The sequence below is a fragment of the Miscanthus floridulus genome, chromosome 8 (genome assembly GCF_019320115.1).
Source record: "Miscanthus floridulus cultivar M001 chromosome 8, ASM1932011v1, whole genome shotgun sequence".
NCBI classification, from domain to species: Eukaryota; Viridiplantae; Streptophyta; class Magnoliopsida; order Poales; family Poaceae; genus Miscanthus; species Miscanthus floridulus.
Genome location: NC_089587.1, coordinates 123488898 through 123632327, shown reverse-complemented (window position 1 = coordinate 123632327; position 143430 = coordinate 123488898). Strand labels below are relative to the sequence as shown.

The window sequence follows — 143430 nt, the reverse complement described above, 5'->3', positions numbered from 1 at the left end:
CTAGTTTTTTTCTCTCACTGTCTTGCCGTATTTCCCACATAATGATCAGTTTTTTCAGCATAACTGTTTATCCCTTTATTAGAAATCCAAATTGTTTACAACTGAACCTGTGCCTAAGTATGCCTTATGTTTCAGGGTCATGATATAAGTTTCCTAATAACAAACTACCATAGCGAGGACATGAATAAGCACAAGCTCATAGATTTTATCGCGCAATTCATGGAGGTAAGTTGACATGCATCAGCATAAGCATGGCCTTGAGTTTGTCACTTTTACTCTGGTTGATATATGCAAACACCGTATGTTAGCACATACTTTCTCCATCCCAAATTATAAGACACTTTGGCTTTTCAAGATGCATATATTTTTCCATGCACTTAGATACACACTATGTCTATATATATAGTAAAAACAATGTATCTAGAAAAACCAAAACGTCTTATAATTTGCTTACATGAACTCCAGGATATTGACAAGGAGATCCACGAGCTGAAGCTGTGAGTAAACACTCGTGGCCCGTGGCCGGCAAAGTGGCGACTGAATTCTTGAAGCAGTTCATATGACCCGGAGCAGTAGTCAGTGTTGATTATCGCAGCCTGTGACTACGCTGTCATTTTGCAGCAGCTTAAGTTGTCTTTACTCAGATTTTTTGGTTGAGTATAAATGCCTTGTGAAAGATGCATTCGTGGCTCTGGACCACCTGATTAACAACTGACAATTGCAGAACCAGGATGATATTTTTCATATGAGCAAATATTGTATTTTTTTTCCTTTTGCTTGAAAGGAGAGCTGACGTTGACTAAATTGCTTTTTCTCTAGTCTGTTGGTGTTGTGGGACAGAACCATAACCACTGCAGTGTAATTAATAACGCAAGCATGTATATTTGCACTTCCTGACAAGTATATCGTTTACATTAAAGTCTTAATAGCATGCAACATCAGTTCATCAATTTCGTCAAAAGCATTCTGCAAAAGTTGTATGTCCCTTTTCTCAATTCTATTCGCAATGGTACATTGCATTCCTTATTGATGACGGCGGATTGCCAATGTTGCCATCCATCTTCAGTACCTGGTACATTAGGTTCATCTTTTGCAGTTGGGTGGCTTCCTGAAAATATTGAAAATGTTATCACTCATATTCACAATAACTATCTCAGATCATAGTTTTTTTTGTATTTTTCTCACCTTAGTCAATACCCTTGTCATGACTTCCCCATCGAAGTATCTTGCATAGAAGATTGTATACAATCCAGTGTTGATGCTGTTATTATAAAAAAAACAACTATTATTAATTTGTCTAATACTTTTTTCTATTTAATCTATAGTAGTAGTGTGTTGCCTGTTTTCTTCTCCCCCGATGACATCAATGTATTCAGTGTCCCAATTATCAATATTGTTGTTATTGCTATTTGTGAGATTTCTCCAGCACTCATTCATACCAGAATTGAGTAGCAAAATGTAGCTTTGTTCTTATCCTCCAATACTTAATTTCCTAGTTTCATGTTTTTTGGATCTAGCACCACTACCTTCTTCCTCTCGAAATCCCATATATAAAGGCACCAATGCCACTCCACAATTATTGGCGTCATGACCTGCATTTATTTAAACTTGTTTAATATACGTATGAAAAAAAATAAACTTTTCTATTTTTTCCACACATCATACTGTTCAATCATCATGTTGTTGACTTTTTTAGTTTGTGTACTTACAAGCCTGCAGTCTTCGACGTTGTATGATATGTGTTCACCCAAGAACATATCCTTAACCAGTAATGTCGGCTCGCCTCTTGCTTTCTTCAGTCCCCAAACCTGTTATTTGTCACCCGCCTTAATTAGTAAGTCCATCAGTATTATTTTATCTAATGCATAATACCATCTTTATTTTTCGTTGTTCTTACCGCAAAATCAGTCGGTAGGAAATGTCTTCACCTTTTTTCATCCCATCTTTCATAAAGTTTATTATCCATCTGTTGGTACAACCTAACCATTGCGTCCATAATATTAGTAACAAAGTCATTTTTGCCTTGGAACACCCCTTGCATCATTGCCCCTTCAATTTATATTTTGTTTGGGAACATATGCATGTACCGCACGCTGCAAGTATTAGCAATAATTAAGTTACTCATCTAAAGGTGAACCATTTTTTTGTTATTTCGTAATCACACCATACCTTGATGTGTCTTCATCATTCATATGGCATAGTACTATTTGTGACGCCAGTTGAGCTTTCATGGAGCATCTGGGTGTGTCATCCCTATTGCAGATGGAGACACTCCGAATCTTGAATTTCTGTTTATATACTGGATTACCACTTTCACGTCGTTGACAATTATACTATTAGCATCAGATTTTTCGAGGTCATCATCTGAGGAGATGTAACAGTTTGTAAGAATTAGTACGGGTAAATATAAGCTACTTCCTTAATCAGAAATTTTATTTCTTTTGAAATGTTATAGTATTCCACCTCGAAGGCATATAATTCCTTGTTCTACAGCTAGTGTTACTATGAGCAATGGCGTTGGGTAGTCCAGCTCTTCAGGAACAGTCTCATCGGTATGTTCGCATTCATCCTTCTCTGTTGCTACTTGTTGTAACACCCTAAAATTTGCCTTTTTTGAAAATAGAGTTAAAATGATTTATTTATGAATTTTTGGTGCACATGAAATATAGGAAAAAGAATAGTTTTCATTAAATTAAAATTTATCATAAGGTAGCAACATATTTGAGCATACATGCCCTTGAATTTGATTTATCTGGTTGAGTGGTTTTGATTGAAAATTTAAAATGGTTCAAATTACTTTTGGAAAAAAATTAGAAATGGCTTTGAAGTAAAAGAAAAGAAAGAAAAGAAAATTAGGAAATAAATGCATTTCAAAAGTTGTAAAAATTTATTTTTGGAAAACTTACCAAAATTTCTCATTTTTATTTGTATTAAAAAGTGTATTTTAAACTCTATTTGGATTTGATTTGGTTCAAAATTAAATTTGGTTTTGAAAACAAAATAGCAAACAAATTCTTTCCTCTTTCCCCTCTCTTGCGCGGCCCAAGCTGGAGCCCAGTTCCCTTCCCACCTCGCTACTGCACGCATCGGCCCAGCGCTGCACTTTTCCCACGCGGCCCAGCTTGCTCCTTTCCGAGCCGGCCCAGCCCGCTCCCTCCTTTCTTCCCTGGCACCCAACCCAGCTCCTTCCCTTCCCACTTGGGCTAGAAGAAGCCTGCGCAGCAGCCCGGCTGAGCCATTCTTTCTCCCTCCTTTCGCTGACAGCAGGCCCCGCTTGTCAGGGCGTCTTCTTCCCCACCATGCCCAACTCGGACACCACCGCCACTGCCCGAGAGTCCCACGCTGCCCCACCTCGCTCGCTTTGCCGTGCACCCACACGAAGCGCCCATATAAGCTGAGCCCTGGCACCGCTACGCCCTCGCCGAATCCTAGCGCAAGCCGTCATCTCCATCAGAGCTCACGCCGCCATCGCCGTTGACGTTGCCTGCTGTTTCACCGCCGTCCATGCCGGAGCTCGCGCTGCTTCCCAGTTGAATCTCACCGAGGAGCTGAGCCTATCCGTCGAAGCCGTCGCGGCATCCTGCTGTTTCTTCGTCAACTCGAGCTAGCCGACGAGCTTTACCCCGTGGAAGTCGCTGCTGCTCCGCTAAGCCCGGTGTCGCCTCCGGTCCATCTTCGTTCAGTGCCCAGGTGAGCTCGCCGTCGCTCTCTCGGTATCCCAGTGCTCTCCTTTTGGTCAACCGAGCCCCTAGGCCTTTTCTCTAGCTGTTCTGGCGAGCTCTGGTCGCCGCCGTACATGGCGCCACCAGCCGTGAGCCGTGCATGCGTTGCCGTGATTCAATTTGCTAGCCAGCTTGATGACATCACCTGACATCATGTATATGTTTTGTGGCCGTTTTCCTTTACAAAAACAAATCTAGAAATACAATGGAAATACACATATACTTATGATCATCCTGAGCCGTCCAATCTAAGATCTATGGTCCAGATTAAAACATACTCCTTCGCTGTTCTTTTTGCTAAAGAGTCCCTCTATTTTCGGCAAATTAACCCTCCATCCAAGGCGTAATCACATATTACGTTTTCTTCTTTTGAAAACATAGCTTCTTTCGGATTATATTCAAATTACGTTTTCACTTATTTACAGTTTTACCACTAATTTTGTTTTAGCCATAAAATCTCCGTTTTAACTCCGATTTGATCTGTTCAACTTGCGTTAGGTTCGTAATTTCATAATCTACATGTTAATACTACTGTTAGATCTGTTTTCAACTTTTAAAATTTGAGGTTAGATTTAATCTATTATTTTATTTAAGGAAATCTTGTTTATTTCATATCTTCTGCGTTTTAGCTCCGTTTTGACCCATTAAAGTTGCGTTAGATTCATAGCAACGAGATCTACGCGTTAGTAATAGTGTTTACCATATTACTATTTCTAAAATTTTATGGTTTAAATCATATCTTGATTAATGATTATGCAACTGGATTTTATAAATAAAATATGGTTTGTTTTACTTTAGTTTTATAATTCAAACTAAATTTGACTTGATTTAATTTATAATATTTATAAAATATTATATATATATATGAATTTATATGGTTAAAATAAATGAAGCCTATAGTTTTCTTTTCCACGTATAAATCAAATCTTTCGGTAGTTGTATCTTTTCAACCATAGCTTCGATTAGAGTGCTTTTCGCGTCTGTGTGTTCGTAGCAAGACATAGATTCGTTTTACAAACTTTTCATCTTGATTTTATGATTGGTGTATTGTTATAATTTAGATCCATTGTTTGCTTCGTGTATGATTGTATGGATGCTTGTGTGGTGCTTTATGATCTTGTCCAGTCAGTGAGTTATACACGATGAATCAAGAAGCAGATCTTTGAAGTTTTGGACTTGAAGAAGGATCTAAATTTAAGGCAAGTATAGCGTGGGATCATCCTTGTTGTCCTATACACCTTTAATCATCTAATTCATGTTGCATGTGTCTACCTCGACTGCCACTAAGGATTTCCTAGTATTTTGTTACTCTGTACCTTGATTCCTATGGGTTATTGCATTGGGTAGTATGATGCTAGTGCTCAACTAAAGTTATGATCTTGTAACTTGACTAATGGTATATGCAATAAACACTAAAAGATGCTTTTTAGCAACATGGAAATAGGGGGCTGGAGTGTTTAGCTACTTTCTAAATGCTCTAGATTTCTCTCCCTAAGGACTTATCTGTAAGTGATTATCCGAGACTTACAGTACAACTGTGAGAGCTATATGGCTCTGGCTTTAGTTTAGTATGATGACCTTTTCTAGCTTGTTAGAGGTTACCTTTATGGCGCAAGAGGGGCTCCGGTTTGTATGATCTCAGCCTACCAAGAGGGTGCACTTTGGTTTCTTTGTATTTTGTTAGTCACTCCTTGGAGGGGGGTTTATGCTTACTAATAGGGAAACCTTAGCGGCCCTAACTTGTTAGACAAACCTTTGAAAGGCTTTATAGTGAGCCATGTCGATCTTCCTTGGTAGTGGGCTAAGAGGCTCGCGACCTCGGGCGAAAGGGTAAATCACAACTCACAGTTAAAGTGTACAACCTCTGCAGAGTGTAAAACTGGTATATCAGCCGTGCTCACGGTCACGAGCGGCCTTGAAACATTTACGGAATAGACGATGAACACTAATGATACTGATGATGAACATGCTCACTAATGATTACTGTTTATGCTATTCATTATTCATGTTTACCTGATCATGTTTTTATGGGTTTGTGATAAACTTGTTGCTACTCAATTGCTAAAATCATGACTCATTAAAAGTTAATCGCAGTTAAACCAGTGTCAGCCTTTTGAGCATCATGAACCCCATGTTATATTTGTTGAGTACGACATGTACTTACGTTTGCTTTATTTTTCAATTATTTTAATAAAAATCCTAGATGGGTACCAGATTGCTAGAGTTTGGAGGAATTAGGCTTGTGATCAACCAGTCAGTTGTCCCTGTGGAAGTGTAGTCTTCACCTAAAGATCGAAATTGTTTTTTCACTGTCTATACTCTGAGGTTGCATTCTTTATACTAATACGCTATGTAATAAGCATTGTCTTTTGATATTACCCTTATTTGTAGCTATATGTGAGATTTGACTTCCTGGACTCACATATGGTACGTATCTGGTTTTGTTCTTAAAATCGGGTGCTACACTTGTATGAATATAATTATAAATAATAGTCAATAGATAATTCTATCACATGTATAATTTCTTCTAAGCTAAATATTTGAGAGAACTGTTTACCATTTGTTGATAATCCCATCTCTTCTCATTTTTGTAGAACTCCACGTTTCAATCCACTACTTATTGTTCTCTCAGCTGATGGCAGTTCGCTACCCAATGAGATTCCACCTAGAGATGTGAAGTTATTATCAGTACTTGTACTTTGTAATTCTTTCCAATAAATATTTATGTATCAAAAGATCTAAATTTATTTTGTCTATAACATATTGCTGTAGAGTATACCCTTACCTTTCATGCTTTGCTCGCCTAACCAACTTCCCAAGTAACTGTCTCTTTCAATGTTTCTCTGTCTATAATCTATTTCTGTCTCTCCTTCTGATAAGTTTTGACTACCAAGTTGTATACATTTAGTATACAAACCATCATGTATATGACTGCTCTTAGATCCCTGGTCTCCTTGTTCCACTTTTTTTTGGATGTCACCTTCATTTGGCTCAGCTGTTTTCCCTTTCATTACTATATTAGCTGTGCTTGTGTTTCCTTGATCTTTAAATCATGAATTTGCAGAGGGCCTAACCATCTTAGAACATCCTTATGAATTCATAATAAAAATATTTAATCAGTTATCCTTTTATGTTTGCATTATTTCTACCTAGTTTTTTCTGCTATATGAGTAATAGGAAAAGTAGTTTTGTTTTATTGTACAAAGTTCATTATTACCTTGTTCATTTCCATCTTCATACATGATTCTAGAATATTCCAGTAGCACCGAATGTGTATCATCAGTGATATTCTTAACTTTTATTGTCCAATATAAATTTCATTTCTTCTCTTTTGCTTGCACTGCATATATCATCTTTTGTCCTTGACTCCTGCATCAAATTACCAAAAATGTGATCTTGTTTATACAATTTGCAACTTTTACAACAATTAAAGTCTAATACTGTGGTTTTAGTGATTCATATACCTTTTCGTTTTCTATTCTTTTGTTGTTCCTAAAAAACTTGTTCTGACTATAAATCACTTTGTTATCTTCAAGGAGTTGTTGGAAATGAGAAAACATTATTGCTGGTTATTGTAACCAATAACATTGTTTAAAATAATTGTTGTTCAAGCTTGATATTTTCTTACCTCATGCCGACCATATTATGCCATCAACGTTGCAGCCACATGTTGCCTATCCTCTTTCTCTAGTGTTTTCAGAAGACGGTATGGAAAGTCTAGAAATCTGGGCAACATTTTTTTTGATGGAGTCAAGTCCCCGAAGTCGATGTTGTCTATGTAGAAAACCTGCACCGACATAGGCAATAAATTATGAACTTTTCCAATCCATTTGGATATGTTGCTTTTCATTGTCACATGTTAAGTTATTTTCATCTTACCACAGAGAATAACAAGCACCCGTCTAATGTCACTGTCTTGTTTCTGTAACACCCTAAAACTTGCAATCTTTTAAAAATAGTAAATTTGATTTATTTATGTAATTATGTGTGCATTAAAACATAGGAAAATAATAATTTTTGTGAAATTAAAATCAATCATAAGGATAGATATATGTTGATGCACTCATGCTGCAACATTTTATTTAATATGTTGAGTGGTTTTGATTTAAACTTAAAAGGAATAAAAAATCAATTGGAAATGAATTTGGAAATTTGAATTGGAAAAAAAGGAAATTCATTTCTCTCCCCTTCCTTCCTCATTCTGGCCCGCCGTCCGCCCCTCCGCGCGGTCCGCCGTCCCCGAGCCATCTCCGTCCTCGTTTTCCTCCGCGGTGGGACCAACTTGCTCCCCTCCTTCTCCCCGTGCCATTATTTCCCAGTTTCAAGGCCTCTAGGGTCCAATCCGCGAGCGCCATGGAGTTTCCCGCCGCCGGCCATGGCCACCTCCGCCACGGCCGTGTCCTCCGGCCGCATTCTCGGCCTGGCCGAGGTCGCCTGCACCCCCTCTCTTCCTCGGTGCCCTCGGTTCGTCGAACCGTGGCCCGTAGCCCCGAATCGAGCGCGCCGTTGAGCTCCACGTCGCCGGCCACGGCGCCCCGCCGCGTCCGCCATTGTTCCGGCCGCCGTCCTCCTTCTCTCTCCCTCCAACTCTAATCTGAATCGTCCAATGCTTGATCAACGGCCACCGATGGCCGATACCCCTTCGCGGGTCATTTTGCTAAAGAGACCCCCAGGTTTTGCCAAATAGAACCCGCAATCCTCGACCATTTTAATTATTCCGAAATTGATTTTATTTAAATTCAGAAATAGTTCATTCTATTTACAAAAATGCCACTGCATTGTTTTGCTTATAAAATCATCGTTTCAGCTCCGAATCGACCCGTTCAAATTGCGTTAGTTTCGTAATTGCATAATCTACGTGTTAGTACCACTGTTAACCATATTTGCAACTTTTAAATTTTTGGTTAGGTTTAATTAAATAAATTGCTGTAGGAAACCCCGTTTAATTCATAACTTTCGTGTTTTAGCTCCGTTTTTCATGAACTTTGAGTTGACGTGATCGTAGCAAGACGTAGATTCTTTTCATAAATATTTTATCTTATTTTCTATACTGCTGGTGTACTATTCTAACTATAGGATTGTTTGCTTTGCATGAATGCCTTGGAATGCTTGTATGTTGCTTTGTTGGTCGAGTTCAGACGGTGAGGAGAACGTTGGAGACCAAGAGTTCTTCGGACACCAGCAAGACCAGTAGGAGTTTGTTAACCAAGGCAAGTATAGCATGGGATCTTCCTTGATGTCCTATTCACCCTTATTAATTACTCATTTGCATGTGTCTAATTTTGATACCCGTAAGGACATCCTAGTGGTTGATTATCCTGTTCCCTTGTCTCCTACGGGTTATATGCATATGGGTAGTTGCTAGCGCTTAATGTAACTGTACATGATCCAAATAATGAATAATGGTTCTATGGAACGAAAAGGTAAAATTTGCTTTTAAACAACTGAATTATAGGGCGAAGGAGCAAATGACTTTTGATCATGATGCTCTCGGCCCTCCATAACGACTTATCTATCGGCAAAAGCTGGGACTGACAGTGCAACCGTGAGAGTCACATGGCTCTGACTTTAGCTCAGTAATAGGACCTCTTCTAGCTTGTTAGAGGTTACCTTTACGATGCAAAAGGGGCTTGCCACAATGGGTATAGGACTGCCCCTGTTCTTATGTGTATAGCCACGAAGGATTTGTGCCATAGGAAAGGGGGGTTCCTACATCTGCCTGCCGAGGAAACCTAGCGGCCCTAACTTGTTAGAAAAACCTATGAAATGGCTTCATAGTGTACCCCACCCGCTCACCTTGGCAGTGATATGGGAGTAATTAACCCAGGCATATGGGAATCACGACTCACGGTGAATGTGCACAACATTTGCAGAGGGTTACAAAATGTTATAACAGCCGTGCTCATGGTCACGAGCGGCCCAGAAAACTCACAGAATAACTGGTTATTTATTGTTGCTCATTTATGATGTTCTATGATGATAATATGATACAATTGATTCTGATATCTGATCACGTGGGTTTAATTGGGTTTAAGCATAACTTGATAATAATTGATGATAAAATCCTAACTTACTAAAAGTGCTAACCGTAGTAAACTAGAGTCATCCTTTTTGAGCTTTCATAACCCCATGTTATCTTGTTAAGTACGGGAAGTACTTACGCTTGTTTACTTTGTATATTTGGATAAAAATCTCAGATGGGTAACAGATGTCAATAAGTATGAGGAGTTTTCAGAGGACTTTTAGGCTTGTGGTCAACCAATTGACCGTCCCTGTGTTGGAGCTACCACAAGAGAGCTACTTTCTTTTATTTTCCGCTGTGTTGTGTAAGACTATGTGATGGTATTAATTGTTATGTAAGATACACCGTGATGATACTTTAGTAATTTGTTGACTTATGTGTGTGACTGATCCCTGGACACACATGGGTTTTATGCATTCAATTTTATCCTTAAAATTGGGTGTGACAAATTGGTATCAGAGCCGTGTTGACTGTAGGACGCAATCCTAGTTAGAGATGATCGTTTTAGCATCTTTGCTCCACTGATTTCATGCTTACTGTCTTATCCTTGTTATTTTATTAAAACATTTCTGATTTTCATATCTTAATCTATTATATAAAATGGTTGATTCTAATTCTATCTTACTCTAAATCTATAGATATCTCGTAACCCGAAGACCACCCGCCTCAGCACTGCAGGCTACCGTGCCATGTTCACCCCCCGTGCTCCATAGGTGGAGAAGGAGATTGTGGTCTTCTCCGATGATGAGGAGTGGATGGCTACCCCGACTCCTGCACCAGCACCTACTCCTACTCCAGCTGTTGCACCGGTCTATGCTGTTGTAGCTACCCCGACAGAGTCATCAGCTACTTCGCCTATGCCTGTGCCACTCCCAGCTGTCCCTATGGTGGATGAGGAGATGGGCTAGGCGTGCAAGTATTACTTCAAGCAAGCCCTAGAGATGGCCTACTACCACACCCTCCTTACTCAGGTGCTGGATGACTACTGCACTGATCTGCATGCCTCCATCAACTATCATTGTGCAGAGTACCAGCACCCTTTGGAGGCAACTTTCTGGAAGGTAGAGCTGGTTGTCACTGCCTAGAATGACATAAAGAATGCACATGAGGTGGAGACTGTCCACAGTGCCACTACCAGACAGGTGTATGCATTGGATGGCATGGAAGATGCAGAGCAGGACGCCTACATCTACTACCATGGTCATCGTTTTGAGGCCACGAAGGAGGATCATTTTAGGTTCCTTCCTCGCAATGAGCATGAGGGTAATTGGTAGGTCCTGACACCACCGGAAAGTGATCCAACCCTAGAAGCAATAGTGCAACATGTCCATGCCATGCAGGGGGTAGACGAAGAAGTCAAGGGAGAGCTGCGTGCTTCACAGAGGGCCGAGAGGCATCTCCAGAAGCAAGTTGATGAGCTACGTGCTCAACTTGGGCTGCCACCGATCTACAAGAAGAAGCCCCGGTTGTTCACCATGGTTGACACCGCCCCATAGATGTTAGGTGCCTTGTTTAAAGCTACGATGTTGTTAGTTCGTGTGTCATGTCTAGTCTTGTTTTGTCTTTGTGAACTTTAGTGATTAGATGTTTTTAATTGTGAACTTGGATGATTTGGAGTTTGTTTGATTGCTGGAAGTTTGTGGGCATGTCCACAAATTCCATAGATTTGAACCTTAAAGTTTAGATGAGGTCTTAGTGCAAATGGGTTGCTTTATCATATCTCTGTTGTGCTGTTTTCTGGAGCAGTCTGTGTTCTTTATCTTGTATCTCGAAATCTAGGCTGCCTAAAATTCTGAAATTTTTGTGGAGATATCTAGACTTTTGTATCTTTCAAATGTCTCTGGAATCACGTCAATATTTGTTCAGGTTTGTGAGATCTAGCTGTCACAAGTTGATGTTTCTGCGCAGACTGGAACCCATAACAGATTCGGTTTAGCCCTGTTTTTGACCATGTATATATTACAATCTATAAAAGTGTTCTGAATAAAAGTTGTAGCTGATCTTCTAAACTTTCTAACTGTTCTTGGTACGCCTCTATTGGGTCTTTGGAACTCAAGTTATGGTAGATTTACTGAACTGCTATATTTGAATCTTGTCTAGAAAATTCTCAACATTGTTCCTTATCTTTTATATGCTCTCTATAATTTGGAAATCTCTAAAATTTTGCACATTTGTTTGGAAAATAGATGGCCGCAAGAGGAGGAAGAGGCAGAGGCCGTGGTCGTGGTCGTGGTGCTCCCATGAATCCACCACCACCGCCACCAGTGACTATGAAGCAATTGATGGGAATGCAAGCGTAGTTGATGCAAGCCATGATGCAACGCTTGGATAATGAACCTGCAAGAGGACCACCGTCTGTTCAGGTTAGAGACAAGTGTGGAGAATTCATGAAGGGTCGCCCTCCGGCGTTCACCCACACCTCAGACCCCTTGGAGGTAGACGATTGGTTGCGTGCTATGGAAAAACAACTTAACATAGCACAATGCAATGATCTTGAGAAGGTGTTGTATGCTTCTAGTCAACTCCAGGGAGCAGCTCAGGATTGGTGGGATTCTTTCTAGTATGGACGCCCCAACGATGCTCCTGTTATCACCTGGCGGGAATTCAAGGACAATTTCCAGTCATATCATATTCCCGATGGACTAGTGGAATTGAAGCAGGAGGAATTCAGGTCCCTTAAGCAAGGATCCATGACTGTGGCGGAGTGTCATGACAAGTTCGCTCAACTATCACGCTATGCTCCAAATGATGTAGCTGAGGATAAGGAGAAGCAACGCCGCTTCCTAAAGGAACTTTATGATGGCCTGCAGCTCTAGCTTATGTCCAACATATACCCTAACTTTCAGTCATTGGTGAACCGCGCTATTGTGATTGACGATAAGCGCAAAGAGATGGAAGCCAAGAAGAGGAGGCTTCAAAGGCAAGCTTCTAGAAGCGACACCCGCCCACGTGCTTATCCCCAGCAGGGTTTTCAGCAGAGGAATCAAGGACCATTTAACCAGGGAAACCATGGTTAGTATCCTTAGCGTAACCAGTTCTAGCAACGCCCTCAGTACCAGCAACAGTTTGGTAATCAGCATCCCCAGCAACAGACCGGCAATCCGACATCATGCTAGGGAATACCCAACAATGCTCCTATGAAGAGTGGTGCACCCAATAACCCTAATGCATGCTACCGATGTGGAGAAGTAGGTCACTATGCTCATCAGTGTCCAAAGAAGCAGAACCAGCAAGCTCCATAGAACCAGAATGGCAATCCGAAGTTCAATGCCCGACCACCTCACACTGCTAAAGTGAACTATGTGTCATCTGATGCAGCTCAAGAGACGCCCGAGGTCATGTTGGGTACGTTCAGTGTCAACTCTATCCCTGCTACAATACTTTTTGATTCTGGTGCTTCGCATTCTTTTATTTCCCAAGCTTTTGTTAGAATGCATAGCATACCTTTATGTGCCATGAAAAACCCCATACTAGTAAATTCACTGGGAGGTAGCATGCCAGCTTCTTATTGGAGTCCCTCAACTAGCATTTCCTTAAGGGGGTAGACTTCAAAGTGAAACCTATTGTGTTGAGAACAGCGGGAATTGATCTCATTCTGGGAATGGATTGGATGAAACAACACTAGGCAGTGATTTAGTGTCAGGAGAGATCGGTTGTTGTGACATCACCCAATGGAGATAGAATCTGTGTAGAAGTGGTAGTGCAAGCTCAACCAACAGCCACTGTGAACCAGTTGGATGGTGATGCCAATAAACAAGATCGTGTTGTGGAGGAGTTCCCAGATGTCTTCCCCGATGACTTACCAGGTATGCCACCTGACCGTGACATTGAATTCATTATTGAATTATTACCTAGAACTGCACCAATAGCTAAACGTCCATATAGAATGGGGGTTAATGAATTAGAAGAGCTTAAGAAACAACTAAAAGAGTTGCAAGAAAAAGGTTTCATACGCCCCAGTTCTTCCCCATGGGGGGCGCATGTGATCTTTGTGGATAAGAAGGATGGTACCCAACGGATGTGTGTGGATTACCGTTCACTTAATGAGGTTACTATCAATAATAAATGCCCTTTGCCAAGGATTGATGATTTGTTTGATCAGTTGAGAGGAGCCTATGTGTTCTCCAAGATTGTTCTCCGCTCAGGATATCATCAGCTAAAGATTTGAAACTCGGACATACCCAAGATAGCATTCACTACACGGTATGGCTTGTATGAGTATACCGTTGTCACACCCAATTTTAAGGATAAAATTGAATGCACAAAACTCGTGTGTGCCCAGGAATCAATCACACACACAAGCTGACAAATTACAATAGTATCATCACAGTGTCTCATACATCAGAGTTATAATAGAACTTAGTATCATACATCACAGCGGAATAATAAAATAGAATGCACTCTCGTGGCCGTCATCACAGGGAAGGTCAACTGGTTGACCACAAGCCTAATAATCCTCCGGGAAATCCTCATACCCGATGTCATCTGTTACCCATCCGGGATTTTTATCCAAGGAAAGAAAATAAACAAGTGTAAGTACATTCCGTACTTAGCAAGCTAACATGGGGTTATGAAGCTCAAAAGGATAGACTCTGGTTTACTGCAGTTAGCATTTTTAATGGGTCAAACTTTTATTCTCAAGCATTATCAAGTTATGCTTAAGCTCCCATTTAATTCCCATGAGAACAAATATCAAGGTCTGGTGTACCATATGTCATCATTGAACAACTTAATTGATCATCATCAAGTATCCAGTTATTCTGTGAGTTTTCCGGGCCGCTCGTAACCGTGAGCACGGCTGTTATAACAGTTTGTTACCCTCTGCAGAGGTGGTGCACATTCACCGCGAGCCGTGATCCCCATATGCCCGGGTTAATTACTCCCATGTCACTTCCAAGGTGAACGGGCAGGGTACACTATGAAGCCATTTCATAGGTTTCCCTAACAAGTTAGGGCCGCTAGGTTTCCTTGGCAGGCAGATGTAGGGACCCCCCTTTCCTATGGCACAAATCCATCGCGGCTATACTCATAGGAACAGAGGCAGCCCTATACCCAAAGTGGCAAGCCCCATTTGCGCCAAAAAGGTAACCTCTAACTAGTTAGGAAAGATCCTATTACTGAGCTAAAGTCAGAGCCATATGACTCTCCCGGTTGCACTGTCAGTCCCAGCTTTTGCCGACAGATAAGTCCTTATGGAGGGCCGGGAGCAAAATGAACAAAGGTCATTTGCACTTTCGCCCTATGGAACAGTTGTTATAATTCATGTTACTCACTTTGTTCCATAGTATCATTCATCAATATGTATATCAAGTTCAGTTAGAGCACTAGCAATCTACCCATATGCATTTAACCCATAGGAGACAAGAAACAGGATAACAATCACTAGGATGTCCTTACGGGTATCAAATTTAGACACATGCAAATGAGTAATTGCTTAAAGTGAAATAGGACAACAAGGAAGGCCCATGTTATACTTGCCTTGGTTCACAAACTCGTGCTGGTCCTGCTGGTCGTCGAAGAGATCTTGGTCTCCAACGTTTTCCTCACCGTCTGAACGCGTCCAACACGGCAACATACAACATTCCAAAAGCATTCATGCAAAGCAAACACTCCTATCATTAGAACAGCACACCAACAGTATTGAAATCAAAATAAAATGTTTGTAAAACTAATCTACGTTTCGCTACGATCACGTCAACGCGAAGTTCACGAAAAACGGAGCTACAATGCGAAAGTTATGATTAAAACGGGTTTTCCAATAGCCCTATATTTAATTAATTCTAATCATGAAATTAAAAAGTTCCAAACTTGACTAACAGTAGCTCCAACATGTAGCTTATGAAATTACGAAGCTAACGCGATTTGAATGGATCAATTCGGAGTTAAAACGACAATTCTATAAGCGAAACAGTTCGAATGGCATTTCTGTAAATACTGAAAACGTACTTTTGACTTAAACAGTGAACTTTACGCTTTCAAAACGAGAATGCGTACTCGAGGAAATACGCTAAGGACGGCGGGTTCTATTACGCGAAAACAGGAGGGCTCTTTAGAAATTTTACCCCCGAAGGGGTATCTTCTATTTTCGACCGTTAGATCCAGATCGGACGGTTCGGATTAGCCTGGGGGTTTTGGCCGGCCGGAACAGTGACTCCGGCGAGGCAAGCCATGGCCGGCGGCGTGAAGCTCACTGGCGCGCGCGGTTCCGGGGCTAGGGGCCACGGTTCGGAAATCCGGAGGCACCGGGAGAAAGCTGGGGAGGAGGGGAACTCTCCCAGGCCATCACGACGGCCGGAGGAGAAGGTTGGAGCGGCGGCCGCCATGGCCGACGGCCAAGAGCTCACGGCGCTCGCGGATTGGGCGATACAAATCACGAAACGCAAAATGAATCGCATGGGGAGAGAGAGGGGGCCACGGCGAGCTCACCACGGGCGAGAAACGGAGGTGGGGACGGCTTGGAGACGACGACGACGCGGACGGCGAGGTCGGAGATCGGCGGGGCTCCTCCGTGCGGCAGTTTCGGCCGGGACGAGGCGAAAACGGAGCGGAGCAGCAGGGGGCGCGCGAGGGGGGGGCTCGGCTGCCTTTTAACGAGGCCGAGGCAACGGGAGGACTCCCACGACGCGCGACGTGGGCGCGGTTGCGCAGCGGCTTGAGCGGGCGGTTGCCGAAGGAAGGGGGCGGCACTGACGTGCGGGCCCGGGCGTCAGCGGCTGAAGGAGGAAAGGGAGGCGCGGCGGTTGCTGGAAGGCCACCGGCTCAGCTGCGGTGCTGGGCCGCGCAGGCCGAGCGGGACAGGGCGCGCGGCAACGGTTGCCGCCCGAGTGGGCCGGCCCAGCAAAGGAAGAGGGGAAGGGGGAACGGGCCGCGGGAAGGAGAAAGGCCAGCGGGCCGAAACCGAGGAAAGGAAAAGGAGAAAGAATTTTTTTCTTTTCGTTTTTTTTTCAATTGGATTTTCCAAAAGCATTTTCAAATGATTTTATTTTTATTTCAATTCAAATTCTAGTCAAAGTCAATCATTACAAAAACAAATGTGCAGCAGCATGAATGCATAAAAAAAATTTCTAACCTTATATTTGATTTTAATTTCATAAAAATATTATTTCCTAAATTTAAATTCCCACAAAATGCAAATTTAATCACTTTTCTCCTTTTTCAAAAATATGCAAAATTTAGGGTGTTACAATTCTACCCCCCTTAAGATGAATCTCGTCCTCGAGATTCGGGTGATTGCTTACTCAAACAATTGGGGATAGGTCTTCCTCAGATCCTCTTCTCTTTCCCAAGTAGCCTCATCCTCTGTGTAACGATTCCACTGCACCTTGCACATCTTTACTGTTCGGCTTCTCGTAACTCTTTCGGCAGTTTCCAAGATCTTTATCGGATACTCCTCATAAGTAAGATCTTCCTTGACAACAAGTTCTTCCAAAGGAATTTGTTCTTCTGGTACCCTCAGACACTTTTTCAACTGGGAAACATGGAACACGTCGTGCACACCGGACAAGCTCTCAGGCAATTCCAACTGATAAGCTACTTCTCCACGTCTCTCTAGGACCTTAAAAGGTCCTATATACCTTGGGGCTAACTTTCCTTTCATATTGAATCTTCTCACACTTCTCATTGGTGACACTTTCAGGTACACATAATCACCAATCTCGAAAGTCAGCTCTCTTCTGCGGTTATCAGCGTAACTCTTCTGTCGAGACTGAGCTACTCTCAAATTGTCTCTAATCATTCCCACTTGTTCTTCCGTGTCTCTAAGGACATCGGGACCAAACACTTGAGTTTCTCCAGTCTGATTCCAGAACAAAGGCGTTCTACACTTACGTCCATACAATGCCTCGAAAGGTGCCATCTTGAGGCTCTTTTGATAACTGTTGTTGTACGAGAACTCTGCGTAAGGCAGACTCTTATCCCAACTATCACCATACTGAAGTGCACAGGCTCTCAACATATCTTCCAAAATCTGGTTGATCCTTTCCGTCTGTCCATCAGTTTGCGGGTGGTAAGCAGAACTGAAATTCAACTTTGTTCCCAAAGATCTATGTACTTTATGCCAGAATTGCGATGTAAATTGGGTGCCTCTATCCGACACAATTTTCTTGGGAACACCATGTAAGCACACTATTCGTTCCATATATAACTCTGCTAATCTTGCACCATTATAAGTAGTCTTGACTGGTAAAAAGTGAGCGACCTTGGTGAGTCGATCCACTATTACCCATATTGAATCATACCCTCTTTGAGTGCGGGGTAATCCTACAATAAAATCCATGCCAACTTCTTCCCATTTCCATTCTGGGATCTTCATTGGTTGTAGTAACCCTGCAGGTCTCTGATGCTCAGCTTTCACTCTTTGGCAAGTGTCACACAAAGCCACATATTCTGCCACATCTCTCTTCAAACCATACCACCAATACTTTTCTTTGAGATCCAAGTACATTTTGGTACTTCCGGGATGTATAGAATAAGCAGACTCATGGGCCTCTTGCAGAATTGCATCTCGGATAGCTTTCACTTCCGGTACACATATCCTTTTCCCGAACCAAAGGGTTCCATTCTCATCCATTCTGAATCCGGGTGCCTTTCCAAGCACTACATTCTCTGCTATCTCTTTAAGTTTTTCATCCTCCAATTGACCTTTGCGTATCTCCTGCTCTAGAGTAGGCTCTATCACCAATTCTATTGCATTAGTGACCAGACTCAAGTTGAGATACTCCATTTCAGCACACAACTCTGCTGACATAGATGTTGTCTGAATACCATTGGCATAACTCTTTCTGCTAAGTGCATCAGCTACGACGTTTGCCTTTCCCGGGTGATAATGCACTTCCAAATCATAGTCTTTGATCAATTCCAACCAACGACGTTGTCTTAAATTCAGATCTGATTGGGTGAAGATATACTTCAAACTTTTATGATCAGTATAGATATCACTCTTATGTCCAATCAGATAATGTCTCCAGATCTTCAAAGCATGAACCACAGCTGCCAATTCCAAGTCATGAGTAGGATAATTCAACTCATGCTTCCTTAGTTGTCTGGATGCATATGCAACCACTCTTCCTTCTTGCATAAGCACACATCCAAGACCCAAACGGGATGCATCACAATATATAGAGAAGTTCTTGTTTAAATCGGGCAAAATTAATACTGGAGCTGTAGTCAATCTCTTCTTTAGCTCTTCAAAGTTTGCCTGGCATTTATCTGACCATACATACTTAGCATTCTTTTCCAACAAAGCTGTCATAGGCTTGGCTAGCTTGGAAAAGCCTTCAATGAACCTTCGGTAATAACCAGCCAATCCCAAAAAGCTTCGAATCTCACTTACAGTGGTTGGTGGTTTCCAATTCAGTACATCTTGCACTTTGCCTGGATCCACTGCTATTCCACCATTGGAGACAACATGACCCAGAAAAGAGACTTCCTTTAACCAAAACTCACACTTGCTCCGCTTAGCGTACAACTTATGTTCTCTAAGCTTTTGCAAGACCATCCTTATGTGTTCCGCATGTTCTTCTTCAGTCTTGGAGAATATTAGTATGTCATCTATGAATACTACCACAAATTTATCTAGAAACTCTATGAACACCTTATTCATCAAATACATGAAATATGCAGGTGCATTGGTCAATCCAAAAGACATAACGGTGTACTCATATAATCCATACCGTGTAGTGAATGCTGTCTTGGGTATATCCGAGTTCCGAATCTTAAGCTGATGATAACCAGATCGGAGATCAATCTTGGAGAACACATGAGCTCCTCTCAACTGATCAAACAAATCATCTATCCTAGGCAAAGGGTATTTATTCTTGATGGTAACCTCATTAAGTGAGCGGTAATCCACACACATCCGTTGACTACCATCCTTCTTATCCACAAAGATCACAGGTGCCCCCCACGGGGAAGAACTGGGGCGTATGAAACCTTTTTCTTGCAACTCTTTTAGTTGTTTTTTAAGCTCTTCTAATTCATTAACTCCCATTCTATATGGACGTTTAGCTATTGGTGCAGTTCCAGGTAATAATTCAATAATGAATTCAATGTCTCGGTCAGGTGGCATACCTGGCAAGTCATCGGGGAAGACATCCGGAAATTCCTCCACGACACGATCTTGTTCATTGATTTCACCATCTAGCTGATTCACTGTGGCTGTAGGCTGAGCTTGCACTACTACTTCTACACTGATTCTATCCCCATTGAGTGATGTCACAACCACAGATTTCTCCTGACACTGTATCACTGCCCGGTGTTGTTTCATCCAATCCATTCCCAGGATAAGGTCAATTCCTGCTGTTCTCAAAACAATAGGCTTCACCTTGAAGTCTACCCCCCTTAAGGAAATGCTAGTTGAGGGGCTCCAATAAGAAGCGGGCATACTACCTCCCGGGGAATTCACTAGTATTGGGTTTTTCATGGCACACAAAGGTATGCTATGCATTCTAACAAAAGCTTGGGAGATAAAAGAATGCGAAGCACCAGAATCAAAAAGTACGGTAGCAGAGATAGAGTTGACACTGAACGTACCCAACATGACCTCAGGCGTCTCCTGAGCTGCATCAGATGACACATAGTTCACCTTCGCTGTGAGAGGTGGTCGGGCGTTGAACTTCTGATTGTTGGCCTGATTCTGAGGTGCTTGCTGGTTCTGCTTCTTAGGACACTGATGAGCATAGTGACCTACTTCTCCACATCGGTAACAGGCATTGGGATTGTTGGGTGCGCCACTCTTCACAGGAGCATTGTTAGGCACTCCCTGGCGTGTTGCAGGATTGCTAGTCTGTTGCGGGGGACGCTGATTTCCAAACTGTTGCTGATACTGAGGGCGTTGTTGGAACTGGTTCCGCTGAGGATACTGACCACGGTTTCCCTGATGAGTTGTTCCTTGATTCCTCTGCTGGAAACCTTGCTGGGGATAAGCTCGCGGGCGAGTGTTGCTTCCAGAAGCTTGCCCTTGGAGCCTTCTCTTCTTAGCTTCCATCTCCTTGCGCTTATCATCAATCACGATTGCGCGATTCACCAAAGACTGGAAGTTAGGATAAGTATTAGACATCAGCTGGAGCTGCAGTCCATCATAGAGTCCCTTGAGGAAACGGCGTTGTTTATCCTTGTCATCTGCCACATCATTAGGAGCGTAGCGAGATAGTTGTGCGAACTTGTCCCGATATTCCGCCACAGTCATTGATCCTTGCTTGAGAGATCTGAATTCTTCCTGCTTCGGTTCCACTAGTCCATCAGGAATATGGTATGATCGGAAACTGTCCTTAAATTCCTGCCAAGTGATATCAGGAGCATTGTTGGGACGTCCAAACTGGAATGATTCCCACCAATCCTGAGCAGCTCCTTGGAGTTGCCCGGAAGCATACAACACTTTCTCCAGGTCGTTGCATTGTGCTATGTTCAGTTGTTTCTCCACAGCACGCAACCAGTCATCGGCCTCCATAGGGTCTGTGGCATGTGTGAACACCGGTGGACGACCTTTCATAAACTCTCCACGCTTATCTCTAACCTGGACAGGCGGTGGACCTCTTGCAGGTTCATTGTCCAAACGCTGCATCATAGCTTGCATCAGCTGCGCTTGCATACCCAAGATCTGCTCCATGGTCACAGGTGGCGGTGGTGGATTCATAAGAGCATCATGCCCACGACCACGGCCTCTGCCTCTTCCTCCTCTTGCGGCCATCTGTTTTCCCAACAAATGTGCAAAATTTAGAGATTTTTCCAATTATAGAGAGCTTACAAGAGATAAGAACAATGCTAAAAATTTTCTGGACAAGATTCAATTTCAGCAGTTCAGTAAAACTATTATAACTCGAGTTCCAGAGATCCAACAGAGGTGCACCAAGATTCGTTAGAAAGCTTAGGACATCAGCTACAACTTTCATTTAGACCACTTTTACAGACTCGAACTCACACATAGTCAAAAATAGAGCTAAACCGAAACTGCTCTGAGTTCCAGACAGCGCAGGAACATCAACTTGTGCCAATTAGATCTCCCAAACCTGAATAGCTATTGACGTGATTCCAAAGACACTTGAAAGATACAGAGGTCTAGTTATCTCCACAAAAATTTCAGAATTTTTATCATCCCAGATTTTGAGTTACCAGATAAAGAACACAGGCTGCTCCAGAAATCAGCACAGCAGAGATAAGATAAAGTGATACTTCTGCATTAAGATTTCATTCTAAAAATTTAAAGTTTCAGTCTAAAGAAGTTGTGGACATGCCCACAAACTTCCAGCAATCAAGCAAAATACCAACTCAACCAAGTTCACAAATCAAACATCTAATCAACCAAGTTCACAAGACCAACAAGACTAAATAAGGACACGAACTAACGACGTGATAATCTAGCTCAAGGCACCTAACACCTATGGAGCGGTGTCAATCATGGTGAAGGAACGGCGCTTCTTCTTGTAGATGGAGGGCTGTCCCAGCTGTGCTCGAAGTTCATCCACTTGTTTCTGCAGACGTCTCTGCGCCCTCTGAGATGCACGCAGTTCTCCTTTGACCTCATCATCCACTCCCTGCATAGCGTGGACATGCTGCACCGTTGCCTCCAAAGTGGGATCATTCTCTGGTGGAGCCAAAACCTGCCAAACACCCTCATGATCATTTCGAGGAAGGAACCTGAAGGGATCCTCCCTCATGGCCTCGAAGCGACGACCATGGTAGTGGATGTAGGCATTCTGTGCCGCATCCTCCATGCCATCCAAAGCATGAGCTCTCCTGGCAGGGGCACTGTGGACAGTCTCCACCTCATGTCCATTGATGATATCATTCCATGCGGTGACCACCAGCTCTACCTTCCAGAAGGTAGCCTCCAGTGGGTGCTTGTACTCGGCGCAGTGATAGCTGATGGAGGCGTGCAAGTCGGGGAAGTAGTCGTCCAGCACGTGGGTGAGAAGAGTGTGGTAGTAGGCTGTCTCTGGAGCTGGCTTGAAGTAGTACTTGCACTTCCAGCCAATCTCATCGTCCTCCACGGGGGCAGCTGGGGAGGGTGCAGGTGTAGGAGAAGTAGCCGTCGACTCCTCAGGTGTAGCTACCACAGGGTAGACGGGAACAGCGACTGGTGTAGGAGTAGGTGTAGGCGTCGGTGTAGCCATCTCCTCGTCGTCGGAGATGATCACCATCTCCCTCTCCGCTGGTGGGGCACGCGGGGTGAACATGGCACGATAACCGGCGGTGCTGAGTCGAGCAGTCTTCGGATTATGAGACATCTATAGATTTAAAGTGAGATGAAATTAGAATCAACAAGTTTAAATAATAGATTAAGGTATGAAAAGCATAAATGTTTTAATAAAATAACAAGGATAAGCCAGTAAGCAAGGAACCAGAGGAGCAAAGCTGCTAATACGACCATTTTCTAACTAGGCTTGCGTCCTACAGTCAACACGGCTCTGATACCAATTTGTCACACCCAATTTTAAGGATAAAATTGAATGCACAAAACTCGTGTGTGCCCAGGAATCAATCACACACACAAGCTGACAAATTACAATAGTATCATCACAGTGTCTCATACATCAGAGTTATAATAGAACTTAGTATCATACATCACAGCGGAATAATAAAATAGAATGCACTCTCGTGGCCGTCATCACAGGGAAGGTCAACTGGTTGACCACAAGCCTAATAATCCTCCGGGAAATCCTCATACCCGATGTCATCTGTTACCCATCCGGGATTTTTATCCAAGGAAAGAAAATAAACAAGTGTAAGTACATTCCGTACTTAGCAAGCTAACATGGGGTTATGAAGCTCAAAAGGATAGACTCTGGTTTACTGCAGTTAGCATTTTTAATGGGTCAAACTTTTATTCTCAAGCATTATCAAGTTATGCTTAAGCTCCCATTTAATTCCCATGAGAACAAATATCAAGGTCCGGTGTACCATATGTCATCATTGAACAACTTAATTGATCATCATCAAGTATCCAGTTATTCTGTGAGTTTTCCGGGCCGCTCGTAACCATGAGCACGGCTGTTATAACAGTTTGTTACCCTCTGCAGAGGTGGTGCACATTCACCGCGAGCCGTGATCCCCATATGCCCGGGTTAATTACTCCCATGTCACTTCCAAGGTGAACGGGCAGGGTACACTATGAAGCCATTTCATAGGTTTCCCTAACAAGTTAGGGCCGCTAGGTTTCCTTGGCAGGCAGATGTAGGGACCCCCCCTTTCCTATGGCACAAATCCATCGCGGCTATACTCATAGGAATAGAGGCAGCCCTATACCCAAAGTGGCAAGCCCCATTTGCGCCAAAAAGGTAACCTCTAACTAGTTAGGAAAGATCCTATTACTGAGCTAAAGTCAGAGCCATATGACTCTCCCGGTTGCACTGTCAGTCCCAGCTTTTGCCGACAGATAAGTCCTTATGGAGGGCCGGGAGCAAAATGAACAAAGGTCATTTGCACTTTCGCCCTATGGAACAGTTGTTATAATTCATGTTACTCACTTTGTTCCATAGTATCATTCATCAATATGTATATCAAGTTCAGTTAGAGCACTAGCAATCTACCCATATGCATTTAACCCATAGGAGACAAGAAACAGGATAACAATCACTAGGATGTCCTTACGGGTATCAAATTTAGACACATGCAAATGAGTAATTGCTTAAAGTGAAATAGGACAACAAGGAAGGCCCATGTTATACTTGCCTTGGTTCACAAACTCGTGCTGGTCCTGCTGGTCGTCGAAGAGATCTTGGTCTCCAACGTTTTCCTCACCGTCTGAACGCGTCCAACACGGCAACATACAACATTCCAAAAGCATTCATGCAAAGCAAACACTCCTATCATTAGAACAGCACACCAACAGTATTGAAATCAAAATAAAATGTTTGTAAAACTAATCTACGTTTCGTTACGATCACGTCAACGCGAAGTTCACGAAAAACGGAGCTACAATGCGAAAGTTATGATTAAAACGGGTTTTCCAATAGCCCTATATTTAATTAATTCTAATCATGAAATTAAAAAGTTCCAAACTTGACTAACAGTAGCTCCAACATGTAGCTTATGAAATTACGAAGCTAACGCGATTTGAATGGATCAATTCGGAGTTAAAACGACAATTCTATAAGCGAAACAATTCGAATGGCATTTCTGTAAATACTGAAAACGTACTTTTGACTTAAACAGTGAACTTTACGCTTTCAAAACGAGAATGCGTACTCGAGGAAATACGCTAAGGACGGCGGGTTCTATTACGCGAAAACAGGAGGGCTCTTTAGAAATTTTACCCCCGAAGGGGTATCTTCTATTTTCGGCCGTTAGATCCAGATCGGACGGTTCGGATTAGCCTGGGGGGTTTTGGCCGGCCGGAACAGTGACTCCGGCGAGGCAAGCCATGGCCGGCGGCGTGAAGCTCACTGGCGCGCGCGGTTCCGGGGCTAGGGGCCACGGTTCGGAAATCCGGAGGCACCGGGAGAAAGCTGGGGAGGAGGGGAACTCTCCCAGGCCATCACGACGGCCGGAGGAGAAGGTTGGAGCGGCGGCCGCCATGGCCGACGGCCAAGAGCTCACGGCGCTTGCGGATTGGGCGATACAAATCACGAAACGCAAAATGAATCGCATGGGGAGAGAGAGGGGGCCACGGCGAGCTCACCACGGGCGAGAAACGGAGGTGGGGACGGCTCGGAGACGACGGCGACGCGGACGGCGAGGTCGGAGATCGGCGGGGCTCCTCCGTGCGGCAGTTTCGGCCGGGACGAGGCGAAAACGGAGCGGAGCAGCAGGGGGCGCGCGAGGGGGGGCTTGGCTGCCTTTTAACGAGGCCGAGGCAACGGGAGGACTCCCACGACGCGCGACGTGGGCGCGGTTGCGCAGCGGCTTGAGCGGGCGGTTGCCGAAGGAAGGGGGCGGCACTGACGTGTGGGCCCGGGCGTCAGCGGCTGAAGGAGGAAAGGGAGGCGCGGCGGTTGCTGGAAGGCCACCGGCTCAGCTGCGGTGCTGGGCCGCGCAGGCCGAGCGGGACAGGGCGTGCGGCAACGGTTGCCGCCCGAGTGGGCCGGCCCAGCAAAGGAAGAGGGGAAGGGGAACGGGCCGCGGGAAGGAGAAAGGCCAGCGGGCCGAAACCGAGGAAAGGAAAAGGAGAAAGAATTTTTTTCTTTTCGTTTTTTTTTCAATTGGATTTTCCAAAAGCATTTTCAAATGATTTTATTTTTATTTCAATTCAAATTCTAGTCAAAGTCAATCATTACAAAAACAAATGTGCAGCAGCATGAATGCATAAAAAAAAATTTCTAACCTTATATTTGATTTTAATTTCATAAAAATATTATTTCCTAAATTTAAATTCCCACAAAATGCAAATTTAATCACTTTTCTCCTTTTTCAAAAATATGCAAAATTTAGGGTGTTACAACCGTTATGTCTTTTGGATTGACCAATGCACCTACATACTTTATGTATCTGATGAATAAGGTGTTCATGGAGTTTCTTGATAAATTTATGGTGGTATTCATTGATGACATACTAATATTCTCCAAAACTGAAGAAGAACATGCTGAACATATAAGGTTGGTCTTGCAAAAGCTTAGAGAACATAAGTTGTATGCTAAGCGGAGCAAGTGTGAGTTTTGGTTGAAGGAGGTCTGTTTTCTGGGTCATGTTGTCTCCAATGGTGGAATAGCAGTGGATCTAGGCAAAGTGCAAGATGTATTGAATTGGAAACCACCGACCAATGTAAGTGAGATTTGTAGCTTTTTGGGATTGGCTGGATACTACAGGAGGTTCATTGAAGGTTTTTCTAAGCTTGCTAAGCCTATGACAGCTCTATTGGAAAAGAATGCTAAATTTGTATGGTCTGATAAATGCCAGGCAAACTTTGATGAGCTAAAGAAGAGATTGACTATAGCTCCAGTGTTGATTTTGCCAGATTTAAGCAAGAATTTCTCTATATATTGTGATGCATCTCATTTGGGCCTTGGATGTGTTCTTATGCAAGAAGGAAGAGTGGTGGCATATGCATCTAGACAATTGAGGAAGCATGACCCTACTCATGACTTGGAATTGGCAGCTGTGGTTCATGCTTTGAAAATCTGGAGACATTATCTAATTGGGCACAAGAGTGATATCTATACAGATCACAAGAGTTTGAAGTATATCTTTACCCAATTAGATCTAAATCTGAGACAACGTTGTTGGTTAGAATTGATCAAGGACTATGATTTGGAAGTGCATTATCATCCAGGAAAAGCAAATGTCATAGCTGATGCACTTAGCAGAAAGAGTTATGCTAATGGACTTTGGATGACATTTATGCCAGCAGAGTTGTGTGCTGAAATGGAGTATATCAACTTGAGCTTTATCATTAATGCAATGGAATTGGTGATAGAGCCTACCTTTGAGCAAGAGATACGCAAAGGTCAATTAGAGGATGAAAAACTTAAGGAGATAGCGGAGAATATAGTGCTTGGAAAGGCACCAGGATTCAGGATGGATGAGAATGGTACTCTTTGATTCGGGAAAAGGATATGTGTACCTAAAGTGAAGGCTATCCGTAATGCAATTCTGCAAGAGGCACATGAGTCTGCTTATTCTATACATCCCAGAAGTACCAAGATGTATATGGATCTCAAAGAGAAGTATTGGTGGTATGATTTGAAGAGAGATGTGGCAGAGTATGTGGCTTTGTGTGACACTTGTCAAAGAGTGAAAGCTGAGCATCAAAGACCTGCAGGGTTGCTACAACCAATGAAGATTCCTGAATGGAAATGGGAAGAAGTTGGTATGGATTTTATCATAGGTTTGCCCCGCACTCAAAGAGGTTATGATTCAATATGGGTAATAGTGGATTGACTCACCAAGGTTGCAAACTTTTTACCAGTCAAGACTACCTATACGGGCGCAAGGCTAGCAGAGTTGTACATGAAAAGGATAGTGTGCTTACATGGTGTTCCCAAGAAAATTATGTCTGCTAGAGGCACTCAGTTTACATCGCAATTCTGGTAGAAAGTACAAAGATCTTTGGGGACAAAGTTGAATTTTAGTTCTGCTTACCACCCACAAACTGATGGACAGACTGAAAGGATCAACTAGATTTTGGAAGATATGTTGAGAGCATGTGCACTGCAATATGATACAAGCTGGGATAAGAGTCTACCATATGCCGAGTTCTCGTACAACAACAGTTACCAAAAGAGTCTCAAGATGTCACCTTTTGAGGCACTGTATGGGCGTAAATGTAGAATGCCTTTGTTCTAGAATCAGACTGGTGAAACTCAAGTGTTTGGACCTGATGTCCTTAGAGACGCAGAAGAACAAGTGAGAATGATTAGAGACAACTTGAGAGTGGCTCAGTCCCGATAGAAGAGTTACTCTGATACTCGTAGAAGAGAGCTGACTTTCGAACTTGGGGATTATGTATACTTGAAGGTGTCACCAATGAGAAGTGTGAAAAGATTCAATATTAAGGGAAAGTTGGCACCGAGGTATATTGGACCTTTTAGGATCCTAGAGAGACGTGGAGAAGTAGCCTATCAGTTGGAACTGCCTGAGAGTTTGTCAGGTGTGCATGATGTGTTTCATGTTTCCCAATTAAAGAAGTGTTTGCGAGTACTAGAAGATTAGATTCCTTTAGAAGAACTTGCTATTAAGGAAGATCTCACATGTGAAGAGTATCCGACAAAAATCTTACAGACGGCAGAAAGAGTTACAAGGAGCCGAGTTATAAAAATGTGCAAGGTTCAGTGGAATCGATATACAAAGGATGAGGCTACTTGGAAAAGAGAAGAGGATTTGCGAAAGTCTTATCCCCAACTGTTTGAGTAAGCAATCATCCAAATCTCGAGGACGAGATTCACCTTAAGGGGGGTAGTATTATAACACCCTAAAACTTGCAATCTTTTAAAAATAGTAAATTTGATTTATTTATGCAATTATGTGTGCATTAAAACATAGGAAAATAATATTTTTTGTGAAATTAAAATCAATCATAAGGATAGATATATGTTGATGCACTCATGCTGCAGCATTTTATTTAATATGTTGAGTGGTTTTGATTTAAACTTAAAAGGAATAAAAAATCAATTGGAAATGAATTTGGAAATTTGAATTGGAAAAAAAGGAAATTCATTTCTCTCCCCTCCCATCCTCATTCCGGCCCGCCGGCCCAACTCTCCCCGCCGGCCCTCTCACCCCCTTCCCCTTCTCCCCCTCCTCATGTTTCCTTCCTGGGCTGGCCCAGCTCGGGCGGAACCACCGACGCTGTGCCCTCCCCCTTCCCTCTGCCGCTGACGGCCTGGGCCCACGTGTCGGCGCCGTCTCCAACCTCCCACATCGCGCGGTCAAGGCCGCAACCGTCGTCCGCGCCCACTCGCGTCGTGGGAGCGTCCTCCCCCGCTCCCCGAGCTCTACAAAAGGCGGTCTAGACCCATCGCCACCCTCCCTGCTGCCTCCCCCGCTCCATTTTTGCACTCGCCGAGCACCCAGAAGCCGCAACCATCGCACCAAAGAAAGCCGAGGTCCGCCGTCCGCCCCTCCACATGGTCTGCCGTCCCCGAGCCATCTCCGTCCTCGTTTTCCTCCATGGTGAGACCAACTTGCTCCCCTCCTTCTCCTCGTGCCGTTATTTCCCAGTTTAATGGCCTCTAGGGCCCAATCCACGAGCGCCATGGAGTTTCCCGCCGCTGGCCATGGCCACCTCCGCCACCGCTGTGTCCTCCGGCCGCATTCTCGGCCTGGCCGAGGTCGCCTGCACCCCCTCTCTTCCCCGGTGCCCTCGGTTCATCGAACCGTGGCCCGTAGCCCCGAATCGAGCGCGCCGGCGAGCTCCACATTGCCGGCCATGGCGCCCCGTCGTGTCCGCCACTGTTTTGGCTGCCGTCCTCCTTCTCTCTCCCTCCAGCTCTAATCTGAACCATCCAATGCTTGATCAATGGCCACTGATGGCCGATGCCCCTTCGCGGGTCATTTTGCAAAAGAGACCCCAGGTTTTGCCAAATAGAACCCGCAATCCTCGGCCATTTTAATTATTCTGAAATTGATTTTATTTAAATTCAGAAATAATTCATTCTATTTAAAGAAATGTCACTGTATTGTTTTGCTTATAAAATCGTCGTTTTAGCTCCGAATCGACCCGTTCAAATTGCGTTAGTTTTGTAATTGCATAATCTACGTGTTAGTACCACTGTTAACCATGTTTGCAACTTTTAAATTTTTTGTTAGGTTTAATTAAATAAATTGCTATAGGAAACCCCGTTTAATTCATAACTTTCGTGTTTTAGCTCTGTTTTTCATGAACTTCGAGTTGACGTGATCGTAGCGAGACGTAGATTCTTTTCATAAACATTTTATCTTGTTTTCTATACTGCTAGTGTACTGTTCTAACTATATGATTGTTTGATTTGCTTGAATGCCTTGGAATGCTTGTATGTTGCTTTGTTGGTCGAGTTCAGACGGTGAGGAGAACGTTGAAGACCAAGAGTTCTTCGGAGACCAGCAGGACCAGCAGGAGTTTGCTAACCAAGGCAAGTATAGCATGGGATCTACCTTGATGTCCTATTCACCCTTATTAATTACTCATTTGCATGTGTCTAATTTTGATACCCGTAAGGACATCCTAGTGGTTGATTATCCTGTTCCCTTGTCTCCTACGGGTTATATGCATATGGGTAGTTGCTAGCGCTCAATGTAACTGTGCATGATCCAAATAATGAATAATGGTTCTATGGAACGAAAAGGTAAAATTTGCTTTTAAACAACTGAATTATAGGGCGAAGGAGCAAATGACTTTTGATCATGATGCTCTCAGCCCTCCATAAGGACTTATCTGTTGGTAAAAGCTGGGACTAATAGTGCAACCGTGAGAGTCATATGGCTCTGACTTTAGCTCAGTAATAGGACCTCTTCTAGCTTGTTAGAGGTTACCTTTACAGTGCAAAAGGGGCTTGCCACATTGGGTATAGGACTGCCCCTGTTCTTATGTGTATAGCCGTGAATGATTTGTGCCATAGGAAAGGGGGTTCCTACATCTGCCTACCAAGGAAACCTAGTGGCCCTAACTTGTTAGAAAAACCTATGAAATGGCTTCATAGTGTACCCCGCCCGCTCACCTTGGCAGTAATATGGGAGTAATTAACCCGGGCATATGGGAATCACGACTCACGGTGAATGTGCACAACCTCTATAGAGGGTTACAAACTGTTATAACAGTCGTGCTCACGGGCACGAGCGGCCTGGAAAACTCGTAGAATAACTGGTTATTTATTGTTGCTCATTTATGATGTTCTATGATGATAATATGATACAATTGATTCTGATATCTAATCACGTGGGTTTAATTGGGTTTAAGCATAACTTGATAATAATTGATGATAAAGTCCTGACCTAATAAAAGTGCTAACCGCAGTAAACCAGAGTCATCCTTTTTGAGCTTTCATAACCCCATGTTATCTTGTTAAGTACGGGAAGTACTTACGCTTGTTTACTTTCTATATTTGGATAAAAATCCTAGATGGGTAACAGATGTCAATGAGTATGAGGAGTTTCCAGAGGACTTTTAGGCTTGTGGTCAACCAGTTGACCTTCCCTGTGTTGGAGCTACTATGAGAGAGCTACTTTCTTTTATTTTCCGTTGTGTTGTGTAAGACTATGTAATGGTATTAATTGTTATGTAAGATACACCGTGATGATACTTTAGTAATTTGTTGACTTATGTGTGTGACTGATCCCTAGACACACATGGGTTTTATGCATTCAATTTTATCCTTAAAATTGGGTGTGACAGTTTCCAAATGATATTGATTGCTGAATTCTTCTTGATGACTGAATCAAACAACGCAGCACATATGCGCACCAATTAAATTCGCTAATGATTGATGGGTTAACTAGGTTCCTGTACATTTCCTGGTTGATCCTAGCTTTCCCTCCCCTTGGTTCCAAGAAATAAGCATCAGCACATAACACAAAAAGCCACCTTGAATGCCTCTCTCTCTCTCTGATGCTCATTTTCTTCCATAGTCACGTGTTCCTATATCTTCTAGATTTTCCAACGTTATTTCATCTTCATTCTTCAACATCAATAATTTTTTTATTCTTGAGACGTCGATTTCAGAGATTTGTAAGCTACAATTTACAGGTCTAGTTTTCCTAGGAATGCCAAGGACAAGCTCCACATCGTACTCATTAACTATCAGTTTCCTTCCCTTGCTAAATTCAATTTCTCCAGTCCTATGGTCCATTCTCCTCTGTACCCTGAAAGAAGTTGTCTTGGGAATTTGGTTTGTGGTAACAATTTCAGCAACATTCCAAACCCCATTGCTTTAACTATTTCCTGCTTTTCCAATCCCAGTCTTGTTAAGATAGAATTCAGATTTGATATGGAGAATGCAGTGCCTATTCTTTGTTCTGGAACCGAATTAGTAGTTTCTAACTTTCTCGCCTCTGACAGGAAGTTTTCATCAGACACATATTTTGCTTCAACCCCTTTTCTAAAAGCTAGTACCCGTTCCTGTTATTGTATTGTAGAAATAGTACAAAATTCATCTATTTAGTTTTAACATTCACCTTACCAAATCTACTGTTTCTTAAACGCAATAGATTGATTAGAGAATTAGCCTCCATATCTAGTTGCCATTTTGCTGAAGCTTCCCGCACTGTTCCTCGGTGTTCTTCCTCCAGAGAAAATTTCAGCGCCTGCTTCTTAGTTTAATGAATTCCTCCGCTCCATGGATTTGGTTTTTCTAGATAGCTCACCCTTTCCTTATTTTTGAGCTGGAAATGCAACTGAATGAAGCAGAGAAATAGTTAGGTATTCAGTCAAGATAGGGGACACCAATCTTGTGGATTTATGGTTCCTATACTTTTTTCTCCTCATCCGTCTGAATCATCTTCTTGGACACTGGCCACTGGTGTTCTCCCTTTCAGTAGGTCTATAGTTTTTGGAGGATGAGATAGGTGAACAGTGTATGGCAGCTGGTAGGTGTACTCCGCTGGAGTGTCCTTTGCTCGGCCCCTTCCTTTTTCATTCGTACGTTAGGTTATGGTGTTGGGCCTTCGTTCAAAGGACCATTAGTTGAACAGTAGAGAAATCCTTTTCTCCCTATCATTTATTTCTTTTGCTTCAATTTAATTTTTTGTATGTGGCTGTATTTTTTTTGCTAACTCAAATTTTAGTTGGGGTTTGTCTCAGTTATCCCTTTTTTCGTTGTTTGGTTGCCGCAACACTATTTTTTTGTTTCATCTTTTGTATCAACCATTTTGGTTAGCTATTTTTTTCAACCTGTGCATATAGTTTCTTTTTAAAATCATATTATTACCATGCTTATCTAATTTATGTTTCTTAGTAGTTTGTCATGAAAGTTGTATTTATTTTATTCCCTCATTTTATTTACTTTATTTTTGTCCTATCCTTTTTTTTTGCTTTCCTTTTTAACTTCATTTTTAATTTTAGCCGCACATGTGCCATTTTTTGCTTGCTTTTGTTGAAAATTATGTTCTTTTTTTATTTATGATTTATTCCAGACTACCGTTTTTAGTATTCTTTCTTTTATTAGTTTGATTTGTATGGATTGTAGTTTATATGCATCATAGCCATGGATTGTAGTATGATGTTTAACTATTTTGTATTTGATTTTAATCTCTCACTGTTTTATTATGATTTTCTACCGTATCAAATAAGAAAAATTTTCTTTTTCACCAAAAACTCAAAATGAATGCTCTTAAACTGAACTTACAAAAGCATACATGTCATTTTTGACACAGATGAAGTGCAGCACTAACTAAACCGATGCATCTTTCCCTATGTAGGAAGTTTTCTGTTCTTGTAAGCAAGAACTTCCTTTTGAGGGCTACTTGGTAACTATTACAAAAGTTTTAATCTCCAACTACAATCACAGTCGTTGTAGTTGGATTCCTACAGTCGAGCATGCATTGAGCGCCCATACGCGTATGTGCGTCGTCGCTTCATGTTGGAAGTCATCTCGGTGTAATCTTCTTGGTCTATTGGGAGTTGATTGGTCGACTTGGTGTCACTGTTCCGCTGATTCAGCTGTTGTTGGTTGCTCTCATCCGCATCCCCTGTTTCAACTAGATCGTCAGTGTCTCCTAGTCCCTTAAGTTGTTCTTCATCCTACACATAGACCTATTTCGAACGGATCATCAAATTTCATGTATATAGATTTGTTGGGGATGTCAAAACTGAATTCAGTGTTGTGGAGCACACCTTGTTCGCCTTATGCTGCGCAGGTGGAATATCATTCATTGCTTCCTGATCCATGCTTTGTTCCATCTCATCCTGTAATAAATGTGTTCCTCAATTCTGTCTGCATCTGTGAATCTTTACTCTTCTGATTCATTGTTATGTAACATATCAAAGTAAACTTACCTGGTTTGTTCCCGTAGCTTTTGCAGATTCTGTAACCTTGCCTTGATTGGTTTCATCGCTGAGTTCATCACTCGATGATAAGCCAGCTTCATCTTCAGCCAAGTACCCCATCGTGCGATCTAAATCTTGGCGATAGTTTCCATTGCAGGCGCTGGAAATCACCTCTGCTTCTCCTTCTCTGTCGTCGACTGCCGATGAGATGGCTGACTCAATGTTTTTGGATGAGGTGATGTAGTCAGACATTTTGGTTTCATCTCATGTATGGAATAGCAGGGCTTTTCCAAGCTTATGCTAGTAGTTCTGGACACAATGCCTTCCAAGGTCGACCTGCGTCCTCAGAAATAGTGTTGTTGTTTGTGTAGTTGCCTTACTTTCCCTCCCAAACCTGAAATTCAAAATTTGGACGCACGGTACCAAATGCAGTGTTCCATTTTCAATCTCATTTGTACAGGCTATGCATGTCCCTAACCCTCACCCACTTCATGATGGCCATGTACTTCGTAGGAATGGATGGATGGGAGACGCGTCACTACCTTCATTCCTACTATAGTAGGTGTGCTAGTACTGTAGAACTCACCCCTATGAAGTCTACCACGGTACCAAATCTTAGCTAGATTTACAACGTATCAGAGTGCTTTTTATTGTATTCTCATTTGGCAATACTTGCTATACATATGGTATTCTTCTATTTGCTTTTCTGACAAACTAAATTCCTATCTTCAATTTATTTCACTATTTAGTCTCGTCTATTTCGTTTATGTAACTTATAATTGTTACCGCATCTTTCTACTAAAACCTTTGATCTGGTACCCCTAGCTAATCAATTGTAATGAGATATTGATTCATCATAGTTTGTTTTGGAATCAAATTATTGCAATACAAATTATGCATAACACTCTGATTTCATGAGTTGATCTTGCACAGTAGTAGTTACATATTCCTTATCAGTCACCTAGTTGCCATGTTTGCTAGTACTTGATTCGAGCTCTCCACCATCAGTTGATGTACTAACCTCTTCGTTGTATGTGACATTCTGCTTCTTAGCTGCACGTTGTATGCAAAGTTATTTTGATATCCAGTTATGTAATTGACATATTGCTATGTTTTTACCTATCCCTTTCCTTTTAGCAGCGTGCTTTGTTCTTCCTTGTCTCTTCGGTTGTCCCTCACTATGAGTCCTTGTATCCACCTCAACACCTATATATTATTTTTATGTTAACAAAGCTAATAGTTTTCTTTCAGTTTAATCTTATTTCAGTCAGGTTTTAGGCAAACTATGAAATTAGTTATACCTTTCTCATGCGCCTTGCTGGATATTTTGAAATAATCATTTCTTACTTCTGGATGACCTTCCGCTCCCTGACTTTTTCCGCTCCCACCCGCACCCGTGAACAATCTTTTGGCTATAGCTGCAAGAAGATTCAATCTTATTACATTTCCTGCACAAGTAATCGTGCTATTTTATTTTCAGATAGTTGCCACCTTTTGGGATCCTGTTTGCAGCTCTCTTAGTCCCACGGCGCTGGTTTAGGCATCCAGCATTTAAATTTATTCCCGTTTGCACACCCACATTATTTCTAAAGTGTAAGTTTTAATAGTTTTACAATTTCAGAATCAGTATTACATATACTAAACGGGAATCATCTTGTTCGAATTGCCTATTATTGATCTTCTATACACTATAACTGGTCCATATGAACATTAATATTTTTCTTAGTCCTTTGTTTTGTTCTTAAGATTAAATTTAATCCAGCAGGTAGTTATGTACTTTTCTAATACATCACTAGGAAATCAAATTTTTAAGTATATGTTTCCTCAGAATATACTACCTGTTGGAATTGCATTGTCCTTTCCTCCCTCTTGTTCATCAAAATCATCATGCCCTGCACAAATGATGTGGCCAATAGAACCATCAGTTTTTTATAATTTTCCATGTCCATTAAAATCCAGAAATTAAAAATAATACGTTGTTTTACCTGTTTGGTCAATAATTTCAGGATGTAATCCTTCCTTCCTGCTATTTTCAGCTTTATCCTTTGATAATTTATCTGTTATTTTTGCCACAAGTGTGATTAGGATTGAACATATCATTTTCAGGATTCTTTGTTTCATCTAATTTCTGTCTGTGTGTACTTCACCTGGTTGAACTGTTCGCCTAAACGGTCGTTTAGCCCATTTACACACCGTGTAAACGCTACACAGTGGTGCGCCGTTTCCGTTTAATCACTCATTTACTCCGTTTAATTGGCCGTTTAGCTCGTTTAATGGAACGTTTTGCCCGAATAATGGCTAAACGGTAGGTGACCGACTGTTTACCGTTTAGCGTTTAGGAAAACAATGCCTGGTTCTCCTGCATATCCTTCTGTTCCTTTTGTTGTTTTTTTGTCTTGTTCGCTCTCTCGCTGAACTCTTTAAGTTGTCTACAGAAGAAATATGATCCAAAATAGAATCTTAGGATAGCAGACTTTAAATTTATAGTTAGAGAAATCATATATGTGTCAATGATTAAAATTTTACTTTGATGCTGATTACCTTTTGAACATTGCTCAGTTGTATCCTTTTCTTCATTTTCTTTATCTTTATCTCTGCTCAATTTTGATGACATCCTTTTCAAAACATATGCTTTCACTTCATCACAGTGCTTGTCACTAGAACTACATAGTTTATCTGCGAAGTCCATTGCAGAGTTCCTGATTCTTCTTTTGTGATCTGAGTTCTGCTGATCTATATACTCAATTACCTTCAATATTATCTAGAAACGTATTAAAAAATGACAAGCATTCTTTCATCAGGTGGAATAAATATATGTTCTTATATACTATTTTACATACCTAGTCAATGTCGAGTTTTGATGTTGGGGCTTCTTCTTTTTTTGCTATTTTGTTTGGTGAATTTCTGAAATAAAAGCCCACGCGTATAATAGCTCTCTGAGTCAGGTATTATCTGTGAACAAACAAACATCTATGTAAACAACCATCTGCAAAAATATTTTTTGATACATTATGGTCACGATGTTTCTGTTTCTAACCTCAAATCTTCCATATGGTTGTCCATCTCCCAGGCCACTCCTAAATTTGTCCATTATGATTAATTTCTTCAATTTTTCATATCCGAAGTCACCTACTCTTGGCACTTTGCATTCAGTTGTAATACAATGACTGATCTTGATATTGCCCAAGTACACAATCTGAAAATAGGTAATTGTCAGAAAAATGTTTCATTGCAGGTAAAGTAACTATTATGTTTTTCTAGTATATTGTTGTACCTAAAGGAATAACAAACAGCCATCCAAGCAAACTGATGATTTCCCAGCTAGCATGTCAGCCTTAATCTTGGAACTACTTTCTTTGAGTGTCTTCAATACATAGGATGACCAGTTCAGGTTCAATATACGTTTTGGTTCAGTGATTGAGTCAAATATATCTATGTTGATTTTTGGTGGCCTGCCCCTTGGTGCTATGAAATAGCTAACTGCATATATCACCATAGCTATCATGTATGCATCTTGAAGTGCTTCATCCTTATCATTGGATATATCCCACTGAAGAACCTTTTTAATGCTGTCAAGATCAAGTTCATCATTCGCATCTAATACCAGTTTTTTCCTTATAATATTCTTGTTCCGGTCCAGTTTTGAAGGGTCATGTACAGCCAACTCCTCACCAGTCCATAGTAAACCCATAACAAAATTAACATCTGCATCTTTTATTGGAATGCTTCCATGATCTCCTAGCTGAAGAGTTCCAGTAGTAGAGTCTAAGTTCGTCAGCAACCAAAAAGAGAACTGTAGTTTGAATGGCCTCTCAGAATCCCCCTCTCCTTTAGGTAGTTGCAAAAGTCCATCAAACATCATTTTCCTTATAATTCTCTCTTTTTCCTCAGTCAAGTTAGAAAGGATTTCTACTAAAGGGTTTATTCTGAACCCACTATGAACCTATAAAAAGTACCAAAAATGCAAAATTATCTTTTCAGTTCTAACAAATTATGCACATAACATTCTTTCATTGTCATTGAAACATATATATTCTTATTCTGGCCTACACGACATTATTGTTTTTGTTCACACCCACACTGTCTTTTGTTTTATCCATAGAATTTATTCATTTATTTATCTATTGTTTATGTGTTTTGCCATTAATCTTTTAGCAAACTAATCCAAAGTTGACTCGTTTAGATTTAGGACATAACACTCTGAATCTTTTAAGACATTATGTTTGTATGCAATCTGGGACCTACATCTAGTTTAGATGTAATCTCATCTAGAATGAAGACCGCTGCTTAAATCAGAAACATTTAGGAAGCTAGCAATGATTGTTTTCTTATTTACCTTCACAGTTCTTTGCTACGCTTCTTCTCTTGGTCCCCTCGCATCAGTTGAACCCCTAGATCCACTGCTCATCTATTGAGCATCCATCCCCAACCTATCCCCATCTCCTCGAGTTATTGGCATCCTAAATATGAACTATTCACTCATTATTTTCTGCACCCTTTTTACGTAGTAATGTAGAGAAACATTAGGCATTCTGTTCACTGACCTGAGAGAACAATTCGTAGATGGTCTCCTTCCCAGAGATGTTCAGTGTGGATGTGCCTCCTGGTTTGTTCTTGTGCTAGTAGTTTTTTAGCCGCGACAGTTGAATAGAGAGTTTGGAACGAAGAACTTTGTCGGCTGTAGGTCCATGGCTCTGTTCTATTTGATTTCTTTAATTTCTCTCACTAGATTCTCTCCTACCCCTACTCCCCACCTTCCATGATAGAAAGGACATGAGGTCCTGTCCTACCTCTTTTTTTCTTCAAGTAGTAATCGGTTGATTCATGATCTTTATTTTTTTCTGCCTACTGATCAATGGCAGCTCAGTGGTTACCGGTTTTAGCCCATACATTCATTAGTAAATAAACTCGTAGTAATGGAGCGTTATATACATTTAATTATATATAATGCTACGTGTTCCATTTGTTTTGTTCAATGTACCAACTTTAAATTAATTATACTATGTACTCTATTTAAAACCCTTTTACAATTTCATTTTTTAGTACATCCACATGCAAAAATTGTTTTGTTATTAGTTTTACCATCATCTTGTTATTGTAGTTTCATATCATTTACCACTTCTATATTCTTTTTTAAATTAGTTGTGCTGTGTCAGTTTTTGTCAGTACGTTTTATCTATATACGTGCATATTTGTGTATGTTGTTATGTATTTATGAAATGCCTCCAATATATGAATTTTGTACATGTTATTTTGTAGAATTTCCTAATCAATTTAATATGTATATTTTATTCTTAGGATGTTTTTTATTTTTAAAAAGAAGTTATTTTGTATTATTTATTTTTAAATTGAGTTGTGGAAATTAATTCGTGTTGGTCCTATCAGATGAACTAGTTGCAGTTATACGCTTTGTGGTAGCGGTGGCACTTGGGCCCCGGCAAGCTGCCAAGGCACGGCCCTCACGGGCTCCGTCCAACTCGTTGGTCGTGCCCTCTAGGCACGTGATGCACGTCGTGCCGTGTATTTTGTAATATTTATTTTTTAATTGAGTTGATGAATTTCATTCTTCTTTGCCCTATCCGATGAACTAGGTGCAATTTTCCGTTTTGTTGTAGAGTTAGGACTTGGGCCACGCCTGGACGCCATGCCATGGCCCTCAACGTGCTTCGTGCAACTTTTAGCCGTGGCCTTTAGGCATGTGTTGCACGTCGTGCCTTGCTGATAGGGCACGCTAAATCATTTCTTCAGCGGAAGCACGGCGTGTGGCATGACGCACGCCTTCGGGTCGTCTTGGAACCAGCCTAACGAAAATTTTAATCATTTGCATAATCTTATTCAATAACTAGACATGAGATAGTATAGTAAATGCTTGAATATCTCATTTAGTAGTTGTAGTATTGTCTACGTGCCATTTTTGTGCCGTGCCGGAGCAAGCACGGCCCAAAATGCGTGCCCTTCATGTAGCTCGGTCTGTCGACGTCCTACGTTAAATGTATATAACATAATGTATCATTTGCAATGTTGAATGTGCCATCTTTACATTAATTATACAGTGTACTATATTTGAAACCTTTTTATATATCCAAAAAAATTGAGCACATCCATATCACAAAAGGGTTTTGTTATTAGTTTTGTTTTATAGTATGTTTGTGAATCCGTCTTGTTCTTGTACTTTTCATATTATTTTCCCACTTCTATGTTCTTAAACTATTTGCGTTGTGTGAATTTACATATCAAAAGGTACGTTGTCTTTATGTTCATGGATATGGTGTGTATGTTGTCATATATTTATAAAACCCCACTAATATTTGAATTTTGTTTATGTTACTTTGTTGAATTTTCTAATCCAAATATTCTATACATTTTATTCTTATAATGATCTTTAGTTTAAGAAGTTATTTCATACTATTTATTTTTAATTGATTGGTTGAATTTATTTCGTGTTGGCCCTATCACATGAACTAGTAGTAGTTTTCGGTTTGTGGTATAGGCCGGACTTGGGCCCGTCCAGTCTCCCACAGCACAATGTTCATTGGCTTCGTGCAGCTTTTGTTCGTGACCTCTATGCACGGGATGCATGTCGGGACATGCCGATATGGCACATTAATTCTTTTCTACATCCCAAGCGGCGATGTGGCACGGCGAGTGGCACGTTGGCATTCATTGGGGTTGTGTCGGCTAAACCCTGGCCTCAAGCTGTATCTGTTAGTTTTCAGTCTCTCCTCGTTATATGAAATGTGTATATATATTGTTTGTACTATTGTAATGAAAAATTTGATTATTTTCATAATATATTCAAAAATTAAACGATACATAGGATAGTAAATGGTCGAAAATCTCGTTGAGTAGCTGTAGAAGTTTCTACGTGCCATTTTCTTGCTGTGCCGGCGTGGGCACGGACCAAGTTTCATCATCTTTTTACTTTTGTTTTTAGTAATTGTTTAATTCATTTTATTGTATAGTATTTTGTAGCCACCTCTTCACAAGCACTGTTTTATAAGTCGAAAATTTCAATTTTTGCCGTCTTTTTTTTGTTAGTAACTTCTTTTCACTGCTGGCATTTATTGTTCAATTTCATAGCATCTACCTGTTGGCAGGTTCTTTTAAGTATGGTTGAGTGCTACTCTATTATGTTCCCATCCTTTTCTGATAGGAGCCATCGTTCCTTGCTTCCTTCTTGTTCCAATGGCTCAGCCCCCAGCTCTTCCTTCTCACAGGACGATGCGTGAATCACCCATTTCTCCATTGTGCTTGCGCCGCTCCTTCTGTTGTCCGTAGTGCCGGGACACCTCACAACCGTTGCCGCTATTTCATCAAGTGTTATAAGGGGGTAAGTCATCCATACTCTGCCCTTCAATTTTGTTTTCGCTAGATCTCATCTTGGTTTTCTGTGCATTCCCCCCATAGGACAGCGACACTGCTTGCGCTATTTGGATCTAGGAGGATGTCTATCAGAGTTAATCAAATTATTCAGTACTATGAGCACATTTTAGGTCTTGACAGAGCTAAGGTTCAAGAGAAGGAGCGTGCCATTACTGAAGGCATTAAGGCGCTTGCAGCTGTGAGAGCATCGTCATTTCGTCATCCTGATTTTGCCGTTGCTCTTGGTTAGCTAATAGGCCATACCGCTATGTAGCTTGCTCCGCTTTCATGATTGACTTGACATAGCACTAGCCCTGAACTATGGGCCAACTTTTTGCAGACGACGTGCGTGTACATGCAGTTGTACCAAATTATTCGTACTACTAGTATATGAATTGTGCTACATAAGGAACCGTTGTATCCACGTACAATATGAGTTTTTACACTACTCACCCTTCTTTTTAGTTTTCCATGTATTCAAACCACTAGATAGTTGACAGTGGACATCCGTCGACAGTAGCCTAATGTTTTATTGATTCATCTTTTTATGTCCGTCGTTAGGATCATTTTTGCAGCTGATTTTTTAACTAAATTATTTGATACTTATCTCTTCTAATAGTTCAATATACGTTGGAATGTTACTCCGTATATTTCTTTGGTCGTCATGTTGTTCACTGTTCACCATACCTAACCTTTTTTTTATTTACTAGTTCAAAATTGCTAGAGTACATGGTATTGTTCATTTCCTGAATTTTATATTCCGCCGTTGTTACACACATCTTTTAGTACCGCGCTTTAGAGTTGGCCACGGACCCAGCCTCCCCACTTCGTGTTCGTTCTTCTCCATTCTCGCCCATTCCCTCCTGCTTGTGGTCAATTCCCGTGTTCTTTTTCCATCCGCCTTTGCAAAGCTTCCTCCCTTTTTGTTTCAAAGACCATTGTTCTAATTTCAACTACATAATCCATGTTGAAACATTGGTTTCTAACAAGAGTGAGAAGTGGGCGGAGGCCTTCGTCTTAGGTTGGGGGCTCTGCCTAAGATGGGCGGAGGCCGGCCTCCGCCTAGGACGGGCGGAGGTCCCTGAACGCGGCGCACTCCTGTCGAACAAGATCATCCATCAGAGGCTCCGAGTAGAAGGTCGCTAAACGAGGGATTCAGTAGGCTTTGGCAAAGTGGGAGTAAGAAAGGGGCGGAGGCCTTCGACTTTGGCCGAGGCTCCGGACTCTAGCTTCGGCAGAGGCACTGCCTGAAAGAGAGAATGAGGATCAAATACAGACTCACAAGGCTTAGGGTTTCATTCATTCATTCACCAGCCCCCCTGTACAGTTACAAGTGTTCCCTTTTTATAGGACTCAACTACCACTTTGCAGAGTTTACAACAGTGCCCCTCAACTGCTACGGTACATTTCAGGAATATTCCAGCCCTAGTGTCTAACCTCAGGGGTGTTCTCGTCATATCGTCTCGCAATGTCTTCACCTTGGGCCTAAGCCAACGCCCATTGGAGGCCCATCAACTGTCCTCACGTATGCCTTGCTGACTTGATCGTTCCTTGATGGGCCTCCGCCGCCTTGGGGAACACCTTCGCCATGATCACTGCGCTAGGCCTCCGCTGTCCTGGGTAGAAACTCCTCCGTCATCTTTGTACTAGGCCTCCGCCATCTTGGGGAGAGCTTCTGCCGTCTTGGGGAGAACCTCCGCCATTATCCTTGTGCTAGCCTCCGCCATTGTTCTTGTGCTAGGCCTCCGCCGTCTTGGGGAGAGCCTCCGCCGTTTTGGATAGAGCCTCTGCCGTTTTAGGGACAGCCTCCGTCATTATTCCTTCATCAGGCCTCTTCGAGGGGGAGTTGGCCCATACTCCGTATGTGCTCCCCCAACAGTAGCCCCTTAGCTACTAGGTTATGCATGGTATTACATGATCTAGTAGATGTTCATACAAGAAGAGGCACTATACAACCGAGATCTTGGTTGTGAGGATTGCCCTCCGCAACCCGTTCATGCGCGCCTCGCTAAAAACTCCATCCCAAAAACCCTGTGGGAAAAAATGGCATGGAGAAAAGAGCACGCGCATGACTCTAACCTATACATGCACTAATTCCTTAGGCTTTTAGCTCTGGGTGCCTTTATCTTCTAGATTTCTTCATCTATGGCCTTCGGCTCCTTCTGCTGCTTCTATAGCATGGTTCATCGGCTTCGCTCAGTGCTCTGGTCTTCATTTCTAGGACCTTCACGATGCGTAGGTCTATATCCTTGAGGCCTTTGCTTCTGATGTCTTTTTGGCGCGCAGGTGTGTCTCCAAGGCTTGATGTACGGGCCTTCGTCTCCATGTCTTCTCGGTGCAGGGGTCTTCAATCGCCTTTGGGTCTTCTGCCTCTGGTGTCACCTCGGCGTGTGGGTCTCCACCTCCGAGGCCTTCCTAGGTCTTCATCTCTAGGGTCTTCGCCTCTAGTGCCTTCATGATGCACAGGTCTTTGCTTCCAAGGCCTTCGCAGGTGTTCATCTCCGAGGTCTTCACCCCCGAGTCTAGTATCGTCTTGGCGTGCTGGCCTCCATAGGCCTTCGACTTTTCTTCGGGTGGAGGTCCTCATCTCCGATCCTTCTTTGGGTGGAGGTCTTTGTCTTTTCTTTAGGCGGAGGTCTTCATCTCCGATCCTTCTTTGGGTGGAGGTCTTCATCTTTTCTTCAGGCGGAGGTCTTCATCTCCGATCCTTCTTTGGGTGGAGGTCTTCGTCTTTTCTTCAGGCGGAGGTCTTTATCTCTGATCCTTCTTTGGGTGGAGGTCTTCAAATAAATCTTCGCTCACGAGCGCCAGACAAAAGACCTCACGCTCCTGAGTGGTTGGTCCTCTGGTGCACTCCCCTAGCCCCTCTTGGCTGGTGTTTGTGGCCGAGTTTTTAGCCATGATTAGTGTAGTCGATGTAGTCGTAGTAGTCGAGGTAGAAGGTTGTTGTGAGACCTTCAAACCGTTGCTCACGAGCACCAGGCAAAAAGACTTGATGCCCCGGAGAAGCTGGTCCTCCGCGTGCTTCCCTAGCCCCTCTTGGCTAGTGCTCGTGACCAGGTCCTTAGTGACGCTTGGTGTAGGCGACGCAGTTGTAGTAGTGGAATTAGGTGTTCAGAAGCAAGTTTGCCGATGTAGATGTCGACGAAGGTGTTGTAGAACTTGGTGTCGAAGGTGTCAATGGAGGTTCTTGAGCCATATTGCAAAAGTTGTTTGACAGAGGCGATGTTGTTGTACACGATGAAGGTGTCGATGAAGCCCCTCATGCCGTCGTGTTGGCGGAGGCTAGTTATCATGGTTTTGCTGAAGGTCCTCCTGCAAAGCTGCTTGGCGAAGGCCCTCCTAAGAAAAAGGTGTTTTGGCGGAGGCGATATTGGTGAATTTACCGAAGATGGTAGCGGAGCCCCTCATGCTGAAGAGCTTGGCGAAGGCACTACCGACATAGACACCGACGCCGCGTGTCGAAGGTCGGAGAAGTCGTAAAAATGCAACTGAGTTGATCTCCTGCATTTTTAGGGACTTAGGTTGGGCATTAAAGCTTCATCGAATATCGGCTTGCTTTGCAAGTCTTTCGACACCCAGAAAGGCACTGGCTTTCCCACTAGCTGCAAAAGATGGTTAGTCATTTATATGATACGTGAAGGTAGCACGAGAGCCTTAGCTTCGTGACCTGGTGCCCGTGTTGGTTTAGGACTTCTTCTAGGATTTGATGCATAGAGTCACGGCACCCGTGCATTCTCGGCACGACAGCCTTAGCTTCGTGACCTGGTGCCCGTGTTGTTTCGGGACTTCTTCTAGGATTTTGATGCATAGAGTCATGGCGCCCGTGTATTCTCGGCACGACAACCTTAGCTTCGTGACCTGGTGCCCGTGTTGTTTCGGGACTTCTTCCGCCTTTGAGTCATGCATTGCAATGTACTTACGCAATATATGTATGCGATGATGAGAATGATAGCATTTGCGCAAAAATATTTAAAAAGGTGTAAAGTTATTATGCATCCTGCAAAAATGATGGTAAAGTTTGAATAAAAGATAAGCTCTGCATTATATGAGAGGGTTATAGTTCAGATAGCTTGCGAAGGCTGCCATTTGAGGACCTGCACGGGTATGGATGTAACTAGTATTGAATATATAAGTAATCAGTTCCCTACGAAGGTTAGACAAAATAACATTGGGTTGATGCATATTGATATATTATAAATACTTTAAGGAAGAAATTGAACAACGCCACCTGCAAAAATGAGGGAAAGTGTTAGCGTTAGAGGGCTCAAAGGTTTAGTCACTGCCGAAGGTGTAATGTTGATGGAAACCAACTAACTGACGAAGGCCACTGACTGATAGAGTTTGCTCTCTGTCGAAGGCCTATGACTGATGTAGGCCGCCTAAAACCAATAATATGTGAAGTCCACTAATTGATGAACGAAGACCATGATTGACGGAGGCTCAAACTGACGAAGGCCAAAGGCTGACGAAGGTTATTGACTAATGAAGGCCAATACGTGGCGAAGGCTGTGGAGGACCAATGATAAGGTGCACTGACATATAATGAAGACCAATAATCGGCGGAGGTTGTTGGCTATCGAATACCACTTACTGGAGAAGGCCATTTATAGATGAATATTCACTGACTCATAGAGGATCACTGAGTTTTCTGATAAGTGTTGAATATTCCATGAGAACCACTGACTGACTGATTCAAAGAGTTGTTGGACAGATATGTGACGAAGGCTGATCACTTAACGAGAAGAATTGCCTGATGAGGAGTACTGACTGATTTGTCTTGAGGAGGTGCAAACGCGCATATAACAAATGAAATATATTCTAAGGGGGTTAGCTTGGGAGGATAAGAGATACTTACAGCGCTGGTAACCTGCATGTTATTGAAAAAGAGATTCGATAACAGTTGAAAATTGTTTTAAGTTAGCCGAGTCGGGGCCAAGCATGTATAGCCACTCAGGCCATGCTTTCGATGCGGCGAAGGCCACAACAAGTTTTTTGGTCACATTGGTGACAAGTTGTACATGAAGGTTGGTTTACGAAATTTGCCTCGAGAGGCAAAGGTTAGACCAAGAATGTGTAAAAATAAATGTCAAGGGCGAATTTTGTTAGGATTATAAGCTGATGAAAAGTATTCTCTTATGCTATTTTGATACCTTTGGTGTTGTAGTCCAAGAATTCAAAGTTGCGAAAAGTTAAGCAACTTAGCTGCGGTTTGTGTCGGAGGTCAAATCCTTCGTTGCCAACATGTTGGGCCGGCAGCTGCGGATAAAAATCAGTTGGCCCCCTTCACTTCTTGACGTGGTTGGAGTTGTTTCGGAGTTGTGGCGAAGGATGCAGCCTCCGCGCGGGCATGGTTGGTGTGGAGTCTGGGAGCGGAGGTCCGTGACGGAGGCCCGCCTGGCTGTACCTTCGCCCTTCTGCGTGTGTTCGGCCTTCGACCAATGCAGTGCCAAGGAACAAGCTGCGCATGCACACATAGCACAAAAGCTTGCAAGGTAATCTGGTTAGCGTGCGGAGGTTCCGTAGGTGGGGCTGCTCATTTAAGACCCATGTGCCCGCGAAGGACACGACGATCTCAATTCAAGAAGGTTAGCTCATGTATATGTATATGAACTTTTTTTTGTACGAAGGCTAATATTAAGGTGGGCAGCATACTTATCTTTGGGCAGCAGCATTGATTGGAGTTTTGCATGGTCATTCGAAGGCTCATGCTCAAAATAGATGGGCCAAACATGATACGAGCCGAAGGCAAAAACTGGCTAGAGTCATAGGCTGCCAAAGATGTCTCCGTGTACTGCTCCGTATACTGCTAGGAGAATGGAGAGTTGGAGACACACATACACCAAGAGCCAAATATAAAAACACAAATGGCGAGAGGTAAACCTGATGTGATAGCTCTGTCAGACTCCAGAGACAAACAGAATTCCGATTAACCAGTCAGGCTGACAGCGATGATTGTTGTGGCCTTTGCCCAGCAGTCGATGCACTGCACACTTCATGCATATGGTCGAGCAGATGAAAAAACAACCTTGCCTTCGCGTCACTCAAGTGGTGATGGAAAGCCGGGACCTTCGCTCTCGGGAGGTGTAGCAGATGCCGGGTGGTCCGGATCGGGAGGCGGTCATCGTTGGGACAGATCACCGGAGGCCGACGGCCTTGCCAGTACCATCCCGGCAGCCAGTGGAATGGGCGGTAGATCGAGGCCGGAGTTGTTTGGGAGTCACGGCGAAGGATGCAGCCTCCGTGCGGGCACGGTCGGCGCTGGGCCAGAGGTCGATCGCCAGCACCATCCCGGCAGCGGGCAAAGTATTGCCGTCCTCTTGCTTGGGTCTTCGCCCCTACGAGCGGAGGGCGAACCGGCGTGCTCGCGCCGTCCGTGAGCGCCTTTCTCTGGTTACCTGCACACACGTAGGTAACATTGGCACTTGGTTAGCTTTGCAGCGGGGGCGGAGGCTGCGCCAGGGTCACCGACAGTGTCCTGCAAGCACAGTCTGAGGAACCATCATCCTGGTGGTGGGGCCTCCACGCACTGCACCATTAGTGTCGACAGATGGTGGAGTCGACAAATCAAGGGCGTTTCTCCATGTCTTGCTGGCCGAAGGTGCATGTCATGTGCCTTCGCCTTAGTGCGATGCAGAGCCGCGGTTTGGTGGCTCTGCGCGACCTCCGACAACATGCGCGCCTCTGGAGGAGCATTGAGTTTCAAGCTTTGCAGGGTGCAACGTTGACATGCTGTTACGAGACCTTTCCTGCAAAGTTGCAGATGCAGCTCTTCATGGTGTATGCCTTGGATCGCCAAGGTTGCAAAGGTAGCATATGTGTGATCCAAATCTCTGAAGGCTTATATAAATTCTGCACATCTTTTCATAAACAGAGTAAAGGCATCATAGTGGCTAGCGGAGGTTGTATGATCAATATGATGAGAAGATCTGGTTACGAAATCCAGACTCATAAAACTTTTTACTGGATTTTGCGAAGTTATTAGCAAAAATAGAAATAAGAGCAGAGTGCGGAGTTATCAAAATATAAAAATGTGAGCAAAGATGAAATCAGAGGGTAGTGCTGCTTTTATTTCTGAAGGCTTTCTAATCTTTGTAGAAACTTTTTTAAGTAGTAGCGGCCGAAGGCTTTAGGATTTCGGCTAAAAATTCTTCTTCTTTTCTTTGTTTTCTTCTTTTTTTTGGAAAAAAGGTCCGTGAAGTTTTTTTTAAGATCTCAGATAGTCTTTACGGAGGTGTAAGTATGTCGTACACTCATACCTTCGCCCAAAGGTTCTTACTGTCCCTTGAGGTTCACTGCTAGTCTGCTAATGAAGTCGTTGCAACAAAGGCTAAGCCAAAGAAGGTGCGTCGACGAAGGTAGGTCGGAGAAGGCATGCTGACGAGGGCTCCAACTTCTAGCTCTACAAAAAATTTTGTGCCGAGCACGGTGGGCACCACTATTGAAACATCGGTTTCTAACATGAGTGAGAAGTGGGCGGAGGCCTTCGTCTTAGGTTGGGGGCTCCGCCTAAGATGGGCGGAGGCCGGCCTCCGCCTAGGACGGGCGGAGGTCCCTGAACATGGCGCACTCCTGTCGGACAAGATCATCTGTCAGAGGCTCCGATTAGAAGGTCGCTAAACGAGGGATTCAGTAGGCTTTGGCAAAGTGGGAGTAAGAAAGGGGCGGAGGCCTTCGACTTTGGCCGAGGCTCCGGACTCTAGCTTCGGCAGAGGCACTGCCTTAAAGGGAGAATGAGGATCAAATACAGACTCACAAGGCTTAGGGTTTCATTCATTCATTCACCAGCCCCCCTGTACAGTTACAAGTGTTCCCTTTTTATAGGACTCAACTACCACTTTGCAGAGTTTACAACAGTGCCCCTCAACTGCTACGGTACATTCCAGGAATATTCCAACCCTAGTGTCTAACCTCAGGGGTGTTCTCGTCATACCGTCTCGCAATGTCTTCACCTTGGGCCTAAGCCGACGCCCATTGGAGGCCCATCAACTGTCCTCACATATGCCTTGCTGACTTGATCGTTCCTTTTGTACTAGGCCTCCGCCATCTTGGGGAGAGCCTCTGCCGTCTTGGGGAGAACCTCCGCCATTATCCTTGTGCTAGCCTCTGCTATCTTGGGGAGAGCCTCTGCCGTCTTGGGGAGAACCTCCGCCATTATCCTTGTGCTAGCCTCCGCCATCTTGGGGAGAGCCTCCGCCATTGTTCTTGCGCTAGGCCTCCGCCGTCTTGGGGAGAGCCTCCGCCGTTTTGGATAGAGCCTCCGCCGTTTTAGGGACAGCCTCCATCATTATTCCTTCATCAGGCCTCTTCGAGGGGGAGTTGGCCCATACTCCGTATGGGCTCCCCCAACAATCTATATTTTGTAGATTTTACTTTCATCATGTCATCCTCTGGTGCGCCTTTATCTGGTAGTTCAGAATCGTTTTATTCTAGGAGCAACAACATTGGCTTTTCGTCTGGTACTGGTGGTGTCAACGTCAATGAACCACTCAAGTTTCTCTCTGAGGTCATTTTTCACTTTGCATAGTACACTACTTTCTACTTTATATCATACTGTCATGAACTGTCATGCCCCTACATCACAGTCTCTAGAAATCTCTTTTTTTAGTTCCATATTGGCCTTTTTAGTAGTGCCGTTTCACATGCCCTTTTTATTAGTACCAATTTATATATCCTAACATTATCACCTGTATGGTACACTTGTTTTAGCATGGTATAATTTTTCACTTGTTTGCTTACACGGTAAGTTTTTCACTTGTTTGCTTACACTGTATATGTGTTAATCGTTTTCATTATTAATGTTTTGTTCCTTGAAACTGTGATGGTAGTTGGAGATTAAGACTTTTGTAATAGTTAGCTAGTAGCCCCCAAAAAGAAGTTCTTAGTTACAAGAACAGGAAAATTCCTTTAGAGGGAAGGATGCATGGGTTTAGTTAGTGCTGCACTTCATCTTGTCAATAACGACATGTATGCTTTGGTAAGTTCAGTTTAAGTGCATTGCAGTTTGAGCTTTTGGTGAAAACTGGCCATAATGGAAGCCCAACCTTCACACGTGATTTTACTGGCAAATATTGGTTGTCCCATTCACTGTTCTCGACACTATTAAGGCTTAATTATCGCTAAATTACAATATATGCTTTATAGATTTAATAATTCATGAACCCTACTATATTAAATATGTAAATACGTTGTAACTTTATCGTGGAGTGCAATACATAATTAAGTACATTGTAGTGTAAGACAATTGTAAATATCTCTTGATTCAAAGTTAATGCACGCTAAATTTAATGTTGTAATCTGTTTTCCATAGATTAAGTATGGTATACATTGTTTGAAGTTATGTATTTCTCAAGGTATGGAGCAGTTTGTTAGGTTTGATCGGAGGACACTACTTGATATGGTCATGGGACTTTCAGGGTCTCATGCAAGTCCTGTATTTTCTGAAGTTGACTGTGGTGATGCTGGTGTCAAGTTTTCTATTAAACTTGATGTTTCCAATTTGACTACCGCTAACGGAGAGCGTGTCAATGATTCAGTTGTTCACGGTGAACCCTTCCTGAATCCTGCTCAAGCTGAAGCTAGTGCTATTGCGATGGCTTATAAGCATCTAGAGAACAATTATGGCATTCGTGTACTGGACTTTAGCAGCAAGGTCGTACAGAATTTGGAGAGCAGTAATACATATTCACTTGTGCAGGAAGCAATTAGCTCCCTGCAGTGTGCTTTAGTCCAGTGGGATTTGGCAATGGGTTCATTTGAGAAATTTTCTCTCAATGTTCATGAGAATGAATTCTAAGGTGTAAGGTCTTATGAGTGACTATTTGGCTACTATCCATATTAGCTTGCATGAGAAGACAAAAGACATACGATCAGGGCTTGATGATATAAAGATTGATCGTCGTCATCATGACAGGAGGGTTGCAAAAATTGGCCAGTTGTTTGCTAGGAATGTAAGTACTTCATACAAGCCAGTTTCCAATCCCTGTGACAGTTTTTCCCATTGTATAGTTTTGTACTGTTGTAGTAGAAAATACAGTTACCCTAAATTGGATATATTTTTCCTAACAGGGTCCTTTCCATGATGTTGTTCTGCCTTCAAAGGATATTCTGGACTATGCACTGTCTTTCTATGGAGTCAAGGTGAAACGACCCCGTTTTTCCGCGAAGGGAAAACCACAGCGTCGTAGTGTAATAAGACCGTTGTAGATCATATTACCCAAATTCTAGTCGAATATCACATCCATACAATGATAATATCAGAGTACAAATAGTGCGGAATTACATAATTTATTACATCGCCGCATTGGCAGAATCAAAAAGTAGCATTCATTCAGAACATCTTGAAGATAAGATCGCCAAACTCGAGCGTAGGCACGAATCCCTCAACCGTCAAACTCCTCGGAGCTATACTCCTCAGCAGAACCTGTGTGCCAAAATTTATCAGTATGATTTGTACTGGCCACTCCCAACCCTATGAGCATTGCTTTGTGGAAATTGGATGCAAGTTGGATATAATCAAAGGAACCTATAAGGCTGGGGTTTCCTATGTATTGGCATATCAAGTATCTAAAAGTATAGTCAAGTTTTAACACCATCCCCACACATATTCCACTCATTCCCATTCCAGAGCCAGGTTTCGATCCCGGGGATCGACATACCACCATCTCCACACCATCACCATACCATACCATACCATCGCTCAGTCGACAGGCCAACTCCCTCTCGGCACTGTCTCAAGGCCCGTAGCCCCTGGCTACGACCGAACACTCACTTCCAGGGGGGAGAAGAGAAGGACTCATCTCTCTATCTAGTTTAAGCGAAACCCAGGAAAGGTCCATAGCCGACAAGTCGGCACATGTATCGATCGATCAACCATACACTCTGTAGAGGTTTTACATAACCACAAGATCCGCCTTCCTCGTTGACCGTCGTCAACTGGGCTGATTCCGGCCGCTTGCTAGCCTAGGATAATGCCACTCTACCATTCAGCCCTGGTACACCCCAAGTCTAGTCTGGGGTGGCTGAAACTGTGAGTCATGAACCGGGTCCACAAGGTCTCCATAAAGTCTCAGAAGGGTGTGGGGGATCCTCCACACCCCGTACCTCCCTCGCACTGTCCGCTATCAACCTAGCAGTAGTGGCAATATCCTACCAAGTAGTCCGGCCGTCCCGCACCATATAGGGCGAGTGGTACGTAAGGCTTCCTGGTGAATCTGAGTACTAGTAAGTCCTTAGGGGTGACCAAGCCAGAATGTCTTCATTAGGGTTTCCATTTATCGTGCCACCACAGCACCTCCATCCCGGGCTCCTCCCATCATAGGTTCACACCCAGGACCACCTCATATACTATTTACCCACCACAGGTATCCATTCCAGGGGTGCCCAGGTAGCACCCCACGGCAAGACTTGCCCCAGGCTCGTCGTATACTCCAACTTGGTCGACACAACCCTCACCCTCCACGCACCCAAGTCACACACGCAACACTCTCCCCATGGTCCAGATATCACCAGTATCCACCACGCATCAATGTAGTGCAAGCGTAGTAGAAGTAATAAGCAATGAAATATAATAGCAAGCGTGTGACTAGCCTAATAGCAGGGTGAGCAGGGATAAGGTTGCGTCAAGGTAAAGGCCATCAAGAAAGCATACTACCATGCAAGTTCTACCATAGTGTGATCACGACAATGAGGTAAAGCACTAGCATTTCTATTTTAGCCATGCGTAATAGGTGCTACGAGATTGGGTGGGATGTGGCACCTTCAGTGTAGTCATCCCTGTAGATGAATTTTGGTCCTGGTTTCGTATTTTCCTGAGGTCGTATGAATTAGTTATGAATTTCCGAAGATTAAATCCATTTCTGAAAATGGAAAAAGACTGAATTATTCCTAGGCTGACACGTGTCATGCTGTGGTTGGTCCACGTGGCTTGCTGACGTCAGCATCACGGTTCCGAGCTGACAGGTGGGTTCCAGCTGACGTCAGCATGACGTCATCAACGTCATCAGTTCCGACAGGTGGGGCCAAAGGCTATTGGGTCACTGACATGTGGGTCCCGCGTGATGTCATCATGACGTCAGCATCTGACGTGTGGGTCCAGAGTGTCCGTGTCACTGACATGCGGGGCCAGGTCAACGGTTAACGTTGACCAGTCAACGGTCAATACGGCCGGGTCTCAAATGGGCTTCGGGTTGGGCCGGTCTGGGCCGGCCTGGGCTGAACACGTGGCATGCTGTGGCGCTGCCACATGGCGCAGTTGGGCTCTTACTGGGCTTCGTTTCCTGGCTATGGGCGTGAGCGTGGCTCACGGTGGACCCAAGTTCACGGTCCATGGACCCAAGGCAGGGTCCATGGTGGACCGAGTCCATTGCCATTTCCCCTCGGCTCGGCTCATGTGCACCGGGTGCAGGGCTGCGCTGCTCAACTCGCCCCTTCCCCTCTGTTTCTTCCACGGCGCGCTCCCGTCGGTGACGTGCTCATCGGCGAGCTCCTGCAACAGCTCAGGCATCCAATTGAGGTGGGGAAAAGCCTCCCCGCGTCATGGCGACTGCAACGGTGGGGTCAGGGTGACGGATGGTGCTTCCTAAGTCACTGGTCACGGCGAACGGCGGCTCGAGCACAACCGGCGTGCGGGAATGGCGCGGGTGCAGCGACATTGGCCGGTTCTGTGGCACGCGTGGGCGTCACAATGCTCCAGCGGGCATGTTGGGTAGGTCGAGGGGTCCTCCAGGACCTCCGGTGGCTTTGGCCATGGCGGCGGTCTTCCGATCACGTCGGCGGCGTCGGTGTGGGGGCTATGTCCTCGGAGGGGCGTCACAGTGGGGAGTGTGTATGCTTCTACGGATTCGTGGGGACGCGGCGAGGATGTCCAGGCTCAAGGCGAGGCTCGGGTTCTCCTGTGGCCGTAGGGACATCCCGGCGGCCACGGCGACGTAGTGACGACGGTGAGGCACACGGGTGACTATGGGGCTCCAGCGGGGTGGTCACGACATGCGCGTGAGTTACCCGTGGCTTCAGCGAACAGGACGGGCGAGTCAAGGAGGCGCCAGGCGCTCCCAGCAGTACTGGCCACGGTGGTTGGTGCTCTGGCCAGTGGTCTGGTGCTTGGACCAGTGGTCGGGTGCTCAGACCGGTGGTCTGGTGCTCGGACCGGTGGTCTGGTGCTCGGACTGGTGATCCGGTGCTCAGACGGTGATCCGGTGCTCGGACTGGTGGCTGCGCCATGGCAGCAACGTCGTGATCATGACATGCGTGCTCGGCTACGGCGTCCGTGTGACTTGGAGAGGTCTACAGCATCCAAAGACTCAGGGATGGTCGCGACGTGCGCGGGAGTGTGCTGTGCTTGCATGCCTAGAGACTGGGGATGGCCTTGGCCTACGCGCTCATGGTATGGAGCGCCATGGCCGAAGTAGCAAGATCCGGCGGCGAGCAGGGGAAGAATCGGGGGCTCACCGTGGGTGCTGTGGAAGAGAGGATGGCGGTGCAGTGACGAGTTGCGGCCGTGTAGCTCCGGAAGCAGTGCCGTGCAGTGTTGTCTGCTCCGGCTTGATCCACGGCGATGCTCCGAACTCCGGTGTGCTCCCGGTCCTCCTCCCGGCAGTGGCTCCGTTCTCCTCTCTCGAACTCCTCCTCAGCCTTCTACTCTCGGTGCGAAGTGGTTGACCACCAAGTGGCGGTGGGGTGATGGGACGAGCGCTAGGGCAACCGGGATCGGGGCTCTTATAGCCGAGCTCGGCCATGGAGCCCGACGTTCGACGGCTGGAGATTGAGGGGGATCAGAGGCGTGCATCTCATCCAACGGCCGTGTGTGGTTGCGTGGGCGCGGCGCCAAGGGGACAAGGCCATGCCCGAGGCGTGACCCCTGGCCCGCCCTGCCATCGCTGTCAGGCGACGGTCGCGTAGGCGGTTGAGGCGTGGGTGAGGAAGACGACACTGTAGGCGGGGTGGCTGACATGCGGGGTCCAGCGGGCAGTGGCTGCGAGCGAGGCAGACGGGTGCGCGGGCATGGGCGTCGCGCTGGGCCGGCTCGTGGGCCACGCGCGCGCTGGGAAGACGGGAAGGGTCGGCAGGCCGGTTGGGCTGGCTGGCTGGCGCGGGCCGAGCAGGCCGAGGCGGCTTGCGAGGCCTACACCCTTCTCTTCTTTTTCTATTTTGTTTTTCATTTCTTCTCTTTTGTTTGAATTCGAATTTGGTTCTAGAATTTGAAATCCAAATTGGTGCACCTAATTTATTGGAGTTTTTAGGAAATTTTATTTAGCTATTTTGTATAACAAAATAGGTGGAGTTTTGTTATACAAAGATAGAATTAGTTTTCTCTTTAAGCATTTATTCTTTGATTGAGTATTAATTACTTTATGGTGTATTTCTTTTAAAGGTGTTGTCTAGACATTACATAAAACAAATGAAAATCCAAATCACTTATTTGAGTTGACACTGCATGCTATGTTTCATTTGTCAGTACTTAAATAAACATGATAACAAATGACATGCCATGCTCATGAATTTGTCTAGTTGGGTTGCTTCTAATGCAACACTTAGGGTTGGCTTCTACAATGTCATTCATCATCACATGGGGTTTTTAAGAAAAATTTTGTAGTTGTGATTTTTGGGTTGTTACACAAGGCTGCTGAATATAGGAGCTCTCCAAAACCCAATGGTACAATCAAGAGTAAAGCTTGCATTGAATTTCCCTACATGGATAATTTCCAGTATGGTGGAAAGATGGCCATACCAGGACTAGCTTTTACCTCAGAAGAAGCAGCTGAGGAGGCAGCATATCAAGCTTTGTTGTTCATTGAGAGAAATTTCATCACCAAGGTTGTTGACTTCAATTATAGCCAGCGTAAGAAAGCAGTGAAGACACAAAAGACCCTTCTATCAATGCTGTCTAACGCCGTTGAGCTTGGTGATTCTTTGAAAATGATGTTTGGGGAGTTGATCAATGCAATTGAAGCGAAGATTCGGTAGTTTAGCTTTGATCCAACTTCATATTTCTTAGGTCCTATGGCGGTAGGGCAGATTGAGGCTTACCAGTTCTGCGCCAATGGATTAAAAGAGGTTGACCAGTACTCTGCAAAGTGCTATCGTGCTTGTGCACCACACTTTGAGGTTCTAAACAACCTTTCCTGGAAGCTTACTACGATGTAGAGCCATGTTGCCGTCAATTAGTAGATTCACGTTCTTAATTAATTTGTCATCTCAGCACTTATGATGTTAGTTTTTGTGCTGCTTTCATCTATCGAACAATCTTATCATATCGAGTGATCTTTTACTATGTAGTATGGATGTGTTTGTTTTCCTTGTAACTCTGTACTCTATTATGCTGCAATGCACTCTTATGCAACTTTATATTCTGAAGTTTATTGTGCTGCCATCAATATTGTCAAACTGCATATGCCAATGCTACATGATTTTTTGTCATGTGCTCTGTGTGAATTTTGTAATTGCCTCATTTTATCTCTGTCTTCGAACTATTTAAGTTGGGTTGAAAAGAAACATCATCCTAAATAGAATCTTAGGATAGGAGAGTTTAAATTATATAGTTACACACAGCCTTCCTGTGCCAATGATTTAAACTTAATATGCTTTGTCATTACCTTTATCTGTATATTTATGTTTGCTTTTTTTCTGACATCCTTTTTCAATTATATGCTTTGACCTCATCAAAGCTGGTGTCACTAGAACTGCATAGTATGTTTGTGCAGTTAGTACTGACTTTTTTAATAAAATAACATAAAACCCTTTTTGGATCAGTTTATTTTAATTTTGTGTCCTTAATTTAAATTATGTGTTCTAGTTTACTTAATTTAAATTATATGGTTGTAGTGGGTACATTGTGTTCGACTTGAATTGTTGTTTTAGACCGACCCTTTTTTCATTTGATCGCAGTCGCATTTCTCTTTCTATTTTTTTCACTCTTTTGTTATAATTGAATTACCCTTATGCGCAAGTGAAATATAAAATGATCTATTTGATATTGGCCTAAGCATTTTGGTACAGGCCCCTCCAATATTAGAACATTTTTTTGTTACATCTTGGTATTATCCGTTTGGATTAGTTCCTCCTTTTCATTTGTCCAGTTTGGTACCTCTTGTTTCCCCATGTTTGGATATTGGCCGAATTAGTATCCCTTACATGGAGGTCTCATATTAATTTGGCACCTCGACATTTTTCATATCTCCCATTTTTTTCATTTGTAAAATGACCAATGATGGAAATAGGAACTTTAAAAGAGTGAACCTTTAGATCTTATAACCGTATTTTATTCAGATTAGTGTGTCTGTTGTCTTTTGATGGATTACTACTTAATCATTTTCAACTATATTTTATTTAGATTACTACAACAACTCTATTCGGTGAATATAAAATCTAAAGTTCAGACGTGGCTCTCTTCATAACAATATTAAAGGGATAAGTTACAATAATTATTTCAATTTGACACATAACAGTACTCAAGTCAAATTGCTTCTCTAGGCAGTAATGCCTATTTCTTCACGAAATTTAGCTAGGTCCCTGCTCCACATCAGGTACTCTACTAGAACTCGATGCACAACATTGGCTTCTTTTTTTTCATGATCCCTTGCCATGTCGTGAGTGTGGACTATGAGAGCGGTGTATGAGCATATTTTCAAGTAGTTAGGGCACCAGAGGGTTATTGTTACAATTTTTCTATTTATCAAATAGAAGTATTCAAATCATGTCTTTTTATTTTAAAATACCATTGATTTTTTTTGAACTAATATGTGTTTGATGTGTGTTATCAATGTTCGCTGAAGCTAAATTCTTTTACTTTTGTACGAAGCTAATTATTTTAAGATGACCTTTTTAACAATCAGGGTATAAATCCAGGGTATAAAGTTTTGGGATGTCACATCAGGTGTCACATTGGTGTATCGCATGGTGTGTCCGGATACTAATAAAAAACAAATTACCTAATCCATCAGTAAACCGCGAGACGAATTTATTAAGACTAATTAATCCATCATTAGCATATGTATTACTGTAGCACCACATTTTCAAATCATGGCCTAATTAGGCTTAAAAGATTCATCTCGCAAAGTAGTCACAATCTATGCAATTAGTTATTTTTTAGTCTATATTTAATACTTCATGCATGTGTTCAAACATTCGATGGGATATGGTGTAAACTTTTGAGGAGGAACTAAATAAGGCCTAAATCTTTCCTCTTTTCAGCTCCATGTCCCTGTAGTTGTAGTAGTACCATGTGACCTTAAATATCCTTGCAGGCTCTACCATTCTACTACTCCCATCTCCAAGAAGCCACATTCTATCCTCCTGCTCGTGTTTTCCTCTTATTTCAAACACCTAGCCATGAGCCAGACACCAGCTCTTCCTGCTTCCAGCCAAGGATCTGAGACTTCTTGTTCTAGTGGTCGTGGCCACCGCTTTAGGCATCCTTTGCTTCGATGTGCTTGTGGTGATTTGGTTGTCATTTTACATGCTGGCACACCTCGCAACCAAGGACACTGGTTCATTAAGTGTTCTAAGCATGTAATAGATCTTCACCTCATGCAGTTAGTATCTTTTTCTTATTTTTTGGTTTTTGATTATGCTTTTTTCAGGACAATGGTTGTGCTCTTTGGATCTGGGATGACCTCCTTGAGGATTATGTCAACATTCGGTTGTCTCAAGCTCATGTGGTTCATCAGAACATAGTTTTTGGTCTTAGATCTGAGATTGAAGCCAAGGCTGTCCTTTTGGTCGAAGCAATGGAAGAGCTTGCAGCTGCCAGAAGGCTTTTTTTTCTTTTCTGTTCTTTGTTTCGTTGTTTGCTGGATCCTAGCCAAATCATTCAACTGAGCTGTACCCCGTTGTTTGTAACTACAGTAATTTCGTAGTAGTTCATATAGCACTTGTATCTTTGAACTTTATGAACTTGGCTCAGTCTTTAGAACACCAGATCATAGCCAAAGTATTTTTTTTTAATTACATCTTTGTGCTACCTTCCTCAGTTTCCCATGATTACGTAAATTATGTGCGTGTTATTTAAACAATTCATTCCGCTTTACGGTTGATATATTTTATCATTCATTTAATTGCGAGTATTTATTTAGAACAACATGTTCTAGGTGTCTGTATTACTAATTTAGAAATTAGGGCAAATTGATGGTTTTATTATAACCAAACCATATGTAAACTGTCATCTAGACATTATCAATTATTTTACTTAACAAGTCTTTGTTAATAATTTTAAGTCCCTGCCGCTTCAGTTTTCTAGCCTTACTTTGTGAATTTTGAAAGATTTCAGTCCCAACCGCTTTAGTATTCTAGCCTTTCTTGTCACCTATTTGTACTGTCATCCTTTTTTTTTGCAACCAGGTACATGCCATGTACTACTGTCCATAAGTTTGACAAGTCTACCTACTGCACCGTTATCATTTTTATCTCCATCCATACCTCTCATGTACCTACCAAAAGTTAGACAAGACTAAACCTGATAGCACATTGTACTATTATAATATTTTCTTTATCCTGCCCTTGTGTCACTGGTTCTTTTACTAGACACCCCTACCCTCCGAATATGTCACTAGAACTGCATAGTATGTTTGTGCAGTTAGTACTGACTTTTTTTAGGAAAATAACATAAAAAAACCCTTTTAGATTAGTTATATTTAAAGTTTTTATCCTTAATTTAAATTATGTGTTCTAGTTTGTGCAGTGGGTACATTGTGTTCGACTTGAATTATTGATTTAGACCGTCCATTTTTTTCCATTTGGTCACAGCGGAATATCTCTTTCTATTTTTTTCACTCTTTTGTTATAACTGAATTACCCTTATGCGCAAGTGAAATATAAAATGAACTATTTGATATTGGCCGAAGCATTTTGCTACAGGCCCCTCCAATATTGGAACATTTTTTTTGTTACATCTTGGTATTATCTGTTTGGATCAGTTCCTCCTTTTTATTTGTCCAGTTTGGTACCTCTTGCCCCCCCCCCCCCCTCCCACGTTTCGATATTGGCCAAATTAGTATCCCTTATATTTAGGTCTCATATTAACTTGGCACCCCGACATTTTCACAACTCCCAATTTAAATCATTACGAGACACTAGGAATATCTCCCAATTTTTTTCATTTGTAAAATGGCCAATGATGGAAATATGAACTATAAAAGAGCGAACCTTAAGATCTTACAACCGTATTTTATTCAGATTAGTGTGTCTGTTGACTTTTGATGGATTACTACAATAGCACTATTTGGTGAAAATAAAATCTAAAGTTCAGACGTGGCTCTCTTCATAACAATATGAGACGGATAAGTAACAATAATTATTTTCAATTTGACACATAACAGTACACAAGTCAAATTGCTTCTCTAGGCAGTAATCTACATGTGAATGCCTATTTCTTCATGGAACTTAACTAGGTCCCTGCTCCACATCAGGTACTCTACTAGAACTCGATGCACAATGTTGGTTTCTTTTTTCATGATCCCTTGCCATGTCATGGGCGTGGACTATGAGATCTGCGTATGAGCATATTTTCAAGTAGTCAAGGCAGAAAGGATAGGAAAATTCATTGTTTTCATGTACTATATAGCCATCTACACCATTGATTAGCCCTTGAGTAGTTTGATTCTTAAGGTGACGTATGTTTTCATCACTTGCCACACCTTCAGCTGAAACAATCATGTCGTCTTCTTCCTCATATAGACTACTAATGAGCTCTAAAATAGCTTTTCCGTCAAATTTGTTGTCATGGGAAATGTCATCTCCAACTCTATATGTAAATATTAGAACTGAGTAAATTATATTAGTTGTTAAAAAGAACATCTTCTTGTAATAATAATCACATAGTATGACACAAAATTAAATATTCACTTGGCATACCTTTCTTTACCCTTTCCCATGATTAAGCTAGCCTTGCAGAGCACAATACAACATATGTGTTGTGTTGGGGGTTCTAGGAATGGTGGTAGCCTATTATATAGTAAGTTTACTATTTATTATTTTTCTCTCTTTCTCATAGTAGAATCTTTCACGTGAACTATGTACCATTCTTGAGGTTCTTTTTTTCCTCATGATAATTTTGTGGTACATGCAGCAGTCGCATCCGTTCTCAATTTACTTGGCCCTAACCTTCTATATGCCTTTCGTTCAAATATTTGGTTTAGTACTCGATACCCTCTGGTGAACCTATCTCTCCAGTTCATTATTTGATGGTGCAGTTGACAAGACTGGCGCCGCTGCAGTGATTCCCTTAAAGTATTTTTACTTTCTGTCTCGTCATCCTCAGGGAATCCTGCTCTTTGTACATGTTCGGCAGCGGCACCACACCCCTAAGGTTTTAGCTATCCATAGCTAGATGGCCGCCTATTCTCATCGCCACTCATCATTTATGCTATCAGCGTTCCCTTCGCCACTTCCTTGTCCATACTTTAACTCTTTCTTTACCATGGACGCCGTTCTTAAAGTAAGCATCTTCACCATTCAATTATTTTCAATAGCACGTTTACATTCCTAATATGTACATATTTGTCATTCGCAGAAGTATTTTGGTTTTTCATCCCTACGACCATACCAACGTGATGTTGTGGATGCAGTTAGAAGGGGCCATGATTGTTTAGTTGTCATTGCTACAGGTGGCAGCAAATCAAGGTGGTATGTGATAATTCCTTCATAAGTGCCGGCATCATGAACCACAGTAAAGTGTTCTTATTTATTATTTACTAAATTCAAGAACTATTATGTATTTTTTGTTTAATATTCTACACTCCAATCTCTCCTCTGCACTCCCTTTTTAACACTTGTAGCTACCAGCTTCCCCCGTTATTAACAAAAAAAGACTGCAATTGTCATTAGCCCATTGTTGTCCTTAATGCAAGACCAGGTGGCCCATTTCTCCCTATTTTTATTGCTATATTTTGTTTTGTTATTTTAACAATATAGCATTATAGGTCATGAGCTTGCAGCAAAGAGGGGCGCGTTCTGACTATTTAGGAAGCACGCAAAAGAATCATGCTGTAGTAATGAACTACGCTCAAAGTAGTTTGTATGATGTGTTGTACTAGACACCGGAAAAGGTAATTTCCCTTCCCGATAGGTATTATCATTAATATATATTCAAAGCATCGTTAAGATACTAATCAGAAACAATTACCCACCATTCTAATCGTGTTACTCTCAGTTTTTGGTCTAACATGATCCGTCGTGGCATTTGTCTGTTGGCCGTGGACGAAGCACATTGCATCAGGTATTTCATTAATCCGGATTTCCTTGTCAAATTTTCATTTGCTTATTTCTTATTTTTTCTTTATATTATGTTCCAAATTTAGGATTGAGTACAAAATGCTCCATCGTTTAAGAGCTAAATTGTTTGGTATCCCATTTTTAACATTGACTGCAACGGCTACTGATAGGTAATACCAGATTTATTATTGAACTATATTAATGTTTTTCCGGGAAAGAGATATCTATTTACATTATTTATTTACCAGGGTCCACGAAGATATTTGCAAATCACTTATCCTAGGTGAACCATTCGTATTCATTGGCTCTTTTGATAGACCTAATTACTTGTTTTATGGAGTAAAATTAATTAGATCTAGCACATGCAGTAACGAAGCAATTGCTGAGTTGATACGAGATGTTCCTCGTCGGGTATCAGCCCGTGAATCAACTATAATATATTGCATCACAATATGTGACACCGAGCAGGCTGGTTTATTTTTTGTTTAGTTTTTTCTTTTATTTTTATTTTTATTTATTTTAATTATTATTTTCTCTCTCTTGGTGTTGATGCTCTTAAATCTCTTGGTGTTGATACTAGGTACATGATGCTCTTAAATCTCTTGGTGTTGATGCAAAAATGTATCATGGACAGATGGATAGTGCTTTAAGAGAGGCTGCACACAAGTTCATTTTAGTTATAACCAAAATTATTCATTTCTTTGGTTCATTTATCTTTCGCTTTCACTTATTACATGTAACAATCATTTTTAGGTCATTTGTTACTGACGAGGTATTTGTCATGGTGACCACTATTGCCTTTGGTATGGGTATAGACAAGCCAGATGTCAGGTGGTTATTCATTTTGGTTGCCCCAAAAGCCTTGAGTCATACTATCAAGAGAGCGGTAGATGCGGACGCGATGGTTTGCCTTCAACATGTTTGCTTTATTATAGCCGAAGTGATTTCTCTAGGGGTGATTTTTATTGTGCTGCAACTAATACAGCGAGTTTTGCATTTTTCCTTTAAGTTTTTTGTATCATATTTTCAGCATCTAAACTATTACATTATACAGGAAGCTCAAAAAGAAGTTATCATGTCATCTTTCTTTGCTGCCGAAAGTTATTGTGTCCTTGCTACATGCCATCGCCAACTTATTCTTAATTATTTTAGCGAAGCTGGTGGTGACAATTGTGGTTAGTAGTGAATCCAAATATTTCACATTTATTTTATTCACATTTGTATATTCCTTTGGTCTTTCATTTTGGTAACCACAGGTAATTGCGACAATTGCACATCAAGGGTCGGCAAGGAGAAAGACTTATCAACCGAGGCTGCGATGTTGCTTGGTTGTGTCAACGAGTGTGGTGGATGTTGGGGCCTAAACTTCCCGATCAATGTGCTTAGAGGATCACATGTATCTATGTTAATTACAACCATCCTTTTCAGTGTTCTGTTTACCTAGTGTATTTGTTATAATTGTTTTATTTTAAACATTAGTGCAAGAAGGTTATAACCAACTATTTCCAAAATTTTAAATTCTATGGCCTTGGGAAATCACGTGAAGCCAACTGGTGGAAAGGTCTAGGTGGAATTTTATTAGCCAATGGTAACTAATGTCATTGTCTGTAGCATATTTGTTTTTTCATAATAAAGTTATATTAACCATTTTGATATATCAGTAAATATAAGTTATGATAATTTTCTCAATGAATATCATTTGATGCAGGTTATCTTAATCAAATCGTCAATGGGTCATACAGATTTGTCAGGTTTATAGTTGTTTTTTCCCAAATATTTTTCGCATTAATGTTTTTCTTTTGACGGCTCATGATACTTCTTTTTCAACAGCATATCTGCTGATGGAGAGAAATTCCTTCACTCCTACCATTACTCTGGACATCCTCTCATCTTAAGGGTCATAGATGAAATGTTGTCTGACGATGATTACTCCACGTCTAGTGATCCGGAAATCGCTCCTGAGCACGATTTTCTTTCGAAAGTATGGTAGTGACCTTTTATTTTTCCATGGATTTTAATACATGACTTTGCACATTTCTTTAAAATATTAATGAATTTATTTTCCTAGCATGAATTTTAATACATAATTTTTTTTTCTCTCTAGGATGAGATCTTGCTGTACCAAATGCTTCTTGAAGCTCGGAAGATGATAGCTAAAGACAATCATGCAGCACCATACTTTCCTATTTTAACGATTCATTTTTTCTTTCCAACTGTTTTTATTTTTCCTGCTATTACTATTTTCATATTAATTATTTTGTTTTCTCTACATAGGTATGCAATTTGTAGTGATCAGGTTCTTAGGAATATTGCTAAATATAGGCCATCGACTCCTGAGAACTTGTCCCTTGTTGACGGAGTCAATTTGGTAATGTTTTTCCATGACTACATTTATATAACTTACAATTACTAAACTATGTCTTCAATTAGTTCACAACACTTCATTGTACCCTGTGCAGAATTTTGTCAATAGGTTCAGTGCTATTTTTATACACTGTGTTAAAGATATGGCTAAGGATTTTAATCTTGACCTTGACAACATGGAGATAGATGGATCAGATAATGATGTTGATGCTCCTATATCCTCGAATAATATCGGAGATGAATCATGGGATCTAATTGATAATGAAAGTAAGTTTTTTAATTCCACCGAGGTAGACTTACCTGAAGGTTCAATAGAAAGCGAAATATTTGACATCATCTCCGATCACAATGGTGTAAGTAACAACTTACTTTGACCCTATTTCTTAAGATTAATTTCCACAACATTTGTATCATTCTCACCTTTTTTGTTCTTATTTGCAGCTCACCATTGATGAAATCATTTTATCAGTTTCTTGTGAAACTAGCTATCGTGTTGTACAAGCCGTGCAACATCTGGAGTCCTCCTTTTTAATCTATCAGAGAAACGGCCAATATTTCAAGCTGTAGAATAGTACAACTTTGTATTAGGGCCTTAATATTTTCGTACCAAACATATTTGTATGAACACTATTGTATCTCCCTTAATTACCATGGACCATAGCATTTGTCAACTTTTTTCATTTCACGCAATATTATGTATTCGCTTTTATTTTTATTACAATATTGGTATTTTTTATTTTATTTACATTCCAATTACATTCCTTAGGGTACCCATGGATTCACTCTTTCTGAAGTCACTCTGAATAGTATGCCATCCCTTTCCTCTCGTTATTTTATTACCACTGCCTTCCCCTGTACCTTCTTTGTTTTTGTTTAGTCTTTTCGAGCTGTTTGGTTGTTGGCCACACCACTGCCCGTAGGTACTCAAGTAGTCACGAACCATTCCATTGTACCTCTAGGAGCCTATTCTTCCTTGAGAGCGTTGGTTCTTGACATCGTTTCATAGCAGCTACTCCCATCCACATCTCTTTCTCCAAGCCCTGGTATGACCGTTGCCATCCATCGAAGGCTTGCTGTGTTCCTCCATTCCTTGTATCCAATTTGTTCTTTTTGCTTTGGTTTCTTATGTTAAATCTGTATTTCCTACATCCTTACTACATTTCTTTATGTTCTTGTGTTCTTTTTAATAATATTGGCTATCGTAGTTCTTTCATCTGTTCAAGCAAATTAATTAGAACTCTGTTGTATTTTGTACTATTTTTAGTTACGCAATGTCAGACATGGATAGTGGATCCAGTGGTTCTGATAAACCACGGCATAGACGGTTGAGCAGATTATCTCAAAACTATTCATTGCATTCACAACATCCCCATAGATCTGTCATTGATACTACTCCTCTATCAACTGTGCTTGCAAATTCATTTGATCTAGATTCTGTTACATTTCTTAGTTCTCCACACAAGGTTTATCAGGTTATATCAGGTTTTGATGAAAGGAAAAGGAGCATTGTTGAATCTATTGGGTTCGGTGGTCTCCTCTCTCTCCCTGACATTACTTATGAGAACAAATCATTTTATTTTTGGTTATTAAACCGAGTGAAATGGTATCATGGTCATATGACTGTTGGCGATGGAAACAGTTTGCCTATGACCCCAGAGCACATTGGCAACATTAGTGGCCTAAAATTCTCTGGGATTGACATTGTTGATGATTCACTAGAAACTGTTGATGAGAAGTTGGCTTTCATCAAGTCAAAACTTGCTTTCCTGGATTATGGAAATGGCACTGTTGAATCAGCAGAAACATTTGTCCAACAGGAATTGCCAAGAGTCTTGAGTAATGAGCATTCAGATAATTTCAAGATCGCCTTTGTCATTTTTGTGATGGGACGCTTTCTTGCTCCAAGTCCTAACAATCCTGATGGTCATACAAATTTTTGGGGTGCTCTGCAGAATCCTAATGAAATCCCTTTGTACAATTGGAGTGCTTATGTCCTTTCAAATTTGCTGGACGCCGCACATTTGGTGAATTGGGTAATCCCTTGTCAGAGGTCATTGAACACAGTTGCTGGTTGTTCGTTAATCTTACAGGTATAACACAATGCTTATGTTATATTTTTGAATGACATTAACTAGTCTTGGTCTATTGACATAGAATTAATTACTCGCTATAATTCTTTATATGAATCATGCTTATTCTCATAAAATCCATGCATTTTTTCCAATGTAGATTTTCTACCTCGATAACATCGATCTAGGTGAATTGAATCTCCCACATGACATGTTACCACGTTGGAAGAATTTTTCTAATGATCGCTTCAAAGAGATGATCGAAGCAGATAGGGTTGTCCCTTTGGTGGCTTCAAGTACCTCAGAGTTTGGTCGTAACCAGGTATTGCTTATTCAACCACAAAAATTTCTTAGTATAGAAATCAGTTGAATAATTTCTAATCAGGTTTCACAAACATTGATAGGTTTTGCGATCAAGTAACACATGTTATATGTTCGGGAATCAACAAATGATCATTGCTGCACCCACTGGTTTTACTCCTTCACCACCACTGTACCCGTCAGAACAAAAGCGTACGATAAGGGATCAAACCACAAGTCCTGTGCTCAACAATCAAGATATAACATATTATTCCAACACTCTTTCACCACTGCCAACCCTTTTTAAAACTACACCAAGTCTTGGAACCGATGTGCTAGATTTTGCTGCTATAGTCAGGGAGAAGTTCCAAGGAAAGGTATTATGTTTTCATGCACGCACATTATATTTTGTGGTACTACAGTTTGTTTTAATTAATTAACTTATATTCACCTATACTTGATTTTAGGTCGATGATAAAATTCTTGATGACTTGAAGCTATACAATGCCAGATGCTTAAATCATATATACAAGTCATATCGCTCGATGGCAGCTTCTATTGTCAAAGAAAATGCCAACATTGCCCTAAAGTTATTAGAAAATAGCAACTATTTCTCTACAAGGAACACTTCTGAGCCAGCAAATAATAATTGTGACACCAAACGTAGGAGCTATAAAGATTTTCTCAGCGGAACTGATTCAAGTACAGAAGGTGAGCTGTCTTTTTCATTTTGGGATTGAATTTGATCAAGGTTTATCGTTTTGAACATATATGCTGAAACAGGTGAAGATAACATAATACACTCCAAGATGCCAAGGACTAGGATACCTAGTGTAACTGTTGTAGGCGGCAGCAGTAGCACTAAAATGCTAAAAGGCATGAATAATTTTCAGCGTCATCACAGAACTCTAAGTAAGTTTTGAAAACAGGTGATCTCTACATTCTCCATCTTTTTAGCTTGATCACAGAATTCTAATTCCTTTCATTTTTTCCAAAATGCACAGGTATCAATGATCAATGTCAAAGCAAGCAACCTAAAAGTGAATCTCGTCCTAACAGAGAGCACACTACCATGTTGCATACAAATGTTCCTAGATTTGTTAACAATGTTGCATATCCATGCTCACCTGCTGTAAATAGTTCTAAAAAACAATTTAGGTCTGTTGGTTTACAGGAAGACCAACCCAATACTCCTCCTGCTTCTTCATGTGGAGCTGTTGCTGGTAATGAACTTATTCCTAGAGAGGAGACTGATTCTAGCAAAAGATCAGCAGACCAGTCATTCACTGGTTCTTTCAAGTCATTAGGATATGACACTCCTGGTGCTAATAGTTCTCGGTACCAAATCACGTATGTGGGTTTACAGGAAAGGCAACTTAATACACCTCCTGGTTGTCCAAGTACAGCTTCTGATGGTAATGCTATTTTTTCAAATGAGCACACTGACCCTAAGAAAATTCAAGAAGATAAGTCACTACCTGGATCTATGAATGCTAGAGGTTTTGACACTCCTCAGGCTACCCTTAAGATGACTAGTTTTTCACCTAACATATCACCAACAACTGAGAATAGGATTTACTCTGGTGCGTGTTTGGGTATAAGGATGCTCGAGTCAATGAATGCAATAGATTTGAATGCTTCTTCCTTTGACTCTGATTACAACTATTCTTTTGAGCCGAAAAAATAGCTCACCACGGCTGTTTTGCTTCATCTCACTGGTCAATGAAATTGAAGCACCCTGAAATAGACCCATTCATCAGCAATGAGTTTTTTCAGTGGCTATCTACTACTAGTACGAAGGACCTGGATAGGTACATTTTTTTCCTTTTGAAGCATATCATTGCTATTTTCACATGTAAACTTTAGCCTTGTTTTTCCCAGGGACTGGATTATTCATGGTACTCCTAGGTTGTTGAAGATTGATGGATACAATTTGAAAGACCAGTTTTGCTCAAACAAAATCCATGACCTTTGATGTAATGGATGTATCAATACGGCGAATGAAACAACTCGACAAAGCTATATATCCTGCTGACGTACCATTGAGATGGCGGCATATGCTTGAGTCAGACTATGCAGTGCGTACTTTTCCTTTATCTAAAAAAATGTTAGTTCATTTTCTGATTAATGCAAAGCTATTTAAATACATTTAGTTTTCTATTATGCAAGTATATTTTTATTCTCTCCCATAATAGTCTACTTTTTCTCTTGAATGTAGCTCCATGTTCTCGGTGCTAAAAATCTTGTCGAAAACAAACCAATCAGAGATCAGTTTGTTGGTCCAGCTGTTGATTACGACCTTTCAAGTTGCCGCATGGTTTGATATTATTACATAAATTTTTGTTCGGCTGATCTCCATTCATTTAACTTTAAATTCATACCAGTTTCTTTTCTTGTCAGTTTTTTGTTCCGATGTTTGTTAATGGAACTTGGTGGTGTTATGCCTGGGATTTGAAGGCTGGTGTCGTTTTCATTATGGATCCTTCAGTTGGTATTGAGAAAGAAGATATAGTTTTCAACAAACATAGAGGCACAATTGACCAATTGTCTAGTTCCTTGTCATGCATTATAACTGATCTTTTCACTGGATGGTTACCTAAGTTCACTTCCACCAACTTTGTTGTTTTACGCACTCCTGGAATAGATGAAAATAGGTTAGTACTCAACTCATTTGAATTAGCAGTAATCTTGTACTCTATTGCTTTTTACTGCATTGCTTTATTAAAGTCCTCTTTTTCCTTTTAGGAATGATTCTGGTATGATTACCTTGTTTTGTTTGTGGAACTTCGCTGGTAGCAAACTTTCCGTCGATTGTACTCGGGCATGTTCACTAAACAGTCGCTTTAATTTCTTACCCTAGATTTAATATAACCTTTTATTATTATTTTTATGTTCTCCAGAGTAACCTCAACCAGTTCAGATCATACCTCTTGTACCAGCTGCTGGAAATGAATGATAACAGTGGTTGGTCTCCCAGCACCTTTGTCAAGATTATCGATTGAACGAGCTCTTAGGAATGAATGAAGACACTGGTTGGTCTCCAAGTGCATTTTTTGAAGATAATTGTGTGAAGCAACTACTGGCAGCATGAAGCTCTTGCTTGTTGTTTCTCTTTTTCAGCTGCTTTTATTTTCCTTTTGCCCATGCTGTCACTGAAGTAACCATTATTACTCTTTTGCATATGATGTAATTCACTACTGATTCGGCCATGTGTTTAAGCGCTGGATTAAACACTTTGTCTTTCTTGCCATGAAGTGTACCATTTTATATAGTAACCATGCATTTTAGTACATTCGTTCTTTCTTGTATCACATTCTTTTTATTGCCCTTGTTTGATCACATGATTTTTTATCACCTACATGTTAGCACATTTACTTTTCTAGGAGTAAAAAGGTTTATAATGTTGACGGGCTGTTTGTTTGTTGTGCTAAACCTTGTCTACCGTGATTTTAATTTACTTTTTTTGTAGAAATGGTACATGGTGCCTAGTTGATGCTAAGTACAGACGCTATCTATAGGTAACTAAATTCATTAAGGTTTCTTTTGTTGTTTCTATCGTTCAATGCACACAAAAAATGAGCTTTTGCAAAATTAGCAACTTAACTCTTAAAATGTATGGACACGTGTTCACAATATTAATAGTCTTGGCAAAAAAATTTCCATCAGATAATAAACAATTCAAGTTTTTAGTCTTATTTTTAAAACATATAATATCTGGGTTTACAAAAAAAAACTATACTATCGAGGATCAAGATGAAGCACAAAATTATATCACTAATGCTAATCAGTTCTATTGGAAAAATGGAAGAAATGATGTTTCAGTAATCGGTACCTGTCTAATACCCCAAAATTTGCCACTTTTGAAAATAGGATTAAAAAGATTTAATTTGGAATTTTTGTGCGCATGAAATATAGGAAAATAAAAATTTTCATTAAATTAAAATTCATCATAAGGTTTAGCAACATGTTTGAGCATACATGCCCTTGCATTTGGTTTATTTGGTTGAGTGGTTGAAAATTTAAAATGATTTGAATTGCGTTTGGAAAGAAATTAAAAAATGGTTGTGAAGGAAAAGAAAAGAAAGAAAAAGAGAAAAAAAAATGGCCACATGGGACGTTCAGCTGCATGCAGCATGCTACACTGCATCCAGATTCATGTTTGCCTGTTTACTCAGTGTGACATTGGGTGACCAAATAATGGAAGGAAAATCAAAAGTTTGATTCTACTAGCTTTCAATGCGAGTCATGACAACGATTTTTGGCAGTGTCTTCATCCTTGGTGTCGTCCTTCGTCTCAATGAATTAGTGAAACACAAAAGGTACAAGATCTTGGTGATCATTTAATAATTCTTGAAATAGTTGTGTAGTACTGCTGTGGTAGACTAGTAGTGATATATATATACTTCTCAGTTTGCACTTAAAAAACACAAGATATGCAATGCAATTTTTGGATATACCATCTCCCAAGAATTAGCAAGTGATAAACAGCTAGCTAGTCATGACAGGCACTGGGAGTCCTGTTTGGTTGTGCATCCGTAGGAAACGCTGCAGAACAACTGAAAGCATAGATGGGCGCCAGGGCATGCACATATGAGCTTGTGCTACTAGGATGTGTAGTGAACCTGTTTGCTCTAGCCTGTAGCCTGAGCGGCTAGGATCAGGGTTGGCCTTGGGAAGCCAGCAAGATGAGGTGAGCTAACATACTTACGTGCGCATGTGTGATCGCCAGTTCTTGAGCAGTCTTTGGCGCTTCAGTTAACATCTGGTCGATAATAAAATTTTCATTTCGAAACCTTTTTTTTGCGTATTACATGGGCTTAAAATGCCATACTAATTATCGAAAGTAATGTTCATTATTGTAGGGGACCGTGACGCCTAAGAGGAGGGGTGAATTAGCCAACTTAAAATTCTAACTCTAAACAATGACCTCTTTTTCTAACCTTAGCAAAACATATGCAAAAGATAAACTATCTAAATGTGCAACTACGGTTTTGCTAGTGCGTTGTTATCTCTACCGCAAAAGGAGTAATACGATCAATGTAAATGCGGAAGCTAAAGAGCAAGGTAGAGATATGCAAACTCCCGTTAACGACTCCGGTATTTTTACCGATGTATCGAGAAGCACACAAGCTTCTCCCTAGCCCTCGTTGGAGCCCCTCGCAAGGAATCCCTCGCAAGGGTCAAGCTCCCGGTCGGGTAACTCCGTGGATAGCCTCGGACCTTCCCCATGCGCAAGTGGGTCTCCAACGTGCCTTCCGGCAAGCCTCTCCCGGATGCTCCCCGCCGTCTTCACTATCAAGCTTCCGGACAAAACGCCGCAGGCCTTATTCCCTCCGGTACACGGTGGCGCCCACACCACAACCGCGGTTGGTGTGATCTCGCAAGACTACAAGCCCCTCCGATGTACAATAATGGTGCGCGCAAGCACCGAGTGGTAAGAGGTATGCAAACCTCACTAAACACTAGGCCTAAACCTAGAGCAAGCGCATAAGCGGTGGTCTAATCAACCTAAACACTTCGCAAAGCACCTTTGCTAATCACCTAATGAGTCACTAAGCACTATACAAGTGGAGATCACTAAAATAGTGTATCAACACCCTTGATATGTTTCCTCAGCTCCACACCTGTCAAATGGCCGGTTGGGGGTCTATTTATAAGCCCCACTGAGAAAGTAGCCGTTGGGGACGAAATCTCGCTTTTCTGCTACTGACCGGACGCTCAGGTCGTCCTGATCAGACACGTCTGGTCATCCCGACCGTTAGAGCCGCGATCAACTGATCGGACGCTGCCAGCGTCCGGTCACATGCCACCAGACACGTTCGGTCGTAATTTTGCCGCTCTGGAACCTTTCTGCACTCGATCGGATGCTGCAGTCCTGCGTTCGGTCGATTTGTCGCCAGCATCGGTCGTGCCTGCTATTGCCGAGCCTCTTGATCGAAGCGTCCGGTTGCTTTCCGCCAGCGTCCGGCCACCACTGTGAGCTCATTTCTTTGCGATCTTGTGTCCGGCTTGGTTCCTATCTTTGTGCTTGGACTTTACTTGATATCTTGGGTCTTCTCTTGTGCTTCTAAGGTCTTGCTTATGGTGTTGATCATCGAATTATCATGTCGCATTCGTCCAAGTCACGTCTTGCACCCTATTGAACTACAAAATAATCATTTACAAATTCATTAGTCCAATTTAGTTGTGTTGGTCATCAAACACCAAAATCCAAAGTAAATTGGCCTAAGGTCCATTTTTCTTATAATCTCCCCATTTTTGGTGATTGATGACAACACGACCAAAACAAGCAAATAATAAAAAAATAGAATTAAAAAATTATTTACTTGCTAGGATACAATGTAAGGGGCAAGGTTATATGATGCTTAAAGATACTACTTGTAAGACTTAAAAACTTATTTTGTCCTTGCAAATGTCCCCATGTGGCATTATGGATTTAAGCCTTGCTTCCTACAAATTTTTCCATTACATAGACTAATCCATAATCCACTATCATCCCTTTCTCGGACCATTACCACATGTAGACCATTACCACTTGTAAATTATTATGATCTAGCTTTTGGTCCTACAAATTAATGCTTGCTTTTGATCCTCTAAATTCTCCCCCTTTGGAATAAAACACCGAAAAGGAAGACATTAGTAGCACAAGAAAGAGTCAAACTTAGTGATCCTTTGTGTGTAGAGTGGAATATGTCACAAAATTTTACTCTCACATTATATAGATTAAGCTCCCCCTAAATATATGCATACATATGGTAGAAGGCAAAGCATATGCATAATTGGTAAATTATTTCTCAAGGGAATTTAATCTATATAATGCATGGAGAAAGCATATAAATATCAAAATAAAATCATCATAATAATATAGGTTTAGAAATACCACAAGTGGAAACCAATTTGATTTCTACCCCTTACAATAGGTGGTGGATTTTTGAAGCATGATGCTTAACTCCAGGGACTCCATTTTCCTTGCAATGAGACTACTACATACATGATAAGCTTGAAAATGTGTTTGTCTCAAAGTATCCAATCTTGTAGAGTAACATTCCCCTAAATTTGTGTACACAAGTATGGAATACTTGTAGGAAACTTGCACATTGATTTTTAGAATAAAAAATACCACTTGAAAGATGACATCACATGAATGTGAGAGTCATTTTCGAAGACGATATTCAGGAGAAATTATCTATAATTTGGACTTTAGCACATATTAGATAAACAATCGAAAGACAAGCTATGTGCTGTGCTCCTAAACAATTTTAAACCATGTAGAATTGCTCCAAGGAATAAGAATAAAATTGAGTCTACCATAAGATATACCCAGTGTATGCATGACAAAAGATATAAGCATGCAAATGCAAACCTAGGCATTAAAAGTAACTAGATGCTTAAAGATGTCACTAGTTAGGAAATTAAATCTAGTGACACTTGAAGAAAATTGAATCTAGTTACCTAACATGGGAAAGGGAATTTGGGTCCATAGTATTCACTAACCCACTTGACAATGATTTTATCCATCATGATGCACCCCTATGAAATGTATCCATACTTTGCCAAGTCTCCAAATTCCCCAAAGTCCATCGGACTTCTCACTTCCCTTTCGGGATCCAAACCTTCTTGGTGCTCTTTATGTTGGAAATGATTTCCTTTGGCACCCAAAAGCGTTTGACCCCATTGTTGGCTTGCTTGTTCACCTTAATGGCCACCACATTGTCATTTTTCTTTTTCTTTAACAAGTATGGTGTGGAGGCCTTCTTGTCCACCTTGTTGGTGTAGGTGTTGGAGAGCTTGCTTGTTTGCTTTTTCTCTTTCTTCTTTGCTCATCCCCCATTCTTCACCTTGCACTCATAGGACTTGTGACCTTCCTTGTGGCACACGTAGCAAACATCAGTTTGTCCTTTATCAAGCTTCTTCACTCCCTTGACGGTGTTATCTTGATGAAGTTGGGCTTGCTTTGCCTTGCCTTTCACTTGAGTCAAGTCCTTGGTAAGGCGAGCTACTTCTTATTTGAGTTGCTCATTCTCCTTTGCAACCTCTTGTGTGCATGTATCTACAACAACTTTCTCAACATAAACTTGGTTGCACAAAGATAAGTGTAAACATAAATCATTACAAGAAGTAGAAACATCCTTTTAGACATATTAAAGATAGAACTTTTCTTTTTAAATGTCTTGGTGGGGGTTGTACTAACGGCTTCAAGAATAACAACTTTATTAGTTAGCTCATCACAATGTTTGCACATGGTTTCCATTTTAGCAAGCAAACTTTTATAAGCATCTTGTGAGCTAGCTAACTTTTCTTTTAATTTTTCATTTTTTTTATAAGTTGCTCATCATTGATTGTGCATGCATTTGTTGTTGCACTAGCCTCAAGTTGCTCAATTTTAGTAGATAGTTCAATATTGAGATTAGCAAATGTCTTATATTGTTCAAGCAAAGTTTTATATGCTTCTTGTGAACTATCTAGCTTTTCTTTTATTTTTTCGAGCTTCTTTTGTTAACTAGTGCAAACTTTAGCATAATTAAGATTTTGTTGCATGATTTCATCATAAGAAGGCATTTCATCATCACTATCACTCTCACTAGAGGATGAGCTTTCATTACCTCGTGCCATAAGGCACACCCGAGAAAAGCTTGATGATGAGTGCTTGCGCCCTCACCTCTTGTGATGGTCTTCTTCTTCACTTGAAGAATCATCCCATGTCCTTATTGATGTGAGGGCTTGGTTCTTGCATGCCTTCTTCTTTGTCTTGGGTGTGGGCTTGTTTGGACAAACTTCCACAAAGTGCCCTAACTCGCTGCATCCATAGCATCCTCTCTTTCTTTGCCCATTTCTTTGATTGGTGAAGATGATATCTTGAATTTGGATGGGCACACCCTTGACATTGAGCCTTTGGGTCATCTTCTCCACCTTGTTGATAAGTTTGATTGATTCTTCATCAAGGTCGGAGGTGGAGGAGGAAGATTGATCATCATCACTTGAATCTTCATCATCATCATCTTCTTCTTCTTCATCTTCACTTGAGAAGCTTGAGCTTGAGCTTATCTCAACTTGCTTGTCCTTCATCTTCTTTTTCTCGCTACATGCGAGAGCTTTGCCTTTGCTCGATGAAGAGGCTTCGTCTTGACCCATCTTATGTGATATTTCAAATGCCACTATCTTGCCAATGACTATGCCCGGGGTCATGGTGCTCAAGTTCTCCATGTTGTGAAGGATGGTGATGATGCTTGTATATTTCTTTTGTGGTAGCACGGAGATGATCTTCCTCACGATGTCTGCATCATCTAGCTTTGTTAATCCTATTGAATGGAGCTCATTGATAATTAGATTTAAATGAGAATACATATCACGAACACGCTTATCATCATTTATTGTAAAGGAATCATAATTTTGTTTAGCTAGACAATGTTTTTGCTCATAGACATTAGATGTGTCGTCATGGAGCTCTTGAAGTTTTAACCAAATTTCATGTGCCGTATTTAAATTGAACACTTGGTAAACGCACATCCATGCTAAAAGATTCAAACAAGCAATTCTTAGCTCTAGCATTGAAATGCATTTTCTTTTCTTCACTCTTTGTGGGTTTAACAGGATTCTTAATGGGTTTCATCCCATCACGAGTGACTCTCCAAACACCTAAATCAACCGCCTCAAGGTGGCAAGCCATTCTAGATTTATAATAGGGGAAGTTAGTGCCATCAAAGTGTGGAGGCCTAGATATATCCATCTCAACCACTCTAAATAGCGTTAGCTCAACGACGGTTAAGCCAAAGGTCCAAATTGAGCCAACCGGCTCTGACACCACTTGTAGGGGACCGTGATGTCTAAGAGGGGGGTGAATTAGGCAACTTAAAATTCTAACTCTAAACAATGGCCTCTTTTTTTAACCTTAGCAAAACCTATGCAGAAGATAAACTATCAAAATGTACAACTACGGTTTTACTAGTGTGTTGCTATCTCTACCGCAAAAGGAGTAATACAATCAATGTGAATGTGGAAGCTAAAGAGCAAGGTAGAGATATGCAAACTCCCGTCGACGACTCCGGTATTTTTACCGAGGTATCGAGAAGCACGCAAGCTTCCCCCTAGTCCTCGTTGGAGCCCCTCGTAAGGAATCCCTCGCAAGGGCTAAGCTCCTGGTCGGGTAACTCTGTGGATAGCCTCGGGCCTTCCCTACGCGCAAGTGGGTCTCCGACGTGCCTTCCGGCAAGGCTCTCCCGGATGCTCCCCACCGTCTTCACTATCAAGCTTCCGACCGAAACGCCGTGGGTTTTGTTCCCTCCGGTACACGTGTGGCGGTCACACCACAACCGCGGTTGGTGTGATCTCGCAAGACTACAAGCCCCTCCGATGTACAACAATGGTGTGTGCAAGCACCGAGTGGTAAGAGGTACGCAAACCTCACTAAACACTAGGCCTAAACTTAGAGCAAGCACATAAGCGGTGGTCAAATTAACATAAGCACTTCGCAAAACATCTATGCTAATCACCTAATGAGTCACTAAGCACTATACAAGTGGAGATCACTAAAATGGTGTATCAACACCCTTGATATGTTTCCTCAGCTCCACACCTATCAAATGGCCAGTTGGGAGGTCTATTTATAAGCTCCACTGAGAAAGTAGCCGTTGGGGACAAAATCCTGCTTTTCTGTTACTGACCGGACGCTCAGGTCGTCCTGATCGGACGCGTTCAGTCGTCCCGACCGTTAGAGCTGCGATCAACTGATCGGACGCTGCCAACGTCCGGTCACATGCCACCGGACGTGTCCGGTCGCAATTTTGCCGCTCTGGAACCTTTCTGTACTCGATCGGACGTTGCAGTCCTGCGTCCGGTCGATTTGTCGTCAGCGTTCGGTTGCGCCTACTATTGCCGAGCCTCTTGATCGGAGCGTCCGGTTACTTTCCGCCAACGTCCGGTCCAGCGTCCGGTCACCACTGTGAGCTTGTTCCTTCACGATCTTGCGTCCGGCTTGGTTTCTATCTTCATGCTTGGACTTTGCTTGATATCTTGGGTCTTCTCTTATGTTTCTAAGGTCTTGCTTATGGTGTTGATCATCGGATCATCACATCGCCTTCGTCCAAGTCACGTCTTGCACCCTATTGAACTACAAAACAATCACTTGCAAATTCATTAGTCTAATTTGGTTGTGTTGGTCATCAAACACCAAAATCCAAAGTAAATGGGGCTAAAGTCCATTTTGCTTACAACTATATATCAATATGGACACCTAGGGTCATGGAAACCTCAGCGTCAAAGGTCATGGCGCTAACCCCTGGGGTCTATATTCGGAATAAGATCGTCTAGAGTGTAAATGTAATTTTTTCTCAAAAGAAAAGGTTAAAAAACAAAAAAGTCAGCCAGGTTGAGGAGGGCTATGGAGAGAACGAGCGCATCCCTTGTAGCAATAAGGGTAACTTCTACAACAGCACCAACGCTCCATGCAGTGGTTATATATCTCGCCTGATCATGTCACTTCCATCTGTTTGAATCTGTAAGCGTAGCTTGTGCACACTTCTAAAAGTCACCTTGTGATACTCCTCATCAGTCATCACTTGTGTAATATTAATCTGCAAACTACAATTGCCTATTTGTATTTGTATGATAGGTTAAGAGTGAAACAATGTGGGGCGCACATTTGTTTTAAAAATTTACAGATCTCATGTCTGCAAAAATATTTTCCGCATATCATGTACCTTCAAATTTGCTACCACAAGTCATTTCTAAAATATTCCTCCAGTAAAAGAAATAGACAACGCTCTAGGTTATGAATTGTGAGCAGTCAAAGCTCTATTGAAACGTTTGATCATCAGTAATGTCTTCTGACACCCAGAGCTTGGGGGAAGTATGAAATTAATTATTCGTGATTTCTTATCTCTTCATCTCTATTTGTTCACTTTTTCTTGGTAATAACAGGCCTCGTTATTGTTTTTATCCATGTGGCTATTACAGAATGCAAGCATGTCTACCCTACAAAAAGGTTTCTTGATGAGATGATTAATACCTATATATAGAAATTATCTTGCCCTCTGAATTTTGAAGATACAAAAAAAAAGACAAATTATCTTTGTATAGTAGTAGTTGCATGCATAAGTACCAGCTCAGATGCTGTCACATTTGGTGGGCGCATAGGAGAACTTGCGGTTGCCCACGTCGTAGAGCACATGCATGTTCTGCTGCTGGACGTTGCCGATGACATTGGGGGCGCCTTCAAAAGGCGCCTGCATCACCGCCAGGCACATCATCCCGGGGCTCGGCTCCTGGAAGTAGTTGTCCCGCGGGAGCGACATCTCCGCGTCGCCGTCGAAGTGCAGCACCAGCGGCGGTGCCTGCACCTTTTCCATGGACGTGCCACGCGGCAGCTCGAAGCACAGCGGGTAGTCGTCGACGCTCCGGTTCGCCACCGGCAGCTTGATGCCTTCCATCACGGCCTTCTTCAGTTCCTTGAACGCCGGCTCCACGAGGTATGCCAGCGTGGTCGCCGAGTCGAGGGCCGTGCCGCCGGTGCCGTCGGGCTTTATCGCGAGGGCATCCTCCTGCACGTCCAGCCGCTTGCTCCCGAGCGAGATCCCCACCATGGGCACGTAGTAGTAGATGTCCTCCACCGGGTTCTTCAGCAGCGGGATTGTCTGCACCTTCCCCGTGGTCTTGTACTTGCCCAGGTCGGCCATGGCGCCGAACATCACCGGGCTGGTCTTGTGGTCGGCGAAGGGGGTGAGGCAGTAGGAGAACTTGGTGATGGCCAGCTGCTTCAGCATGGACAGGGGGCCCGGAGACAGGCCCAGGATGCCGGACGCTTCGGCTATGGTGCCGTTGGCGAGCTTGCCGCAGCCGAAGGTGAGGTTGGCGGAGACATTGTGGTGCGTCCCGAAGGTGAAGGTGTCGGTCGCGAGCACGCCGGTGGCCGTCATGATGCCGTAGTAGTTCTCGTACGCGCACTTGCGGTCGGTGCAGGTCTTGTTGGTGAACGTGCCCTCCTCGCACGGCTTGCTGTTGCAGGGCAGGACGGAGAAGGAGGACGACCTAGCGGCGTCGAACACGGGCTCCAGCTGCTTCGCCGTGGGGCCAACCAGGCTGCACTGCGTCCAGAGGAGGTCGCTGCCGAGGTCCAGGATCACCTTGCTGGGCTGCGGCGGCGTGCCCACGCCCACGGTCAGGCAGTGGCCCTGGTGGGTGTACGGGGAGATGGTCACGTCGGCCGCCGCGATTTCGGTGGTGGTGGCGGCGGCGGGGGCGGCGGCCCCGCTCAGCTTGCCGAGGGCCTTGGCGAGCCTCCTCGCCTGCCGGGCGTTGCTCTCGAGGGCGGCACGGCGCCAAGTGTCATACCTGGAAGCCCGGGCGGAGCGGCCGAAGAACGGGCTGTCGGTGTCCAAACGGAAGTCGAAATGGAAGATCGCATGGGCAGCTGGGGCGGCCGTCAACACGATGGCGACGAGGCACACGAGTTGGAGCCGGTGGTGAAGACGATGGTGTGCCATGCCTTGCATTGGGGACACTCTCGATCGATGCTTAGAATTTCACGGTTGGTTGGTTGGTTTCTGAACCAATTCATATATATACTGGAGTATAAGTAATTGTGTGTTTCCTTAAAGTGGGCAAGTACGATTTTAGCCACAGAATAAAGCCTCGTCAATAAGTGGCTAGCTAGTCCTAGATAATCTCTGTGGTCACCGAATTCTCTGGCGCTTCACTCTAATTTGTGCCCAACGAGATATAGGTATATATAGCATCCATTTGGATTAATAACGCAGATCCACGCGGACCAACCACATGTCATCTTTCCGTTAACAGTGGTTGCTAAGGATATTTAACTATTTGGCACTCATACGGAGGCCACCAATTCGATTTCCAGCTTTTTAGACGGATAAAATACAAAATTGTCATTAAAAACAACAGCTACCCTACGTTTTTTTTATTTTCACTGACGTGGCACACCAGTTCACCTCACCAACGTGTAACTTGCCCTAGCCCGAACACGTAGGCATGAGCAAATAAAGACCCTTTTACCCCTGCCATCTCCCACTTAATGCGCGTTCGTCTGCCCCCGTTTGCTCATTCTCGCTCTCACTCTTTTCATTCCCAACGGCGGCACGAGCGGAGGATTGGGGGAGGCGGCCATGTCTAGTCGGAGCACAGAGATGGCGGCGGCAAGTCACAGCATAGCAAGGCGGCCTCCAAAGTTAGATCTAGAGCCCTCTTGTCCCTAGGGGCGGCATATGTGGTTGTGATATGTGCGGTTAGGGTTTTGTGGCATGTTGATGGCAGTTAGGGTTCCAGATTCGCAATCATGCATGTTATGTTGCAAGACGCGTTGGATGGAGGCCAAACCTATATAGTAACAATATGGTGTTGTCTCCTTGCCTCCCGTTGTATGTATCTATGTTTTTGCCTTGTATTTATTTCATTTTTGACGAAGAATGTGATGTAGACTGTGGAGTTAGTTTGGTCCTAACCCCCCTTAGTTTTTTATGTGTATGATTTTGCCAGGATTGATCCTCGCAATGCTTTTAGAATCCATATTAGTATTGCTAAGTACACATTGGTTAATGGCTATGGAGTGCTTGACATAGAAGTTCAAGAACTTGACCTGTGGTTTGACAGTTACAATGTGTACGCACTTTCTAGGTTCCTAGATGATATGGCTAGCAAGATCATATGGGGGTCCAGCTAGCAACTACTAGTTTGGGGTGTTGGTAGAGATGGTGCAACAGAGTGGAAGGTTACTGGTAGTGAGCAATTTGAGGAGATGATTCTGTTTAGGTTGGGTGAGAAGGAAATGCACATAAGTTGTGATGTTGAGAAAGATGGGTACAAAAAGGTTACAATAGCTTGTAATTCTAGCCACTTTCAGTCTTCTACTGTTGTCACATCAGGGGTCGTTAATGCAGAACATATAGAAGGTTGAGGTTGCACTTGCAGCATTCCTAGAGAAGCGAGAGCTGATGAACATGTTATTGATTGGTGCACATTAACTATATTGCTTAAATCTGACTGTGATGGTGAAGCTAATGTTTTGGTGAACGAGGACCAAATCTATGAGGACATGGGTTTCAAGGAAGCAGATGAGGGTGCTGCAGTTGAGGAGCTTCCAATTCCTAACATCCCCGCTCAGTTAGAAGCACATATTAAAGAAGTAGCAATTCCTGTAAATTACTGTGTCATCGTCTTCCCATGTTGTTGCTCTTGTATAGCTACTTTGCTTGTGTAGCTTGCTAGTTGCTCTCTTAGCTTGTGTAGCTAAGTTGCCTTGCTTAGTTTGTGTAGCTACGTAGTTGTTGAGCTCTCTAGTTTGGCTTACGTAGCCTTGCTAGTTGAGAAGTCCTAGTATGTTTAGGCTTAACCCTCTCCCTTCTCTCCATCATACTTTGCTAAGTAGCCCAGGAGCTTTGCGCTGAAAATCTCATGCGAAAGCATCCAAAGAGGGGTCGGGCGACGTGACTATGACCCATTCCATCACGTCCTTGTTTGCCACTCCTGTTTGCTCTCTGTATAATGTAAAGTCGAGCATTCAAATTTTGAAAAAGAGGCAATATATAGGGGGTCGGGCGACGGGCACACGGTGCCTCCCGCGTCTCTCCCACTCCTGCGAAAGCACAGCCGAGCAAAACGGTGAAAAAACTTTAAATGAAGCGTGGAATCGAAATAAAATAAAACGGGAAGCAGAGCAAAAAATAAAAAAAATATGTCTACTCAACAACTATGTGTTTTATGCAGTTTCATCACATGAATTTTTTTACACCATAGAATTAAAATCCAACAACCTTCATCCTCCTTCTACTTTCAGCCTTCTTTTACCTTCAGACAATCACAAATCACAAGATCACAGATCCACAGATCACAGAAAACAATCTTTTTCTATGCAAGAACAAAAAAAAAACAAATCGGTTTTCTCAAACTTGCAGCTCGTATATATACCGTCAACATCGATCGGTTTTCTCATACAGATCGTGGACGATATGAACGAAGTGAAGACATGCAAGAGCTAGCATGTACGGCCCCGGGTGGCCGTCCGGCCGCAGGTTGGCCAGCGCCGTCAAGGTCGACCACCGCAAACCGCATGGTACTGGACGAGGACGACGACGACGCTTCCTCCACCTGTGAAAAGAGAGGGATAAAAAAATCTATGTGTTTTTTTTTTTTTTGCTAAAACAGCATTTCTGAAAAAGAAAAAAAAAACCTGAAAAAATTGTCTTCGTCAAGCATTAGCGTCGCGTGGCCTCCTTCCGTTACTCTCATCCCACTCCTCCCACCTCTCTCAGATCTCCCCACCGCTCCCCGCCTCGCGTCGCCACCGTCCCCCAAACCCTACCCCTCCGCCTCGTTGGATCGGGCCAGACCCGGCCCCGGCCCCGCGCCACGAGGAGTAGCGGTGGCGCCCGCCGCGGCGATGCGGAGCTCCATCGCGACCTACCGGGAGAGCCTCTCCCGGCTCGCCGGCGAGGTCGACGACGCCGCGGCCGACGAGGTCCCCACGCCGCCGCTGGCCCCGGCAGCTAGGGGCGGGGGCCTCCCCGCCACGCCACCGTCGTCGGGGAGGCGCCGACGGTACTCCCGCCCTGGCCCCGGCTCCAAAGCCGCCGAGCCCGACGAGGTAAACCCCCATCCCCGCCCGGCAAATTCCTCAGGTAAATTGGTTCGAGTAGAGCTTCCTGTGTGACTGGTATGTTATCGGGATCCGAAGCTACCTTTGTTAGTCCAACTGCCTTTTAGATAGTATGATTGATTTCAATCAGTCAACCAGCGCGCGGAGCCAATGTACTAGGGGGAATTCTGCATTGACGAAAAGGCTGTTGTTGTTGGAAGAAAAAGGAGTATATAGAATGTTGATATCTGGGTTTAAGGGGGGTGTTGATAGCGAGGTGGGTAAGGGATCAGTGTATGTTAATATAGCCCTTGCCTCTGTAATTGATCCTGTGATTAATGTGGCTTCGAGTTAGGGTGCATAAGTTCATCTAAGTTGGTAGAATGCTGATATATTAGTTTTTCCAATGCTGCTTCCACAGAAATGTTGCGTATTACGTCAAACGTTTGTTCTAATAGATGGTTAAAAGCAGTGAGAAGTAAATTCTTTCCTAGCATATCATGTGCCAAAAAATGGGGTTGGTTACTTGTGATCTTAGACAGGACATATTGCACAGAAGCTATCCTTGGGGACTGGTGGACTATAAGGAACTTGTTGATTGTTTGTCAATCTCTCTAAATATTGAACTGTGAAGTGAACTATTATTTGGTATGTTGCACGAGGTTCTACGAGGGTAAGGCTTGCCACTGACACCCTTCCCCAGACCCCGCACAGAGCGGGAGCTCTCTGCACTGGGTACGCACGAGGTTCTACTAGTTCTATGAACAGATCTTACTTTCCCACATGACAAATTGTGAAAGCAGTGCAGTAAGTATGAATTGATGTAATTTCATTTTCCTTCGCAGATTTCTAAACTCAGGGATGACATCCAAAAGCTTCAAGCTTCCGAGGCTGAAATAAAGGCATTATCTTTCAACTATGCGGCAATGTTGAAGGAAAAAGAGGTACACCTTCTTTAAAGTTCCCTGTTTCTCCCTTTTACGCGTATCCGCTTGCCAGATCATTTTTACTGGATACATTGTTTTTGGATGCGAGATTCATTTTTAGCTAGTTTCCACATCATAATAAGGTGTCGTATGCTTAATTTTTATGTCTAAACAAATTTACTGATTTTACGTGGCAGGCTTACAATCTTTCTTACATGTGTTGTGTATATTTTTGTAGGAACAATTGGGAAAACTTCGTGAAGAAAATGGGTGTCTTGAAAGAAGCTTGGAGAGCTGTAAGGCAGTTTCAGCCAATTCTAATGTAATTTTATGTTTTATTCACTTTAATAGAGTCACTATGTGTCATTTATTATGCAACATGCCACTATGGTAAGCTATTAACATAAGATCTCACAGGGTACTTTGGAAAGATCACCTAGAGCGCAAAGGAATGCAGTTCAGGAAAATTCATTGAATCTCACCAAGCAGAATAGATATGGCAGTGGTTCTTCTCACGGTACTCACACAAATGGTCTGCATCCAGTTACAGGGTATCAGAAGGTAGTTATTACTTATAATCAGTTTCATTACATTGCGTATATTATTTATTCCTAGTTTGTATTCCCTTCACACCCTCATCCTACTTAAAAGCTGTTGATGTGATTTTTTTATCCTATGGTGAAGTGTTAAAAACAACAGCTTTGATATCTTTATTTGTTGAATGCAAAGAAATTGTGTACTTAGTTAAAAAAATAAATACTCTTCATTAAATTTAAATCATGCTACAGGGAAGTGCATTGGAGGAAGAGAGTTCATCCTTGATTACCAAGCAAGCTAGTCTTGAAAATGAAATCAAACAATTGAAACAGCAGCTCAGCAATAATTCCGAGAAAGAAACTGAAACTAAAAGGAGGCTAGAAGGTATGCTTGATCTAAGTCCAAACTGTTACATCTGAAACAGTTAGCAGTCTATATTAAATCTAGTGAGCTTCTTTTTTCTAAATCTGCTGTTTCTACATTTTAGATGAAACCAAGCGGAATGAATTTCTTCAGCTGCAACTAAATGAACTCAAGATGAACAAAGAGAGGGTAAGTTTTTTTCCCTATGGAAGAGATGCCTATGTATCTTGATCCACTGTCAACAGTATGTTTAAGGTAATGGATTTGACTCCATGGGCATGAAGATTATTTTCTTATGTACTTCTGCAGATATCAACTAGCATGGAAGGGCTACACAAGGAACTGAGTGAGAAGAAATCAGAGTTGAGACGTGTTCAAGATGAGTTAAGCAGAAGGGACAAGGAGCATGTCTCGGACGGATCGCTTCAGAGCCTAAGAAATATGTTGATGGCTCTACAGAAGGAGAACTCTAGCCTAAAGGTCTAACAGATCGTGCATCTGCTATAATATAGTGCTAATACAATGAACATACGGAAACTTCGCAACAGATTTTGACAACATAATATTTGCTTCTGCAGATAGAGAAAGTCAAGCTTGAGGCAGATCTCAAGAGTATGAAGAGTACCTCACAAAAAACTGTTGACAGTACTTTAGATACTAACAAGATTTCTGACTCGGAAAAGGTACGATCTGCTCTTAAGCTGTGCTTCATATATATAATTTCAATGGTGATCAATGCCTATGGAAGATGCATGGGATAGACTTGTTTTGTTCAATGATAAACACTACTTGTTATTATTCAGTGTTCAAAATACGTTGTTAAACGCTCGCTTAGGTGCTAGGCAGAGAGACCTATCATGGCTCCTAGTCCATAGGCGTCCAATTAAACACTGCATGAACTGTCAGAACCCATGGATGGTGAAGAAAGGAAGAGAAGAGATGAGATTTGGATGGCAAAATGGTTTGTTATATCGTGATTCAATCTATGCGACTATGCATACCTCATGGTGTCCAAGTCGGTCGATTATGCTCACCTCTGTTCGATGTAGCCCCTTCTGCTTGATTTCTCCAAAGGGTCATGAGCGCAGCCAAAGCAGGGGTGCCATGGAGGGGGAGAGGATGGGGTGCACATGGGCGGAGTAGAGGTCGGCGCATGGAGGAGCAGATGGGGTGAGTGCAGGAGGAGAAGAGGTGGTGCACCATGGAGATGTAGAGTGACGGACTGGGGCACACTGGTGGAGAGGTGGTGTGGCTTCACAAGGATTGCCTACTGGGAATCGGTGGTGGTAGGGCATCATTTGGTGTTATGGTGTTCAGATGGGCTAGTGGGCTTCCTCCCTTAGTGGGCTCTTATGGCATTGCTCTTCCTTTTCTATTTATTCTTTCATATTTATGCAACTAAATCTCTATGTTTAGGCGCCCTAGGCACTAATCGGTGGCTTAGCGCCTGCCTAGCCCCTAGCACCTTTTGAAACCTTGTATTTGTTTATTCAGAATAGCCTACCCCAACTTGTTTGGGACTTAAAGGCTTTGTTGTTGTTGTTGTTGTATTTGTTTATTCAGAACTTCGATGTTAAATCAAGATCTCAATGCATTATATGTTGCTTAATGTGCTGAAATGAATTTTCCACAGTTTTTGCTAGTAAGAGTCATCTGAAAATTGCCAAGATCATAGAGTTTGTAAATTTCACTATGGATGACTTGTTACCTAAGAGTTATGGGCCAACAAAACAAGGATTTGTAGTATATATTACTTGTGATACCACCTAATGCCAAAGAGAATAAAAGTACTGATGTGTTTGTAGTTCCACTGTGAAGGTTAAGGAAGAGATGGATTCTTTGAAAAGAGCATTACAGGATGCTTCCCGTGAGAGAGACAAAGCAGTGCAGGATCTGGCTCGGCTGAAGCAGCATTTGTTAGATAAGGTAACCATATATTGGTATTTGTATTTTTCTTGCATTTTTTGTAGTACTCGTGATACAAGGCAAAGTATTATGTGGTCCCTGCTTCATATGTACCACCTACGCACAAGCTATGTGCAATACCTTTATGTTTAATGTTATAACCTGTTTACTGGACAATATGATGTGCAAACTAACAATTCACTTTCATTAGGATCTTGAAGACCAAGAAAAGATGGATGAAGATAGTAAACTCATTGAAGAATTGCGGGTAGTCTGTGAGCAGCAAAGGGCTCATATAATGCAGTTAGAGAGGGCTTTAAAGGTTGAGATGGCAAAGCAGGAGGAGAACAAAAAGATCATAAGTGAAGAGCACCAGAGGTCAAATGAACAAATAGAAGATTTGAAGTACAAACTTGCAAGCTGTATAAGTGCACTTGAATCAAAAAACGTGGAGCTACTAAATCTTCAGACTGCCCTTGGACAGTACTATGCTGAGAGTGAAGCCAAGGTGATTGAATTCTTGGGGTATTCTTTGTTTGAAGCTTACTAATTTAAAAATTGTCAGATTGATTATGGTCTTTAATTTGTATGTAGGAACGACTTGGAGGTGATTTAGCTGTTGCTAGGGAAGAACTATCTAAATTGTCAGAGTCATTAAAGGTAAAAACAGAGCATACCTTTTAGATGCTTGAGCAAGCACTGACCAACTTCAGTACTTACCTCTTATTTTTATTGGATTCATGAAGGCCTAAATTTATGGTGTGCCCACATACTCTAGTCTTTGTTAGTGCCTAGTAACATTACTAAGGCATGCCCCTTTTATGCAGGTGGCAAATCAAACTATTGAGATTTCAACAAGGGAGAAGGAAGATATAGCTACCAAACTTTCACAAGCAGAGAGGATGTTAGCAGATGGGAAGCGATCCATGCAGAAGCTTGAGGATGACAATTCAAGATTGCGGAGAGCACTAGAACAAAGCATGACAACTGTGAATAGGATGTCACTAGATTCAGATAACTCCGTTGACAGGTTGGTAATGATTTAGTTTTCTTATGTCGTGATTTAGTGAATGCATCTATGGAGGACACCTGATTTATATAATTATGTACCAATCATGGTTTTTGAGGCATCACCTATCATGTTGCCTAGCGTACCCCAGGTGTCACGGGGCACCACAAAGGTTTTAGTCACACCATATCGCTTGGGCCTCGCCTAGAATGCATCTAGGTGTTCAGGCGTACTCCTACCACCATAGGATGCCACAATGCCTCAAAAACCATTGTACCAACTCGTCACCTAGGTGTCCAGGCATATCCCAGGCGCCACATGACACCACAAGGTTTTAGTTACACCATATTGCTTAGGCATCTCGCCTAGAAGGCATCCAGGTGTGTACCCCTGTACCCCTAGCACTACAGGATGCCACAACACCTCAAAAACCATGGTACCAATGATAGAGATAGCTATGTATTATTTGGTGAAGACAATTTTTTTCCAATACATGATATAACAGTAAGAATTGAATATACTCATATAAATGAGCCCATGGACAAACATTCATTCTCAAACCTTTGTACGAGAATAATACACCAGAAGTGGAATCTTGGAGCTTGGTCCCTTTGGAATCACTGCACTCGATGTGTCTTCGATGGGGCTGCACCTGTTGTGCGAAATGATTTGGCTTTGACCATTTAGCAAATGAGCCTATGGGGCTTGGCTGGAGCTAAGGGCATCACTTTATTGATTGCTCTGCTTCTTGATGTGTTAGCTCTGCCCTCGGCTGTTTTTGTGGTCATTCTGTTCTTCTGTAAAAGGTGTAATTGTAGCTTCTCATCCCCTTATGTGTTAGTGACTGAGTCTCAGTGTGTGTGGGTTTATTTTCTTTTGTTGGGGCTCTTTTGCCCCTTTTTCATCTTCTTAATATAAAGATAAGCAGCTCTCCTGTGTCTACGGTAAAATAAAACTAGGCCAGTTGTGTTTTCTATTCCTCTTGTTTTCACCTTTTCTTCTTTAGCTTTGAAATAAGAATTGATGACCAAAACTTAACTGCTGGTTAATCTATGGTCGTACCATGCCATCTGCAGCTTAACATTTCCAAATTTTATCATCCTGTTCTATACCAAAGTTCTCTGTTTCACATGATATATCTTGTGTAACATAGATTTTTCTTTTCTTTCTGCACTTTCATCACCTCATCCGACAAATCAGTAGATGTTATATGATATATGCAACATATAAAATAATCAAACTTTTTCTTGCAGGCGCATTGTGATAAAACTGCTAGTCACCTACTTCCAACGAAATCACAGCAAAGAGGTGTGTGGCTCTTCCAAATCAATTAGTGTCATACTTCCAAAATAAATTTTGTTATCCAATAATTTGCTGATGTTGCGTATCGGCAGGTTCTGGATCTCATGGTCCGCATGCTTGGCTTCTCTGAGGAAGACAAGCTAAGGATTGGCTTTGCACAAAATAATGCTGGTAAGGGTGTTGTCCGTGGTGTTTTGGGTCTCCCGGGACGCCTAGTTGGAGGAATCGTTGGTGGAGGTCCATCTGGCAAATCTACTCAAGCGTCTCAGGATAGTCAGGTGGGATCTATATGCCTGATACCTTTTTTTTTTCATGATCCTATTCCTTTCACCTCTAAAGTTCAGCAGACAATGAGAAGCACTAAGCTGTACTTTTGCATTATGTTACAACCTGATGGTTGATATCGGTGTCCTCGTGCCATCATGTGCAGTCATTCGCAGACCTGTGGGTGGACTTCCTGCTCAAGGAGACGGAAGAAAGGGAGAAACGGGAAGCCTCAGAAGCTTCAAGGCAATCACAGGAAGAGAGCCATACCGCCACGGGTCCAAGCACATCGTCGAGCATCCAGCAACCATCGCAGCACCCCGCAAACCTGGCACCAGGCCCATCCACAAGTCCACATCTCTTGGGTCGTCCAGACTCTGAATTCTCAACAGTTCCGCTAGCATCATCATCATCATCATACTCATCCGTGCCGACTCCATTCTCAAGACCACCTCTAAGATGATTGCAATCGAGTGTACACTGTACAGTATCGGACTATCGGTCCCCTTTTTTGTTCTGGGAGTGATCCCGCATCCGAAGGGCTAAGCTATTTGTTCCATTCGTTGACAATGCGATGATGATAGTAGTTGATTCAGAAATTACCCTCCTTCCTCCTTGGGCATGTAAAGATCTCAGTATGTAAAAATGGATTCCTACCCTCGAGGCCTCGACAACAAATGGAGATAAAATGAGATTGTTGATTTAATATGTGTATTTTTTGAGAACTGGAATGCTTTGTGCCGGTGTTTGACCGTTATGAGTAAAGCATTTTGTTTGGCATCCAAAGTTCCGAACTGAGTATTGCGGATTCGACTGGTAGTGGAATGAATCTGTGTACTGCAGTACTCCTTATTTGCGAATGGAGCTTTGTTCTGAAACCCTGGGCTCCCTTTTCCCAGGCCACGATTGTACAAGGGAATGAACAACCATTAAAACCCTGAGCACAAACATGTCTATGGGGTTATAGCATTCAAGACGTTTGATTGATGGTTTTTCTGTAGTTTCAATAGAAAATGTTAAAACGTTTGTCGTCGTTAAACAAAGTAACAAACAGTATATTAGTAAATAATGATCAGAGTCAAAAGAGAAGTCGTTGTAGTATAGTGGTGAGTATTCCCGCCTGTCACGCGGGTGACCCGGGTTCGATCCCCGGCAACGGCGTTATCTTTTCATGTTTTTTTCCATGTCTGTGGTGTTCCTCCGTCTGATTCTTTTACTTTCTTTTTAATTTTAATTATTATAACGTCTGTGCTGTTCTTCCGTCTGATTTTTTTTTCTAAAGCCGTCTGATCATCTTCCTGCTCCTCCAGTTGAGCTGGTATATATGAATAGAGGATATATATAACCACTAATTCGTGTGTCCGGGCTTGCGTGTGGTGTTTTTTTCTTTCTTTCTGAAATTACGGTCATACTGCAATTTATTTATGAAGAGCCGTATGATGAACACGACTGCACAAACCCAGCCAAAAGGTCACTCACGTGCATACTGCGGAAACACAGCCATCGGAATCGTAATGGGGTCAATATATTACCAATGCGAATTCCCTGCCTCCTGTTTGTTTCGCTTGCAATGTAGGAGTATCTATCTATCTACAAATCCAGCAATCCTCATTGCCAACGGAGAAGTATAGATAGATGACTTGGGTACAGTGCAGCACTGCAGCCAGCGACCGTGCATGCCCAGCCCATGTCTTCTTCTTCGTCAATATTTCGTTTTCTCGTGCTCAGCTTTCAAACATGGTGGCTTGCGCATTTCCTCTCATCATCTTGTTTATTATTGCTTTCCAGCTCCAGCGATTTGTGTAACGAAATTGGATTTATTTTTTGGAAAAAGTCTACTTAACCCTCCCACCTATCATACTTGGTCTACTTCACCCCCTCAACTATGAAACCGTCTGTTTTACCCCCTGAACTATCTAAAACCGTCTGGTTTACCCCCTGGGCGGTTTTGCTACAGTAACAGCGGGTTTGCTACAGTACCTGTGGTTTTGAACTTCTTTTTTTTTATTTATTTTCGGTGAATTTTTGAAAAACTATAGTAAATCATAGAAAAATCATAAAATAAAAAATCTAATTTTATTGGACTCCACATGAGTAGATCTACACAGTGAATATATAATACGGTATGGTTTAGTACAAATTTTTTTTGTAGCTTTAGATTAATTGGAAAATCCAATTTTATCTATAATTAATTAGAATTTATCTATAACTAAGTTATACATAGTCCAATGAGTATGAAATTTTTACTATAGTTCAAGCATACAATAATTAGCGTACCATAAAAATTTCACCACAATTGGACCATAGAAGCTGCAGCTATGAATTATTCTAATTAATTACAGACAAAATTAGATTTTCCAATTAATCTAAGGCTACAGTAAAAAATTTGTACTAAAGTATACCGTATTATATATTCACTATGTAGATCTACTCATGTGGAGTCCAATAAAATTAGATTTTTCATTTTATGATTTTTCTATGATTTACTATGATTTTTCAAAAATTCACCGAAAATAAATAAAAAAAAAGGAAATTCAAAACCACGGGTACTGTAGCATACCCGCTGTTACTGTAGCAAAACCGCCGCTGAAAACCGCCCAGGAGGTAAAACAGACGGTTTTAGATAGTTCAGGGGGTAAAACAGACGGTTTCATAGTTGAGGGGGTGAAGTAGACCAAGTATGATAGGTGGGGGGTTAAGTAGACTTTTTTCTTTATTTTTTGGAGATGAGGAAACAAGAACAGTAGTTTGATCTTGACTACTTTTGTTTTTTTCTGAAGGAGCTAGAAGGGCCTTGGCCCTTACTGGATATATATTAGGAAACCAGAAAACCAAAGTACAGAATGATCAGATTGATCATAGTGTAACTCCTTCAAGAGACAAAGGAGAAAAACCTGTTGCCGTTTGGTCCATTGCACAAGCAAATATCATAGTATGTCTCAAAATAGTTTCTGTAACTTGTAAATTTTCAAAGTTTACAAATGGATACAGACTCCCTGAGCCAATATGCCTGTGTACATACAGAGATAGATCTGCATTCAGTCCTGTAATTCAGTTGTGTCCTCTGCATCTTCAGTTTCAGAATGTTGGGCAGGCTACCTTTCCAGTTACACTCATGTATGCCTGCATGGACTTGAGACCTTGAGTAATAAGCCTTCATTAGGATTTATGATTTGCATGTGCTACAAAGATACGTATATAATAACTCCAGCATATGCATGTAGCAACAAACAAAGCGCATCATCAACAGCCATGCATGCTCCCTTTCATGTTCAACTTCGCATGCATGCACATTCTCTGAAGAGCAATAATGCGATCCACGTCAACCACGTGTACGCAAGACAGAGAAATTGGCAAGATCTTGTATATTTTTTTTTCTCGTATCTTACCCGTTTTTCGCAAGATCTTGTATATCAAAATACACCTTTTTTGTATTGTTTGATTAACACCCCATTTCATTCAAACATATACGCTGTTTTATATAGTTATAGAAAAATATATGGTATACAGTTTGGCTAAATTACAACAATATTAAATCTCATTCTGTATCCAAATCTCGCATTTCCTTGGCCCGTGTGTTGTATTTCCTCACATTGATGTCCACTGGTTTAGAACAAATTAGATAACAAACAAATCCTCTTCTCCAAATTTTCCTCATCTGCACGCCAAAAGAACTATATAAATTGAAAATTAATTTTTGTTTGGCCAAATCCCAATAAAATTAAATACACAAAAAGTGCTTCTCTGATTTCCTATGTTTGGCCAAACTGCGTACTGCACAGATCGACATGTGTTCTCTACAGATGCATCCAGAAAACATGAGCGGGCTAAAAAACAAGACTGATAATCTGTAATCAAATCAATGAGCATTGCAAAGAATCCTTCCAGCCTGACATTTCCTCCTTGTAAAAGACGATGCATCGCTAGATCTAGATTTTCATCATCGCCGTAAGTCCTCCATGGCTAGATCCGGTGGCTCTATTCACCTGAGCTTATAAGCCAGAATCAGTCCTACTTTTTCAACCATGTAATAATGTTTTTCTCTCGTAACAAATCAGCCTTATAAATCAGCCGCAGCAGCAATAAGTCCTGCCGAACCTGATATGACAATGGAGAGAAAAAAAAATAGAGGCAAGCACAGAAAAACTGAACTACTAAAATATCACGCTGGTTTCTGCGGAAAATCAAAATAAAATCTCAAGAGATAATGAGTATGGTGCGACACCTCTGCATTCCCACCTCCGTTTCTTTTCCCTCTATCGTCATATCAAGCACAGTGATAGTCTTTTACAAGGAGGAAATGTCAGGATAGAAGCATTGTTTGCATTACTCATTGATTTGATTACAGATTGCCAGTCTTTTCTTTTTTAGCTCACTCATGTTTTTTTGGATGTATCTGTAGAGAAGAGAACACATGTCGGATGGTGTGAGTACTTGTTCTGGTTTGTTAGTTCGACCTGTGCAGTAGGCATTTTGTCTCAACACAAGAAACCAGAGAAGTACTTTTTGTGTATTTAATTTTGTTGGGATCCTGGCAAACAAAAATTAATTTTTATTTTTTTACTGTGTGGCTAGCGCGTAGGCGCCCACGTCCGAACGTGCTGCTCCATTTCACGCGTTGGAGGCTCCTCCCGTTAGGACGCCCGCGCCACCTCCGCTTCCCGCACTAGTGCCACCGTCCTCTTCGACTGCTCTGGTAGAACCATCCGAAATAGCACGTTTTCAGAGACGCTCGTCTTCCACCAGACACTAAGCACCCCGAAAGCTGGCTACATCGGACGGTTCCGTCGAGCACATCCCAAAGGAGAACTCAAACAATCCACGTTTTTCCTCCAGGATCCAATAATAAAAACGAGTTTACAATACTTAGTTCATTTCATACAACAAGAGTTCTCAAAAATAAATTATTATAATACCAAGTTCAGAGTACAAAATTTAAACAACAGAATTAAAATAAACATCTAACGATAAGATATAAGGATCCGTATGTGTCCACTAGAAGAATCCTCCACACAACAGCTACTCCTCAAGCTACATCTGCAACAGAGGTAAATAAACCCTGAGTACACAATGTACTCGCAAGACTTACCCGATTAGTGAGAATAATATCTCGACTTCAAAGGATATGATAGGTTTTTATGGTTTGCTGGGTTTCTGTAGGGGACCGTGACGCCTAAGAGGAGTGAGGGTGAATTAGCCAACTTGAAATTCTAACTCTAAACTATGGCATCTTTTTCTAACCCTAGCAAAACCTATGCAATAGATAAACTATCTAAATGTGCAACTACGGTTTTGTTAATGTGTTGCTATCTCTACCGCAAAAGGAGTAATACAATTAATGTAAATGCGGAAGCTAAAGAGCAAGGTAGAGATATGCAAACTCTCGTCGACGACTCCGGTATTTTTACCGAGGTATTGAGAAGCACGCAAACTTCTCCCTAGTCCTCGTTGGAGCCCCTCGCAAGGAATCCCTCGCAAGGGCCAAGCTCTCGGTCGGGTAACTCCGTGGATAGCCTCGGGCCTTCCCCACGCGCAAGTGGGTCTTCGACGTGCCTTGCGGAAAGCCTCTCCTGGATGGTCCCCGCCGTCTTCACTATCAAGCTTCTGGCTAAAACGCCGCAGGCCTTGTTCCCTCCGGTACATGGTGGCGGCCACACCATAAACGCGGTTGGTGCGCGCAAGACTACAAGCCCCTCCGATGTACAACAATGGTGCGCGCAAGCACCGAGTGGTAAGAGGTATGCAAACCTCACTAAACACTAGGCCTAAACCTAGAGCAAGCGCATAAGCGGTGATCTAATCAACCTAAGCACTTTGCAAAGTATCTACGCTAATCACCTAATGAATCACTAAGTACTATGCAAGTGGAGATCACTACAATAGTGTATCAACACCCTAGATATGTTTTCTCAGCTCCACACACTTCAAATGGTCGGTTGTGATGTCTATTTATAAGCTTCACTGAGAAAGTAGCCGTTGGGGACGAAATCCTGCTTTTCTGCTACTGACCGGATGCTCAGGTCGTCCTGATCGGATGCGTCCGGTCGTCCCGACCGTTAGAGCCACGATCAACTGATCGGACGCTGCCAGCATCCAGTCACATGCCACCGGACGCGTCCGGTCGCAATTTCGCCGCTCTTGAACCTTTCTGTACGCGATCGGACGCTGCAATTCTGCGTCCGGTCGATTTGTCGCCAGCGTTCGATCCAACGTCCGATCGCTGCTGCTGACGCCTGCTGTTGACGAGCCTCTTGATCGGAGCGTCCGGTCACTTTCCCCCAGCGTCCGGTCCAGTGTTCGGTCACCTCTGTGAGCTCGTTTCTTCGCGATCCTTGCGTCCGGCTTGGTTCCTATCTTCGTGCTTGGACTTTGTTTGATATTTTAGGTCTTCTTTTGTGCTTCCAAGGTCTTGCTTATGGTGTTGATCATCGGATCATCACGTTGCCTTCGCCCAAGTCACGTCTTGCACTCTATTGAACTACAAAACAATAACTTACAAATTCGTTAGTCCAATTTGGTTTTGTTGGTCATCAAACACCAAAATCCAAAGTAAATGGGCCTAAGGTCCATTTTCCTTATAATCTCTCTCTTTTTGGTGATTGATGACAACACGACCAAAGCAAGCAAATAATAGAATTTTGAAATTTGAAAACTACCTACTTGCTAGGATGCAATGCAAGGGGCAATAGAAAGTTTATATGATGCTAAAAGATACTACTTGTAAGACTAAAAGATACTACATAAAAATTTATCTTGCCCTTGCAAATGTCCCCATGTGGCATTATGGATATAAGCCTTGCTTTCTACAAATTCTCCCCATTACATAGGATAATCCATAATCCACTATCCTCCCTTTCTCGGACCATTACCACTTGTAGACCATTACCACTTATAAATTATTATGATCTAGCTTTTGGTCCTACAAATTAATGCTTGCTTTTGGTCCTCTAAATTCTCCCCCTTTGGAATCAAACACCGAAAAGAAACACATTAGTAGCACAAGAGAGGGTCAAACTTTGTGATCTTTTATATGTAGAGTGGAATAGGTCACAAAATTTGACTCTCATATTATATAGATTAAGCTCCCCCTAAATGTATGCATACATATGGTAGAAGGTAAAGCATATGCATAATTGGTAAATTATTGCTCAATAGAATTTAATCTATATAATGCATGGAGAAAGCATATAAGTGTCAAAATGAAATCAACATGATGATATCAGTTTAGAAATACCACATGTGGAAACCAATTTGATTTCTACCACTTGCAATAGGTGGTGGATATTTGAAGTATGATGATTAACTCTGGGGACACCATTTTCCTTGCAATGAGACTACTACACACATGATAAGCTTGAAAAGGTGTTAGTCTCAAAGCATCCAACTTGTAGAGTAATCTCTCCCTAAATTTGGGCACACAAGTATGGAATACTTGTAGGAAACTTGCACACTGATTTTAGAATACCACTTTGAAAGATGACATCGCATGAATGTGAGAGTCATTTTCGAAAGCGATATTCGGGAGAGATTATCTATAATTTAGACTTTGGCACATATTAGATGAACAATCGAAAGACAAGCTATATGTCGTGCTCCTAAACAATTTTAAACCATGTAGGTTTGCTCCAAGGGTTAAGAATGAAACCGAGCAAGCCTACCATAAGATACACCTAGTGTATGCATGACAAAAGATGTAAGCATGCAAATACAAACATAGGCACGAAAAGTAACTAGATGCTTGAAGATACCAATTTTTAAGAAATACCACTTGTAGGAAAAGCAAATTGATACTACTTAAAGGAAATTGAATCTAGTTATCTAACATGGGAAGGGGAATTTGGGTCTATAGTATTCACTAACCCACTTGGCAATGATTTTGTCCATCATGATGCACCCCATGAAATACACCCATACTTTGCCAAGTCTCTAAATTCCTCAAAGTCCATTGGACCTCTCACTTTCCTTTCAGGATCCAAACCTTCTTGGTGCTCTTTATGTTGGAAATGATTTCCTTTGGCACCCAAAAGCGTTTGACCCCATTGATGGCTTGCTTTTTCACCTTGATGGCCACCACCTTGTCATTTTTCTTCTTCTTTAACAAGTATGGTGTGGAGGCCTTCTTGTCCACCTTGTTGGTGTAGGTGTTGGAGAGCTTGCTTGTTTGCTTCTTCTCTTTCATCTTTGCTCTTCCTCTATTCTTCACTTTGCACTCATAGGACTTGTGCTCTTCCTTGAGGCACACGTAGCAAACCACGATTTGTCCTTCATCAAGCTTCTTCACTCCCTTGACGATGTTATCTTGATGAAGTTGGGCTTACTTTGCCTTGCCTTTCACTTGAGTCAAGTCCTTAGTGAGGTGAGCTACTTCTTGCTTGAGTTGCTCATTCTCCTTTGCAACCTCTTGTGTGCATGTATCTACAACAACTTTCTCAATACAAACTTGGTTGCACAAGGATGGGTCTAAACATAAATCATTACAAGAAGTAAAGGTATCTTTTTTAGACATGTTAAAGATAGAACTTTTCTTTTTAGATGCCTTGGTGGGGGTTGAACTAACGGCTTCAAGATTAGCAACTTTATTAGTTAGCTCATCATAATATTTGCACATAGTTTCTATTTTAGCAAGCAAACTTTTATAAGCATCTTGTGAGCTAGCTAACTTTTCTTTTAATTTTTCATTTTTCTTTACAAGTTGCTCATCATTGATTGTGTATGTATTTGTTGTTGCACTAGCCTTAAGTTGCTCAATTTTAGTAGATAGTTCAACATTGAGATTAGCAAAGTTCTCATATTGTTCAAGCAAATTGCGACCGGACGCTCAGGTCGTCCTGATCGGATGCATCCGGTCGTCCCAACCGTTAGAGCCACGATCAACTGATCGGACGCTGCCAGCGTCCGGTCACATGTCACTGGACATGTCCGGTCACAATTTCGCCGCTCTAGAACCTTTATGTACTCAATCGGACGCTGCAGTTCTACGTCCGGTCGATTTGCCGCCAGCGTCTGGTCCAGCATTCGGTCGCTGCTGCTGACGCCTGCTATTGCCGAGCCTCTTGATCGGAGCGTCCGGTCACTTTCCCCTAGCGCCCGGTCACCTCTGTGAGCTCGTTTCTTCGCGATCTTGCGTCTGGCTTGGTTTCTATCTTCGTGCTTGGACTTTGCTTAATATCTTAGGTCTTCTCTTGTGCTTCCGAGGTCTTGCTTATGGTGTTGATCATCGGATCATCATGTTGCCTTCGTTCAAGTCACGTCTTGCACCCTATTGAACTACAAAACAATCACTTGCAAATTCATTAGTCCAATTTGGTTGTGTTGGTCATCAAACACCAAAATCCAAAGTAAATGGGCCTAAGGTCCATTTTCCTTACAGTTTCCTTATGCAAAAAGCATTACTAGTACTGAATCCTTATGTATGTACTTTATTAGCAGACATGATTAGTTTATTAGCCAACCATTCTATGTAAGCACCTGTTCTACTTTCAATCAAGAGTTGAGCAATCAGATCTATTCATTCCCTTTTATCTTTTAGTTCTTACTACGGTGCTACATCGTAGACAAGTCATACCGTATCATACGGCAATTCACAAACCAATGTATCCCAGTTGGGTACCCCAAAACACACACCCGCTTGTACCCTAGGCACAAGTAAGACCAACCCACCACTCTCCTGTCAAGGGTTTAGGTCCCCATCCAAACTTGGACTCCAAGCCCCCACTCCTGAGTCCCAAACTCAGTGTGGCGCTTAGACCTCCACAATCCCCGCCTCCAATCAGTCGGTCCAGAAAGAGCTGGAACCCATGACAAGAGAGCAATGAGCCTTACTGCTCCCATAAGCAAGTATATGCTCAGGATAATAAGTCTGTGACCTGACTAGAATCCAATGCAACAGACGGTCCTTAACCGACATAGATAGGGAAAATAGTGTAACCAAGCTATGCCCCGTTGACTGCGGGACACAACCTATTACACCCATCAATACCCGTACCATATCCCTACCTGGTCTTCATTTACTTTCACCATTTTATCATGAGAGTAATAATAATAATAATAATCACCTAGTGTGAGTAATGGCAGGTTACTCATGCTACCGATAGCCCAAGCATAGTAGCTACTCGACCTATGCTAGTAGGAATCATAGGTAGGTTATTTATGCATGTAATTTCAATATAAATCATGTAACGTAAATGCACATCACACACACACACACACACACACACACACACACACACACACACATATATATATATATATATATATATATATATATATATATATATATATATATATATATCCCGTGATCATTCAAAATAAGGGTTATGCAATGGGGCTTACCTTGGGCAGGCGGGTTGTTAGCTATGTCAGTCGCTAATGGCTCCGAGGCTTCCTCTGGTATGAAGATCTCCTCGTACTCCTGCTCGTCCGCGGTCACGAACTTTACCAACTCGTTCTCTACATGGATGCAATGACAGTGCAACTCTCATAATTAAAGCAACAGCAACTCTTAAAATAAGAATACACCTACCATGCTACTAGGCTAACTCTAATGACTAAGATACGAGCTAATCATCATTCCCATCAAACCAGCAGGGTTTCACCTAACAAGTGCTACTTAATAACTAAAATATATTCTTACTCTTATTAATGATTTACTATATACTAAAACAAGGAGTACTTAGCTACCATATTTCTCAACCTATTCTAAGGCTACAAAAATTACAGTGAGCACATAGTAATACAATGAATCTAATGTAAAAATTTCATGGTCAATGCTATTACCAATTTGCCACAAAAATTCCTACAAATACTAATCTAAATAACACTAAACACTCATAAATAATTTAATAAGCCTTAGCATCAACTCAGACCTGCATCATCTAATCATACCATCATATAGACAACATTTTCAGGAACCCAACAAAATTTATTTCATAATTTTTGGACACCTATGTGAATTGATATTAATTTTCAAAGTTCAGCTCAGAATGTAAAATATAAAACTATTTCTAATTCCTTAAGAAAAAGAAAAACGAATTCTCACTCCGCGGCCCACCACCGCGCGGCCCGCGCAGACGCGGCCCACCGCGAGACGGCCCACGACGGGGCGACCCACGCGCGCACTGCCAACTTTGCAAAAATGCCCCCGCACTATAGACAAATCATCCCGGGGTCTGCAGCACTATTCCCTGAGAGAGAGGATATGCAAAAAGGACCTCGCTACTATCCTCTTTTACCACGGCTAGGTCTTTGGCCACCCCTGCCCACACCGGCGTGGCGGGCACGGCAATGGACGGCCACGCTAGCCAACTAAGGCACGCAGTGGCCTGCTAGCGGGCCGACCTGCATCTACGGTCCTAGCGCCTACACTAGATGAAGTTACGGGAGCAGCGAAGCTTGCTAGAGCGGTGGCCACGGTGAGTGGCCGCGTGCGACGGTGGCGTGGCCGTACCAGCCATCCTAGACCACCACGTAGCTATTGGCTAGCGTGTGAGCAACCCTAGCTTACCCTGGTCATGGCTGTGGTGATGGTTGATGGAACGGTCAGCGGATTGGAGGGGTGCGGCGATGCTCCGAGATGGCGCAGCCGCATCAGCAGCTACGGCGAGGCGGTAGAGGTGCAAGTGAGGCGCGTAGGGTGAAGTGGAGGTGGAGGTGAAGCTCGTGAGGCAGGTGGATTGGAGTGGAGTGGTGTGGTGGGTGACTGCCCTCGTCCACGGCCGAGCCCGGCCTTAATGGCACGACGGACGGAAAACTCCAAAATTGGAGCTTGATAGGGCTCGGTTAGGACCGTACATGGACTTGGCGCGTAGCTAGGTTCCTTAATTGACATCTGGCACAAGTAATTGTACAGAGATCGACCGGGTGCTGTAGGATCAGCTTCGACGTGACGCAGCCTCCTCTGCCCGCCTTCAATGGCAGTGACGGCTCGGCGCCAGCGGTTTCCATTTAATGGAAGATGACATGGGCGAGATGGTAACCGGCTGCACATGTGGCGCAGAGCGAGGCCAGCAACGCGTGGAAACTCTGCGTCGCCTCGGGGAGCGGCTGGTCACTAGCGAGGACACGCACGCGTGCGGATGTCGCAGCGGCGCTACTGGACAACGCGGCACCAGGGTAGAACATGCGCGTTGCTGTGGTTACAGGCTTGACCATGTGCTGCTGCAGCACCACGAGCGGGACGACGACGAGGCAACGGGACCCAAGGAGGGCGGTGCGCACAGCAGTGGTGACGCGACGACAGTGGCAGCAGCGCGACACGGCGGTAGGATGGTCAGGCGCAGGTGAGCGGCGGGCGCGGCAACTCGCGGTTGGTGGCTAGCGGCATGCCCACCACGGCCAGGCTATGGTAGCAGCAACCAGCCAATGTGGCCACGTGCGCGCGTGCACGCGTGCCCAGCGCACCGACGCCACGACATTGGGGCTGGACGGCCTGGTGATCGCACCCAACATGAGAAGACGACCCAAGTTCATGTTATGCACGGATTTTAAAGCGTTCAAAACGTCTAAACCGTTGATCCAATCCCCAAACCACTTTTGCTATACCTTAGAGGGTATATTAGGCTACTAAAACAAACCTTAATACTACCCTACTCCTTAACTCAATTTTTCTACAAAAATTGCTAAACATCACAATGCCTAACCTTCCAAAAGTTCATGAAATTTTCTAAGTGTTAAATGGATTTCTATTTCTAGTTGCACTTTTAAGCTATTGAATATAGTACTTAACAACATTATCTCTCAACACCAAGTATTTCATTGTCATATACAAATCTCACATTTCAAACTTTATTAAGGTGTCACATATATGTTTTATAGTATTTTTGTTCAATAAAAATTAGTTAACATCTCTACTTGCTAACTTTATAAATCGTGAATTAACTTTTCGTTTTATATTTTTATGACTCGTTTAAGTTACAATGCTTTACCTATCCATCACGTCACATGCAATATCACTTAAGTATGATGCTCATGACATGTTTTAGTAGATGATTTACGGTGTAACACCGAGGGTGTTACAACTGTGTCATCTCAGGAGGCCACGCTGCCATCCCCTTCGACTGCATCGTTCTGAGAGGCCGGGCGCTGGAGCAGCTAGTGACCCACGATAGGGCCGTGGCGCTGGTCAGGGAGTTCGCGGACAAGGGGAAGGTGGTGGCCAACCACCGGCGCCATTGCAACATGCTTGTGCAACACTCGATCTACTTTTGAAACATCCAAATGAAACAATTACAGCATACGTCAGATGAAGCACTTAAAACATGCATCTGAAACACTAGCAAAAACACAAATACACATGAAAAGCCATTGCAAAACCTATGCAACATCCAAATAAAACACTTGCAACATATGTGTGAAACATATGCAACATTCAGATGAAACACTTGTAAACATACGTCTAAAAACAGATGAAACATTTGGAACATACATTACAACAATCATGTATAGCTGTTGCAACATCCCGATCTACTTTTGCAACATCCATATGAAACACTTGCAACATACCTCTGGAAATATTTGAAACACTTGAAACATACGCTTGCAGCGCAATGTCACCTTGCTGCTTAGACCAATGGAGGCTCTTTGTTGTGGACCTTGACGCTGGCGCGGAGGTCGGCGGCGTGCATGGAGCTCGCCGGTGCAGTAGCGGCGCGAGCAACTCGCCGGCGGGCCAACGTCACACGAAGCTCCTCCCCTAGCTTGCTTGCTGAAGCATCTATCGTGGAGGCGGCCGCAACGAGCGGGCAGCGCGGTCGAGGTGGCCGCGGCGGGAGGATGTGCGGTGCAATTGAGTGGCGCGGTGCAGGTGAAGCACGGTAGAGAGATTATTTTTTCGTAAGGTGAGCGGACGGGAGCGAGCGGACGTGCAGTAGCGAGTGGGTAAACCGTGTCCATCCGTCCAGACGCCCTTACCAGAGCATTAGCATTTTTTTAAGTTTTACAGTGGTTGGAAAAACATGAAACGTTCATTAGAAAGATGGAATGCTATAACAAAAAAAGTAAAAATAGGAGATCCCGAGGGAGGAGTACTAAATATGAAGGGACAGTACAAGAACTATCTTTTGTTGATATTTTTGTTTTTTATTAAAAAAATATAGGCTAACTAGGTAATCTCACGAGAAAATTTCTAATCCATTTAAACATTTTTGCCTCAATATTATGTGATTTAATGAATTGGCCGGAGATTTGAAATCGATACAGGCCACATGTTTCTCCTATTTGTCCTCTCGCTAGTGCGTTCCTGCCAAGCTGTCCACGCCAACGAGCATCAACTGCATGTAGACAGGCTCAACTCCAGTTGCAGAAGCGGCTCGCTCGCGCTCCTCACCAACGGCGTGGCCCGCTGCCCGCGGGGGCTGCGACCATACGTCCATACTCCGTGATTGGTACGGTGGCGGTCAGCTCGGGAGGTTCATGCCGCCGTTTTACGACTGGGTTGGGCTCCCGGAACAATACGTACGCGCTCGCTGGAATAAGATCATACACGAGGCCATCCAGTTATATACAAAAATATTGCATAACATATTGATCTATCATCTATATTTACTAAAATTATTTAATAACCTTTTCCCTCTAAAGAATTATTTAATAACAATATAACGTAAACGTGAATGGAAAAGCATTCAAATGTCATGCACCGCCGGTGGCGGTGGGTGCATACTCTAGCATTAGAACATTTTTAATTTGACGACCTTTTATATGAAGTCACAAAAGGCCAGGAAAAAGATTCTCGAACAGTAATGCCCGGTAAATGAAATATTTATCCTCGTCGCCCCTCAAGACTCTGAAAGTAGTTTTAACTGTGCTCATCTATATTTTGTTCATCTTCGATCCGCTTGTTTGCACTACTACCCAAAGCTCTCTATAGAGACGACCCCTCTATTTTTCTGTCTCAGCAAATAAGTCGCCTCTACAAATTAGATTTTTAGAGGCGGCTGGGAACAAGAGCCGTCTTTAGAAATCGTGTTTTTAGAGATGGCTATAAATACAGCCGTTTCTACGAATTGTTATCTAGAAATCATAAATCTGGACCTAAAATTAGGAATTTTTTAATTCGGGGGAGACCCCCACACGCGCGCCGTCACAAGTCACAGATAAATCGTTGTCAAGAGATCACAGACCTTGCAAAAAAAAATAGTGATTTTTTTAATTCTTGGAGACCCCACTAGGCAGCCACACACGCACGCCGTCACAAGTCACGAGATTTTCTGCCACCTCAGGCTTCATGGTGTATCTCCTCGAATCACTCCATCCATCAACCACTTGTATCCATCTGAGGTATTCTTTCTCCTTGTTTTATTTTCATCTGATTTTGAAATGAGTATTTGAGACCCTAAATATATTCAAATAAAAAGCTGTCAACTACAAAGTTGTATAACTTTTTGAGATTTACAACTTTGGTTTGGGTCGTTTCTCCCTCCACAGTGGTTTGAAAATTTTGGATTTTACTGTACAATTCCTAGTTTTAAAGGCGTTTGAGCCGTCTCTAAAAATCATTTCTTACATGCGGCCGGAAATAGAGCTTCCTCTAAAAATAGAGGTGGCTAAAAGCAAAATCCGTCTCTACAAATGTATTTGTAGAGGCGTTTGAGGTTGATCCGTCGTCTCTATAAAAGAAAAGCTCTCGGTGCTGAAAATCATTTCTGTAGCTAGTAGTGTTATCTTCATTTTTAATAGGAAAATGGATGGTTTTTAATTTGTTATAATAAACTAATAGTAGTTTCGTGTAAAATTTTAAATTCTTGCTCACCGATATAGTATATATAAGGCAATACTGTTACAGTTTGTTATCGCCAATCATTACAGACGACGACACAGGCCGCACCCAATACGCCATTGGATGGCCCTCCCGAAAACCGCAAGTTCACCTCTTGCTACCCCGAGCCAATGATATCCATGTTCCGCAATAAAGGAAAGGATAGTGTCAAGCAAATTTTGCATGAGCAAGCAAAAGATGCTTGGCTTGCTTCACATGCATGGGGATGAAGTGAGATCAAGCTTGCCCAACAACGCCAGGGCCGGAGTGATGGGCCGGGGAGTGAGCAGTGACGTGCGTAGTAATTAATAATCTGGCAGCAACCATCTTTTTTTTTCTTTTTAATTTCTTCTTACATTTTACAAGCAGCTAAACCTGAATATACAAAATTTGTAGCGTGAATGAAAATCAAAACGATCCATTGCTTGGCCTAACTTGCGTAGGTAGATCGGTGCAAGTGTGCTGTATGGGCCTAATAAGTAATAACTGTGTGTGAGGGTCAGCTGTTCATCGATCAGCTAGCTTGCTCTCTCTTCTTCTTCACACTATAAGTACGGTGCCTAGCCATGGCAATTCGCATCACGATCGAGTTCGAAGAATTCAGAGGGAGAACACACACAACACGTACAGTTTGCGGTAGGAAGGATATATCGAGCTAGCATGGCGGTGAAGGTGTGGGTGTTCATCGTGGCACTGATGTGCATCGGTGCAGTAGGGCTTGGAGCTGACGGCGGCAGTGCGGCCAGCAGTAGGGATGGCTGTCGTCTGAGGTCGCCCAACTACCATGGCGCTCTGGCAAAGGCCATCCTGTTCTTCGAGGGGCAGCGGTCGGGGCGGCTGCCAGCGAACCAGAGAGTCAAGTGGCGCGGGGACTCGGCGCTCACCGACGGCCAACCCGAAAACGTGCACTGTTATTTGCTCTTTCTTTTAGCATCGATCGATCGCCATTTCTGAATTTGCATTTCCCAAAAGAATTGAATTGAAGCTAAGTTCGTCGTCGTCGTTGCTGCTCCATATACATGTATATATAGGTGAACTTGACGGGCGGGTACTACGACGCCGGAGACAACGTGAAGTTCGGTTTCCCGATGGCGTTCAGCGTCACCCTCCTGAGCTGGAGCGCCGTCGAGTACCGCGACGAGGTGGCGGCCGCGGGCCAGCTCCGCTACCTCCGGTCCGCCATCCAGTGGGGCGCCGACTTCCTCCTCCGTGCACACACCTCCCCGACCACCCTCTACACTCAGGTTTACATAGTAGTATATGTATATCTATTATCAACCATCAGCTGATGATGTTGTTGATCTTTTCTAGGTTGGCGACGGCAACGCCGACCACCAGTGCTGGGAGCGGCCAGAGGACATGGACACGCCGAGGACGCTATACAAGATCACCCAGAGCTCGCCCGGGTCCGAGGCCGCCGGCGAAGCCGCGGCGGCGCTCGCCGCCGCGTACCTGGTGTTCAGGGACGACCGGGACAAGACCTTGGCCACGCAGCTCCTGGCCGCGTCCAGATCAGTGCGTCCTCACGTTTACGCCTCATCTTACTGTTTTTTTCCTCGATCCATGCATGCACACGCACGACGCAACGCACGCACCCTATCCGGCCGTCGGAGTATCGGAGCATCTGGATTTCCGTTGCATGATTTGTTGTTTCGTCTGATTTTGATAATACATCACCACTAAAGTTAACAAAGCTTTCCACGAGCGAGCAGCATCTTGCGTGCGTGCAAAGACCCTGTCACCAGTCCTCACAGTAAAATCTCGACCTCGACGAACATTTTTGGTGAATCTTGGGCATGACACTGAACATTTTTGGTGAACTTGGGCATTTTAACTTTCCAGTAATGCCAGTTACCCTGCAATAATCCTGTAATTTCTTTTTGGTGAATCTTGGGCATGATACTGAACAGCATTTTTTTTGTTCTGGAAATCTAGAACTTTCATACCGATATTTCAAACTCTAGTCCATCTGACAAAGATTAATTCACACCCAATTTCTTTGAATTAAGGGCCTGTTTGGTTCCATGGACTAAACTAAAATATGGACTAAAATGCTCACTTTTAGTCCCTAAAATGCCAAACACATGGACTAAAATTTAGACTAAAGGGTTTAGTCCTCTAGTCCATGAGGGGGTGACTAAACTGGACTAAAGTGTTATGGAGACAATCCTGCCCCTCTTTACTCACCATCCCACCCGTGGCCAGCAGCTGTAATATCTTCATCTCAACAGGGGTAATATTGTCTTTATACAACTGCATTAATGGACTTTAGTCCCTAGAACCAAACAGGGTCCAGACTAAACTTTAGTCCGCGGACTAAAGGAACCAAACGTGCCCTAAATATGCATGCATGCGCTGTTTTCTGAATAGCAGTAACTGTTTTTTACTCCATGGTGACCAACATATATCTGATATATATCAGCTCTTCGACTTCGCCAACGACTACAGGGGATCCTACCAGTTGTCCTGCCCATTCTACTGCTCCTACTCTGGCTACCAGGTGGATTATATATTAACCGTCGAATGAATCACAATTCATGCATCTTTCAGCCCTCATGCGGTTTTCGTTTACCCCTCTGCTTGTACCCCAGGACGAGCTCCAGTGGGCGTCGGCATGGCTCTACCGGGCAACCAAAGACAGCAAGTACCTCGACTTCCTGCAGAACAACCAGGGCGGCAGCGCCACCGAGTTCAGCTGGGACAACAAGTATCCCGGAGCTCAGCTGCTTGCAACACAGGTAACTAACTTGATCATCTTGCACATCCCAAAGTCCCAACTGATCATTATTCATCAGTCACTAACTTGATGAACCTCTGGAAGACGTTCATGTGCATGCATCACCAACTGATCATCTTCCTGTCTCCTTCAGGAGTACTTGGCTGGGAGGACAGAGCTGGAAGGCTACAAGAGGGGCCTGGACTCTTTCGTCTGCGCTGTCATGCCCAACAGCGGCAACACGCAGATACGCACCACCCCTGGTATGTGTATGATTATGAATCAACTTCACCTTCAAATGACCTGGGCAGATGATCACTAGACAAGTATGGTTTGCTTGACAAGATTTTTCTCATCTGCCTCTCTCACTCTCACACTGCAGGAGGGCTTCTCTTTACCCGCGATTCTGTCAACCTGCAGTACACAACCACCGCAGCCCTGCTGCTGTCAATCTACTCAAAGACCCTGAGTTCTGTAGGTGACAAAGTAGTCCAGTGCAGCGCAGCAAGTTTCTCTCCTGATCAGATCAGTTCATTTGCAACGTCACAGGTAAACAACAGAACACACATACTACTACTTCCCACTCGTTTCTTGGTTTTTGCCGGATTACAATATCGGTTTTCAGGTGGATTACATCCTGGGAGACAATCCGAAGGGCATGTCCTACATGGTCGGCTTCAGCTCCAAGTTCCCAAGGCGGATTCACCACCGCGGCTCCTCCATCCCGTCGATCAAGGCTCTCCCCAGGAAGGTCACCTGCAACGAGGGCTTCTCGTCATGGTTCCCGACCAGCAACTCCAACCCCAACACCCATGTCGGCGCCATCATCGGCGGACCTGACGGGAACGACCAGTTCAGTGACAACAGGGAGGACTCCACGCACTCCGAGCCAGCAACGTACATCAATGCAGCATTTGTGGGTGCCTGTGCTGCTGCCCTGGGGCAGAACCAGCTCAAGGAGACTGTGGACGACATAGCCTCAGCCCTAAGTGATATAATCTAACTACAACAGAATATGTAAGGACAGGGTCTAGCAAAGTCCCAAGCATGATATTGTCTTGTAACATCAAGGCTACTTATAACTACCCCTACCCTTGATCATCCTGTATGACATGATAAGAAGAAATAAATAAATATAATGGCAAGTTTCTAGTAGTAAACTATATATCTGCCGAGTCAAAACATCATTCAGCAAAACCCAATCAGAAGACTAGACAAGTACATCAGCTTTACCACCAATCTCGTTTCAATTTGATGGGAATGAAGTGTTTTATCTACAATGATTTGCTGCAGTACTCCAGCAATAGCTGGACAAATCAAAACTGAAGTGGATTATTCTATTTTCTTTATACTGCCATTTGTATAGTAGTGTGCCACTAGGTTTCTGTCTGCCTCCCTTCATGGTTGCTGGTCAAAATGAACCGCTAAGCTGGTCAATCCAGGAACCGCTAGAGATGCCCAACTCACTGCAGTACCAAAGAAGAGTTCCCAGAACCAAAGATCCACCGCGAGAACTGAAGAGAAGATGAGCAGAGCAAGCGTCTCGTATCTATTCAAAGGCCAGCCCAAAGCCTCAGCCAATGTCTTCAAGAACGGAAGGGATTTGCTGTCTATCTCCCGGCTTCTTATTGACCATGCGGTGACCCACTGCACGTCGGCTGGGACCATATTGAGCTCTTCTCGAAGACGTCTTCCCAGGTCTGGCATGTGTCCGCCACCATACAGGACTGCTATTCTCTTGTACCCATGGTTTATTGCTTCCTTAATCTTCTCAGTAGCAACTCTGTTCCTCTCCCCAATGATAACTGATTTCTCCTCAACGGGTGTAGGCACAGCTGTGAATCTTTAATAAAACAAAAAAGGAAAAGAAAATCAGCGAATACTTTACTTAAAAACTTATTTGCCTGATTGGTTTCAGATTACTCACTCAGATGTCAGTTGCTTTGCCAAGAAAATCTTCAGTGCAGCTCCAAAATCTAGCCTAGACAATGCCTCCAGCTCAGGAAATCCATCTTGGTTTTCCACTGGCAGACACAGCCCAGTGATGACGAGTAGCCCAACAAGCGGCATTGGTAGCACACGTGAGGCCCATAGTAACTTCGATCTCCAAAAGTCAAGACCATCTGGCATGTTACTTGGCTGCAGCAATGCTTTGGTTGATTTCAGTGTCATGTCTACCGCAAACGTGAGAATACTTTCACCTCTTTCACTCTGGATGAAAAAAAGGCACTGCAATTAAAATATACTCTAATAAAAATGGCCAGGGTAATACAATCAGGGAACATGAATGCTAACTGGTTCATACTGAGTACCTAGTATGACAAGCAAAACAACTGTTACCATGTGACACTAGTTTTGTAACTAATGTGGTGACCAAACATTTCAAAAAGCAAAAGACTAATGACGTGACTAAATAAAATAATTACCTGAAGCTGCTTGAATGTTTCATAGTCAAGGTCAGCATGCTGCCATTTCTCATTGCCATAATCAAGACAGTCTAACTGATAATCCAGTGAAAGGATCCGAGCCATTTGCTTCTGTATGAAACCAAGAATACTAAATCCTCTACGTGAAGATTTCATCTTCTTAGCAGCCATTGGACCTTTTGAATTGTTCAAATTCTCCCGACTTGTAACCATTTCATACAGGACACAATCATAATCTTCAAGCTCTTGCTGCAGTCTATCAAAGTATCTGAAGAAAAATCGCAGATCTCAGCCAATTCACTATAGTAATAGTAGCTATAAACACTGATGAATGGCGGGATGTTTGAATAAGTGAACGATGATAATGCACAAGGAATGTACATCAACATGACAGCAAAACTTAATTTGAGAAAATAATACTTGAACATGAAACAGAGCAAAAGGCACACACTCTTTGTCGGCAATGTGGACTGTAGAAACCAAATCAACCTGCAGCATAACAGGAGTTGACAATTGATTAGAAACTAGAGAAATTTCATCAAAAAAGTTGGCAGTTCTAGGACATTGACTCAACTCAACACTGTTTTGCACCTATTGGATTCTTCTATCAGTTAAGTGGCAATCGACAAACTTATGGAAATGCTATACAGATGATGCACACATTCATTCCATATCACAGCAATTCACCAGAGCACAGTGAAAAAGGCAAGCCAAGCTAAGTCTTCAGACAACAAATTTCAGCAAGCTGAAACTTCCGAAGTGGCCATCAGAGTGCTGCTGATGCAAACCCACAAAATGGAGGCATTGAAGTGGTAACAACTAACAGCATTTACGCTAATCTCCCTATTTATTGTTAAAGGATAACACAGGAAATTCCACATTATAACTACTACTCATCCTGCAGACAAGTTCACAGGCGATCAGCAAGTTGAAGCAATTAATGTTGGAAATGTTGTGATACGAGCAATTAATCGGCGGGAGGGTCAACATTCATTTTGTGTATTTCTTATAACAGTTTTATTTTTTTGGTGCATTTCACGCTAGCACATCGGATTTCCGTGTCGACGGATGCAGGCGAGCGACACACGCACTAAGAGGCAATAGACTCACGTGGAGGAAAGGGTGGAGGAGCGACCACGGGAAGCGCTTCTTGAAGCGCACAACCGCCGTCTGCAGCTCCCCGCCTCCGCCTCCCGCTCCTCCCGCACCGCCAAGCTCGGGGCGGCGGTAGCGGAGGTAGTCAGTGATGGAGCTGCTGGTGGCGAACCGCTCCGCCCCTCCGTCGCCCACCACCCCGGACGCGGCGGCGGAGGCGACGGGGCGCAGCCAGAGGGCGCGGCGCCGGCGGCGCGCGCGGGAGGAGCGGAAGGCGGCGGCGAGCGAGGTGGAGGGCGCCGAAGCCGTCGAGAGCATCGCTGGCTGGGGTTAGGGTTTGGAGAAGAGAGAGGGAGTGTTGAACCGGCGGTGGTGGGTGCGAGTGATGAGCGTGGTGGATGGATGCTGCTGCTGCCTGTGCCTGCCCTCCTCTCCTCGTCGGGCTTCCTCTCTCTCCGAGTCTCCGTCCGGGAAGATGGGGTTCGTTCAGGACTCGCGTGCGTGTGTGCAGTCACTGAGCTGTGGGCCCGCCAAGGATCTGATGAGATGGGTGGAGCAGGCGGTTGCGTGGTTGGCTGGCGCGAGGCCACGACCTCTTGTGAATGAACGTTTCGGATCGGGCAGCGTGGCAGTGTATAAATCAGTCATGCTGATTTTCACCCAATTTTACTGCGTCAAACATTATTAAGGTCCTGTTTGATCCATGGCTAACAATTATGGTTCAGAATTAGCACTAATAAAACGATTAATAGGTGATCTATTCTTTAGCTAAACATTTAACTGCTTCATCGAACTCACCCGTCTCCATTTCTATATTTCATTTTAAAAACGACATAATGGAAATGGTCCTTAATTTTCGCTCCGGGTCTCTATTCTCCACAAGGACCATTTGATAGGAGAGCGCTTGCCACTCATGCGACTCCTTTAAATCCTCCGTCTATCCACTCTAGGATTTTGTTGAATATAGAAAACAAATATAACACGAGCTTATACAAACTTCAAAAGGCTTGACATGGCTATACTGCAGTAAGGACGTTTAGTGGATCATATTTTATTTAAATTTAGTCTGATTTTGGCCTCTCAACTATCACGTGGTCTAATTTTGACCCTAAATTACAAAACTGTCTGATCAAGCAACCTCAACTTTCAAATTGTTTACTTTTAGCACCTGGCCACGGTTGAGGCCGTTTTCCGCCGATGTGTATCTGGTTTTGACCCGCTACGCTTGCGTTGACCGCCACGTAGGACGGCGGCATGGGTGAAAATAGAGGTCGGCCCACTCGGCTCTCTCTCACTCTCAGTTCCTCTCTCCTGAACATGACAACTTATTTGATGGGCTCTAACCGCCACCCCATCACCAACTCTTTCCCCTTTCTTGGTTAAACTTATTTGACAACCAATATTTTGAATTTCTAAACTTTACCACTACTTGTTTTAGGAAAAAGAAAGGATAGAAAAAAAAAGTTGAGGGCAGCCTAACTTTGTGGAAGGACTAAGCTAAATACATGTACATTTCAATCACAGACAACATTTTCAATTATTTGAACAAGAAGGCAGTCAACTGAAGTATCCCACGTATACAAATCTGCCATGTTTTCCTCTGTGTAGTCAATGGCAATCATAATAGGCAAGTAAATAAACAGTTCCATATATTCAGGTACTTTACATTCTGTTGTATGGCTCCTCTTCACAGATGAGCATGTCACAAGCACACAAATGCCAGGGCTCATTAATAATCGAATGAAGCTGTAAAACTCACAGAGCCAAATCTCCTGTTTCCATCGTTGAAATCTGCCGCATTCAGACTTCATAGTTCTCTACTTGCATGTTCATGCTGTGTTATCCTTCACAACTAGGCAGTACAATCCAATTTACAAGTTACCACATATTTTGAAAGCTTGCAAAAATACGCAATAGTCTGCAAGTTATTTTTTTGCAGAAATCAAAGCGTCTTTGGCAGATCATATGTTTTCTTGAGAAACTTTGTAGCTGTCTCATCATTTCGATAGCATAATACACGCAATATTGTGTTGGGGTTATCTGGACTCCAACGAGCAGGTACAGGAGGCATCGGGAACCTAGAATTGGCTGTAGGTTCATAAGATTCAGAAATTAGCTGCTTGAACCGTTCAATGAGGGTATCGGTGTCTGTCCGTAGGAGTGGCAGAATGTTCTTCACTTCTGAGGAAGCCTTGCCAACTAATTCCTCAGGTAGCCCATCACAATACGATAAATATAAGCCTCTTAGGGCTCGGAAATCGTCCTCTATTGCCTGATAGTCCTGACAGCTGAAGGCACGCGTTGGTCCACCAGCAAGAAGCACCAACAAAAAGCCATCAAAAGAGGCTTTCATCAGTGCAGTTATGAGACGATTTTGCACTTTATTGTGCACTGTGGCAGATATAATCCTAAGGATAGGACCAAGCTCTTTTAACAAAGGCAGTATCCTGTTTGATGCAGGGCCCCCAACATAGAGAGTATCCAGGAGAACGTGACTCAGATCATTGAACATCACCATATATGCAGTTGTCTCACACAGCTGTCGAATTCCTTCTTGGCAAGCTGCCTGGGATAGCCCAAAGTTTATGTTCAGACCATCAGCAATATCAGGCTGAGCCAACTCAACATTCTGCAGCCATTCTTTCATCTTCATATGCAGGTTTTCTAGCTCAGTTTGGATGTAGTAAATGGTATTTATTCGTAAACATAGTCCATGAAGGCTCGAGGCTTCATTCCCAGTTGTCGATCCAACTTGTGAACCTCGCTTCATAAGAAACTGTGGTTTTTCGTTTTTCTTGAATAACTTGGAACCAACGTCACACCTTGTCAGATGAGGTAGCTGAGGAAAAAGAGTACTCCGAGTTCCTGTAAATTAATACAAAATGAACTCACCAAGATTATTTTGCTCAAGAACTGTCTTAGCAATATACTTACCACAGCCTGTTTTCACTTTAGAGACATAATAATGTAGACATTTATCGAGTCCAGCTGTCAGATCAGCAAACAGAGTAGCGTGGATTGGTATAGACAAACGGAAAAATGCATCCAAAGTTTCCTCAATTTTGTGCAGCATCTCTACAGAAGAGGGAGCAAAACTGTCCCTGTTATTATCCTTTGGATTCCAAGTCTGCATAGCAATTACAAAATTAATGCCGCATTATAAAAATTCATTGCATCCTAGAATGTTGCACAGATATTACTCCCTCCAATTCAAAATACAAGGACTTTCGAGTTTGTCCTAAGCCAAACTATTTTAGGTTTGACCAATTTATAGAGAAGGGTTCTTTTGCCCAAACCTTATATTGTAGGTCAGAATAAAAAGAAAACAAGATCACCTCTTGTTGTAGGTTCTGGTCTGCCCAAATCTTAAGCTTGTCTAGTTGTTCTCTTCCCCATGCTTTCACCAGATTAGCCATTACAGTTCCAGTTTCATAAGGTGGCATTTGTCTTACCAATGAGTTGCCTCTATCATCACCGTCCATAGAATCTTCAAGAGCAATATGAACTAGATCCTTTTCTAACTTGTCAGCCGCCTTAAGCACTTGAGCTGAATCTGGTGTGAGCTCTGTAAGCCCAACTATAAATTTTTTCAGCTCATTTCCAAAGCAACCATGAAGGGTTGCAACAGCAACACCTGCAGCAAAGGGGTGCCATTTCTTCAGTATTGGACTGTATACATTTTTCTCCTTAATAGCGAGCTCAGTTGTTTCCTTTGCAAGAATTGACAGAACAGGTGTACAGTTTATGGATGACCGATTTGAATCTGCGTCTTCCATTTTCTGCATGAATCAACACTACACAAAAGATAAGCACTGGTACAAGTGTTGAAAGTTCAACCTCTTAGATTAAGAGGCGCATGTGAGTTGAGAGAAGCAATTTTCAGACAGTTATCAGCAGTACTCAGTGTCTAAGGTTTCAGCCATGCTTTACAGAATCTAGCACATTTGGTGACAATAGGACATACAATCACTAAAAAGAAAAGAAAAAAATGAACTTTGAATTAACCATACTTAAATAGTGAAAGAACTTAGCAAAAAGAGCCATCTTGTTTCGAACTTACTTGAGCAAGTGCTTTGCGGAGTGATGATTTTATATATGTTTCAATCCTGCTGCGCACCACATCAATATCTCTGTTTGTTCCACTATGGTATTTATAAGATACATCTTCAAGAAGAATCTTTGCAGCTGAGATTCCTATTGAAACAATATATTGCATGGAATAAATATTACTAGTATTGAAAGTTTCATGGTATGCAAGCAGCCTTTTCTCTTCCCATCCCATTATTGAGCTTAAAGTGGAGCTCAATACATCACAATAATCTGGATCTTTTGTTATTTTAGCATCTTCTGCAACTTCAACTAATAGATTCTCCATAGCAGAAAGCAACCCATTATCTGCTTGACCCAACATGACAAAATGGTTGAACAATGCCCAGGTAAAGTAAATGTTGTGGAGCATTTGAGTGATTCCAAAAACAGGCCAAGTCTTCTTCAACAGCTCCATAATTTCATCAATCTCATCTACTACAGTGCCTTCCTCAACATCAAAGCAAGCTTCTATCAACATTTTGTAGATATGGAGATTAAAGGGAAAACCATCTGCCCAATGACACTCATCGGAAGTTTCACAAAGGGATCTACACGCAACGGACATGACAGCGCTGTGCAGTCTTTGCATGGATTCTGAATTCCTTCCAGTTTCAACTTTCCCAGCATATGCTTCATGTATTATTCGCCGCATTCTCTTCGCAGAAATGTCTGATTTCTTTAAAGGAATAAGTGGGTGAACCAGCACACCAGCCTCGAGAAGCTTGAAATTCCTAGTCTGCCAAGCCTCGTACTCTAGAGGGTCAGGGAAATCTGATGCTTTACACTTCTGCAGGAACTCTAAGGGCAAAACCATAGATTCTGCAGGTGTGCCAAGCTGTTTCAAGGAAGAAAATAAACGTAAGTTAAACCTCTATGTATATACGCAGCACAAATGGTTCTGTAAAATTGTAGGTAAACGACGGGCTATGAAACCAACAGTGACTGAACAACCCCTGTCAATAGTACTCTCAAGTAATTTACTTTCCTAAATAGAATGCCTGCTGAAGCTTGGTGATTTCTAGGAACTATCATAAAAAATGAGAGAAGGAAAAATGAGCATACAGTACAGATTTGGCATGTCCAAACGGAAAACCATAGTTTACATTTATCACGTATAGTACTAAAATCCACAACAAAATAATTAAACTCAGGTTAGCAGATAAATCTGTCGGCCACCTAGTGCACACACATATTAACCAAAAATCATCATCGAACATTGCCTAACAATCCAAGAAGTGCATAACATGTTGGCTTCCAGAGGGCAGCTTGGCCAACAGGCCGCTAGGATTGTATTGCAAAAATGACTTGGATACAAGAAGATGCTAATCACTGCATATATAAGCAAGTGGTGTACCTACTCCTTAGCATATTCTAACTGCATAAAGCAGATGCTATGATTCCTACTTGGTTGCCAAGGCACCATGATCAACTTGGTTGCCAAGGAACCTGAAACCTTACATGACAGTGAATAGTAAATAGCTATAGTAGGTAAATGAAAAACACCAACACTAGGCTAACTACTGACAATTCTCCCCTTTAGCCTTGTGGTCCTTGGAAGTGATCTGCTTGAGCCCAATTCTTCCCCTCATCTCTTCAAATTTTGATCTTCCAAGAGACTTGGTTAGAATGTCGGTCAGCTGATCAGTGGTGGATATGTGATCAGCCCTGATACTTCCATCTTCCAAGCAGTTTCTGATGAAGTGATACTTGATCCTGATGTGGTTACTACGCTCATGAAAGACTGGATTCTTGGCTAGAGCAAGTGCAGACCTGCTATCAATTTTCAGTTCAACCACTTCCACATTCCTTCCAAGGAGGTCTGCCAACAGCCTAGATAGCCAAATTGCTTGTTTTGCAGCTGTGGTAGTGGCAATATACTCAGCTTCACAACTAGATAGAGCCACCACCTTCTGCTTCACTGACTGCCAGCACACAAGATTGCTTCCCAGGAAGAACAAGGTGCCACTAGTGCTCTTGCTGGTGTCAATGTCTCCAGCCAAGTCACTGTCACAGTACCCAACAAATCTTGCTCTCCCTGGAGCCTTAGTGTAGTGCAGACCAAGCTCCAGAGTACCAGCCACATATCTCAAGATGCGCTTGATGGCTGCTTGGTGTTCTGCAGTCGGCCTCTCCATGAATCGACTGACAAAGCCTACTGAGAAGGCTAAGTCAGGTCTTGTGTGGACCAAGTAGCGCAAGCTGCCCACCAATCTTCTGTATTGGGTAGGATCAACCTCTGCAGCTGCGCTCTGCCTGCTCAACCTTAGCCGCTCCTTCATTGGTGTATGGGCGGGGTTGCAGGCATCCATACTTCCCAGCTCAAGGATCCTCTTGGCATAATGGGTTTGCCTCAGAGTGATCCCAGCTGAATCTTGGTGTACTTCGACCCCCAGGTAGAAGGACAGGAGGCCGAGGTCGCTCATGTCGAAGACCTTCTTCATTTGAGCCTTGAAACCTTCTATGGCTTGAGCGCGGGCACCGGTGATGATCAAGTCGTCAACATAGACGCCAATCAGCAGCAGCTCCTCCCCTGTTCCTCGCCTGTACATTGCGGCTTCATGGTCGCTTTGCTGGAAACCCATCTCCTTGAGGGTGGCGTCTAGCTTGGCGTTCCAAGCTCGCAGAGCCTGCCGTAGGCCATACAAGGCCTTGCGCAGACGGTACACCATCTTCTCCTTCCCGGCGATGGTGAAGCCAGGCGGCTGCTTTACGTACACCTCCTCCTTGAGGTCGCCGTTAAGGAAGGCAGATTTGACGTCCATATGGTGGACGCGCCATCCTTCTTGGGCCGCCAGCGCGAGGAGGACTCGGACGGATTCCATGCGCGCCACGGGAGCAAACGCGTCGTCGAAGTCGATCCCTTCCTGCTGGACGAAGCCCCGCGCCACCAAGCGCGCCTTGTACTTGGTCACCGCGCCCCGCTCGTCCTTCTTGAGCTTGTAGACCCACTTCAGAGTGATGGGCCGATGACCGGGAGGAAGCTCCACAAGCTCCCAAGTGCAGTTCTGCTCAACTGCCTTGATCTCCTGCTCCATGACGGTCTGCCAGGCAGGATCGCCTTCAGCCTCCGCGAAGTTGGCCGGCTCGCCGGCGTGCGTGAGGTGAAGCTCGGCGAAGAGACGTGAAGCCGGCAGCGGTGTGGGTGCGTCCCCGATGATGTTGGGCATGGTTCAGTACCGCAGCAGCTCGCCGTCGTAGGAAGCATCAAGGTGATCATCGTCGTCCTCGAGCGGTGACGCGAACTCAACTGGGTCCGCCTGCTCGGTCTCTGCTGCTGGTGAAGCAGAGGAGGCTTGTGGATCTTGCTCCCCTGGAGCTGGTGACGGCGCGCGCGGCGGAGCTCCGTCTGTGTCGACTCCCTAGAACTCGATGTCGAAGTCGCTGGAGGCGGAAGCAGACGTCCCGACGGCCGAATTGGACCAATCCCAGCCGCGCCCTTCATCAAACACCACGTCGCGGCTCACCTTAACGCGTCCCGTCGCCGGATCGAGGACCCGGTAGGCCTTGGCGCCCTCGGCGTAGCCGATGAAGACCCCAGCCTTGCCGCGGTCGTCGAGCTTGCGCAGCTGCCCGAGCTCCCTTGTGTAGGCGACGCAGCCGAATGTATGCAGGTAGCTCACCGTCGGCGCTCGTCCGTGCCAGGCTTCATAGGGGGTTTTGCCTTGCAAGCTTCTTGTCGGCGCGCGGTTGAGCAGATGCACCGCCGTCATCACCGCCTCCCCCCAGAATTTTGCCGGCATGGACCTCTGCTTCAGGAGTGCGCGCGCGGTCGCCACGACCGTCTGATTGCGCCGCTCCACAACACCGTTTTGCTGCGGTGAGTGTGGTGCAGAGTAGTGCCGCTTGACTCCTTCGACGGCGAAGTACTGCGCCAGCTCGCCGACGGTGAACTCTCCTCCATTGTCGGTCCGCAGTACCTTGAGCTCACGGCCGGTCTCCTTCTCTGCTTCGGCCTTCACCCGCTTCACGGCATCCGCAGCAGTATCCTTGGTCGGCAGAAGCACCGCCCACATGAAGCGGGTGGCGTCGTCCACCATCAGCAAGAAGTAGCGGCGCCCTCCTGGTGTCGCCGGTGTCACCGGCCCGCACAAATCGCCGTGGACGAGGTCCAAGGGCGCCTGCGCGCGGTACTGCGCCTGCTGCGGAAACGGCTTGCGGCGGAGCTTGGTGGTGACGCAGGTGTCGCAGACTTGCTCCGCATGCTTGATCACCGGCATCCCCCTCACCATCTCCTTCTTGCCGAGCTGGTGCAGCGCCTTGAAGCTGAGATGCCCGTAGCGCTCATGCCATCTCCATGACTCGTCCTCCTTCCTGGCGGCAAGACATACCGGCTGCGCGGCCTCCAAGTGCAGGATGTACAGCCGACTGGGCCCGCGATGTACCTTGGCGAGAAGACGACCACGCCGGTCCCAGATGCGGAGCACTCCATGATCAATTTCCACCCTGGAGCCTCCTTCGTCGAGCTGCCCCAAACTCATAATCGAGTTCCGGAGCGCTGGGATGTAGAAGACGCCATGGAGGACGCGCTGCTCTCCGTTCTTGGCCTGAAAGACGATGGAGCCGGTCCCCTTGATTTCCACTCGAGATGAGTTGCCGAAACGCACCGTGCCGCGCGCCGTGGTGTCGAGCTCGGCGAAGAGCTCCCGGCGGCCGGTCATGTGATGCATGGCCCCGCTGTCGAGGTACCATCCGTCGAGCGCCTCCTCGTTGGCGCTGGTGTTGAGGAAGACACGCGCGCGCGGCTCGTTGATGTCAAGGGAGACCGTGGCCTTGGAGCAGACGGCTTCGTTCTTCTCGTCGAGCTCGAGGAAGCCGTGGGCGAAAAACAGAGCACCATCATCGTCCTCTGCTTCTGCGACGTGCGCAGCACCGCCACGCCCTCCACCGCGCCGTCCACCTTGATCACCTCCAACGCGGTTGCCTCCTCCACGGTGGTTGCCACCGCCGCCGCCGCCGCGGTCACCACCACCACGGCGCGGCTGGCGGCAGTCGCGCGCCCAGTGGCCGCGATCACCACAGTTGAGGCAGGTGTCGTTGTTCACCCCGCGATCGTCGCCACCGCCTCTGTCTCCTCCGCCGCGATTTCCCTTCCCGCGCTGCTTCTTGCCGCCGCGTGGACGACGTCGTGGTTCCTTGCCCGACGTAGAAGCGGTAGCCTCCTCCATCTCCTTGGCACGCCACTGCTCCCTCGTCAACAGCAGTCCACCGATGGCGGCCGATTCCGCGTCCAACGCCTCCATGTCGTCCACCGTCTTCAAGCGCCCAGACACCTCCTCGATGGTGAGGTCCTGGAAGTCCAGAAGCGTCTCGATGGCGATCCGGAGCTGAGCGTACTTCGGCGGCACGGCGCGTAGGAGCCTCTCCACCGCGCGCTCTTCATCGATGTCGTTGTCGCCGTGGAGAAGAAGCTGCTGCTTCAGGGCCATCAAGCGAAGGGTGAAGTCCTCGATCTGCTCACCCGGACGGAAGGCGAGCTTCTCCCAGTCGCTGCGGAGTCGCTGGAGCGTGGCGCGGCACACCCGATCGACTCCGATCCGTGCGGCGGCGATGGAGTCCCAGGCCTCCTTGGCCGATCCCTTCTCGGACAGCGGCATCTGCATCTCCTGTGGCACGGTGGCGATGATCGCTTCCACCGTGCGCCTGTCCTCATGGTATGGCAGGTCTTGGTACTTGATCGCATCCCAGAGTTGCCGCGCCTGGAGCTTCAGCTTCATGATCGAGGCCCACTCATGATAGTTTGTCTTGGTGAGCATTGGCCAGGTGGAACTTGCGCCAGAGTCCTTGTACACGGTCTGGATCACCGGCGAGCGGCCCCTGGCCCGTCCGCGGCGGCGATCCTGATCCCGATCGGGCGACCGCGTCTGCCTGCGCTTGCGCTCCGGACTCCTCCGCAGAACCGGGCGGCGATCGCGCGGATCCTCCTCTACCAACTCTCGACGCAGAGCCGCGGCCGTGGCGGCCGCGTTCTGAGCTGCTGCTGCTGCGGCCTCCGCGGCCTGCTGCGCCTGCGCGGCTGCGGCCTCTGCCGCGGCCAGACGCTGCGCCCGCTGCTCGGCGGCGGCGGCGGCTGCTGCTCTCTCTGCGGAGGTGGCCATACTTTTCCCTATCTCTCAACCGGCTCTAGATACCAATTGTTGGCTGCCAGAGGGCAGCTTGGCCAACAGGCCGCTTGGATTGTATTGCAAAAATGACTTGGATACAAGAAGATGCTAACCACTGCATATATAAGCAAGTGATGTACCTACTCCTTAGCATATTCTAACTGCATAAAGCAAATGCTACGATTCCTACTTGGTTGCCAAGGCACCATGATCAACTTGGTTGCCTAAGAACCTGAAACCTTACATGACAGTGAATAGTAAATAGCTATAGTAGGTAAATGAAAAACACCAACACTAGGCTAACTACTGACATAACAAGCAACTATAATTGTAAGAGTGCTTCGTAAAACAAGGCAAGAAGACCATCCAAATGACTACTTGGGCACCATAATACGAAATAATTGGACATCCCAGATGTAACATAAGAATCAAATTTACACATCGAGGATCGAGCTGCTACTGATCACCAAGAGAAAAGAATGTATGATTTATATTTATAAGTTGAATGGAAGCCCCTGGCTGCAATAGCAATTGTTTGCCAACGTAGTCCTTCCTGTTGGATTGATCTCCCACGCCATTAGGCCCAACGGCCTTTGGGCCTTGTTCTCGCGCTCTGATCGGGGGCGCCCAACCCTACATGGTTGATGGGCCCCCGTCGCACAGCGCTATAAAGGATAGGTGGGGGCCGGGGCTCGCAGTACGAGGTTCACCGCGCCGCCAGACACCCACCGACATCCTAACCCTAACCCGATCTTGAGAAGGGGCGCTGCCAGCGACGGGAAGCACCACCGACGCCGACAACGCCACCCCGACGCACACGCCGCCGCCAAGGACGCCACTGCACCGACTCCTCTCTCCACCGAACGTCGCTGCCGGTGCGCAGATGGCATCCGCGAACGAGGCCGCGACCGGCGCTTCCACCACTCCGACTGCTTCGACCACTACGGCCTTCGATGGTCTGCAACCTCTCACTCCCCTTCTCTCTGCCTCTTTGTAGATCGTGTGTTAGGATCTTTGATTACTGGGATTTTGACTCGATTGAGTCCTTCGAAATTTAACACTTCCTTCATTACTCAATTACACACGTGAAACACCCTGATATGTAAGGACAGAAACATAAGTACTCGTCATTACTGAAATCAGATACGGTCAAGTACAGAAAGGACAGAAGATGACAACAAACCATTTGCCACAGTTGAGCCTGCAACCTCAATCACAAACAGAGCAATCAAGAACCAAAGCAAAGAACTTATTACCGACATGCTACCAACCGCACGGAACTAACCCGAACCAGCCGACAACGCAACAAGCCAACAACCCAAAAAAAAAAGGGCAACCTCTGATGAAGAAATTAAGCTGCATTGTCCCTTTCATTCAAGAAGCTGGGGGTTCCTAACCTGCCCGGCGGCGACGCGGAGCAGCACCCGGCGGATCCTGGCGTCGGCCTGCTCCGTGACCCCCATCCGCACCCGAACCAGCTCCAGCACCGCCGCCCTCCCGACCTTGGACGGCGGCGAGGACCCGAGGCCGAAGGCGCCCTTGAGCTTGCCAGACGCCGCCGTCGCGGGCTGAGGAATGTAGGTGAGGGGCCTAGCGCCGGTGGCCCGGGAGGCGGCCACGAGCAGCTCGTAGGCGGTGGCGCGGAGGTCGGCGGCGGAGAGGGCCACGCCGAGGTCGGGGAGCGGGGCCGGCAGCGGCGGGTAGGTGGCAGCGGCAGCGGGGTCACTGGAGCTGGAGGAATCGTGGAAGCGGCGCGCCGTTGCCGTTGCCGCCATTCTCTTTTCTCTGCGTCTGCGATGCTCCCGCGTCTCGTCTATTTGCTAGGAAGTAGTAGTAGATTGCTGATGGAGCAAGTTTAGCGCGTGTTTGCTTTGGTTGGGTGCAAAAACACTCGGGGTTTAATTTGCCAACTTAACCGACAAAAGCTACACCAGCTCACCTAACAAATTATCTTCCTATTTATTTTTTCCATGGAATAATCGTTCATCTTAAGTTACTCGCTGGTTTTGCGTTACAACGATATGTTGATGCCTGACACATCAACTCGTCTATTTTTTTTTTTCTGAAAAATTTGGTGACTGATAATCGGCGTAACCATCAGTCCCCAACCACGCCCACGTCCACGCCGGCACTGTTCATCTTCCCCACCGCGACGCCCGCACCTGTGCCTGCCCCACCGCCTTCTTCCCCAACTACGGCGGGGCTTAGAAGAGAAGGGGTTTGGAGGGAGGAAGGCCGGCCAGGCGGTGAAGATGGTGGTAGGGGGTTTAGGGGCCCGGGCGGCTGTGGAGGCGGTCGGGCCAGGGTAGGACAGAGGACCTTGGCTGGACCTCGTAGCGGAAGAAGGAGGGGCGAGAGGAAGAAGACGGCCGCCGCGGGCGCGCTAGAATTTTATCGGAGCTTCATGGCCGCGGCGGCAGCCACGGAGCTCCGACGAAAACCGCGCGCAGCGGCGAGGGCGAGAACAAGGAGGAGGGCGTGGCCGTCGGCGAGACCGGTGGGGGCGGAGCGGAGGAGGAAGCTCGAGGAGAGGAAGACGGTCGGTGGAGGTGACCCATGGTCAGAGACACACCTTTTTTAAAAAGTGTTCAATTTCAAGAATTAATATAGTTTGGAACCTCCTGTAGCATTAAATTCCATAATGTATGCGCTCTGCTTCCTCCAACACGTAGGCAGGCAAGGATCGCTGGTGTGCGTCCTGCCCGCCAGCGTTCGAAGCCTGGCTTCGACGCCGGTGTCTCACCGGGAACAGTAGTTCCCTGAATAATTTTAGTTGCCTCTCGCGCAGATGTGCCACAATGGTTAAGTGACGTGCCCGCCACACTCGGAGTCTGGTGCTCTTCGAGGATCTCTCAGCTGCGTTCGTTGTCTAGGTATAGTTGTAGGTTTGTTCGTATACCGTGTGTGTGAGGTGTGTGTGGTGGTGTGTGTCTGTATCCGAACAGATTCTACAGCTGTACTTAAGATGAGAGGCAAAAAAAAAAAAATAACGGCAACAGGGCTCATTTTGGTACGGTCCAAGAAAATGTGAAATGTATGGATGGAAATTAAATATAGTTAATATTATTATAGTTTATAGGTGAGGACCGAACAGAGGGGACACATGGGAAGGTGGTTGCCGATGGTTTGATGGACCAACTCCATCTCATGTCCTCGTGTATCCATTACACAACACATGATGCATACACAACATCTATCACCTCTCAGTTTCAACGCGAGCCACACAAGCATCAAGGGTTTTCTAGAGGGGACAGAAATTTCATGTTAGGAAGGTGAATGGCATATCTCATATTTCAGATCTCAGCTCCACATGTTTATCTAGAAACTTAGGTCGATGAGTTGGTGTGGCACCGCGTTCCGAGCGAGAAGGCATGTCAGTCTACCACGTCACTGCATTCCTGCTCATGGATCAGGGTATGTTGGGATATCCTAAGTATTACGAGAGTCCAAACTCTAGACCCTCCGTCCCATAAAAAGAGTTAATATGAGATTTGTGCTGATCAAACTTTCTTAAGTTTGGTTAAATTTGTAGAAAATATTAGCAACATTTATATATCTAAATAAGTCTATAATGAAAATATAGTCAACGATCTGAGTAATGATACTAATTATGACCAAAAGTATTAATATTTTCTTATATATATTTGGTGAGAGGTGAAATTGTAGTCAACTATTCTAGACCAGTCCATAGCAAAAGGTACACATATACATATACTAGTAACGAGTATAAATTATTATTATTTTCCTACGTTCCTACCGCCGACGCCTTTGCTCCTCCTAGCACCAACAATCATCGTTGCCCTCCTCTCGTATGCTTCAAGATATTCATCCTCCTCGAGGTGGAGTGGCCGCACGTAGGCAATATGAGGAGCAGGCAAGATGGTGAGATTTGGCCTACTTACATATGGAGAAGACGTCAAAGAGGAGATGGCTGGGAGCAAAGGCATGAATGGCACATCTAACCGACTACAGGAACTAGAGGAGCGGGGATCTAGACACCGCAAACCACAAAAGCAGGCCCAGCGATGGGTGGGGGGGGGGGGGGGGGGGGGGGGGGGGGGGGGGGGCGGGGAAGGCTGAAAGGGGACCTGGAGATGGTTGTTTCTTTATTCTAATATGGGGCACACCTTATTAGCTCCTTTAGGATTTAGCATAGTGAAGATAAAACAATAATTAAATTATATATGTATATGTCCTACCTATATATATGGACAACTTGGTCTATATACATTGTCCATGCTCTGATCAGCTTCTTTCTTGTGAGAAGAAAAAGGCAAATGTATGGGTGGAAATTAAATATAGTTTGATAAAAAAAATATTATAGGTGAAGGAGAAGGACCACAAAGGAAAAGTGGTTGCCGACGGTTCGATGGACCAAGTCGATCTCATCCATGATGAATACGTAGTATCTCCTGCCAAATTCCAGCGGAACTGCAAGCGACACAGCGACAGAAACATACAGTGTGTGTTTTGGTTTGACGGACACACACTGAGTAGGCTGTTCGTCCGGCACGTAGTAGTGTCGTCCGATGGTTTCGAAGAACGAGTTGATTGTACTAGTTAACTTGCAATTGGGAGTACGGAAGAGTTAGATATCCGTTCTATGCAAAGAAAACGCCGACGCCAGGTTCGGAGTTGGATCGGATCGTTGCGTATCCATCCGTCCCGTAAACCAAACACTGATAATGGAGAAGGTGAATGCCCCATCTCGCATTTCAGTGCAAGGTCGATGGAGCTGGCGGCATCACAGTCCGGCGAGAAGGCATGCGAATGACGTCGCTGCTTTCCTGCTCGCCGACTTTCTCATCAAATTCCCTATGAATTACGAATTAATTAGTAGGAGATAGGAATGCCATCCTGAACCCTGTCAACAACAAAAAGTAATCGGTATTTACCATAATTTTAATCACCGACATGGACTTGTGCATCAATGCAGAATCAAATGAAACAGAATAACAATATTGTCTAGAGCAGGAAACAAACATATCAAAGCAGGAAACAAACACAGATATAATTTGCTCCCACGTCAACATCATCTCCAGCAACAGCTTTGTTGGTTCATGCATGCACGCTCCAAACAGGAAGTTAAATGTCCAGTGTTCAATGTGTCATAGCCGTTTGTTCTGGACGCTGTGCTTTCCAGATATTGACCCTGTTCGCTTCTCTTATAATCCGTACTTTTCAGCTTGTTTTTTCAGTCGAAATAGTGTTTTTCTCTCGCAACAAATCAGCCGGAACAGTATTTCGGCTTGTTTTTTCAGCGAAGCGAACGGGGCCATTACATCTTTTTAAAGGAAAAACAAACAAACATTACAATTTCTCGGTTACGGAGTACAATACAATTTATAAATGTGTAATAGCAGATAACCGACGATCATATCAAAGCAGTGTTAAATGTGTCATTGCTGTGGTTTCCAAATATTCAGCCTGCTCGCTTGTTGGCTTCAGCCATGGCTTATCAGCCAGCCATCAGTTCAAAAATCAACCAGCGAACAGGCCGATTACATTACATCATCATTGGGCATGGGTGCAGTCTGACGAGCCAACCAACAATCTGTGCCTGCATGATAAAGTTGAAAGACATGAGGACTCCGATGCAAGCCAAGGTAGAATTAACTAAATCAACTTAAATATTGGACTTGAGCAATGCAAGAAGCTGAGGCATGCGGTACATACATACATACATACATACATGTGTATATATAGAAATGGAGACGCAGCATGGACGGAGTTGGCCCCGCCGCTGACATTGACCAGGTTAGCGCAATGTCGGCAATCAGCATTATTTATGGTTTCACTCTCGCAGGATCCTGTCATTACTGTTAGGATTGCCCGCTACGGCTACTTGTAGTTGTTCCTGCACGTTACCCTCGAACTGCACACAGTCGGCGAAGCTTTTGAGCCTAATTTCCTTGAGGTTCGCGAGATACCTTAGCCCTGACAATTTCTGTAGTCCCCACCAACCTTCAATCCGTAGCAGCTCAAGTTTAGGCGTCGTTCCGTATTCAAACTTAACAAATGCAAGTACGTTACATATCATAGGAAGGTCAAGCAGCACGAGAGACGGGAAAGATCCCAGCTGTTTGAAAACGAGCTCTTCACGCTTGAACGAACACCGGCCCATAACGAGTATTGCAAGATTTGGTAGCTTCCCAACGGCCTCTATGGCATCTTGTTGCAATTCTGCAGACCTTAGATGTAGCCTTGACGGATTTTGAAGGTGATGGATCCAGTCTGTTAATCTGACTAGCTAGTTTACCATCCAGCTTGAGGGTTTCAATGCTTCTTGGAGGCCACAAACTCCCATCCAAAGATGAATCCAATTCAAGTGGACGAGAAGTAGAACAGTTGACTGACAAAGATAGCAGAAGATTTAAACTAGCAATGGCAGACCAGAATTCCTTGTTGTTTGTTCCTGATATGTTTTCTATACATAACTTACGTAGCTGATAAAGCTGTGAGAGTTCCTCTAGGGGTGTCCTTCTCTTTCTCAAGTACTCCTGCTCTAACACGGGCCAATGAGCACAGGGCATTCAAATTTCCAATCCCTCTCGGAACAATGGCACCACCATACCCTGTTCGCTTGGCTGATAAGCCATGGCTAAAAATACTGTTGGCTGATTTATTGTGAGAGAAAAATACTGTTCATTGGCTGAAAAAGTATGGCTTATAGCGAACAGGACGGCAGATTCTCTATGGCTGTCCGTCTAACATCCAGTGTGTTTAGGTTCCTTATTAAATTCCCCAAAGAGTTAGGCAGTCTTCTAACTCCCAAGCATCGTTGCAGAGAAATATACTTTAGGTGAATAAGCTCCCCGATTTGATTAAGGTGATGGTCCTCTATTCCTTCCGTCCCTTCCAAGTCCAGCACTCGAAGAAACCTCATCTTTTTAGAAATGAAAAAGGAACTCTGTTCTCCAAACACAGTCAATGACCGCACATGCGACAAGTCTAGGATTCTATCAAACACATCCTTGTCTGTTGTCCGGCTGCTGCGTATGGCAAGGTGACGTACCGCACCCTGCGTATTACTACTACTTAAACCGCACTCTCCCTCCATTTCCATTGTGAAAGAAAGGTTTTCCTCCCTTGCCATTGAGATGCATATCTGGCGCATGATATCATGAAGCTGACAAGAGCCAATTCTGCCACTAAAAATATTCACTTCTTCCCCTGGCAGGATCATGCTCCTGTCCAAAAGCTCTTCAAAGTACTTGTCACCAACTTCCTCTGCAGTCATGCCATGCATCTCCCATGCATATCCCTCTGCAACCCACCGCCTGATTAGCAGCTTGAGCCTAATCTTGTGGTCCTCTGGAAAAATGGACAAGTACAGGAAACATGCCTTGAGATGATAGGGTAGGCCATCATAGCTCCTCACTAGGACAGTTTTTATTGTTCTAAGCTCTGGACTGATCTCCAACTCTGTTACGGTGGGAAAGGTGTACCAGCGCCGTAATAAGAAGAATGGCTAAGTTAGTTGTGCGGGGGCTTGCACCTAAGTGCGGCCACCAGGGCTAGGCGTGGGAGCCGGTTTGGGCTCCAGCCGGTTCAATAGGAGTTAGTTATCAGGAGTGCTATTTTAGTTGTAGTTTGTTTTGTTAGCCCTTAGATTTAGTAGAGGTTTGTTATTGAGTTGGTATAAGTGTCAAACAATCTGAAGGAATAAAGATAAGCCTGGGATTGAGTTTATCTCACCTTGGGCCCTCGGGCGTTACTGTTCACGGTCCCCTGTTGCCACCGAGTTCCCAAGCCAGGCGCCGAGCACGGCGCCGCCAGTTCGTCGTCGGGGTTTCAAGCCCAGGCATCTCATCTCCCACTCCTACGCCCTCAGATCCTTAAGCCCCAACAACCTGGTATCAGCCATGTCTGGTCCTGGGTCATCAGCCGCCACCGTCGTTCCAACCACCGCCGCTGCCACCGCCGCCGCCACCACCTCCGCACTCCCTATGCTCACCACCTCTGCGCCCATTGTTGCCACCACCGCGTCGCTGCTCAGTTCGCAATCCGCGACCCTAGCATCTCCCACCGAGGCCTTCAACGCCTTGACGACGGCCATCTACGCGATGCAACGCCAGATGGGGGACATCTCCTTGCGCCTTGCTGCTGTGGAGAGCCGGCCCTCGTCTTCGGGGCAGCCGTTCTTCCAGTACGGGCTTCTGGGTTACGGCGGCATTCTAGCGCTGCCTGCGTCGAGCCCGGTCATCTCGGAGTTCCCGCTATCCGCACCGTCTTTCTAGGCTGCACCACCAGTGCCGACAACGGGAGTCACCATCACCGGAGCCTGTCCCTGCCACCGCCATCCACGGGTGTCCCCATCACCCAGATTGCCTTCCTGCACTCACTATCGCCCGTGCCTTCACTATCATCTATCATGCAAGGGGCAGGGGTCGCTACGCCGCCACCTTCGGCCGCGATGCACACACCGCAGCCACTGCCTCATCTACCGCCGGAGCCGAAGGGCCCTGCTGTTCCATGCTACCATAAGCTGTCCTTCCCAACCAACCTATGACGGCAAGGAGGACCCGCTCGGCTGGCTGCTCAAGTGTGAGCAGTTTTTCCGTGGCCAGCAGACTCGCCACGCGGATTGGGTCTGGCTCGCGTCCTACCACCTCACCGGCAGGGCTCAGATGTGGTACACAATTCTGGAATGTGACGCCGACAGGCCCGAGTGGGAGGAGTTCAAGCGCCTTTGTCATCAGCGTTTCGGACCCCCGCTCAGTACCAATCATATGGCGGACCTGGCACGCTTACCCTTCATGTCTTCGGTTGATGCGTACCTAGATGCGTTCCAGGGGCGTATGGCGCACGCCGGCCGACTCTCGCCGTACCAGCAGGTGCAGCTGTTCACCGGTGGCCTTCCGGACCACATCCGCGTCGACGTAGAGCTCCATGACCCACAAGATCTCCAGCGGGCCATGTGGCTGGCACGCGCGTACGAGCGGAGGAATGCTCCTGCACCGCTCGCCTTGCCAGCGTCGCCGACTCGACTGCCTCGACGCAACGCGGGGGCTGCACCAGCACTGACCGCGTCGGCGGGTTCCCAGGGGAGTTCGGCATCAGCTCCACCCGCGCCGACAGCCACTACACGATCATTCAAGCGGCTATCACCTGAGGAGATGGCTGAACGCCACAAACAGGGGCTCTGCTATAACTGTGATGAGCAGTACGTCCACGGCCATATGTGCGCCGGCTCTTTTATCTGGAGGCATCTGACTACATCGTTGAGGAACCAGACGACGCCGATGAGGCGCCAGCGGCACCTGCAGCAGCAAACCCGCCACCCTTCAACCCCGATGCCCCCATGATCTCGCTCAACGCCATTACTGGCATTCGGACAGAAGACACCATGCAACTCTACATACAGATTGGCAATGAGCAGTTTGTTGCGCTCTTGGATTCGGGGTCCATGCATAATTTTGTACGCGGCGATGTCACCCGACACGTTGGCCTTCAGTTCCACCCCTGCCTGGGTGCTGGGGTCATCGTCACCAACGGTGACCGCGTGACCTGCCGTGGCCTCGCAGAGGACGTCGCCATTCGCATCGCCGATGAACAGTTCTCCATCAACTGCTACTCGATCCTGATTGACGGCTACGACATGGTCCTCGTCATCACTTTTTTGAGGATGTTGGGGCCCATCCTCTGGGACTTCAATGACTTGTGTATGGCATTCTCACGCAGAGTCCGCCGCATGTTCTGGCGCGGCATTGGCTCAACACGGCATGATGTACAATCAACTCAACGCCTCCATGCACTTTGCCAAGATGGGCCAGCTCTTATGGAGCGCTTACTGCAGTCCTTCGAGGACCTCTTCGCCGAGCCCCAGGGCTTGCCACCGGTCCGCTCATGTGATCACAGAATACATCTACAGCCCAACATGGCGCCGGTAGCAGTCCGCCCCTACTGGTATCCACAGCTACAGAAAGCAGAGCTAGAGTCCTAGTGTGCTGCTATGCTGTCCCAGGGCATCATCCGGCCAAGTACGGCGGCATTCTCAGCGCCGGTGCTACTGGTCAAGAAACCAGACTCCTCCTGGCGCTTTTGTGTGGATTATCGCGTTCTCAACGAACGCACAGTAAAGGACAAGTTCCCCATTCCAGTGGTCGAGGAGCTCCTGGATGAGCTCAAAGGCGCCAAATTTTTCACCAAGTTAGATCTCCGTTCGGGCTACCATCAAGTCCGAATGCATGCTGATGACATCGAGAAGACGCCCTTCCGCACGCATCATGGGCACTTCAAGTTTTTGGTCATGCCATTCGGCCTGACCAACACGCCGACGACTTTCCAGAGCCTCATGAACACGGTCCTTCGGCCGTACCTATGTAAGTTCGTGTTGGTTTTCTTCGATGACATATTAATCTACAGCCCTTTGTGGACGTCGCACCTCCAGCATGTCATGGCTGTCCTCACAGCGTTGCACGAACAGCAGCTGCGCATCAAGCGCAGCAAGTGTTCGTTCGCCACGTCCTCCATCGCGTACCTGGGCCACATCATTTCCGCGGATGGAGTGGCCATGGATCAGTCCAAGGTGGAAGCAGTGACATCGTGACCTCAGCCGCGCTCAGCGCGGGGTCTCCATGGCTTCCTTGGCTTGGCGGGCTACTACCGCCGCTTCATCAAGAACTTCGGCGCCATCGCTGCGCCCCTCATGCAGCTCCTACGCAAGGACGCCTTTCTGTGGTCAGAGGAGGCCGCGGCGGCGTTCACGGCGCTGAAACAAGCGCTGGCTGTGGCCCCGGTTCTCCAACTACCAAACTTCGAGCTACCCTTCACGGTGGACTGCGATGCGTATGGGTCGGGGTTTGGCGCTGTGCTGCACCAGGGCACGGGTGCCATCGCGTTCTTCAGCCGGTCATTCTCGCCAAGGCACATGAAGCTAGCTGCGTACGAGCGGGAACTAATTGGTTTGGTACAGGCTGTTTGTCATTGGAGGCCCTATCTTTGGGGGCATCGCTTCGTAGTGCGCACCGATCACTATGCGCTCAAGTTCCTGCTCGACCAGCGCCTCACCACCCTGCCTCAACACCAGTGGGTCTCCAAGCTGTTCGGCTATGACTTCACCGTCGAATTTCGGCCGGGGCGCCTGAACGTGGTGGCCGACGCGCTGTCTCGGCGTGATGAGGCTGCTAATCATCTCCACGCCCTGTCAGGACCATCCTTCGACCTCTTGGACAATCTCCGCCGCGAGCTCAAGGGGGACACAGCACTGTGCGCACTACGGGACTCGGTCGCCGCTGAACGCGGCGCCCCTTGGCACGTCGTGGACGGCCTCATTCTTCACGGCACCCGCGTCTTTGTGCCGGCGCAGTTGGCGTTGCTACCCACAGTGCTGGAGCTTGCCCACTCGGTTGGACATGAGGGCGTTCAGAAAACCCTCCACCATCTGCGCGCCCAGTTCTACGTTGAGGGCGATCGTGCACAGGTGCGCGACTTTGTGCACGCCTACGCCGTCTGCCAGAAGAACAAGGTGGACTCCCTTCGACGGCGGGGCTGCTGCAGCCCCTGGAGGTGCCATCGCAGGTGTGGTCCGACATCTCGCTCGACTTCATCGAAGGACTGCCGCGTGTTAATGGCAAAAGTGTCATCTTGACGGTGGTCGATCGCTTCTCCAAGCATGCACACTTTATAGCGCTCAGTCATTCGTATACAGCGGCGTCGGTTGCCAAGGCATTCTTCGAGGCCATCGTTCGCCTGCACGGGTTCCCCAACTCCATTGTCAGCGACAGGGATCCCGTGTTCACTGGCAATGTGTGTCGGGATCTGTTCAAGTTGGCGGGGGTCAAACTCTGCATCAGTGCGGCGTTCCACCCGCAAACTGACGGCCAGTTGGAAGCAGTGAACAAGACCATTGCCATGTATTTACGCTGCATCATCGGCGACCGCCCCCGTGCTTGGTTGGAGTGGCTACCCTGGGCAGAGTACTACTACAACACGTCCTACCACACTGCCTTGCGGACTTCGCCATTTCAGGTTGTTTACGGTCGGCCTCTACCTGCCTTAATTCCCTATACTGCAGGCACATCGCGCACCGACACCGTCGACGCGCTTCTCCAGGATCGAGACGCCTTCCTGGCTGAGGTGCGCGAACGCCTTCTCTAGGCCTAGGAGTATGCCAAGCGCTACTACGACGACCACCATCGCCCCCTGGAGTTTGCAGTGGGCGATTGGGTATGGCTCCGCATCCTTCATTGACCGGTGCAGTCGCTGCTGCCGGGACCGCGGGGCAAGCTCAGCCCGCGGTTCGCCCCCGTTCCAGGTGACCGAGTGCATTGGCGACGTCGCGTACCGGCTGTTGTTGCTAGAAGGAGCGCGCATCCACAACGTCTTTCATGTTGGCGTCCTCAAGCCGTTCCGGGGGACTCCTCCAACAACGCCCCTGACCCTTCCTCCACTGCGCCACGGCCGTCGCCTCCAGCAACCAGCCCGTGCTCTGCGTGCCCAGCTACGGCGGGGCACTTGGCTTGTCTTGATCCAGTGGGCGACATTGCCTGAAGATGAAGCCACATGGGAGCCACTGGAAGAATTCCGCGCTGAGTTCCCTGCCTTCCAGCTCGAGGACGAGCTGTTCGTCGAGGGGGGGAGTGATGTTATGGTGGGAAAGGTGTACCAGCGCCGTAATAAGAAGAATGGCTAAGTTAGTTGTGCAGGGGCTTGCACCTAAGTGCGGCCACCGGGGCCAGGCGTGGGAGCCGGTTTGGGCTCCAGCCGGTTCAATAGGAGTTAGTTATCAGGAGTGCTATTTTAGTTGGAGTTTGTTAAGTCAAGTTTGTTAGCCCTTAGATTTAGGAGAGGTTTGTTATTGAGTTGGTATAAGTGTCAAATAATATGAAGGAATAAAGATAAGCCTAGGATTGAGTTTATCTCACCTTGGACCCTCGGGTGTTCCTGTTCGCGGTCCCCTGTTGCCACCGAGTTCCCAAGCCAGGCACCGAGCACGGCGCCGTCGGTTCGTCGTCGGGGTTTTAAGCCCAGGTCTCTCATCTCCCACTCCTATGCCCTCAAATCCTTAAGCCCCAACAAACTCTGCATTAATGCCATCATTTATCTTCCTCCATTCGGTGGCAGTTTTAGGCTTGGTGGCTAGAAACCCGCCTATTGTTGATATTGCCGGGGGAAGCCCATCACACTTCTTTACAATTTTTCTTGCTTGTTCCATCATGTCGGAGCCTAATTCCATTTCCGCAGCGCTGTTCTTAGAGACCTACGGTGAACAGAATACCACGTCTAAGTAACAATAGCATATATACTCCCTCGTTTCAATTTACAGCTTATTTTGACTTTTTTAGATATGTATTGTATATCTACGTACATAGCAAATACTATATACCTAGAAAAGCCAAAACGACCTATAATTTGGGACAGAGAGTGCGTGTAATTCCATGTCTGATTGATATTAGTATCCAACAATCATTTAGAACGAAGAAATGTGACGTTTTATGTAGTTGGTTACTCTATCTAGAAAAAGAAGAGCTGTCTTACTAGCTAGTTCGTACCTTCTTTTTGAAGAGTTCAAGTGCTATATTTTCTTCCAGACCACTAAGGTTGCACATGTTCTTGTCCACTTTTGAACAATGTTTGGCTATACTTTTTTCCCTCGTAGTAACTATGATCCGTCCAGCATTTTCCAAGCAACTTTTGACCAAGTCCCATTCTGTGATGGATGATATATCGTCAAGAACAATAAGGCACTTGTCTTCATTTAGAAGCTTCATTAGCTTTTGGGTCAGCTCTTTTAGTCCCATCTCAGATGTTTCTTTACTCAATTCAGGAGAGTCCATTGCTAACTTTCTAATAAGCAACTCTGGGTTGAAAGGGCGTAGTGCAGTAGCCCAAGCACGCTTCCAGCCGCCAAGCTCTGGGCTTCTGTACGCGCTTTGGACAAGAGTGGTTTTTCCGATACCCACCATCCCCCACACTGAAATAACCTGCTTACTTCCCGGTTCTCCAACTAATTCAATCAGCTTAGATTTCTCTGTTTTTCTCCCAAAGGAGCACTTCATCAACTAGTGCCATCGTCTTGCTACGCTCAAACTTGTTTCCAGCATTTGACTCAAAAGCTTTGTCTCTACCCTCATCTTTATGTTGTTGTTCTTCCTCTTGTATTTCACTGTTGGACCTTGCTGAGTTCTCAATAGCCAGCGACATGGTAGTAACTCCACAGGGATAACTGACTGGTTGATCACAAGCCTAACTCCTCCAAACTCTAGCAATCTGGTACTCATCCGGGATTTTTCCAAAGTATTAAAAAGTAAAGCAAGCGTAAGTACATGTCGTACTCAACAAATATAACATGAGGTTCATGAGGCTCAAAAGGTTGACATTGGTTTAACTGCGATTAGCTTTTAGTGAGTCATGATTTTTAGCAATTGAGTAGCAACAAGTTTATCACAAGCCCATGTAACCACATGATCAGGTAAACATGAGTAATGAATAGCATAAACAATTTAATCAATAGTGATCATCTATTCCGTAAGAGTTTCAAGGCTGCTCGTGACCGTGAGCACGACTGTTATAACAGTTTTACACTCTGCAGAGGTGGTACACTTTCACCATGAGCCGTGATTTACCCTTTCGCCCGAGGCGGCCAATCTTTTGACCCAATACCAAGGAAGGTCGGCAGGGTTCACTATGAAACTTTTCAAAGGTTCGTCTAACAAGTTAGGGCCGCTAGGTTTCCAATTGGCAAGCAGATGTAGGAACCCCCTTTCGAATGGCATAATTCCTTCACAGCTATACATATAGGAACAAAGGCTGTCCTATACCCGACTCGGCAAGCCCCTCTTGCTCCATAAAGGTACCCACTAACAAGCTAGAAAAGGTCCTCATACTTGACTAAAGTTAGAGCCATATGGCCATCACAGTTGTACTGTAAGTCCCGGTGACCACTTATAGATAAGTCCTTAGTGAGAGGAATCTAGAGCACCATAAAAATAATGCTCTAGCCCCCTTATTCCAAGTTGCTAAAAATCATATTTTAATGTTTATTGCATATACCATTAGTCAAGTTACAAGATCATGGTTATTGAATTAGAGCACTAGCATCGTACTACCCAATGCAATGTCCCACAGGTGTCAAGGTACAAGATATAAAAGCTAGGATAACCTTAGGGGTAACAAGGTAGACACATGCACATGAATTAAGTGTATTAAAGGTGAATAGGACAACAAGGATGATCCTATGCTATACTTGCCTTAACTCTGATCTTCTGCTGACTCTTAACCTCCAAAGGATTGCTTCTTGGTCATCAACGCAAAGCTCACCGACAGGACATGAACATAAATCACCACACAAGCATCCAAACAGACATGCATAACATACAAATATGACTAGATTAGAACAATTCATCAATCAATAAAAAGATTTGAAAACTAATCTACGCATTGCCACGAACACACAGACGCGAAAAACATGCTAATCGAAGCTACGATGCAAAAGAAACGTCTACCGTAAGATTTACTTTATAAGAGAAAAAGAAAACTATAGGTTTCATTTATTTTAAATAAATCATGTATAAGATAGTTCAGATAAATAGATGGATTGAATTAGGTCAAATTATATTTGATTTGAAAAACCAAAATAAAACTAATATTATTTTATTATTTAGAAAAAGATCGAAGTAGAAAATCTAAATTGTTTTTAATTGAAAATCTAATTGCATATAGATTGATTAAATTAACATTTTATTTGAAAGCACAAAACAGGCTACACAATGTTATTGTTACGTAGATTACATCATTATGAATCTAACGCAACTTGAACGGGTCAAAACGGAGCTAGAACGGAGATTTTTTTTTTGACTAAAACAAGGTCAGTGGTAGATGTGTAAATATCCGGAATAAATCAAAATCAGATTTAAATCAAACCAGGGACGGCGGGTTGGATATCTAGAAAAGTGAGGGGGGTCTCTGCAAAATGGTGGAGCTGACCGGGTTGACCGGTATTTGACTTCGGTCAAAACATATCTGGGCTGTAGATTCAATGATGGATGGCTAAGGATGATTAGATGTATGTGTATTTCCATTGTATTTCTAGATTTGTTTTTTAAAGGAAAACGACCCCAAAACGTATACATGATGTCATGTGATGTCATCAAGCTAGGAATCGGAATTAGAGCAAGGCAGCACGCACGGTGCACGGCCGGTGCTTCGACGCAGCAACGTTTCTTGCGCATGCGTGTAGAGGGAGCGCAGGGAGCTGCTCGCTCATCTCGGCTGTGGGTTGGGCACGGCACCGCTGGAGCAGCCGGCATTGGTGTGGGAGGCGGTGTTGCCATGGCCGGAAAAGCTTGAGCCTTGCCGGAATCAAGAATCCAGCCTCGCTTGGCCACAGGGATGGTATGGGGATGAAGAGGAGGCATCCCGAACTCATCTAGTATGTTGGCGTTCACGGCGGTTGAGCAGAGCAGAGGCATCACGGAGCTAGCTAGCGCGGCTCGGACTCGACGTCGATACCCCAGCGAAGCAGCACGGTCGACACAAAGCGAGAGGGATGTCCAAGACTAACCTTTGCGCGATGATCGGAGAAGCTATTGCGGCGGCGGCAGAACGGCGACGGCCATGGATAGCTTTTAGGGTTTAGGCGCTTAGGTGCGGCAGCTAGGGCACGGCGGCGGCTATGGCTTGGCTTGGCGGGTGCGGCAGAGGCCTCAGGTATCTATAGGGGCGCTCTGCTTGGAGGCCACGCAAAATCTCAGGGGAATCGGGGCTTCGGCGGCGCGGATTTTCACCCAGGCAGAGTCCGGCTCGATGCCGACTCAAGGTGGAAGACGCCACCGACGCGTGGCCCGGCACGTCAGCGACACAGGGACAAGGCCCGACTGTCATCCAGAGAGGAAGGGAGGGCGGCGTCTGCGCGGGCTTCTGGGCTTGCGCCGGAGTCCTGGGCCTCATCCTCGCTGGGCTGGAGTGGAGAGGCGGAGCAGGCCGCTGCTGGGCTTCCAGGCCAGAAGAGAGGGGAGAAGGAGAGAGAGAGGCCGAGGGCCTTTGGGCCAAAAAGAGTGAGGGGAGCGATTTTTTTATTTTCTTTTTCTTTTCAATTCAAAACCATTTTCAAATTTTTTTGAATCCATTTGAGTTTTTAAGTGAAAGCCACTCATTACAACAAATCATATGCACCAGCATGTATGCACAACAATGTTGCTAAATTCCTATGATGAATTTTAGTTTTAATGAAAATTTTTATTTTCCTATGTTTTCATGAGCACAAAAATTTGTAATTAAATCATTTTAGCCCTATTTCCAAAGAAGCGAATTTTAGGGTGTTACACTTTTTCTGGAAAATTCTCATAGAATTGCCTCACAAGGCTCCGGATGAGCTCTGTTGGGTCAAAAGAGTGCATGATTGTAACCCATGCCCTGAATCCACTAGTAGAGAACAGACCTTTGATCCTCGGTCAAAATGGGCTCTAGTCCCGGAATTTTTTGCCCCCGGGACTAGAGATACCTTTAGTCCCGGTTGGTGGCTCCAACCGGGACTAAAGGTCCCTGCCCAATGGCTACTGCACCAGACAGAGGTGGCAGGGACCTTTAGTACCGGTTGGAGCCACCAACCGGGACTAAAGGTATACTTTTACTCCCGGTTGGTGGCTCCAACCGGGAGTAAATGTCTACTCCCGGGCCGTGTGAAAGGTCCTTGTTTGGTTTTGGTAATTTAGTGACAACTTAGGTGGACTAATTGTGTTTATGTGAGATACACAGGTGATTAGTCCACAGGTACATGTGTATGAGCAACATATGCCATGAAGGTGAAAATGGCTTGGAGATGTTGCAAAGCTCACACATGTGATGATGAAGGAGCTTATTGCACATGAGACATGACATTGAGTCATGTGATCAAGGTGGAGAAGATCAAGACATGACTTGGCTTGATGGACCGGTTGCAAGCGTGAAGGGCAAGTCAAAGGCTTTGGAGTGATGGACCGCGTGGCGGTGAAACTTGAGCAAGACTTGGCGCCGATGGACGATGGCAATGGTGAAAAGCAAGTAGAGTCAAGATCGATGAACCAATATGATCATGTGATGATATGAAGTGGATCATATCATTGTTGATCGTGTTGGTGCATGTGTTGCATCAACATTGGAGGAGATGGAATGGAATGCGCAAGGCAAAGGTATAACCTAGGGCATTTCATTTCACCGGTCATAGGTGTGTAGAGAAGTTTATGACCGGGTTTAGGATAGATGGCCGTACTATCAAGAGGGGCAAACTTGTTTGCATATCGGTCATCTAGTGCCACTCGAGTGATCTAACTTTGCATTGTCGCTAGGATCGAGTGGCGTGGCAAGTTGAGTGGCTAACATCCTTTGGGAAATGATTGTGAAAATGCTAACACACATACACATGGTGGTGTACACTTGGTGGTGTTGGCACATTTACAAAGGAGGTGGTGTTTGCAAGGGTGAGATGGGTTTGGGTCCCTGGTGCGTCCGGTCAGGCTGTCGGTCGGCACAGCGCTTAGGGTTGAGCACCGGACGCTGGTGCTGCGTCCGATCGCTTTCGACCGGACGCGTCCGGTCATGCTCGGGAGCTTACTGGAAACGACCGGACGCTGAGGGTCCAGCGTCCGGTCAGTTGAAGTGCTGCGTCCGGTCGGCAGATGACCGTTGGGATCGGAAGATGACCGTTGAACGCAGGGGACACGTGGCGAGTATCGCGTGACCGGACGCTGAGGTCCAGCGTCCGGTCGATCGGACCGGAGCGTCCGGTCGTCCCGATCGTTGCCCAGTGAAGGGGTAACGGCTAGTTGAGCCCTTGGGGCTATAAATAGAAGTGGCCCTCGGCCATGGCTGGAGGGGAGCACCTCAAGGGACTTAGTGTCCATGCTTGTGAGTGCTTGGGAGCCCTCCATCACACATATACTTGATAGTGATCATTCGATTGTGTGAGTGAGCGATTCTAGTGCGATTGCATCGTGAGGTTGCATCGAGTGGCACTAGGTGATCGATTTGCAAGCCGGTGGTGCTTGTTACTCTTGGAGGTTGCCACCTCCTAGACGGCTTGGTGGTGGTCTCCGTCGAAGCGCGCAAGAAGCTTGTGCGGCGCTCCGGAGAAGTGCTTGTGAGGGGCATTGTGCTCGCCCCGCGGGAGCCGCGAAGAGCAACTCTAGTAAAGCGTGTCATTGAGCTACCCTCACTCAAGGGGTAGGTTCTTGCGGCGCCCGACGTGCGGGCTTAGCGGGTGATGCTAATTAGCCGCCGAACCACCAAGTGAGCGGTCGACACAACGGGGACTAGCGTGTTGGCAAACACGTGAACCTCGGGAGAAAAATCATCGTGTCAACCTTATTCTTCCCGTTGGTTTGCATCCCCATTACACAAGCTTGCAATTACTTTTATACATATTAAGCTTGTGTAGTTGCTCTAGTAATTAGATAGCCTGTGTAGCTTGCTAATTACCTTCTTGCTTGTGTAGCATAGAAGTAGCTCCCTTGCGTGGCTAATTTGGTTTTAGTAACCTTGTTAGTCACATTGCTTAGTTTGTGTAACTAAGTATTTGCGCTCTCTAATTAGGCATTGGTTGCCTTGTTATTGAGCATTGCTAGTGTGCTTAGTTAGCTTTGTGCTTTTGCTTACTAGCATGTGTAGGAGCTCCCTTGTCGCTTAAAGTACTAGTGGCATAGGTTTGTGTAACCTTGCTCCTAGAATTGTTTAGGAGAGCTCTAGCTAGCCCGGCACCTTTGTTGCATAATTGTTATCTTTGCAAGGTGCTAGTGAACATATATAGTGGGGTATAGTCTTGGCTAGACCGATAGTTTTAATTCCGCATTTGTATCGGTTAGCCGACACGATTAAGTTTTAGAAAAGACTATTCACCCCCCCTCTAGTCGCCATCTCGACCCTTCAAGTGGTACCAGAGCTAGGTCTCTCATTTGTGGTCTTCACCGACCCGAGAGGATGGCGGCTTATGGGCTAGATGTTGATTGTCCATACATTTTTGATGGCACACACTTTACACGATGGAAAAATTGGATGATATGCAATTTTAAGTTTATTTGCCCTCAAATGTGGTGGATGGTAGATGTAGGCTTTTCTCATGTGTTAGATGAAGATAATCTAACTCAAGCACAAGAGAAATGCCTAGATCTCGACATTCATGCTACTAACATCATGTATAGATCTTTGCATGATTGCATATTTGGAAAGATCATGAACATGAAGACCGCCCATGAGATTTGGAGTTATCTCAATGAGAAGTATGGGACGGTCTCCGATGATGATGATGAGCCCAAGGAGGAGGCACATGAGTGTGTTGAGCATAACCACAATTTGGTGATTGTGGAAGATTGCTCCACCTCATTGTCAAGTGAGAATGATGATGATCAATCCACTACAAGTTCACTTGACAAGGTTAATGATGATGCCACAAGAGTTGCAAGTGAAGATGCTACCCCATGCACACTTGATGGTAATTATGGTTCATGCTCAAGCCATGATGATAATGCTACTACAAGCTCTCCATCTACATCACCACATTGCTTCATGTCACAAGGTGACACCAAGGTATCAAATGGTAATGTGGTTGATCATGTTGAGTCATATGATGAGCTTGTTAGTAGACTTGCTAGCATGACCATGTCTTTAGAAAATGAGAAAGCTAAAACATTGAAATTAGAAAATGAAAACTCATTTCTAAAGAACTCTTGTGAAGAACATAAGAAATTGCTTAATGCTTATAAATCTTCACTTGATGAGCTTAAATTGAATCATGAGACACTTCTTGCATCTCATGATGAATTATTAGAAAAACAAGCTTCTCTCATTAAAGTGTTTACAAAGAAACTTAAAAATAATGAGAACTCATCACATGGGTCAAAAGATAAATTGCAAAATGTTGCTAAACCTTGTGATGTAGAAAAGAAGCATGTATCCACCTCTTGTGATGATTTATTAGATATGTCATGCTCTTCACATATAGATGCTTGTTCTACTTCTATGTCTTGTATGACTAACATTTTGAAGGAGAACAATGAGCTCAAAAATGAAGTGAA

The 143430-nt window shown here is 44.3% G+C and overlaps 5 protein-coding genes, 2 long non-coding RNA genes, 1 other non-coding gene and 1 pseudogene across 13 annotated transcripts in view; 5 read left to right on the top strand and 4 right to left on the bottom strand.

Annotated features, from left to right (window-relative positions):
• The window catches only part of LOC136473470 (uncharacterized), a 3077-nt gene extending 2185 nt beyond the window's left edge, over positions 1 to 892 (top strand). Inside the window, exons 3-4 of the long non-coding RNA XR_010762636.1 lie at positions 136 to 225; positions 466 to 892. This is a non-coding gene — a long non-coding RNA (uncharacterized lncRNA). The remainder of the gene's footprint in view (positions 1 to 135; positions 226 to 465) is intronic.
• A 60955-nt stretch (positions 893 to 61847) lies between these two features.
• Positions 61848 to 65572, top strand: LOC136469849 (uncharacterized; annotated as a pseudogene).
• A 10587-nt stretch (positions 65573 to 76159) lies between these two features.
• On the bottom strand, positions 76160 to 80909 carry LOC136473469 (aspartic proteinase nepenthesin-1-like). Of its 3 annotated transcripts, none has more exons than XM_066471109.1 (2): positions 79472 to 80909; positions 76160 to 76649 (listed from the first exon to the last, which is right to left on the bottom strand). In XM_066471109.1, the coding sequence occupies exon 1, from the start codon at positions 80859 to 80861 to the stop codon at positions 79476 to 79478; it is 1386 nt and encodes a 461-aa protein (XP_066327206.1). In that variant the 5' UTR covers positions 80862 to 80909; the 3' UTR covers positions 76160 to 76649; positions 79472 to 79475. The 3 variants fall into 3 exon arrangements, with proteins under 3 accessions (XP_066327206.1, XP_066327208.1, XP_066327207.1); XM_066471111.1 differs by lacking the exon at positions 76160 to 76649 and adding an exon at positions 76655 to 76673; XM_066471110.1 differs by lacking the exon at positions 76160 to 76649 and adding an exon at positions 78091 to 78481.
• Positions 80910 to 83586: 2677 nt separating this feature from the next.
• On the top strand, positions 83587 to 91027 carry LOC136477248 (golgin candidate 4-like). Of its 4 annotated transcripts, none has more exons than XM_066475360.1 (15): positions 83587 to 83965; positions 84802 to 84900; positions 85121 to 85204; positions 85300 to 85443; positions 85671 to 85803; positions 85907 to 85971; positions 86092 to 86262; positions 86361 to 86465; positions 87601 to 87708; positions 87899 to 88195; positions 88282 to 88347; positions 88515 to 88717; positions 89950 to 90004; positions 90091 to 90276; positions 90429 to 91027. In XM_066475360.1, the coding sequence occupies exons 1-15, from the start codon at positions 83762 to 83764 to the stop codon at positions 90723 to 90725; spliced, it is 2217 nt and encodes a 738-aa protein (XP_066331457.1). In that variant the 5' UTR covers positions 83587 to 83761; the 3' UTR covers positions 90726 to 91027. The 4 variants fall into 4 exon arrangements, with proteins under 4 accessions (XP_066331457.1, XP_066331461.1, XP_066331459.1 ...); XM_066475364.1 differs by lacking the exon at positions 83587 to 83965 and adding an exon at positions 84047 to 84691 and having other exon boundaries at positions 85121 to 85178; XM_066475362.1 differs by lacking the exon at positions 83587 to 83965 and adding an exon at positions 84047 to 84691.
• A 324-nt stretch (positions 91028 to 91351) lies between these two features.
• On the top strand, positions 91352 to 91423 carry TRNAD-GUC (transfer RNA aspartic acid (anticodon GUC)). Its single transcript has one exon. It is a non-coding gene; the product is annotated as a tRNA-Asp (tRNA).
• Positions 91424 to 106595: 15172 nt separating this feature from the next.
• Positions 106596 to 109889, top strand: LOC136477246 (endoglucanase 20-like). The gene is made up of 8 exons (XM_066475358.1): positions 106596 to 106916; positions 107045 to 107257; positions 107325 to 107528; positions 108436 to 108513; positions 108605 to 108751; positions 108884 to 108992; positions 109112 to 109278; positions 109355 to 109889. Exons 1-8 carry the CDS (start codon positions 106674 to 106676, stop codon positions 109730 to 109732), a joined length of 1539 nt encoding a protein of 512 aa, XP_066331455.1. The 5' UTR covers positions 106596 to 106673; the 3' UTR covers positions 109733 to 109889.
• Positions 109890 to 109940: 51 nt separating this feature from the next.
• Positions 109941 to 112731, bottom strand: LOC136477247 (uncharacterized). The gene is made up of 5 exons (XM_066475359.1): positions 112266 to 112731; positions 111607 to 111644; positions 111156 to 111423; positions 110657 to 110940; positions 109941 to 110572 (listed from the first exon to the last, which is right to left on the bottom strand). Exons 1-5 carry the CDS (start codon positions 112566 to 112568, stop codon positions 110128 to 110130), a joined length of 1338 nt encoding a protein of 445 aa, XP_066331456.1. The 5' UTR covers positions 112569 to 112731; the 3' UTR covers positions 109941 to 110127.
• A 1064-nt stretch (positions 112732 to 113795) lies between these two features.
• On the bottom strand, positions 113796 to 124353 carry LOC136477245 (protein unc-13 homolog). The gene is made up of 5 exons (XM_066475357.1): positions 123838 to 124353; positions 116311 to 117174; positions 115586 to 116029; positions 115185 to 115377; positions 113796 to 115115 (listed from the first exon to the last, which is right to left on the bottom strand). Exons 1-5 carry the CDS (start codon positions 124213 to 124215, stop codon positions 114193 to 114195), a joined length of 2802 nt encoding a protein of 933 aa, XP_066331454.1. The 5' UTR covers positions 124216 to 124353; the 3' UTR covers positions 113796 to 114192.
• Positions 124354 to 127725: 3372 nt separating this feature from the next.
• On the bottom strand, positions 127726 to 137816 carry LOC136473467 (uncharacterized). Its single transcript, XR_010762635.1, has 4 exons — positions 137635 to 137816; positions 135937 to 136654; positions 135310 to 135644; positions 127726 to 128000 (listed from the first exon to the last, which is right to left on the bottom strand). It is a non-coding gene; the product is annotated as an uncharacterized lncRNA (long non-coding RNA).
• Between the last annotated feature and the right edge of the window lie 5614 nt (positions 137817 to 143430).

Bases quoted from the DNA above. Each gene is read 5' to 3' on its own strand.
- LOC136473469 (XM_066471109.1), bottom strand. From the start codon at position 80,861: ATGCAAGGCATGGCACACCATCGTCTTCACCACCGGCTCCAACTCGTG.
- LOC136477246 (XM_066475358.1), top strand. From the start codon at position 106,674: ATGGCGGTGAAGGTGTGGGTGTTCATCGTGGCACTGATGTGCATCGGT. The intron at 107,529-108,435 runs GTGCGTCCTCAC...GATATATATCAG, and splicing joins TCCTGGCCGCGTCCAGATCA to CTCTTCGACTTCGCCAACGA. The intron at 109,279-109,354 runs GTAAACAACAGA...ATCGGTTTTCAG, and splicing joins GTTCATTTGCAACGTCACAG to GTGGATTACATCCTGGGAGA.
- LOC136477248 (XM_066475360.1), top strand. From the start codon at position 83,762: ATGCGGAGCTCCATCGCGACCTACCGGGAGAGCCTCTCCCGGCTCGCC. The intron at 84,901-85,120 runs GTACACCTTCTT...ATATTTTTGTAG, and splicing joins CAATGTTGAAGGAAAAAGAG to GAACAATTGGGAAAACTTCG. The intron at 85,205-85,299 runs GTAATTTTATGT...AAGATCTCACAG, and splicing joins CAGTTTCAGCCAATTCTAAT to GGTACTTTGGAAAGATCACC.
- LOC136477247 (XM_066475359.1), bottom strand. From the start codon at position 112,568: ATGCTCTCGACGGCTTCGGCGCCCTCCACCTCGCTCGCCGCCGCCTTC. The intron at 111,645-112,265 runs GTGAGTCTATTG...GTTATGCTGCAG, and splicing joins TCCTCCACCCTTTCCTCCAC to GTTGATTTGGTTTCTACAGT. The intron at 110,941-111,155 runs GTAATTATTTTA...TTTTTCATCCAG, and splicing joins AAACATTCAAGCAGCTTCAG to AGTGAAAGAGGTGAAAGTAT.
- LOC136477245 (XM_066475357.1), bottom strand. From the start codon at position 124,215: ATGGCGGCAACGGCAACGGCGCGCCGCTTCCACGATTCCTCCAGCTCC. The intron at 116,030-116,310 runs GTAAGTTCGAAA...TGATTCATGCAG, and splicing joins TCCGCAAAGCACTTGCTCAA to AAAATGGAAGACGCAGATTC. The intron at 115,116-115,184 runs GTAAGTATATTG...ATTAATTTACAG, and splicing joins TAAAGTGAAAACAGGCTGTG to GAACTCGGAGTACTCTTTTT.